The sequence below is a fragment of the Podarcis muralis genome, chromosome 1 (genome assembly GCF_964188315.1).
Source record: "Podarcis muralis chromosome 1, rPodMur119.hap1.1, whole genome shotgun sequence".
NCBI classification, from domain to species: domain Eukaryota; kingdom Metazoa; phylum Chordata; class Lepidosauria; order Squamata; family Lacertidae; genus Podarcis; species Podarcis muralis.
This window is the reverse complement of record NC_135655.1, coordinates 16,200,680-16,344,858: the sequence shown is the minus strand read 5'-3', so window position 1 is coordinate 16,344,858 and position 144,179 is coordinate 16,200,680. Positions and strand designations below refer to the sequence as shown.

Below are 144,179 nucleotides of genomic sequence, written 5' to 3'. Positions count from 1 at the left end.
ACCTGGTGCCCTCCAAATGTTTTGGATGGCAACTCCAACAAGTCCTACCCATGGGAAGGCTACATCTCAGCTTCTGGCCAAGAGTGCATGCTCCCAGGCCACGGAGTCATAGACCATATTTGCATCATACATTCAAAGCACCATAATACCACTTTGAACAGTCGTGGCTTCCTCCAAAAAATTCTGGGAGCTGCAGTTTGTTAAGGGTGCTGAGAGTTGTTAGGAGACCCCAGTTCCCCTCACAGAGCTACAAATTCTTAAGAATGGTTTAATGAACCCTCTGCAATTGCGAGAACCCCCTGTCTGAAACCCTGGGGAGAGCTGATGCCAACTAGGCAATACTGAACTAACAATAATAACCCTGTCCATCTGACTGGGTTGCCCCAGCCACTCTGGGCAAGTTCCAGCATATCCAAAAACATAATAAAACATTAAAAGCTTCCCTATACAGGACTGCTTTCAGGTGTCTTCTAAAGGTAATCACTTATCTCCTTAATAGCAGATGGGAGGGTGTTCCACAGGGTGGGCACCACTACCGAGAAGGCCCTCTGCCTGGCTCCCTGTAACTAGATGAGCCAATGGTCTGAGGTAGTACAAGCCTATGCAGGGGCGTCTTACCCATAGAGGCTAGTGGAGCAGGGTGCCAGGGCGCCAAGTTCTGGAGGGCGTCAGGGAAGAGGCGGAGGCTGGATGTGGTGCCTCCCAGCATCAGCTTGCCACCCTCGCCTGCCTCCGCCATGCTGCGCTGAAGCAGCGCCATGCCCAGAGCCTCCACCTGCCATGGCCACCACGGCACGAAGCAGCCAGCTGAGCCAGGAGCCGCCGCATCCAGCCTCCACCTCTTCCCCTCCGGAGGAGCTGCCCAGCCTCCAGCACTGGCAGAGGAATGGGGGGAGGTGCCAGGGTGCCATTGTGGCTGCCCCCCACCTGCACTGGGCACCCCACCCCTGCAAGCAGTGCACCACACCCCCAGGATGCACGTCCTGCCCCTGCGGGTAGCGCACCCTGCCCCACCTACTCTCCACCCCCCCCCATGAAGCTCTGCCACTGCCCTCCAGCTGCTGCCCGCCTCCCCCAGCTCCGCAAAGCTGGGCTTGTCGCCAGCAGTGCCATCCTCCCTAAAAAAGGCCACCAACTCTGGGAAAGGGGGGGGGGTGCCAGAGGGATCTTCGCAGCACAGCACCAGATATGCTTAAGACGGCCCTGAGCCCATGTCCTACGTTCCTGTGACCAGGCAGCAGATGATGGGGAAGGTGTGTGCTTTGAGAACAGGAGCTGCCAGTTGAAGTATTGCAGGTGTTGGACCAGTGGCCTTGTGACTATGCGGAAGGTGGCTCTGTGTATTTGTGCAACGTGCCCATCGTGGGTGGCACTGCGGTCTAATCCACTGAGCCTCTTGGGGTTGCCAATTGGAAGGTCGGCGGTTCGAATCCGCGTGACGGGGATGAGCTCCTGTGGCTGTGTCCCAGTTTCTGCCAACTAGAAGTTCGAAAACACACCAGGGCAAGTAGATAAATAGGTACAGCTGCGGCAGGAAGGTAAACGGTGTTTCCGTGCGCTCTGACACTCCTCACGGTCCCCCGTGTGTCACTAGCAGTTTAGTCACGCTGGCCACATGACCCGGAAAGCTGTCTGTGGACAGTGGCGGAGCTTCATGCTCCAGCACCAGGGGGGGGGAGAGCAGGCGGGGGCGGGGCTGGTGGGTCTCTGGGGGCGCGGCACATCGCCCGCAGGTGCATGGCACGCGTCCTGGGGGTGTGGCACACCGCCTGCCAGGCCTGGTGCCCAGCGCGGGCAGGGGGGACAGCCGTGATGGTGCCACACCAGGATCACGCAGCCAGGGGCAGTGCGCTCCCCCCGCACTCCTCTTCCTCCGCCAGTGTCTGTGCACAAATGCCGGCTCTCTCAACCCGAGAAGCAAGATGAGTGCCACACCCTAGAGCCAAATTCGACTGAACCACCCAGGGGTTCTTTACCTTTTACCCTAACAGATCAACCTGGAGCTAGCATGAGTTCACTGAACTTTTATATAGTTTTGGGCACAGTGAGCAAATGTCCTAGGCTTCTTGGGTTAAGGGAAAGCTGCCAACTAGGAATACGATTATTTAGACCTGGATGAAGTGAGGGGGGACGTAAATACCCACACGCAGCAGGAGCAGCAGGCAGCCTCGTATCTAGTAGCTTCGCCTCCAGCCTTCAGCCAACAGCTACCCCTAGTGGTTGCTCCCCCAAAAAGCCACCTTGCGGTTTTAACTCTTAACTCTTGTGGATTTCGCTCCGGTCAACAGGTTTAATGCTGGAGCGGCACCGAGAGGTCACTAACCAAGCATTAACCCCTTTCCTGCCGGGATCAGGGCTGTCGGCCGCCACCCTGAAGGCTGAGAGCAAGCGGCGCCTGAAGGCGGAGAGAGCGCGGGACAGATCGCTTGCAATAAAAAATAAAAAATGAGGAGACAACTCGGGAACGAGACGGTAAACCCCACCGCCACCCGCTTTTCTTAAGTAATTGATCTTTTTCGCCTTCTTCGGGCTTGCAATGTTTGCCGGCAAAATAGGGAGGCGAGGGGCAGTTTGCGGCGCTCTAAGGGGCGGGGAATGGGGCTGCGGAAAGTTTGTCGGTTGCTGCTGGACGACTGTCGCTTTGGGTCCCGCGGTCGGCGGGGTGCGGGGGGGGGGGGTAAAAAGGATGGAGAAAACTCCCGGCGTCGGAACTTGGCTTCCCCGCCTCGCGTGGACGGCACGCCGGGGAGATACAGAGGGAGGCGACAGAGGGGGGCGAACTTGGCCGAGTTTGCTCGCTTGCAGCGCTTGCAGCTCGCTTGCAGCGCGGGGAGCCACTTCCCGTAACCCAGCCAGCGCCTCTCTCGGGGGGGGGGGGGTCTGCGTCCGCTGTCCTCGCGCCCTGCCTGGGGCTGATCCGCCTCCCCATACGGGTCGGACCGCGAACGGGGGTCCCTCTCGGGTGCCTGTGGCGCCGCTTTCCTCCCGGCGCGCCCGGCCTGCTCTCTTCCCCCGAGAAGCCCCCGAGCGTCCCTTCCGGCAGGGCGGGCGGGCGAGCGGGCGTCTGGCTTGCCTGGCGGCGGCTGCTCCCTGCGCCCTGGCACGTCCCGCCGGCTTCCTGGCCCAGTCGGATCCGGCTCTTCCTCCTCCTCCTCCTCTTCCTCCTCCCTCCCTCCCATGCCAGCCCCCACCCCCTCTCCTCCCGCGCGCCTTTCCTTTTTCTTTCTCTTCTTTCTCTCTTGGCCACCATATTTTTAGGTCACTGGACTGGAGGGCTAGGTAATCCCCAGGCTCAAGTTCCAAAGGGGGCGGGTTCTGGCCGGAGGTGGAGTCACTTCTTCATTTAAATCCCCGACTATAAAATGGGCTTAAGGAGAAGCGGGATCTCAGCGGCTAAGCCACCCGGAGGAGTGGCGGCACGAGGGAGAGGCGGCGTGGCGGCGAGGGGCTCCGGGCGGCTTGCGCGCCCCTGGCCGTAGCCGCGGCTCCGGCGATGCTGCACTCCATGGGCGCCCACACCTTGCAAGCGCTCAGCCAGGTGGCCGCCTGCGTGCTGCTCCTGCCGCGCTTCCTCCTGACAGCCGTGATGCTCTGGCTCCTCGATTTCCTCTGCATTCGCAAGAAGCTCTTGCTGACCACGCCGCCGGCGGTGGCCGGAGAGGCGTCGGCGTCGTCGGAAGAAGAAGAAGAGGAGGAGGAGGCGAGCTGCTCCTCGGGGCCCCCTCCGGACGACCCTCCGCTGTGTGTCTCCGACTCGAACCGCATGTTCACGCTGGAGTCGCTCAAGGCGGTGTGGCACGGCCAGAAGCTGGACTTCTTCAAGGCGGCGCACGTGGGCGCGGCGGCGCCCAACCCGGAGGTGATCCAGCTGGACGGGCGCACGCGGCTGCGCATCCTCGACTACGCGCGGGGCAAGCGGCCGCTGATCCTCAACTTCGGCAGCTGCACCTGACCGCCCTTCATGGCGCGCCTGCGCGCTTTCGAGAGCCTGGCCGCGCGCTTCGTGGACGTCGCCGACTTCCTGCTGGTGTACATCGAGGAGGCGCACCCTTCGGACGGCTGGGTCAGCTCGGACGCCGCCTACGACATCCCCAAGCACCAGTGCCTCCAGGACAGGCTGCGCGCGGCGCAGCTCATGCAGGAAGGCGCGCCGGGCTGCCCGCTCGCCGTCGACACCATGGACAATGCCTCGAGCGCCGCCTACGGGGCGTACTTCGAGCGCCTCTACATCATCCAGGAGCAAAAGGTGATGTACCAAGGGGGCCGAGGGCCCGAGGGCTACAAGATCTCCGAACTCAGGCGCTGGCTCGACCAGTACAAGCGCCGCCTCCAGGGGGGACCCAGCACGGTGGTCGTCCAGGTGTAGGAAGGGGCTGCAGGCGGCGGGATATAGGGTGGGGAGAGGGCGTGGTGGGAGACCCTCCGACCAGGAGGAGAGAGGTGTCTCCCATTTTCCTCGAACCCGCGACTCCCCAAAGGCTCCTGCGTGAGTTTTCATGCAAGACGTGCCCCGTGTGACTCTTTCCACTATTCGAATCATGTTGATTTGCCGAGCATTTGTTTATTAACATTCATTTCTACGTGCGGTTTTAATTTTTTTTTCCTTTTTTAAAAAAAAACACAACAACAAATAAATTGCGTGGGTGGATGACTAGATCTCTCTTTTGTGTGGGGGGAGAAAAGCAGCGTTTACTACTTGGGTGGAAGTTTCTGGGTGTCTGTGCAACCTGATGAGTGCATATTTGGTTAAGTGTGCCGATAGGATTGCAACCTGAGTGCGCGCAACACGCGCTGTTTGTTTGTTTGTGTCTGGGTGTATGTTCCGGCGGGATCCGAGTTCTGCCTCGCACGTGTGTCATGTTGTCTAGGGCAAAGTTTCCTCTGCGCCCGAGTGATCTTCCGCCGTCCTAGCAAAACTCTTTGCTGGGATTTCTAATGTTTCTGTGTGATGACCGGTTTCGAAATGGTGATCCCGATGCCAGGAAATCGCGTCTGATGATCTGAAATATTAGAATGACCAGTTTAAAACAAAAGCAAAAAAAAGAAAAGAAAAGAATGTTTATTTATGTGACCTCTCCGTTTGTTGTACTTTTCCTTTTTTTTGTAAAACGTCCATTTTTTATGAACTTTTTATAACATTATTAATAAAGATTATTGAGTAAAACACATGCCTGATTTGGATCTTTCTAACTGAAATGTAAGAGTGTGCAAAACGCCTCCTCTCTGTTGCTCTTCTGTCTCCAGGATCACATGGCTTCCTCCCAAAATCCTGGGAACTGTAGTTTGTTACAGAGTGCTGGGAATTGTAGCTCGGTGGGGGAGCAAACTACAATTCCCAAGATTCTTTGGGGGGAGCCATGACTGTGTGGATGTGACCCTGAACAAAGCAGAGAGCCCTGCTCTAAAGTGCAGTCCGCTCCTTGCGTTTAGCTGGGCGGGGTATGTTTTTAAATGGGTGCCCTGAGAGTTACTCTTTGGATGTCTCAGTCCTGAAAATGTTTGTGCATGGATGGGAGAGCCTTTCACTCCAGCCAGCATGACTGACAGTGTTATGGGATGAGGGCAGCCCTCCAGCCACATCTAGATGTCCAATGCTTCTTCATTCCTGGTCCCAGAAAATGAGACTATTATTAGTTTGTATCTGACCAAGTCATACTCAAAAGGTGACCCAAGGAAAGTGACCTGAGTACATTCAATTCAGTGTCAGTGCTCTGAGCATGACTGGCCAGATACAACCCTTACTGATTTCTCAGGAACCTGATTCCTGATCACACGTGTGCTTAAAATCAATGTTTAAATTACAGAGGGGGTCTGGACCCCTAAACACTTGCGAGGACTCCCTTATATACTGTTATTAGAAAGCTATGGGAGATGAGAGAAGGTCAGGGGCTTGGGCTTGTGGATTTCATTAAACCTCCCATCTTTCCATTCAAACATGGGCAAATGTCCACACATCTACAAGGCTATAACCCCTCTACTACACACTTCAGGACCCCTCAACACAGCAGCTTGAGACTGAGCAGTAATTATATCCGAGGGACGTTGTCCCATTGGTGAACAACATAATGTCCTCTCCTCCCCATGCACCCCTAAAATCTGATTTGGGCATTCTCCCCCCCCCCAAATAAATCTTCCCCCTGCTGCCTCTGCCCAGCAGATTTCCAAGCAGATCAAGGGGAGGGGAAGAACTGTGGATTCAGCCTGCTCCATCCAGGGTGGTTTATTCCCAAGTAAGTATGCATAACAGTGAAGAATATGACAGACTAAGTCTGCCTAGACAGCTGCATGATGCTGATAATGCCAAGGTTGCAGGTTTGATCCCTGTATGGGACAACTGCATATTCCTGCATTGCAGGGGGTTGGACGATCTGGATTCTATGCATCAGGGAGTTGCTACACAGAGCTTTTCAGGTCACCCACAAAGACACACATTGCATGGGATGCATCTCTTGAGGGGTCGTCAGCCTTGAACCATTCCAATCTCAAGCCTTGTTGGACTCCAAAGCAAAGGGAGCGGTCCTTTTCCAAACCAATGGGCTACAGTGTCTGTATATCAAAAACACAGAAGCACCCTGTAATAACAACATAAAGACAGCTCTGCTGGATCGGAACAATAGCTCATCTAGTCCAGCATCTGGTTCCAACTGCAGCCAATCAGATGCCTATGGAAAGCTGTATCCGTGCAATAGCCCTCTCCCCGGCAACTGGTATTCAGAGGCATACCAGCTCTTGAGGTAGCACACAAGTATCACAGCTAATATTTTGAACCAACTGAAATGTCTATGTTCATCAGAAGAGCCCTGCTGGATCTAGTTCAGATGCATCTGAAGGACCAAAGTTTCCCCTGTTTGAAGTAATGAATGGGATGTGCTCAAAAAAGTCGACTAGATGATCCTCAGGGTCCCTTCCATCTCTATAATTCTTTGATTAAATTAATTGTATCCCACAACTCTGTACATGACCTCCACTGAGGTCAATGAGTTGTTGTTTAGTCATTTAGTCGTGTCCGACTCTCCGTGACCCCATGGACCAGAGCATGCCAGGCGCTCCTGTCTTCCACTGCCTCCCGCAGCTTGGTCAAACTCATGGTTGGTAGCTTCGAGAACACTGTCCAACCATCTCGTCCTCTGTCGTCCCCTTCTCCTTATGCCCTCCATCTTTCCCAACATCAGGGTCTTTTCCAGGGAGTCTTCTCTTCTCATCAGGTGGCCAAAGTACTGGAGCCTCAGCTTCAGGATCTGTCGTTTCAGTGGGCACTCAGGGCTGATTTCCTTAAGAATGGATAGGTTTGATAATAAAAGCATCAATTCTTTGGTGATCAGCCTTCTTTATGGTCCAGCTCTCACTTCCATACATCACTACTGGGAAAACCATAGAGCAGCAACCAGCAAGCTACTCCAGTATCTCTGCCAAGAAAACTCCCATGGACAAAGACTGAGGTCAATGAGAGTCACCCTCAAATACATGTACAATTGTAGGAAAAGGGATGGGAGAACTGTAGCCCTCCAGATGTGGCTGGACTCCAACTCCCATAATCTCTAGCCACCATGGTCAATGCCCAGGGTTGATGGGAGTTGGAGTCCTGCAATAACTGGAGGGGACCACAGGTTACCCCCCCCCCCTTGCTCCAATGCTTTTTGGACAGAAGTGCTTACAAACACCTGCCTTCCTTGTTGTAACTTTCCACATCCCCACAAGCAAGTCTGCCTTGCACGAAACATTGTGACCTGCAATAACCCAGAGGGTCAACCTCTTACAGCTGAGCAGAAAACTCTTATCTGTAGCTGTTTCTTCATTATTTGCATGGCTCCTTGATAATTTTATTTGAACAAGGAGGGATTACTCGAGACCAAACAATTGCTCATTTTGTTTACTAATTTATTTCACAAACACACAGTGTACCCCCCTTTTTTTGCCATCACTGCAAGTGAATAAGTTCACTTACCTCATTTAGTTGTAAGGGACATGCATTCCCAACAGTGATGGTAGGTTACATGGCTGCCCAGTGCTGTAAATCTGGTGGGCCAATCAACATTTGTGCATAGTACCGAGCCAAAAATTGGTCAGGCCACCAACATTCATCGAATTCCAGTATGGGTTCGATTTTGAAGAAATTTTGGTTGCTCAGTAGCAACCAAGTGGGTTAAACCACAGAGCCTAGGACTTGCCGATCAGAAGGTCGGCGGTTTGAATCCCCGCAATGGGGTGAGCTCCCATTGCTCGGTCCCTGCTCCTGCCAACCTAGCAGTTCGAAAGCATGTCAAAACTGCAAGTAGATAAATAGGTACCACTCCAGCGGGAAGGTAAACGGCGTTTCCGTGCGCTGCTCTGGTTCGCCAGAAGTGGCTTAGTCATGCTGGCCACATGACCCGGAAGCTGGCCAATAAGGCGAGATGAGCGCCACAACCCCAGAGTCGGTCACAACTGGACCTGATGGTCAGGGGTCCCTTTACCTTTTAACCAAGTGGAATAGGGAGTAAAGATCACACACACACAAATACCACAGACTTCTGAGTGTAACTGAAACAAGTCATTGGTTTATTGATATACAAAGCTCAACAGAATGAAACTGCATGAAAATGATATGAAATAGAACGATATCGAACTTAGATAGAAACGTGAATTTATAAGAACTAAAATAAAACATGATAAGATTTAAAGCAAGTTAAAGCAACTGAATATATTGCATGTGATCTGATAAGTAGCTTTGACAAAGCAATCTAATCAAAGTAAATAAGATAACTCTTAACTCCCTACAGTCCATTTAGTTGTGAAACAAAGACTCCCTAGATATCAGATCAACAAAACTGCACAGTTACCACTATTAGGGCAATAGGCTGGACCTCGGATACAGCAAAGCACACAAAGCAAGGCAGATCACAGGGAGCAAGAAAGAAAATGCCCCCAGCCCCCAAAAAGAAGACCCACCTACAAAAGCTGTGTACATCTTTTATATCATTCAGCAACAAGACCTATCCGTTGGGTTTGGGGTTAATTTTACAGTTCATGCAATTGGCACTTCTGCCATGCCTTGAATCAAAGTTAGAATCAAGTGCAAAAAAACTGTCATGTGCAGTTACTGACTTGATGATTCTTCTTAAGAATGTAAGTCATATCTCAGTATTGTCAGCACTGACTGGCAGCAGCTCTCTGGCGTTTCAGCCCAGGAATGTTCTTAGCTCTACCGGGAGGTGCCAGGGATTGTTTAATGTTTCATTGTGCTTTCCTATTTTGTTGGGAGCTGCCCATATTGGTTGGGGCAACCCAGCTGGATAGGAAGAAGAAGAAGAAGAAGAAGAAGAAGAAGAAGAAGAAGAAGAAGAAGAAGAAGAAGAAGAAGAAGAAGATCTGCAGCAGGGGTCAGCAATCCTTTTCAGCAGGGGGCCAGTCCACTGTCACTCAGACCTTGTGGGGGGCCGGACTACAGTGGTACCTTGGGTTAAGTATTTAATTCGTTCTGGAGGTCTGTTCTTAACCTGAAACTGTTCTTAACCTGAAGCACCACTTTAGCTAATGGGGCCTCCTGCTGCCACCACCGCGTGATTTCTGTTCTCATCCTGAAGCAAAGTTCTTAACCCAAGGTAATATTTCTGGGTTAGTGGAGTCTGTAACCTGAAGCATATGTAACCTGAAGTGTATGTAACCCAAGGTACCACTGTATATTTTTTTGGGGGGGATGAACAAATTCCTATGCCCCACAGATAACCCAGAGATGCATTTTAAATAAAAGCACACATTCTACTCATGTAAAAACAGGCAAATTCCCAGACCATCCACGGGCCAGATTTAGAAGCATAGCTTTCAACCTTCCCTTTTTTTGTGGGAAATTCCCTTATTCCAGCGCCGTTTTCTGCTGCTTTCCGCTGCTATCCCGGATAGTTAGATATCCCGTAGACTGTCCCCGGGACAGGTGAGGCTGCTGATCCCTTATTTTCAAATCTGAAAGTTGACAGCTATGTTTAGAAGGCGATTGGGCCAGATCCAGCCCCCGGGCCTTAGTTTGCCTACCCATGATCTGGAGTATTCTGTATGCAAAGCACCCCTAAGTGTTAGCTCAGTTGAGCATGGTGCTGATAATACTAAGGTTGCAGGTTCCATCCCTGTATGGGACAGCTGTGTATTCCTGCACTGCAGGGGCTTGGACCAGATGATTCTCAAGGTCCCTTCCAACTCTACAATTTTATGGTTCTATCACAGAACTACAGCTCTTCACCTTTCCTTTTAGGTGACTTGTCAGAAGTGGGTGGGTGGTGGTTTTGTTTTTTTTTAACTAAATGCTTCCCATCAGAAAAAAGGAATTTGCCACAAAGGCTGGGGAAATCCCTACAAGTGGTCGCTCTTCCCCTTTGCGTCAATCAAGGCTATCTGCTCCCATCATCTTAGCCTCTTCTCAAAGTGAATCATGGCTCGCCTTCCCACCAGGTATTTATGGACGTTTGTTTCCATCAGATTAGACCGCAGGACTCCTGCTCTGACAAAACCTATGCGTATTGCAAGAACCTTCAGCTGATAAGAGTGCATTGAGAAATAGCTAATATATATACTTTATTTCATTTTCTTTCTCTTAAAAAAAACACAAACCCACAGTGTAAATTTAATGGTGATCTAAAGGATTACAAATTTCTGACGGAATATGCACAGCTAGCAGACTTAACATATACGAGAACAAGAAGAACATACGTTTAGAGAAGATTGGAACATGTTTATTGAATATATGGGAAATAATTGTGTCCAGCTGTGAACGCTGGCAGCATTAAGATAAATTCAACAGTGTAAATAAGCTTTCATGGATGCAATAATGGAATACTGAATGGTAAAATATTTTTGTAAAATATGCAGGGATTTGTGATATGTAAAATGAACCATGGAAAGAGAAGAAGGGAAGTCAATGATATATTAAGGATGTAAAAATGAGTATTTTAAATTGTAAAACAGAAAATTTAATAAAAATTATATACAATAAAAGGATTGCAAATTTCCGCAATATATATGTATACATGATGCTTGTATTGTTTTCATATTTAAATACAAAGAGACTTACAATGATACCTCGGGTTAAGTACTTAATTCGTTCCGGAGGTCCATTCTTAACCTGAAACTGTTCTTAACCTGAAGCACCACTTTAGCTAATGGGGCCTCCTGCTGCCACTGCACGATTTCTGTTCTCATCCTGAAGCAAAGTTCTTAACCTGAGGTAATATTTCTGGGTTAGCGGAGTCTGTAACCTGAAGCGTATGTAACCTGAAGCATATGTAACCTGAGGTACCACTGTATTTTTGGCCTTAAACGTGTGTAAAATTAGGGTGTCCCCCATGCACACAAAATCTCAGGCAATTTAGGCATTTTTGTGAGTATAGAAAAAGACCAAAAATATTATTTTAGTCCCCCAGGTTGGAATAATATGGTTTACCCCACCCTGATTCTACTTTCACAGCAGCCCTGTGAGGTAGGTTGGGCGGAGAGAGATGGAGGTTGGTCACTGAGTGAGCTTTGTGGCTGAATGGGGATTTGAAGACAAATTCCCTGGGTCCCAGCCTGATGTTCTAACCAACAGCTACACAGCACTGGGTCACTTTACCCTGGGAGGGGCAGAGCATCTGCTTGGCATGTAGAAGGTCCCAGGGTCAACCCCCAGTATCTCCAGGTAGGGCGAGGAGGGACAGATCTCTGAATGCCTGGAGAGCTGCTGCCAGCCAGTGTCAGCAGTACTGAGTTAGATGGAGCAAGGCTCACCCAAGGGACCTGCTCCACGATTCCTTGCCAGCTGCCTGGAATGTTAGAAGAAAGAAGATTCTAACTAAACATCAGGAAGATCTTTCTGACGGTAAGAGCTGTTCAGCAGTGAAACAGGCTCCCATGAGCGGTGTTGGATTCTCCTCCCCTGGATGTTTTTAAGCAAAGGTTAGATAGTGCTGTGGGTTAAACCACAGAGCCTAGGACTTGCCGATCAGAAGGTCGGCGGTTCTAATCCCCGCAACGGAGGGAGCTCCCGTTGCTCGGTCCCAGCTCCTGCCAACCTAGCAGTTCGAAAGCACATCAAAGTGCAAGTAGATAAATAGGTTCCGCTCCGGTGGGAAGGTAAACGGCATTTCCGTGCGCTGCTCTGGTTCGCCAGAAACAGCTTAGTCATTCTGGCCACATGACCTGGAAGCTGTACGCCGGCTCCCTCGGCCAATAAAGCGAGATGAGCACCGCAACCCCAGAGTTGGTCACGACTCGACCTAATGGTCAGGGGTCCCATCTGTCATGCATGATCTAGGTGAGAATCCTGCATTGCAGGGGGTTGGTCTAGATGACCCTTGGGGTCCCTTCCAACTCTACAGTTCTGTGGTTCTAACTCCTAGTGCCGGCATATAGTGTATCCCAGCAGTCCCCGTAGTATCAGAAGGGATATTGTGCTGTGACTCCCAGATGACAAGTTGCAGCTGTCCATGATGGATGCCATGTGCAAGCCAGAAGGCACTCCCCTCCCCACAATACAATACAGTGGTAGCTTGGTTCTCAAACGCCTTGGTTCTCAAACAACTTGGAACCCAAACACTACAAACCCGGAAGTAAGTGTTCTGGTTTGCGAACTTTTTTCAGAAGCTGAACATGCTCTGTTTTGTGTTACGCTTCCGATTTGAGTGCCACACTTCCGTTTTGAGTGTTACGCTGAGGTCTGTCTGGTTTTGCTATTTATTTTGCGTTTTTGTTTTTGCGGCTCTTTTTTTGGGTGTTTTTGTGACTGTGTGGAACCCAGTTCAGCTACTGATTGATTGTGTGACTGTAGTACAGGGGTCGGCAACCTAAGGCCGTTTAACCTAAGGTCGTTTAACCAGCCCACGAACCACCCACGAATGGAGCCACCCGCTCAGTGAGTCCCTGCACGCTGCACTAAACCAGTGCAGCACGACACAGGGACTCGCTTCTGCAGCACCGGAAATTGCGTCAGTGCAGACGCAGACGCCAGAAATCATGGGTGTGCACACTCACACCCTAAACGGCCTCGGTCCAGTATACCTGAAGGAGCGTCTCCACCTCCATCGTTCTACCCGGACACTGAGGTCCAGCACCGAGGGCCTTCTGGCGGTTCCCTCACTGCGAGAAGCCAAGTTACAGGGAACCAGGCAGAGGGCCTTCTCGGTAGTGGCGCCCTCCCTGTGGAACGCCCTCCCACCAGATGTCAAAGAGAACAACAACTACCAGACTTTTAGAAGACATCTGAAGGCAGCCCTGTTTAGGGAAGCTTTTAATGTTTGATGTATCACAGTATTTTAATATTCTTTTGGAAGCCGCCCAGAGTGGCTGGGGAAACCCAGCCAGATGGGCGGGGTATAAATAATAAATGAAAATGAAATGAATGACTCACACACGCGTGCGATCCAGCCCGCAGAGGAATCTCCGCTGGAGTGAACCGGCCCAGGAGAAGTAAACCTTACTGACCCCTGCTGTAGTACATTGTTTATTGCTTTCATTTTATGGATCAGTGGTCTCATTAGATAGTGAAATTCATGTTAAATTGCTGTTTTAGGGGTTGTTTTTAAAAGGCTGGAACGGATTAATCCATTTTGCATTACTTTCTATGGGAAAGCGTGCCTTGGTTTGGGAACGCTTTGGTTTTGGAATGGACTTCCGGAACAGATTAAGTTTGAGAACCAAGGTACTACTGTACAATACAATACAATGTAGGAAAATCTGCAGTGCTCCTTCCATATAAAATGCATGCTGGAACAAACATAATTTTAACCACCGGCCTTTTAACGGAAATTGTTGTTGTTGTAACATAACGGCCGTTACCTAACAACCCAAAAATGCAGTAGTAGGCTATTGCATCGTACCGTATAGAAACCAAACAAGCAAACAAACAAACAAACAATAAATAAATAAATAATAAGAAATGGCAACACACCTATATAAGCCAAGACTTTTATATTTCCCAAGCTGATATGGATGGTGAATGTTGGACATCTAAGTCCGAAACATAACAAATAAAATCCCACAAGGTGATACAAAATTGTTATGTATCCTCCATCCCTCTGAAGACACACAATTTATGCCTCACTCCACCCCGCAATAACTAAAGTGTGTAAATTCTTATACCACAAAGACAAATGTTGGTTTTTCAGATCTTCTGGGTTACTGAAATCCTAGCTGCAGCTATCGTCCATATCAAAAGTTCTTAAAAGTGTCAATGAAAAGATTTTTTTAAATGTTTTCACTACCAAGTAAAATTCCTTTTCATTTCTCCAGGACTTTGTACTATGCTGTCCTTTAAGCTATAATTGTTTAGCTTTTGGAGTTATTTTTGAAATTAATAATATTCTTTTGCATATTCTAATTGATCATTTTCTCCTAAAAGATTCAGAAGGCTTTGTTTTAATCACTTGATCTCTGTTTTGGCTGTGGATTTCGTAGCCATCTGCTGCTTCTTAATCTGAGCTATTGATTATTAAATTTGTTTTTGCTTCTGAAGTCACACACAGAATGGGCAGCCAATACAGTGGACGCTCGGGTTGTGAACGTGATCCGTGCAGGATGCACATTCACAACTGCAGTGTTTGCAACCCGCATCTGCACATCTGCGCACGCGCGGGTTGCAATTTAGCACTTCTGCGCATGTGAGACTGCCAAAACCTGGAAGTAACTCGTTCCGGTACTTCCAGGTTTTGGCAGTCCGCAACCCAAAAAATCGCAACCTGAAGCATCAGTAACCCGAGGTATGACTGTACTGGTGGAAAAGAAAACTGCAATGCAGGGCTGGGGCCAAATCCTGCCCTCTAAGCATCTCTGCCTTGCCCTCAGAATTCTTCCTATGCCAAGCCTCTTCCTCTCTGATCTACACTCTCCTCAACTGCTTTTGGAAGGCTGAGAAAGTGTCATTGAACTGGCGATGCTTCTTGTTTGCCTGGGGGAAAGACTGGAGAAATTTATGAATGGGAGGGGTGTATAAAATTTATCCTTTCACATGGTTGCAATGTTGATTGCAGTATTAAGGTGAGAGTCATCCATTGCTCCACCAAAATTTGGCTCTGGTCTCCACCTTCCACTGGCATACAGGCTTTGGAAGTAGAGGAATACAGTGGGACCTTGGTTCTCAAACTTAATCCGTTCTGGAAGTCCCTTCCAAAACCAAAGCGTTCCCAAACCAAGGCGAACTTTCCCATAGAAAGTAATGCAAAATGGATTAATCTGTTCCATACTTTTAAAAACAACCCCTAAAACAGCAATTTAACATGAATTTTACTAACGAGACCATTGATCCATAAAAGCATTAATCAATGTACTGTACTATAAAATAAATAAAACAGTATTGTAGATGACGAAAATTAAAAAAAAAAAATTCTTACTTGCTCTGATGATAGTCATTGTTTGGAGGGGGGACTTTTATCCATTTCGACAGTCACACAATCAATCAATCAATCAATCAGCTGAACTGGGTTCCACACAATCACAAAAACAAATTAACTGAAAAAGCCTCAAAAATAAAAACGCAAAATAGATAGCAAAACCAAAAGCACCAAATACAGTGGTACCTTGGTTCTCGAACTTAATCCATTCCAGAAGTCTGTTCGACTTCCGAAATGTTTGAAAACCAAGGCGCGGCTTCTGATTGGTGCAGACACCCCAGAAACAATAGCTGACAGCTACATTGGACATTCGGCTTCCGGAAAACGTTTGAAAACTGGAACACTTACTTCCGGATTTTCGGTGTTTGAGAACCAAGGCATTTGAGAACCAAGGTACCACTGGACGACCTTCGGGGTGCAAAGGATTCCTCATTCCTGCTGTAATGTGTCAGGCAAGAAGGAATCAGGCAATCTGGAGAGCCAATAGAGGTCTTGCTGGCTTTGTCTAAGTACTGTCTTAGGCTTGCCTCTTCAGCCTGAGCAGCTTTGTCTGCGTGAGATTCACCCTCTGTGATTGATCACTCGCCTGTTTGGACCATACTGTTACCCTCCGACCTCACTGGGCCCTGGTGAAGAAACAATTCTAGAAATGACACCATAAATAAAGAAACGGGTGAGAGAAATACCCAGAAGTTTAAAGCTATTTGATAGCATCCCTTAACATATGCAGTGAAGGACCATCAGGAAGCACAGGGCTGTTGTCAACCAGATTAGCAGCACATGGACCTGCGAGAACAAGCTGTACTCAGACACATGCATGCAATTCCAAACCGCAATCAAAATTAGTCCCAAAAGTAAGGAAAGCAGCGGAAGTTCTGCACATTAAAGCTTGTGACAGAACAATTGGGGAAAACAACAACTGCTCTACATGTCCAGAAAACTGGCTGGATTTATACAGTATCCTGGATTTATACAGTATCCTGTCTACTTCCTTGCTTCCTCTTTCTCTTCATGCACCCAACCCTATCTTCACTAGCAGCCCTTGACTGAAATATATGCTCGGTGGTAGGTGAACTTTGTAAAAATTGACTTTGCAAAGTTGCTAAGTTCGTGGAGACTAGAATTCCGCACAGCAATCCGTAATTCTGTTGCAAAGAACAATTTTGCAGTTGGCTTTTTTTGAAAGATATCATTAAATATTTGCAGTATCGGGACCATAAATTTTGTTAATATTACAGAAGGCTTGACAAAAACCTGCAGCAAACTCGGATTGGCCAGGTAACTAACTATCTATCTATCTATCTATCTATCTATCTATCTATCTATCTATCTACAGTGGTACCTCGGGTTAAGTACTTAATTCGTTCCGGAGGTCTGTACTTAACCTGAAACTGTTCTTAACCTGAAGCACCACTTTAGCTAATGGAGCCTCCTGCTGCTGCCACACCACTGGAGCACAATTTCTGTTCTCATCCTGAAGCAAAGTTCTTTTTTTTTTTTTTAATAATTTTTTTTATTAAATTTTCATCCAATTATACATTTTATCCGAATTACAACAAATTATTACAAATTATTTCTATTTTGGACTTCCTTCAGCGTCTCTGATAGTCATTCGTTTTTATAACTTTTGTACACATTCCTTTTTTTCCATATTGCCATTATTCCCCCTTGCTCCCCTTATTTTGAATAAACAATACTTATTTGTATTTTACAAAGCCTCTTGAAATCCCACTAACGTTGTGTTTAAATCACATGTATTTTTCAGATAATCAACCAATTTTTCCCAGTCTTTGATGAACTTTTGGTCTTTAGCATATCTGATTTTCCCAGTTAGTTTGTCCAGTTCGACATAGTCTATCAGTTTCAATCTCCATTCTTCTATTGTCGGTATCTCCTCTTGTTTCCACTTTGGGGCCAACAGGATTCTGGCTGCCGTTACAATCCTGAAGCAAAGTTCTTAACCTGAAGCACTATTTCTGGGTTAGCGGAGTCTGTAACTTGAAGTGTATGTAACCTGAAGCGTATGTAACCCAAGGTACCACTCTATCTATATCTATATCTATATCTATATCTATATCTATATCTATATCTATATCTATATCTATATCTATATCTATATCTATATCTATATCTATATCTATCTATCTATCATCTATCTATCTATCTATCTATCTATCTATCATCTATCTATCTATCTATCTATCTATCTATCTATCTATCTATCATCTATCTATCTATATCATCTATCAAGCTATATCTATATCTAGCTATCATCTATCTATATCTTTTTAAGTGCCCATGCTCTTCATGTTCTCCTTTGTAAAGTTTTCCAGCACAAGTGTGAATGACGGTGATCGGAACCTTGCATGTGCAGTTCTCTTACATCACACAGATAAGCCAGTTAAAGAAGGACACACAGTTCAAGAAGGACACTGACAAACTGGAACGTGTCCAGAGGAGGGCAACCAAAATGGTCAAAGGCCTGGAAATGATGCCTTATGAGGAACGGCTAAGGGAGCTGGGCATGTTTAGCCTGGAGAAGAGGAGGTTAAGGGGTGATATGATAGCCATGTTCAAATATATAAAAGGATGTCACATAGAGGAGGGAGAAAGGCTGTTTTCTGCTGCTCCAGAGAAGCGGACACGGAGCAATGGATCCAAACTACAAGAAAGAAGATTCCACCTAAACATTAGGAAGAACTTCCTGACAGTAAGAGCTGTTCGACAGTGGAATTTGCTGCCAAGGAGTGTGGTGGAGTCTCCTTCTTTGGAGGTCTTTAAGCAGAGGCTTGACAACCATATGTCAGGAGTGCTCTGATGGTGTTTCCTGCTTGGCAGGGGGTTGGACTCGATGGCCCTTGTGGTCTCTTCCAACTCTATGATTCTATGATTCTATGATTCTATGATTCTAAGCCCTGCAGGCAAATACAAGTGTCAAAGTTATGAATGGGCTACAGATCTTACGTTTCAGAAACTTGTTCTTGCGAAGCTGAGCAAATAGAAAGGGCATCAAAGACACACCAGCCTGGTACCCTCCAGATCTGCTGGACAGCAGCGAATCCCTGAGCATTGGGTGTGCTGGTTAGGGCCTGATGGGAAAACAACTGGAGAGCACCAAAGTGGGGAACTAATGCTCTCTGCTCCAGGCGCATCATGAGCTGCCAGGACTCAAAATGGGAGCGTTTAGGGTTGTATGCAGCTGCCCCATGTGCTGGGCGACTGGTGGAGCATGCATGGTAGAGCATCTGCCTAGAAAGCAACTTAGTATCCTCATGTACTGGAGGGACCTCACTCATCCAAGCCAGCTGTTGGTTCCTTCCAGACAGGAAAGACTATGAGATGGATTCCCATTCCAATTAAGCCTAAATTTAGCAGTGTGATCTTCTTGTGCTCTGGGGCTCTTCTGCATCCTTTGGCTGCATACACACCCTGCATTTAAAACACATGACTTCCCCCAAAGAATCCCGGGAACTGTAGTTTGCCCCCAGAGGGGATCATTCCCAGCACCCTTTACAAACTATACTTCCCATAATTATTTGTAGGAAGTCATATGGTTTGATGTTCTTTCAATATATGTTTGTGTATGCAGCCTTTGTTCCCATCTCCTGGTTTATCCTTTGGTCCTGACATCTGGTTTCCTCCATTACCCTGCCTCTTGGTTTAACCTTTAAGAAGAGCTCTGCTGGATCATTAGCTGCTTTCCTAAGTTTGTTCTGAAGAGGCAAGGCGCGGCCGCACAGGTGTGGCCAATTGGTAACTCACAGCACCTGGTGGCAAGAACCGGGAAGGGATATAAGGTCAGCATTTCCCTTCGGCTCTTTGCCGTAGCAACACATTCCCTGCCTTGCTGAGTTTGGCTCTTTGACTCCTTGCTTCTTGATCCTCAGACCCTTGACTTCATGACTCCTTGCTTCTTCATCCTCGGACCCTTGACTTCATGACTCCTTGCTTCTTGATCCTTGGACCCCTGACTTCATGACTCCCGGCTCTCTGACCCTCGGACTCTTGGCTTCCTGGCTTCTGGACTCTCATTCCTGCTCCCACCCTGCCATCTTGCCCGCCCCGCCCCCCCCCCCCCCCGGTCCCAACGTCCCCAGCCGGGACTTTGATCGCCCGTGAACCGGACTGTGACAATGCCTCTCATCCTGACCTGTTCCTTCATCCTGACAGCTGGCTTTATTTGTGGTTCCTGACATGCCTTCTTCCAATCAGGAAGGTTGAAAAGGAGCCGTGCTTCCAGGTAAACAATGGTGAGGAACAGACTTCTACTTCCACTTCTTTTGGATCATGTCAAGGCCCAGTAGGGTCTGTGGTAGTAGGCCAGTGGGACAGGCTCTGGAGAAAACAGGCTCTGGAGGAGGAGGAGGAGGAGGAGGTGGAGAAGGCCAGGCAGAGTAGGAGTAAGTCAGTGAGAATAGGTCATCTCATCCCTTATATACACAATCAGTCACTGAGCTGTGCAGGACAAGGGTTACTATTGAAGACTTTCCATTTGCAAGAAGCCTTTGAAGAGGAGGGTTCCTGTGTGTGTGTGCGCGCGCGCGTGTGCGCACACACACTTTATCCCAGTTTGTATCTGTGTTACACTTGACTTTTTAAGTACAGTGGTACCTCAGTTTTTGAACATCTCCGTTGACAAACATTTCGGTTTTCAGACACCGTAAACCCGGAAGTAAATGCTTTGGTTTTCAAACTCTCCTTGGAAGTAGAACATGCCATGCGGCTACTGTATTGAGTTTTCCGTATTGAGGCTTCCGTGCTGAGTTTTCGGTTTTCAAACGTTTCGGAACTCAGTCTTTCGGAACATATTACATTCGAAAACTGAGGTACCACTGTATATGTATTTTATTGTTGATGTTTTTAATTCATAAATAAAGTTGCTCAGATTCGGGAACCAAGCCTGGGGCAAGAGAGCAAGCCAGGCCTCTGTTAGTCCCTTGAGTCACCTAGTCTGGCTGGGTTGATGAGCTCCAGTATCCACACCATTGCAGGGACCAGGTTGCAGAGCTCAGACTAATCTCCCTCTGGTGGAGAGCAGTCTGATGTACAAAAGGTAAGGCACTTAGGGCCTGCTTCCAGAGGCTGTGTATGAACCATACATTTAAAGCACATCCTTCCCTCCCCCCAAATGAATCATGGGAACTGTAGTTCACCCCATCCCGATTCCCAGCACTACAGCTCCCAGGATTCTTTGGCTTGGACAGAAATGTTCTTTAAATGCATGGTCCTTAGCTCAATTTGCCAGCTTTCCCTAACCTGGTGCTCCCCACCCCAAACCTTATTGGACTACACCTCCCATCATCCTCAGCCATCATGATCGGTGGTTAAGAATAATGGGAGTTGTAGTCCAACATCATATGAGGACCTTAGGTTGGGGAAGCTTGCCCTGGAGCCTTACACTTGGAGCATCTGGGATTAATCAACATTTATTAAATTGAGCAAATTCAGCCTTTATCATTATCATCATCGTCTTTGGCTTCTTGCTTTACTCTTGCAATACAACATTTGATTACCTTTCTGCAATACAAAATAAAATGTTTTAGCACACAAATCGATTTTGAATGATCTTGTGGTTTGTAATGTGTGATAGGAATTTTATGGTCTTAGATACAAGGTAATGTTCATAAGTGTACCAACCAAGCACATACATAATCAGCACAGGAAGGCCAACCTGGAACCATTTTGATTCCTAAACTGACCAAATCTTTTCTCTGCAAGGTCAAAATGGAAAAGCCTCCCCATTGTCTTTTCCTTCACAAATTCTGTCTTAAGGGTATGTCTGTCTTTGAATAGGGTGTGAGCCTGTGACATGGCCCAGGAACTAAGTATTTATCATTACAAAAGACTGGCCAGGCTACCCAGGAAATCCAACCAAGTAACCTGCCAGACAGGAGATAAACAACAACAGGAGAAAAACAATATTAAAATTTCTGTTTTAGACCACCTTTTCTGTGATGTAGGTGTGATGTATCTGAGGGGTGGTCTTAGGTTACACCCCTTCTGTGATGTATGTATGATGTTTCTGGGGGTGGTCTTGATCTACAGGGTGGCAATTTCAAAAGTCTTTATAAGGCCTTGCACACCATTTTTCTGGGTCCTCCTCCTTTCTTGCGTGTGAGGGGAGCACCCTGTTGCAACAGATCAATAAAGGCCAAGCCTACAGGCTGCTGTTTTGCTCCAAGTAATCCTGGTTGGTGTCTTTGTTTTTTGTCCAAGGGAGCCCTCGGATTTTTCCGTTAACAAATGTTAGAATTTAAGTTTCCATTTCAGGCACATCCAGAATCTCACTTTGCAAATTTTGTCACCAGTTCCTTCAGGGGTCAAGTGCTTGGGCTTGTTCAACTGATATAGCTGCCAAGCCAGCTAGTCTCTTTTGCAACATTGTCGAGTGTATGTAAGTCCAAGCTTTAAGAAACTGCATTCAAAATATAAGATAAAAGTAAAACGTCAGAAATTTGTAAGAAACGGCGAAAACCAATCTGTATAAAACCGTGTCCCTCAAAGGTCGGAAACTGTACCCCTCTGAGGTCTGCGCCCTGGGTGGTTGTCTAGTTGTCCTGGTTAAGAGTGAAGCAGAGCTCTTTGATTTCATTTCCTTAAAAAGGTCACTTCAGAACCTTTGCTGAGATGGCATTACCCAGAGAGAGTTCCCATGACTTCATGGGAGATGGAACGCCGGTTCTAAGAACCGAGAAGGAAAGTATTTTCAAGCCTCAGATAGCCCAGAGTCAGGCTTCTTAATCCATATTTAATTTCCTCAATAATGCCATAATTGGACTGCTTTTCAATGAGAAAATACCCACAAATCCCCTTGAAGTCCATTGGAGCAGGAAGCGCGCAGCTCCACTGAAGAACATGTCAGCGTTGCTCAACAAGCTAACTATGGGTTGATGAACTTTAATTTCTTAACACAACTTAGCAGTGCTTAATTTTTTTTGGCCGGTGAGTAAAGTAACAGACGGGAAAGATTTTGAGCTTTGGTGGCCAGGGTGTGTGTTCACTGGCTCCAAAAATAATAATTTGCTATTAACATTGCTTTTCCTCCCTCTTAACAGCTTACTTTAAAAGGTTGCTTAAGCCAAGCATCAGCTGTCCTTAAATAGTGAATTGTTAAGCAAGGCTTAACCATCTTACATAGCTATGAAAATTATGCCAGTCCGTGCAGGTACAAGACTTTTGATTAGCTTTTTCAAGAGGATACAGAAGTAAAATGGATATAGAAGAAAGCCATGGATCAACATAATGAATTAAAAGACTACATTCAAGGGGGGGGGGGGAATATGCACTATCCAGGGAGTCTGCTCTTCTCATGAGATGGCCAAAGTATTGGAGCCTCAGCTTCAGGATCTGTCCTTCCAGTGAGCACTCAGGGCTGATTTCCTTCAGAATGGATAGGTTTGATCTTCTTGCAGTCCATGGGACTCTCAAGAGTCTCCTCCAGCACCATAATTCAAAAGCATCAATTCTTCGGCGATCAGCCTTCTTTATGGTCCAGCTCTCACTTCCGTACATCACTACTGGGAAAACCATGGCTTTAACTATACGGACCTTTGTCAGCAAGGTGATGTCTCTGCTTTTTAAGATGCTGTCTAGCTTTGTCATTGCTTTTCTCCCAAGAAGCAGGCATCTTTTAATTTCGTGACTGCTGTCACCATCTGCACTGTTTATGGAGCCCAAGAAAGTAAAATCTCTCACTGCCTCTATTTCTACCCCTTCTATTTGCCAGGAGGTGATGGGACCAATGGCCATGATCTTAGTTTTTTTGATGTTGAGCTTCAGACCATATTTTGCGCTCTCCTCTCGAAGCTACTAACATGAGTTTGATTAAACTGTGGGAGGCAGTGGAAGACAGGAGTGCCTGGCGTGCTCTGGTCCATGGGGTCACCAAGAATCAGACATGACTAAACAAAAAGCTGTGAGGATAAAACTGACACAAGGATGTGGGATGTAAACACAGGAGCAGTCAATGACAACATTCCTAGAGTGTACATGCTAGAACATGGGGGGGATGTCTGTCCAGCAAGCAGGTAAACTTCCTGGGGACGGACTTCCTCCGCATGTGACCAGAGGTGGGTGTGGCCTCACCTGTGCAGGTAATGACAAAAGCACAGGGCAGACAGACACTCTCTCTCTCTGCCATCTTCCTTCGATGAGGAAACATCTAAGGATGCTCTCTTGGCTCCTAGCCCAGAGAGGAGATAAGGACTATTTTGCTACAAAATAGATTCTAAATGTATGTAACCTTTTTAAGCTGTGCCTTCTGGGATCACATTGTGAACAGAACGTGAGTAAACTCTTTTATACTTTTATGAAGACTGTGTCGTGTCTTGTATTTTAAGAGGGAACTAAAGGGGAAATTACCAGGGTAATTATTATAGAGGTTCTAGCGAACCTGTGCACACGTTACCGTTGCGCACTTAAAGGGGAATGTTTATAAACTCTGCTGATATTTTGGGAACTTGTTAGCACAAGTTGGATAAGGATATAATTAGTCAATATATCCTCTCCTGCATAGGGAACACAAAGGAATGTCCTTGAGGACCTGTGACTCACCAGATATTGTTGGATCACAAGTCTCATCCGCTCTAGCCACCATGACAGAGATTACAATTCATGGACATTGTTTGTTGTCAGCATCCATATGTCTCAAGAGACAATGGAGTGCACCTCCGGGAGTGAAGTCAAACTGCTGGAGAATCACAGCACCTGCTGTGGCTGCAGAGACTGGTAACTGCTGACTCCTATGTTGTTTTTGCTGCTCCAGGGTGCAAGCCTGGGCAGTGTATATGGAGGTCCTGGACTGCTCAGACGACAAGACCTCCCCTCCCAGCCTCACTGATGTGGTCCAAAGGAAAGCAGAGCAATACATTAGGCACCAGCTTGGCTGCAGGAGTGGCTGGAAGGAGGTGTATAGGGACTCCACTCCAGATTTGTGTTGGGTTTGCTCCTTAGTCTTTTCTCCCAAAAAGCTTTGGGATGGACACCGTAGTCCAACAATATCTGGAGGGCCGCAGGTTCTCCACCCCGATTGGAACCAATATATAGAGATAAGTAATGGCTTAGTAATAGGACACGTCATTTAAATGCTAAGGACCCCAGGCAGTGGTGGCTGCTGACTTCTGGTACTGGTGGGGCAGAAGACCACCAAGAAGGAAGATCAACAGCAGGTGGAGTCAGAGCCAAGGACCGGTGGAGCCGACTAACTAGTTTTGTCTACCTCCTCCTCTCTGATGAGTTCTACAAGGGCAACACTGGGAAATTGTTGTACCATCCCCTGGATTGGTAGGAAGTAAGAGGGCAGGCTGATGGTACAGCAGAGCTCCCTATGCCCTTATGGACCAGTCTCCACTGAACCCAGATTTATTCCACAGCATCTTAGTTAAAAGAGGTGTTTCCAGCTACCCCACTTCTTACAGGGAACCAGGCAGAGAGCCTTCTTGGTGGTGGCACCCGCCCTGTGGAACACCCGCCCACCAGATGCCACCCAGATGTCCAAACAGGTATCAAATTGAGTTTGGTGATTATAAGACATGTGTTCAAATGTACAAAGGGTGGTGAGATCTTTAGTACATTTCCAAGCACAATTCAAAGTGTTGGTACTGACTTTTAAAGCCCTAAACGGCCTTGGCCCTGTATACTTGAAGGAGCATCTCCACCCCCAGTGTCCGTTCAACTCGGACACTGAGGTCCAGCTCCCAGGGCCTTCTGGTGTTTCCCTCACTGCGAGAAGTGATGTTACAAAGAACCAGGCAGAGGGCCTTCTTGGTAGTGGCGCCCACCCTGTGGAACGCCCTCCCACCCAGATGTCAAAGAGAAAAATAACTACCAAACTTTTAGAAGACATCTGAAGGCAGCCCTGTTTAGGGAAGCTTTTAATGTTTAATAGGTTATTGTATTTTAGTGTTTTGTTGGAAGCCACCCAGAGTGGCTGGGGGGACCCAGCTAGATGGGCGGGATATAAATAATAAATTATTATTATTTATTTATTACCTTTAGAAGCCTTATAAGAAGCTGCTGTAGGAGAGGAACTGTGAACAACATAATGGAAGAGGTGTTTTTAGAACCAATGTAAAACTACCCAAGTCCTTTTTTATTCTCCCAGGAGGTGTAATATTGTTATTGCAATCTTGTTGTAGTAGTGAAATGTTGTATTTTTGTATAATGTTGTATATGCTAATATGTCGTCACTCCATTATTTTATTATGAAACAGTTCTCACGATACTTGATTTCCAGGCGTATTCCCCTTTTCTTTGTTGTTAGCCACTTTGAACATGGTTCTTTTTTGTGGAAAGGTGGTATACAAATAAAATTACAGCGCTGATGAAAAGGATCGGGTAGCAAGTGATGGAAAAGATATCTGGAAAAGATGCACCAGTCAAGGAAGCGGAATGAGAACCTTGTTGTCTCGCACAACCAAAGAATAGCAACAGGAAACACTTGGCTCTGCTCAGACACAACTAAGTCCACTGCCACCTAGTGGTCAAGCTGTGTAACATAACTATCCATACAAGGAGAACGAGATAAGATCCTTAAAATTAGGGCAGGATAAAAATGTAAAGATTAAAAATTTAGTTTGCTTAATGCAGATTAAAAGGGCCTGTTCAGGCCTGGCACTGCTATCCAATTGAAAACAAGTCCCTTTTCCTGAAGTGGCAGCCTAATAGCCAGCTGGCATTGATAAATTCTGGGCCCAAAAGCAATTTTCACTGGCTCTGGTGATCCTCCCACCTTTTAATTAAGGTGTGATAAAGGGTCGGCCTGCCATTTTGTTCATGTGAGAAAATGCCGAACTCGGCCATCTCCCCTTCTCTGTGGCTTAGCAGTCCCCGAAGACACCAAAGAATGCTTTTCTGGAATGGAATTCCTCATCCTATTGGCTATCCTCCTTAACACTTAAAACCACGTTTCAGTGGCTTCACTTCAGGCTGTTTAAAGGAAGCAGGAATTACTGTAATTATCAGCAGGACATTACAAAACAGAAAGCACTTCTCTCCTGATTTAATGCAGATTGTTTTTCTTGTTTCATGTAAGCAACAGAAATGAAGAATTGGCTCATAGAGGGCAATGCTCACAAAGAAGAAGAATGAGAAAAACACAGGGAGGGGAGGGCGTAAAAGAATGTGGAACTGCATTGGTGCCAGTTTTCTCAGCCACAAAGAATAAAGCAGGGGTCAGGGAACCTCAGGCCCAGGAGCCAAATGTGGTCCTACAACAGGGTTTCCCAAACTAGGGTCTCCAGTTGTTTTTAGACTACAATGCCCATCATTCCTGGCCACTGGTCCTGCTAGCAAGGGGTTATGGAAGTCGTAGTCCAAAAACAGCTAGAGACCCAAGTTTGGGAAACCCTGTCCTACAGGGCTCTCTTTCTGGTCTTTGGAACTCTCACCAGGCCACACCCCCTCTCACTAAGCCACACCCCCTCTCACTAAGCCACACCTCCTCACTGGCCTGGATTTGCCCCAGAGTGGTTTTCTGCCTGACTGGAATGCGTTCTTGAACTCTGATAACAACTTTTGCTTGCCTGGATGGAGAAGAGAGATTGTGTGTGTGTAGAAACTAACCTACTGTTCATTGCTCCGCCAATTTTTGCTTCTGGCCCTGCCCACCACTTGCATGTGACCTTTGAAAGCTTTCCAGAAAGCCCTAGGGGTGAAAACGATTCCCCATCCCTGGAATAAAGGCTCCAACTTCCACAATGTTTTAATAGTGCATGTCATTAAAAAAAAAAAATATGATGATGAACCTGCAAAGTGGAGTAAGTTAGACATCGAAGGTGTCCCCCCCCCTAAAATGTCCACATGCCTGCTAATAGCAATTCTTTACATTTTAAATGCCATTAAAAGTAAAGGGACCCCTGACCATTAGGTCCAGTCGTGGCCGACACTGGGGTTGCGGCGCTCATCTCGCTTTATTGGCCGAGGGAGCCGGCGTACAGCTTCCAGGTCATGTGGCCAGCATGACTAAGCCGCTTCTGGCAAACCAAAGCAGCGCACAAAAACGCCGTTTACCTTCCCGCTGGAGCGGTACCTATTTATCTACTTGTACTTTGACGTGCTTTCGAACTGCTATGTTGGCAGATTTCCACTCCTCCGTAGTTCATTACTTGCAGCCAGACATCAGCCTCAGCATCTTGCAACTTCTTCCTGTGAGCCATGGAATAATTCTCGACTGGCAACAGGAGCTCACCCCGTCGTGGGGATTTGAACTGCCGACCTTCTGATCGGCAAGCCCTAGGCTCTGTGGTTTAACCCACAGCGCCACCCGCATCCCTTAAATGCCATTACATTGTACTATTTTTATTATTATTTTTAAAAAACGAGAAATGTAATAGCAGCATGACTGTTACTAAAATAATTTAAAAAGGTAAAGGTACCCCTGCCCGTATGGGCCAGTCTTGACAGACTCTAGGGTTGTGCGCCCATCTCACTCAAGAGGCCGGGGGCCAGCGCTGTCCGGAGACGCTTCCGGGTCACGTGGCCAGCGTGACAAAGCTGCATCTGGCGAGCCAGCGCAGCACACGGAAACGCCGTTTACCTTCCTGCCAGTAAGCAGTCCCTATTTATCTACTTGCACCCGGGGGTGCTTTCGAACTGCTAGGTTGGCAGGCGCTGGGACCGAGCAACGGGAGCGCACCCCGCTGCGGGGATTCGAACCGCCGACCTTTCGATCGGCAAGCCCTAGGCGCTGAGGCTTTTACCCACAGCGCCACCCGCGTCCCCTTAAATAATTTAAATAATTTAATAATTATTAATTTAATGATCCCCTTAAATAATTTAATGGCCAGTAAAACCCATTCTTAAAACTGCAGACACAAATGTTCTAGACTGCCATTTTAAAAAATTAGTTGCCTTCAGGGAACACTTTTCTGTAGCGTACATAACCTATCATCCAACCAATCCAGGACATCTCTATGCTACAGGGAATCCTGGGAAAGTTATGGAAGACACACTCAGTTCACATGAACAAAACCATTGCTCTCCTTCATTTGTACTAGGGTTGCCAGCTTTTATCCCTGCTATGTACAGTGGTATCTCGGGTTACATATGCTTCAGGTTACAGACTCCGCTAACCCAGAAATAGTGCTTCAGGTTAAGAACTTTGCTTCAGGATGAGAACAGAAATCGGGCTCTGGCGGCGCAGCAGCAGCAGGAGGCCCCATTAGCTAAAGCGGTGCTTCAGGTTAAGAACAGTTTCAGGTTAAGTACGGACCTCCGGAACGAATTAAGTACTTAACCCGAGGTACCACTGTACTCTGAATCACTAAGATAAGCCATATCAGTAAACAGGCTTCTACAAATATATCACTTACACAATAAAAAACTGAAGGTATAAATCAGGTACACATCCAAACAAAACAGTTGGCTACACATCCAAATGTGGATTCTGTTTATCCATGCTGTATTGCTTTCATTGGGATGTGCATTCTAATGTGCACGTTCTGGCACAATTAATTGTAGAGACTCTGTGGTCCAGACAGGAAACCCTCCTGCTTGGCTGAAGCCAATGGCTCAAAAAAAATGAGTATGGCCCCTTTAAGCACATAAGATAGAAATTATTACCAGCCTGCAGCCTACTTAAACCTTTGGTTCCAAACCTTCAGTAGAGCAACTTCCCGGTTTGCTTGCTTTTCAGTGACTGTATCCAGCCTGATTTTTTGCTCAGTGCCACCTGGAGCTGTCCATGGTCCTGTGCCTGAACTCCCACCCCATTTTCCCAATTCTCCCTGCAGACTCTGCTTAGAGCAGGTCAAATACATTTGGGGGAATGAAACAAAATAATAATTTAATAGTTTTGTCAAGTAAGGAAACAGCTGCAGGATTGGGGCATCATTATAAATGCATATAATCATGCAGGACCCAGGGGCAAATAATCCAATTTAAGAATTGTCTAGCATACCCAGCTATTGAGACATAAAAGGTATAGAAATCTGAGTACCATTATGGATATGACCAGAGCTATAAAAAACAAAAAAACAATGCCAACTGACCTATGGACTTCAGCTTTTTAGAAAGTGTATTGGAATTTTTGCAATACCACTGACAAATCCAACTATGGACATTAATTTTATAGTCTGTGAGTTGAGAGGTTATATGTCTAGGAAGGACAAAGCACAATCCTATCACCCAATTTCACAACTGTGTTATGACTCTACAAGGCAACTACTATTTTTTAATAAGCTCAAACAATATTGGTAATTATGAAAATATTAATCAAACTAGTTTTAACTCTAAATGAACTATTGTAAAACACATAATTCAGACTACAACCCTATTAATATTTCTCTAATCCTATACATGTCTACTCAGAAGTATGTCCTGTTGAATCTAATGAGACTTACCTCTGACAAGGTATATATGTGCTAACAGCAGACATGTAAAAAACACAGCTGCTTAAAGCTTCAGGAAGGTGCTGAAAAAGCCTTTGATAGGCTAGAATGGAGGTGTTTGGCAACTATTTTTGCTAAAGTGTCTTAAATTCTGTAATTTTAGCAGTAGCTTATATTGGTGCTTATGAAAAGAAGACAAGCTGGAAACAGATGGTGTAGTCACTGATACACATAATTCAGAGAACTTAAACACATAATGGGCCTGTAATATACAAAAAGATGGCTGGTTATATAGCCTTGGATTCTGAGAAAAGAAAAGAAAGCTCACAGAATCACACAGAGAATCACACAGAAAAGGAAAGGGAATTTAATATTTCATTTTCCTCTCTACAACTCACTGATCCTCTATTATTATTTTTTTAATGATATTTATTGGGAATTTAAAGTTACAGGGGAAAAAAGAAAAAAGAAAAGCAAGAAAAAAGAGATTAAACAATACAAATCAATAAAAAGAGCATTAAAAGTACAAAACATACAATACACCAAAATAAAAAACAAAAGCAAAAGAATAAATTTAAAAACAAATCCAATATTCCCATATCCTTATCTTCATTAACTTGTTTCATCGACCTCCTCACACCTCCCTTTTTTGTATTCTAATTATTAATTATCTCAGCAAATCCTTTCCATCTTTCACTGTATTCTGTCCTTTTTGTTGTTGTTGTTGTTGTTTAGTCATTTAGTCGTGTCCGACTCTTCGTGACCCCATGGACCAGAGCACGCCAGGCACCTCTGTCCTCCACTACTTCCCGCAGTTTGGTCAAACTCATGCTGGTAACCTCGAAAACACTATCCAACCACTATTCTGTCCTTTAGTTGTCTTAATTTATTTTAACCTTATCTTACCATTAAAAAAAACCCTAGAACTTAAAAACTTATTTATACATAACTCCTTATAACATTTCTACTAAAGCCTAATAGTTTCATTCCAAGGTTTTCCTAGCACTCATTAATTTTGCCATATTTCTCTAAATGAATTTTTAAACTTTCTGCCAATCTTCATCCACCGTCTCTTCTTCCTGGTCTCGGGTTCTGTCAGTCCTTTCTGTCTACAACTCACTGATCCTCTAAACGCCCCCCCCCCCCGGAGGGTCAGGAATCCTCTTGAACAGTATCGAATCAGCCATGCTGGTGGGCTGCTGGCAAAGGGGAGAGAGACCCAAAGTTGGACAGGCGTAGCTTATGTATGTGAAACTCAACTCACACAAGGTGCCTCTACCTGATTTTGAGTGATTGTCTCCTTCCCCAGCAGCTCCACCCATGCCCACATTCCACACTGTTCCAGAGGATTCCTGACTCATGGGAGAGGCTGTTCAGGAGTCAGGGTTGCAGGACTGAAGGGAGTAGAGGAAAACCAGAGATCACACCAGTCAACTTACTTGCTTGTCCAGAGGAAGTTGACCACAGGAAATTCAACAACAACAACAACAGCAACATTATTTATACCCTACCCATCTGTCTGGATTGCCCCAGGCACTCTGGGTAGCTTCCAACACATTTAAAAACATAATAAAACATCAAACACCTTCAGATGTCTTCTAAAAGTTGTATAGTTTTTTTATCTCCTTGATAAAACCACTTGGACAAGCAGAAGTATGGACGAGCCCTGAGTAACCATGAGCAGCCATGAAAGAGTTGAAGAAAAAGAGTCACTTTTATTTAGTGGGCCAGAAAAATGTTCATTTATTAGAAACTGGAATATTTTCAAGGCAATTCCCCCTCTCGGGGGAGGGGGGTCCTTTTAGAGATTGAGTTTCGCTGGCATCTCTTATTTTTAAAAATGTGTTTAATAATACAGCACTACTGCTCTGCAAATGGTTGCTCACACGAATCTCACTATGTTTTAATAGAATAGAAAAAGAAAGGAAAGGAAAGGGCAACAGCCTGGTTTATTTTCCTGGTTTATTTAATTGACATTAATCCAGAGTTCCCCTGTTTTGACATAACAGGAATCTTGGCTTAATACAAACCCGGATCTCTGCACCAAAGCTGGCATGCAAAAGGAGGAGGGGAGGCGTGAGATAGGAGTGCTGGGCTTATCCCCAGCTTCATAAACCATGTGCAGCTGGTTTATGAAGCCTGGAATGACAATAAGAATTGGGATGACTGTATTGGGCAGATTTTACGATGCAGTGGCTGTGTACGGACCATGCATTAAAGCATGCCGAAAGCACATTTCTCCCCTAAAGAATCCTGGAAACTCTAGTTTGTGAAGGGTGCTGGCAATTGTCGCTCTGTGAATAATTAAGTTTGCTGGATCAGGCCAATGGGCCGTCTAGCCCAGCATCCTGTTCTCACAGAGGCCAACCAGATGCCTGTGGAAACCACTCTCCCCTTCTATGGCTTCCAGGCCCAGACAGAGGGGGGGGCCATATGGGCCACTTGGCCCCGGCCTCCGATTCCAAAGGGTGCCTCGGTCAGCACATTCACAATTGTGATAAGGCGAAGTTGCTTGATTTTTCCTGCATAATTCAAGAATTCGCAGAAAAGAGAGCTAGGAAAGCATTTTTAAATGTAAATACTTACCGTATTTTTCACTCTTATAAGACACACTTTTTTCCTCCTAAAAAGTAAGGGGAAGTGTGTGTGCGTCTTATGGAGTGAATGCAGGCTGCGCAGCTATTGCTGAAGCCAGAAGAGCAAGAGGGAGAGCTGCGCAGCACCTCTTGTTGTGATGCCTTCACAGTGATGCACGATGAGGGACGGAAGGGAGCCCTTACGGAGCCCCTTCCGTCCCTCATCCTGCTTCGCTGGGAAGCCAGCAGACCAAGAGGCGCTGCACAGCTCTCCCTCTTGCTCTGCTGGCTTCAGCAGAGCAGCACAGCGCCTCTTCAGTGAAGCGGGAGGAGGAAAGGAAGGGGCTCCGTAAGGGCTCCCTTCCTTTCCTCCTCTCGCTTCGCTGAAGAGTGTCGTTTCGTCTTGCCTGCCTCCTCCAGTCCCCCCAGCAGGGACATTTTTTTTTCTTGTTTTCCTTCTCTAAAAACTACGTGCGTCTTATGGTCGGGTGTATCTTATAGAGCGAAAAATACGGTACAATAATCCTTTTCCCTATGTATTGTTTAAAAGCACTATTGTATATCTATATTTTCCATTTTGTCTTTATATGCAGATACGGTTCAAGCCTTGAAATAAAATTATTTGCCAGCATAACTTTTGTGAAAATTATTTATATACTTACTTCTTTATAAGACTTCAGTTACCCCCAGGGTAAAAAAAGGGGGGGCATTATCTACCTGGCCCGGGCCTCTGCCTGGCTCTGCAAGGCCCTGGTGGCTTCTAGCAACTGGTATTCAGAAGCACTGCTGCCTCTGACCATAGAGCAGAGCAGAGCCATCATGGCTAGCAGTCACTGATAGCCTTATCCTCCATGAATTTGTCTGATCCTCTTTTAAAGGCATCCCGGTTGGTGGCCATCACTATTTCCTGTGCAAGTGAGTTCCATAGCAATGCCTTTTGCCTGCCCTGAACCTTCCAACGTTTGGGTTCATTGGATGTCCACTAGTCCTAGTGTTATGGTTTCCTCCTGGACCCCTGGTGGGCCCTCCTAGATGCATATTGTTGAGTAATGGATATCTTAGCTCACCAAATGAGCTCATCCTGCTCCCTGGCTTTTATACAGCAATACTGACAACCCACCAGTAGCAGCAGCAGCAGCACAACAGTCTAAAAGCTCCAATGGGAATCTGGGCTTGGAATATGAGTGCCCCTCATTGGCCAGTGCCCTCTCCACCCCTTAGCGATTATTGTATTTATTTGTTGTTGTTTAGCCGTTTAGTCGTGTCCGACTCTTCGTGACCCCATGGACCAGAGCACGCCAGGCACCTCTGTCCTCCACTACTTCCCGCAGTTTGGTCAGACTCATGCTGGTAACCTCGAAAACACTATCCAACCATCTCGTCCTCTGTCGCCCCCTTCTCCTTGTGCCCTCCATCTTTCCCAGCATCAGTGTCTTCTCCAGGGAGTCTTCTCTTCTCATGAGGTGGCCAAAGTACTGGAGCCTCAGCTTCACGATCTGTCCTTCCAGTGAGCACTCAGGGCTGATTTCCTTAAGAATGGATGCGTTTGATCTTTTTGCAGTCCATGGGACTCTCAAGAGTCTTCTCCAGCACCATAATTCAAAAGCATCAATTCTTCGGCGATCAGCCTTCTTGATGGTCCAGCTCTCACTTCCATACATCACTACTGGGAAAACCATGGCTTTAACTATACGGACCTTTGTTGGCAAGGTGACCCCTTCATGGATCACTGCCTTGCCGTGGCGAAGGGGCTTGAAGAACTCAGAGAAGCTATGAACTACGCCGAGCAGGGCACACAAGATGAACAGGTCATAGTGGAGAGTTTCGACCAAACGTGATCCACCTGGAGGAGGAACCGGCAAGCCACTCCAGTATCCTTGCCAAGAAAACTCCATGGACAAAGACAACAGGCATATTGTATTTATGCCTCCCTCCTATTACCTTACCCTACCTCTCCTCCTGCATTACCAAAAGCCCAGAATAGCTAAAAAAAAAAATCTAATTGGTCCCCAGTGTGTCCTCTAGCAAATTCAGAGAATCTATAAGAAAACTCCATGCCATTTCCACACTTGGTGCCCAGATTTTCAATTCTGCCTATTTTTAGCTTTAAAAACAAGAATTTTATTTTTACTGGACTCTTCAAAGTCCAGCTAACTCTTCGTGGAAAATGTTGGAAAACATTTTATTTCGAAACAAGCCTGTTTATCCTTCATTCATTCGCTGGAACGCCACACACTCCTCTGCTTTTGCTGATTAGTAATCCCCCTAACTGAGAGCATCGTTCTTTTTTGGAACCCAATCCTGCACCACACTGGGCATCCAATTTATTTATTTTTAACAGTACAATTGTTTTACTATATGCTAGCCAACTAGGATGTCAAAAGCAATGTGGCTTGAACCGGAGACTGACTACCTTCAGGCTCGGTGAAGTTGTAGCTAGTAACAGAATGTCCACTTGCCCTGATTAATCATCACTGTAATTACAAGGACCTACAATGAAATATTGGTGTGTGGAGTGCTACTGCTCAGGATTCCAGAAAGCCCATTTCATCCTCTTCAGTGACCCATTTTAAGCCCCACCCACCCCATCCCAAAAAAACAGCCAGCACTCCAAGGCCACTAAACACACACTGTCTTCACTGAGCTGTTTGGTAAGATTTTCTCACCATAGGTTTTTCCCCCAAAAAATCCCAAATATTTCCCCAATCCCTGTCTCCTGCAGATAACATCTTACCAGGAGGTCATTCTGTCCAGTATAAGAACCAGGCCTTTAGTGTAGTGGCACCTACCTTTTGGAATTCCCTTCCCTTAAATATTAGGTGCTGTTTCTGTTGGCTTTTTTGGCACCTACTAAACACCCTCTGTGGATGCGAGTGGTGCTATGGTCTAAACCACTGAGCCTCTTGGGTAAGGTAAGCCCCACCCCACATAATTGAACACAAGACATGGTGTGCACACACCATTTGAATGTCAGTGCCCATCAACTTGTGCGGGGGGGTTGGCCCCCTCAAATATTTTTTTGAGGGGGAGCCAAGAGGACCTGGGTCCCTAGGAGTTGGCTCCTATGATAGAGAGGGGGGGGTGTTACATGAACCCAATCACAGACTGACAGCATATGAAGGTGTCGCTCTAGGTATCTCTGAGGCCAGGGACTGCCCTGTTTTTACTGATAGGAAAGATGCTCTGAGTTGTTGGTTTTTTAACTGAGGAGAAGGGTAAAAATTACTTAAATAAATAAGGGAACCCAGAGAGCTTTGTGGCTGAGTGGAGGTTTGAACTCTGGTCTCCCTAGTCCTAGTCCTCCTTCAGCATTCTAATATGTGATGTGATATGACTTCATTTCTAAATGAAATAAATGCCCTCTCATTCAGTACACATGCCTCACATCCATGGATGTGTCGAGAATAGTACATTTCTTAATAGGGAGACTGTGGCATTCTATAGACCATACATTAAAAGAACGTTCCCCCCACCCCTGAAAATTTTGGGAACTGTGGTTTGTTAAAGGCTCTGGGAATTGTAGCCCTGTCAGGGTTAAGCCACAGTTCCCAGTATTCTGGTGGGGTGGTGGGGTGTACAGAGCAAAATAAACGTTCTCCCTTAAAAGTGCTGTAGAAGTCATGGGGTTGTTAAAAAAAACCAGCCCACCCAAGACAAAAAGTCACCAGCTACCACTACTCCGAGTTATCCACTCAGGAGATATTAAGATGGATGAGAAGCTTCTGCTAGGGTGTGTGTTTCTCAGCTGTTTCCATAGAAGTATCTTTATAAGTGGGGTGGGTGGTAGCAAAAATGGTTCCACATATTTGGTGCCAAAGGTAGATTTTGGGTTTTTAATGAATGGTTCTGAAAATCAAGTGTCTTTTCCCGAAAAAGCTTTGTTTCAATTAGCTAGGATGTCCACGATTTCTTTTTCAGATAGCCAAAGGATTAGAGACCACCAAACTGCTGGTATTTTAAGAATCTGGCCGTTCGCTGCTCTTGACTTTCTCTATCATCTGCGGTTGAAAGGACGTCTTAAGCACTTTAAATTCTTTTGGTTAAGGATCCCTCCCCTCTTTCAGAAGAGACAAATAGAAAGATATGCCAAGTGGACATTTATTACATGCTCTGTGTGTTTTAAGGAGGGGAGGGAAACTCTCCTATCTTCATCTGGAATTTAAGTTCCTGTATTTCAGTGGAAAGGAAGAAAAAACTGTAAACTGGAGCAGAATCCTAGAATTATAGGGTTGCAACCCCTGCAATGCAGGGATCCTCTTGCCCAATGTGGGGCTCGAATCCACACCCCTGAGATTAAGAGTCTCATGCTCTACCAACAGAAGTAGCTAACCTTTTCAGCTCGAGGGCCTCAATGCCTCTCAGCAGACCTTTCAAGGGCCACATGTCATTGTGGGTGTGGGCATAGATGTGCTGCACCTGCAGTAGGGTTGCCAGGCCACCAGGTCTGACCTGAAGTCTCCAGGTGGCAGGTGGAGAGGCTGAATCTCAAGGTGGGCAACAGTGCTTTTATTTCATTTTTTCCCCCATTTAGAAGACTTTTCATGCTTCAGCCCAACAGGAGCTGGCTGCAAATTATAGCGTGGACACTCTGGGAGAACAGCCCTCCACCACTCCCCTCTCCCAATTAACCTCCGTCTCCAGGGCCTGCCCCCATGACATCACCAGGGGCTGGCCCTAGGTCTCAGGTCTGGGCCCTGAATTCTCAGAGCCTGGGATGCACCTGACCTGGCAACTTGAACTCTCATACAACACACTCTCTCACACAAAGGGTCCTGAGCGCAATCAAGCCCTATTGATTTGAATAAAGAAAGATTAAGGCACACGCTAAACTCTGCCACTGGGTCTTCCAATAGCTCACCTTTGGCTCAGCTGTGGCTTACATGACTTAATTTGGAAAGTCATAACTTGGACAGGAAGATGGTCTTACATGGTCAAGCTGAAGGCTCTTTTCATAAAAAGGAGGGTGATTTCCACCAGTTCCTCCTTCTTTCTGCAGCACACCATGCAACATCCTACAATTTTGGAAGGTACACCAACGCTGAGGAACAGTTTTTAAGGGGCTGGAACAGGAAGGGAGCTTGTTCACTGTAGTCAGGCTGCAAACCATCATTGAAGGATTTCCATGCAACCATGGGACTTGTTAGGGGACGCGGGTGGCACTGTGGGTTAAACCACAGAGCCTAGGACTTGCCAATCAGAAGGTCGGTGGTTCGAATCCCCGCAACGGGGTGAGCTCCCATTGCTCGGTCCCTGCTCCTGCCAACCTAGCAGTTCGAAAGCACGTCAAAGTACAAGTAGATAAATAGGTACCGCTCCGGTGGGAAGGTAAACAGCGTTTCTGTGCGCTGCTCTGGTTCGCCAGAAGCGGCTTAGTCATGCTGGCCACATGACCCAGAAGCTGTACGCAGGCTCCCTCGGCCAATAAAGTGAGATGAGCGCCACAACCCCAGGGTCGGTCACGACTGGACCTAATGGTCAGGAGTCTCTTTACCCTTTACTATGGGACTTGTTAACAGAATCCCAGATGATCAAGAGTCACAGTAAGCCATTGAAGCAGCATGGTTAGAATGGAGCTAGAACTGGAGAGATCCAAGTTTGAATCCCAACTCCCTTGGTGACTTTGGGCCAGTTAATATCACTCAGCATGATCTACCTCGCAGGGGTGTTGTGAGGATGAAAAAGGTGGAGTGGAACTATCCATATCAGATACAGGAAACATTTTCATGCCAAGATTCATGTTACCTTGGTCAGAACTTCCCAGAGCTGAGGAAAGTGGGTGGGGCCAGAGTCCAAAGTGGGTGTGGCTAGAGCAGGGCACACGGGGACACACACACATTCTACACCAGTGTTTCCCAAACTTGGGTCTCCAGTTGTTTTTGGACTACAACTCCTTATCATCACTAGCTAGCAGGACCAGTGGTCAGGCATGATAGAAATTGTAGTTCAAAAACAGCTGGATACCCAAGTTTGGAAAACACTGTTCTACACTGTCCTGAGCTCACTGGGCAAAAGGTGGGATAAAAGCTGCAATAACAATAATGTTATTTTTCAATGTTCCAAGTTCTCAGTATCAGAATTGGCAGTCTTAATGGGAAGAAGTGCAATCCTGAAGTTCGATCCCCCCAGCTCCCTAAATCAGAGCTCTGCAGGCATTCCTTTTGAATTGATGTTTCAGCAGCCCCTAGAAAGAGTGCTGTGTTTTCCAACCGAACAAAGAAAAGCATCTAGACTTACCACTTAGGAAGCCTTGGGATCTCTTCGCAAGCCAATAATAGAAACAGGACTTTTTCCTTGGAAGGCTGCTCTTGGAAAACATGTCAGATTCTCATAGAAACAAGTCAGGAATTCAAAAGAATGTGTCTGTGGCAGAGACATTAAATCTTTCATCACTGGTCAGGATATTTCTGGTTTGGACCGCCTGCGATCGTGTGCTAAATCATGTGGTATTATTCGGCTGTGTGTTTGCGTTTCATGTTTTATGATTTGCACTAGATTTCATTTCCATGTGCCGTTTGGCTTGTTATGAAATTGGGAGTATTTTCTGACGGGGCGGCTGGAGAGGCGTTTCTGCCATTCCGCTGCCATCGTTCCGATAACTGGTGTTTTTGAAACTCTTCCCTAAATCCTTCCTATTTCCTCAAGAGAGTGAACTATGCTTGTGGTGCTGTTTGGGGTTTTTTCTTGCCAGCAGATTCTTAACATGCAGATCCTGTGTCAAAAATAGTTTAGTCTCCCATTCAAAAATCGGATGGGGGGGGGGAGCAAACTGGAATCTGAGCTAAATTTGGGCTGTCATATAATTTACTTCTGTGGCTCCTTCAGAACTCTAAGTATTAGTCCTACTGCATTAAGCAGACGGGTGGTAAAATATTGATTTATTTCCATTCTCCATATGATGCGTTAAGGACTGTGGGGGTGGACACTGGCAATGGGTGGCAACAGATTGAGTGGCTGGTGGTGTCTGATGTTTCAGACCTCCCTAACTTGGTGCCTTCCAAATATTTTGGTCTATAAATCCTATGTTTTAGATGTGCTGGCTAAATGGGAGTTATAGCCAAACACTCTGAAAACTTTTGTATTTCCTACTTAAACTTTTCCCCTGTACCAAGCTGAGCATATAGGAGCCAATCCACCAACATAGCTCCAGTCTCAGTGTACAGTGGTACCTCGGGTTAAGTACTTAATTTGTTCTGGAGGTCCATTCCTAACCTGAAACTGTTCTTTTTTTTATAAATAATTTTTATTAATTTTCCGACACAAATATACAATTTTATCGAAATTTCCACAAATTTAGTTCTTTTTGGACTTCCTTCAGCTTCTCTGGCAATCATCCATATTTACCTCTCAATTACGCATTTCTCTGGTTATATTGCCATTAAACTTCCCTCCCACTTCTATTTCTTTTAAAAAATATATCTCAACTTTCACAGTGCTTCTTGGAACACCGCCAGCCTTGTTAACCTGAAACTGTTCTTAACCTGAAGCACCACTTTAGCTAATGGGGCCTCCTGCTGCTGCCGCGCCGCCGGAGCACGATTTCTGTTCTCATCCTGAAACAAAGTTCTTAACCTGAAGCACTATTTCTGGGTTAGCAGAGTCTGTAACCTGAAGCGTATGTAACCCGAGGTACCACTGTATTATGACATATCCTCCAACAGTCCTCAGGTGAAAACAGGGACATATTCTACATCAGTGTTCCCCTGCCTTTCCAGGCCTCCTCCTTGAAGGCTGAGGCAGGGATGCCGACGCAGTGAAGCAAGCCAGAGCCAAGCAACCATAACAGCCCCCCCATGGCCCTGCGGCGCCCCTCACAGCCATGGCAATGGCCTCACAGAAGGCCCTGTCCCCATTTCTCCCTCACACCCCTTTCTTTATGGGAGACTGATTGTCTGAGGAGCAGGGAAACGGTGAAAAACTTTTTTAGGGGCATTTAAGTGACCTGGATCTTGTTTCCACAAAAACAGGAAGTGCCGCCATATTGAGTGGAGGGGAGGAAGGGGAGCAAGAGACGTAAATCTAAGAAATGTGGTAGAGGAACACGCAGATCTGCACTTCCAATAACATGCTGAAATGTTGTACTGAAGGGAAGGCCCCTTGGGAATTAGGGGCTCTGGGTGAAAAAGTGAGAAGCTGTGATGGCTTAAGGGTTTTTGTGACGATCCTGGTATTTTGGGGGCAGTTGCATAGCTGTCAACTTTTCCCTTTTCTTGCGAGGAATCCTATTCGGAATAAGGGAATTTCCCTTTAAAAAAGGGAAACGTTGACAGCTATGGGCAGTTGGAGGGTATGTTATGAAGGATTGTGCAGTATATCCATTACATATATTCTGGGGCTCAATTAATTTACTGAATCAAATGAGAGTCCTGCTAAGTTCCTGGTATTTATACTGCTACCTCTATGGCAAACCAAGACCATTTTTAAAATCAGAATTTGCGTGCACATTGCCTTTGAAACAGAATATCAGAAAATCTACCTTCAAATAAAGTATTGCTGGCTCCACTTAAAAGAAAACATTTTCTGGGCCTGGTTTAACAACTTATACATTGGTAGAATTGTGGAGACAAGCAGAAGGTTTTTTTTGTTGTTTTTTTAATCTCACTCTGTTTAGCCTCAGATGAACTTTCAGTGTCTTTACATTGCCTACAGCCTAACATGGCCTGTAATTCATGAAAACGTTGGGGATTTTCTTCTTTGAATTGTGTAGACTCTGGCGCGAAGGAAGATATTTGGTAAAAAATTTAGAGTGCTGAGTGACTAATGTGGTTAATGCTTCTTTGCACAAGATTAGAGAGTCACATTCTCAAATCCTATGGGGAATTTGGCTTCGACGCTCACCCTGTTTGATATTTTTAGGAGAAAGAGCTCGAACGTGCTATAAACACACACACACCCCATCACACCATTTTGACATGGAGCTGATCAAAGACATGTCAGAAGGAAAACAAAATTCCACAACACTTGGGGGATCAGAAAGCGAAGAAATATGCTAGGTGGTAGCAGGAAAAATTGAGAGTTGTTGTTACTGATGGTCTTAAAGGGATTACGTGAGTCACATTGACCAAAAGAAAATGTGGCTGGCAAAAAGGAGAGAGAGAAAATCCTACCAAAATAGACATAAACACATTTAATCTTCACTGAAATCTTTGGAAGAGTCATTAGTCCTTTTCAGATGACAATCCAAGGCAGGAAGTTAGGAGAGTTGGCTGAATACATTTTGCTGCTGGGAGATAGCAAATAATGCCCCCTTTAACTTACAGTCACAATACCCAAGGTTTGCGAAGTTATTTTGGCCCCTGAGACAGAAAATCCCACAAAGACCTTCCCCTGGGAGCAAGAATGCAATCAACATGAATGAATTTTTGCTCAGAAATTATTGCTCAGATCAACTGCACTTTGGAGAAATCCTTAATATTTGCAGATGGTTATGCGCTCGTAGATTGTATTCCTACAGAGCACGGGCAAACAGGTGGAAAACAAAAGCAAATCTTTATGGTGGCTAAGAGACTTAGGCTACAAGGATTGAATGACAAATATCCACCATTTATCCTGTTTAAGGATCTCATTTCCCTTTAATCAGGAGTCTCGTTTAGCTATTTGACCTGCTTATATTAATACATCCATTTAAAACAGGAATGATGAAATATTCTTATTGTCAATTCCTGCAGGCAGTGTATTTTTTATTGTTGTTTAGAGGGCTTCGGGCTATTATTTCTGCTGTTGTTATTTGTTTGTTTCCTCTTGTTTTGGTACAATTGCAATTTTTTTCAAAAAAATAAGTGAAATACAATTTGCTACCTTTTTGTGGCACCTAAAAGCAGCTGGCTGAGGTGGCCATCCTCATCTGCCTAATGATAGAGCCGGTTCTGTTAGGCTGTATACAGGTTCAAACGCATAGCATTGGGTGCAAGGCCTGTAGGTACAATCCTCTTTTTTCCCCAATTTTTTAAATTAATTTTCCAGAAGAATTTTTAAAACAAATAAACAAACAAACAAACAAACATCAACCGTATCTAAACCAAACTTCATACATTGTTAAGTGACTTCCTCGTATCCCCCGGTTGAATTTCAGTGTGTATCATTTTAACGGTTTTCCAAAACTTAAATTCTTTTTAAAAAATTAACTTAATCACTTAACGACTTTCTTTCTTTACACTTCCATTTTAAACATATTAATTCATCACATTACGCATTTAAATCCTAAGCCCATCTGGTACTTGCAAGCTTTCCAATTAATTTAATTTAACATATTTAACTAAATAGTCTTTAAATTTTGTCCATTCTTCCTGGTAATCCTCCTCCTTCTGGTCACGAACTCTTCCAGTCAGGTCAGCAAGCTCCGAAAAGTCCATCATCTTCATCTGCCAGTCTTCCACTGTTGGTACTTCTTGTGGTTTCCAGTTCTTAGCTAGTAAAATTCGAGCAGCGGTTGTGGCATACAAAAATAATTTAACATCTTTCTTGGGCAATTCCAAACCTGTAATTCCAAGAAGAAAGGCCTCTGGTTTCTTAATAAATGTATATTTCAACATTTTTTTCCATTTCATTATAAATCTTCTCCCAGAAGTCTTTCACCTTGGGGCAGGTCCACCACATATGAAAAAAGGTACTGTCAGGGAACTGCCATCGGAGCCAGAGGGAGAGGGAGGGCTCCAGAGGGATTCCGGAGAGCGTCCCGGGAGGGAGAGAAGCAGCACATCTTCTGGGGAAGGAAATCAGCGTAACACCAGTGGAGAAGAGGGGGAGATGGGGGAATCGGCAAGGTGGCTCCAAGACTCCTCGCCGGGAACCAGTGGGGAGAGCACGGGTCCTCCGATGCCCACACCCTCCCTGTGCAGAAGGCTTCCGCGCAGAGAAGCTAGGCGGAGACTAGGCGTCAAAGAGCTTCTTTGCTGGAAGAAGTTCAAGAAACGCCCACTAACGGATTCTGCCAGCGATTGAGACAGCCACGGGCGCGTGGCTGTCCAGACAGAAAGGTTTCATTCAGGCAACCAGCCCAGGGTGGCATTGATTTACACACAAGCAACCCCTAGAACCATTACAGGTACCTTCTTTTTCTTAACATTTCTGTGGGCACAATCCTGAACACATCCATCACCACGTTCATTCAGCCTGGGTTGATGTCTGCCAAAAACAACTGAATTCAGAGTATTCTTAGAGCCAAACAGACCCAGCATCACCACATGAAATCCTCAAGCAGCTGACAACCTGCCAGCAACCCAGTAAGGCCCAGTTCACTGACAGCTGCCTGCCCTCAGGACCCCAGTCTGGAAGGGCTGAGCTCCAGCGGCTGCAATTCAGCTGGAAGGATACACAATCCAAGATCCCAACTTCACTAGACATTTAAAGCACAGGGCTTTTCTGAAAGAATCCCGGGAACTGCAGTTTATCCCTCAAAGAGCTACAATTCCCAGCGCCTTGAACAAATTACAGTTCCCAGATTCCCATTTGCTTTAAAGGTATGGTGTAAATGTGACCCAGAACACATTTCAAAACAAAACACATCTGGGCATAGCAGCTACTTTCGGTAAGTTGAATATAGTTGGACGCACAATAATTTCTCTGTTGCCAAAAAAGTTAAAGTTAATAAAATGGCAATTTGATAGCCCTATCCCCTGTTGAAATTCTTCCAAGGTCTCTTAATAGAAATTGAATTTCACTGCTTTTCCTGCTTCAAGAGGAATGTACGAAGATTCCCTTAACATAGAAGACTAATCAGTTCAGTAGCATCTAAGTTAGTGAACTGTGCCCTCTATAGTCTTAAAATGTAACTGATGTGTTTTGTGACCTATGTCAGTTTTTTACTCTTTTCTGCATAAATTGTATGCTGTGGTCCTGTGGATATTGGGAAGTAAACCCTGCTGCATACAATGGGACTTACTTCTGAGAAGACATGTATAAGATTGCACTCTATACCTTCCTTTAACTATAGGCTGCACAGCCACAACACAACCCTGTGCTTCTTTTCTTGGAAGTAATGTTCCCTTGAGTTCAGTCAGGTTTACTCTCAAATAAACGGATGTTTAAAAGGTAAAGGGACCCCTGACCATTAGGTCCAGTCGTGGCCGACTCTGGGGTTGCGGTGCTCATCTCGCTTTATTGGCCGAGGGAGCCAGCGTACAGATTCTGGGTCATGTGGCCAGCATGACTAAGCCGCTTCTGGTGAACCAGAGCAGCACACGGAAACGCCGTTTACCTTCCCGCCGGAGCAGTACCTATTAATCTACTTGCACTTTGACGTGACAGCTTTAACATCAAGTCTTGTTGTTTTTTCCACCGTAGAGAAAAGCTTTCAATCTTCGCAGAGAGCAGGTTCTTTTCTCATATAGCAGGCCCTGACAACTTGTATATATATATTTTGAAAATCCCTGAATGTTAGCCATGTCAGCCTGTCGGAGCAAAAACAGTGAAGACTTTTTATTGTGGCTTTTTAGTTATCACGGCTGGACTGAACTAGGTCAAAGTTGTTGTTTTTTTGTTTTGTTTTATCACACTACATGTATTCCTTGGGTTACTTACGCTAAGGTGTCTGCGTTGTCAACAGCAACTGTTTCGTAGCAATGGGCCTTAAATTAAATTAAGACTTGCACAACAGAAAATATAAAATATAACAGAGGTTATATTTTCTGAGAATCCTCCGGAAAAACAATCTCTCAAAGGACCTGTTGATGGCATTTTACCATTGTACTGTGGAGAGTGTATTAACTTATGGTCTGTGTGTGTGGTTTGGGAGCTGCACGGACAGGGAAAAAGCAATGCTGTCCAGGGTTGTAAAGACTGCGGAGAGAATAATTGGGTGCACTCTTCCCACCTTGGATCAAATATATGCTGCCAGGTGCCATAAGAAAGCTCCAGAGATAGTGCAGGATAGTGCGCACCCCGGAAATGATCTCTTTTGGCTTCTGCCTTCTGGAACAGGGTTATAAAGACTAGGACTAGCCACCTGAGAAACAGTTTCTACCCAAATGCAATTCTGGTTTTAAAGGCAGTATAAGGAGTCTCTATAGGAGTATGTTGTATTTTAAAATGGGGTTTCGGAGTTTTTAGGGGTTTTTGAATGTCTTATGTAGATTTTTCCATTTCATTGTTCTATATGGAACAATGACAATAAAGATATTGTATCATATCGTATCGTATCGTATAATAATTTTTAGAATCTATTGGACTTCTTTGCAGTTGTATAAAAAAGGACTAGCTCAGATAGCTCTGTTTTGGAGATGTGGCAAGGACAATGCCTCCCTGAAACACATGTTTGCTCTATACTTACAAAGTTTTGGGAGAAAGTGCTGAACTTCATAACTATGACAGTGCAGAAAAAGGTAATACTTTCAGCGAAGGGCTTTCTTCCAGCCAGACCTCACTGGAACTCAGTTCCGGCACCTCTCAGGTGGGCGCCATTGCCATTATGAGAGAGCAAGGGAGGCGTTTGTGGTGAGTTCTGGCACCTCTTTTTCTAGAAAAACAGCACTGCTTCAATGCAGAATATTCTTTTGAACTATATACCTATTGTATGGAAATTAACAACAAATGGATTCTACGTGCCCTAATGGTGGCTAAAAGACTGATACTGATGAATTGGAAGAATAAAGATATGATACCCTTTAATCAATGGATCAAAAGTATGGCAATACTCACAACTTAGGAACAGACTGCTTACAGGTGTAGACTTTGTTTGGATAAATATGACAACATTTGGAATTAGTTTATACAGAATGTAAGTAAAGGTAAAGGGACCCCTGACCGTTGGGCCAAGCGTGGACGACTCTGGGGTTGCGGTGCTCATCTCGCTTTACTGGCCAAGGGAGCCGGCATACAGCTTCCAGGTCATGTGGCCAGCATGACTAAGCCGCTTCTGGTGAAACAGAGCAGCGCACGGAAACGCCGTTTACCTTCCCGCCGGAGCAGTGCCTATTTATCTACTTGCACTTTGACGTGCTTTCGAACTGCTAGGTGGGCAGGAGCTGGGACCGAGCAACAGGAGCTCACCCCGTCGCAGGGATTCGAACCACTGATCTTCTGATCAGCAAGCCCTAGGCTCTGTGGTTTAGACCACAGCGCCACCCACGTCCCTTATACAGAAAGCAGTAGGCTATTAATTAATACATATGTATTAGGATAATAACACTATATCAATTTATATAAGAATATTACATTGGATTTTTTTGTATATATATATATATATATATGTGTGTGTGTGTATGTGTGTATATATATATATATATATATATATATATATATATATATATATTCTTATATATATCTTTGTTCCCCCCCACTTCCCCCCTTTTCCCCCTCTGTATCACTTTATTTCTTTATAACTGAAATTCTTCCAATAAAATAATAATAAAAATGACCAGGGTTACTTGTTAAATTATCACCATCTCTCTCTGCACCATCTGAATTTCATTTCCCTCTGACCTCTCTGTTGACAGTTCACATTCATCCAGCCAAACTAGGTGTATAAATGAATACCTGTTAACTCTGTACCTTGATAAATTCATTAGCTTTTAAGATGCCACAAGACTCATTCAGAATCATTTTTGTGTCACAGGTAATGGAGTGATTCATTCTTTTTAATGAGGAAAAGTGAACACCCAGTTATGTTTTGTGGAAATTGTTGACCCAACAGTGGAAAAGAAGGGACTAGGGTGCAGCAAGCCCAAACACGGCCCATCCAGCTTTGAGTCCTGTGACTTCCTAGTTTTTGCAGGCTTTGGCAAAAGCAGCATAAGCCACCATGAAAGTCAGAGTTGCATACAAGATTTGGGAAAGGGCCATAGCTCAATGCTAGGGCATTTGATTTGGATGCAAAAGGTCCCAGATCCCTGGCATCTCTAGGTAAGACTGGGAATGTCCTCAGGCTAAAGCCTTTCTTGGAGAAGTTCTGTGAGCCAGTGGTGACAAAACTGAGCAAAACTGTTTAGTCGTTTAGTCGTGTCTGACTCTTCGTGACCCCATGGACCAGGCACTGTCTTCCACTGCCTCCCGCAGTTTGGTCAAACTCATGTTGGTAGCTTCGAGAACACTGTCCACCCATCTCGTCCTCTGTCATCCCTTGTGCCCTCCATCTTTCCCAACATCAGGGTCTTTTCCAGGGAGTCTTCTCTTCTCATGAGGTGGCCAAAATATTGGAGACTCAGCTTCAGGATCTGTCCTTCCAGTGAGCACTCAGGGCTGATTTCTTTAAGAATGGATAGGTTTAATCTTTTGCAGTCCATGGGACTCTCAAGAGTCTCCTCCAGCACCATAATTCAAATCAAAATTAGACCCTCCCAAATCGCCTCACCTTGCCCCATGCAAGGGCCGGCCCTGCAGGCAGCTTATTCGGATTGTCATGAAAGGGCCACGAATCATTAATTCTTCCATTTATTATTATTGTATTTTCACTCCCATGGAGAAGTACAGGAGACCAAGTTTTTCTGCCATGTCTTGGGGGCTGGGAGTCTTACAGTCGTTGTTGCTTTCAATTCCTTTAGTCTTAGCTAGAGGTGATTTAATGGGAGTTATCCAAAGATACAAAATAATATCGAAAACAATCAACGCAGTCTTGTCCCAATAGCATCACCAGCTCCATCTCAGTGATCCATGCAATCACAGTTCTTTATGCCAGCTTTATGCATACATATATATTCTTGATAAATGTAGCCTCACTTGTGCTGGAACAAGCATTTCCCGCAAGAGGGCACTGTTTACATGCCTGAGAAGACCTATGCATTCATAGGTGCGAAGAAGAAAGAGGGGGGAAGACTGGGGAGTTAAAAATTCACCACCTAACGCAATAAAGATGTTAACATTCAGTCCTTTCCAAGAGCAGAGTTTGCAGGCACAGCAAACACTGACGCTTTCTTCTCATCTAAATATAGAAATGTCACATTCTGCATAATTGTCCGTGACTAATTTGTCGTTTTATAAGGGTTTTCTGTCATACACAAATGAAATGGGTGCAGTTTTTCCAGCAGAGATCTGAAATAGTGGCTTGCAGTGAGTAAGCAGGGTTGGGCAGGTCGCAGGACTAGAGGTTCCCCTTATCTCTTTAAATCTGCTTTTCAGTCAGGAGATAAGGGCAGCAGCATTCTCTCCTTCTCCTTTGTGCATGACACCCCAGCCTTTTCATCCATCACTCTGTTTCTTTGGCATGCTGGATATGCACCCGGAGCATAGCAGGTGGTGTCATAGACTGGGGGTGTCAGAGAAAAGGTACCAGAAATTGCATCAGTTCTGGACTAGATTGGGCACTGGCCTGATCCAGTGGGCTCTTCTTTGGTTCTCATGAATCGCATTTGCCATTTTAACGCTCGCTCTCCTTTTTTATTATTAAAATGTCCTCTGGGTGGTTTACAAATTAAAATCAATGAAATGCAAATATAATCAATGCTCAGTACAAAAGCTGTACCAGCACAGAAATTAAGCGTAAAAGCAACATAAAGTCATAAAAAGCAGCATAAGATCACAACAACAAAGGAGAAAGAGAAACCAAAGAGAGAAATCAACTTAAGAAAGCAAGACGTAAACTATAATTATAACAAATCTTGGGAGAACAAGAAGATGCCAAAAAGATATTCTTCAGGGATTTTTCCATAACCAAGGGGAGAGTGCACAACAGAACAGGTTCAATGGGGATTATATAGAGCAAACATAGCCAACAGTGATACTCTCCAGAAATTGCTGGTTTGGAGAGATCTTTTTGGAGTTCCTCAAAATCCCTTTTTGTTGCTACCACACTGAAGAATTGGGTGTCATCAGCAAACCTGACCACCCTAATTCCAGATCATTGATGCGCATGTTAGAAAGTGCAGGTTCTAATACCTGCCCTTGGGGAAACCATTTCCTACATCTCTCCTTCAAGAGAACTAGCCATTTATTGCTGCTCTCTGCTTCCTGTTCCTTAACAGCTGAACCAATTACTTACTGATCCACAGGAACACTTCTCTTATCCTGTGACTGCAAGGTTTACTCAGGAGCCTTTTGGTGATGGGAAAAAGTCAGAATATCCCCCCCCCCCAAGCTCAAGTACAACGTCACTGGACAAACCTCATCTAATTGCTCCTTTTTGACACTCTCAAAGACTGTTGAAAGTTTGGTGAGACAGGAAAATTACCTTTCCAGAAGCTATGTTGATTCTTCAGCAAGACTTGCTCTGTATATGATGATATTATCTTTAGCCCCAAATCAGGTTATTTGAGTATGCTATCTATTTCATCTCCATTCAGATCCCATAATTAATTAAAATGTGACCATATCGTCCCCTGCCCACTGGAGTTTGAGAGCATCTGCTAGCTATTGACTCTTTATACCATGAACAGTTGGTCACGGAAGGAGTTTCTACTCGGACATTATTCCTTCCCAATAAAACAAAAAAACAAAACAAAGCCTGCTGTGATTATCTCTGCAGATAATTCATTACCTTGCAGAAAAACCACTGCTTTGTTTTGCTGCTTTCATTAAATTGCCTTTATTGCAAAAAAAAAAAAAAAGGCTTTAGTCCAGAACCATTTTATGCCTACTGAAATCAATACTTTTAAGAACATGTTCAATCATTTTCACCCTCCCAATTATACGCTGAATCTGAGAATAAAAAATGTTTGCACTGGAGCAAATGGTCAGTTCCTTGACCTTGTGTGTATTTAAAATGTCTAGACTGGATCCCGATTTCACCATCCATGGACAGAATGTCTCTTTCCATCCGCAGAATGTTTTGGATCCCCTGGAGAAATCTTGCTGGGGTGACTTTTGCTGATTCTCACTACACTTGCATTGTCTGCACAACTTTCCATAGTGTTTTGCTTACCATGCAACCTTTGTGGGTGGTGGCGCTGGGGGTTGTAAGAGTCAACAAATATTGTCCCAGCCACCCCCATCCACTACTAAGAGAAGTCTGTTAAGTTGTGGGTGAACATATCAGACGACACAGCGATTCTTCAAACAGCTCTTGTTTATTCACAGGCCAGAACAGAACTGAACCGAAGGGATCAGTCAGCCTGCTTATATAGAGCTCCAGTACAACATAACTGTAACACTTTTCTAAAACTATCCAATCACTGAACGCCACTTTTGATCCCTTATTTGCATAACTATCTACAGTATCCTCCTGCTGGCCCAGGGTGAGAACTTCAGTACATAACAAAGTCTATCTCCAGCTAATTGTCATTATTATTATTATTAAAATTTCTATTCTTATGCCATTTGCATACCACCTCATTACATTCCTCTCACAATAAATGAATAAAAATCAATTGAAATACCAAGTGGAACATAAAACCATTAAAATGATTGAAACCTACATAAATGCAGCTAAAGAACCTGATGCATCTGAAAAAATTAAAAATAGAATTAGAAACCAGAGGGCTGTCACATAGAGGATGAAGGAAGCTTGTTTTCTGCTGATACAGCTGGTATGTCTTGAAGCAATAGAGTCAAACTGCAATAAAGGATATCCTGGTGTATTAAAAAAAATTAAGGTCTTATATATATAATAAATGTTCATAAATGTACCAAGCAAACACGTACATAAATATACAAACCACATGTCTGAAGCAGCACAGGAAGACAGTCCTGAAACCATTTTCACTCCCAAACTGAACAAATGTTTCTCTGCCAGGAGGGAGGGGGTGAGGGAACCTTCCCATTGTCTCAGGAATTAAGTAATTACCATCTCAAAGGAATGGCCAGACTACCAGAAAAGGCAATCAGATAAGGCAATCAGGTAACTTGCCAGACAGGAGATAAACAACACACTCAGATTTCTGTTGTAGACCGCCTTTTCTGTGATGTAGGTATGAAGTATCTGGGGGGTGGTCTTGGGCTACACCCCTTCTGTGATGTATGATGTATGGAGGGGTGGTCTTGAGCTCCAGGGCAGGGCAATTCAAAATGACTATATAAGGGCAGGCACCCCTTTGTTCTGGGTCCTCCTCCGCTGTATGTGAGGGGAGTACCTTGTTGCAACAGCTTTAATAAAGATCAGGGTTACTAGCTGCTTTGCTTTTCAATCCTCTCTGATTGGCCTCTGTTATTTTCTCCTACCAATAGAGAACCTACATAAGACTCTATAAGGGCAGATTTTGTTTACAACACTGACTAAACATTAGGAAGAACTTTCTGGTGCTAAGAGCTGTCCAACAGTGGAGCAGTCTACCTTGGAAGGTGGTGAACTCTCCTTCATTGGAAGACTGTAAGCAAAAGTTGGATGGCCATCTTTCAGGGAGTCTTTAGCTGTGATTCCTGCATGACAGGGGTTGGACTAGATGACCCTTAGGCTTCATTCCAGCTACACAGTTCTATGATCCTGTGCTTTTTACAAGGTCAAGTCCTTGTTCCATTGTGCCCAGTACCTGGCAGTGGCAGTGGCAGTGGCAGTGGCATAGCGTGGGTTGTCAGCACCCGGGGCAAGGCAAGTAATTTGCGCCCCCTAACCCGTGGATTTGCGCCCCCTAACCTGTGGATTTGCGCCCCCTAATCCGTGGATTTGCCCTAACCCCAGATGTTGCGCCCGGTGCGGCCGGCCCCCCCTGCACCCCCCACGCTACGCCACTGGGCAGTGGCTCCCTAGGGCCCTCAACCTAATACCTTACTTATAACCTGCCACCTCTCCTATGATGGTATTTTATGCATTGTGTTTTGCTGTTATTTTTATTGATTATAGATTGGTAATTCTTTATTGTGTGAGTGTAAACTGTTTAAGTGTTATTTGCTGATGTTTAATTTTACTGTTTGCTATTAGATTCTGATGGATTCTTGAATATTGCTTTGTTTGATATAAGTTTGGTTTTTTGGGGGGACTTCTGGGTTGGCGCCATCGCCGAATGGCGGACTCCCTCCGAGCTCTGGAGGGAGCCTGCTCGGCAGGGGCTGGGTCCTACCGCGCCGGCGACGCGGGGACCCTTAAAAACCACGGGCACGGAGCCCGTGGACATGGGTGACTCGGCTGGTACCGTTAGCGCCCTCCCGACTCGTGAAGGAGCCTTTTTAAAGGCTATGGATCGGGTGCCGGGGAGTGGCGTGGTGCTTTGAGTCCTCTGCTTTCCCTGCCGAGCGAAGCCGCATGCCATCCGGCGGAGAGCGCTGACTTCTTCCATTGAAAATTCGGACTTTTAACAACAACCCGTGAGTAATTTGGAAACCGGGTTTAAAAGGAGAAAAAAAGGAAAAAAAAAAATTTCGGATTTGGCACGAGCGGGGGGGATCCAAAAAGGAAGTCAGTCCCCCTCCCTATTGTAAGCATTTTAAAACAAGGACTGGGTAACCAAGGTCTAGAAAGAAGCGTATTTCTGACAAAAATTAAGAATTCCACGATGGGAAACTACAAGTATTGTGCTGGAGGAGAAGAGTGGAGTGAGAAGGAAAACGTAACCCCCCCTGGGAACCAGGGCGATTTGTGAGAGAGCCTGGTGAAAAGAGACGGCGACTTTGACAGCTGTCAAAGTAGCTGTCAAAGTCGGAAAATTTAAAGAGGACTCTGCTATGAGGACTTTGCTAGTTAACTTCGTTACAGTTTGTTACGATTTGGATATAAAATGTCGAAAATATGGAACAACAATCGGACTTTTGGATCAGAGGAAACAAAGTTACTACAATCCCCCTAGAGGGGTTTCGGGACATTACAAAGATGGTCGTAAGTGGAAAAATACTCTTGGAATTGTACAGGACTTGTTATCTCCTGGGAAAGCTGCAAAACTGAAACAGTATTTTGTCTACAGGGGTGTTTACATTAAAGGAGACAATAGAATCTTCTATTGAAGAAAGGAAGGGACTGAACGTAAGTTTTTGTTCCTGAATAACAACAACCCCTGTAGAGGTACCAAATCTCTGAATTAGAACGTTTTAGCAGCGGAACAAGACAAGAAACTTGACTACAACATGGAAAGAACAATGGGGGGAGCCTTAAAGACCAAGGAAATTAAAGGCCCTTTGGGGCCGTTTTTGGATTGGATGTTTGAAGTTAAATACCATAAAAACAACTTTAAAAAAACTGGCAAGGAACTGGGAAAAATCTGATTATGGATCTAAGATTTCCAAGCAGACAACAGACAGACTGATGGACATGGGGAATTTAAAACGGGGGGGGGGGGAGAGATTTAGAATCCAAAGGCTGTGTAACTATTTTTTGAATTTTTTTTTATATACCTTTTATCTTTTATATCTTTATATAGCTTTTTATATTTTGTTGGGGCGTCTTTATTAAAAAAAAGGGAATTCGTGGAAGGAAAATGGGGTGGACCTTGGGGAGAGAATCTTTGATTTTTATTTAAGGTAATGATGATGATTGTATAATTATAAATTTGAATATTGGGTTAAACAAATTAAGTTTTAAATTGGGAGTGAGAGCTTGTAGAACCAACGTTATGAAAGGGGAATATGGTAGGGATGGGGGATGGGGGAGTCCCAGAAAGTGGGTAATGAAAGTAAGGTTTTAAATGTATTTTATTTTTGTTTTATTTTTACTTTCTGTATTTTGGAAATTTCAATAAATATGATTTAAAAAAAAAAGATATAAGTTTGGTTTTTTTAAGTTCTTGTGACTTTTATATTGGAACAGATTGTTACTATCAATGTTTGATGTTTTATTGTGTTTTTATATGTGTTGGAAGCCATGCAGAGTGGCTGGGGCACACTGGGCTGGGGTATAAATAAAAAATATTATTATATATTATACATGACTCCTTTAAAAAAACAAAAACCTAGCAGCACTAGAGTTTGAATATGGGATTTTATTGGTGCAATGGGTGCCCGCTGCCACTGAGTGTTGGTCCCTGTCACGTTAACATATGAGAGTGCTGGAGGTGAAATAGTTAAACAAGAGGGACTATAAAACCAGCTCTGGGAGGGGTGAAAGAGGAGTTGTTGGGAGTTGGGTGGTTGGTTGGAGTAGGAGTGAATTGGGATAGAGTCTGTGGATAGGTTGAGTTAGTGTAGTGAAATAAGCTGAGTCAGGAACAGTTAGGGGCTAGGAAGACAAGTAACTATCTGAAAGGTGGTTTAGTGGGTGACAGCAGATAGCGGAAGTTATAGGTCTGGATAGGCACCCCATGTTTGTAATTGATCAATACTGTTTATGAAACCACATGCTTGTTAAACTGCAATACAGTGGTGCCTTGCAAGACGAAATTAATCCGTTCCGCGAGTCTCTTCGTCTTGCGGTTTTTTCGTCTTGCGAAGCACGGCTATTAGCGGCTTAGCAGCTTAGCGGCTATTAGCGACTTAGCGGCTATTAGCGGCTTAGTGGCTTAGCGGCTATTAGCGGCTATTAACGGCTTAGCGGCTTTAAGAAAAAGGAAACAAACTCGCAAGAACTCGCAAGACGTTTCGTCTTGCGAAGCAAGCCCATAGGGAAATTCGTCTTGTGGAACGACTCAAAAAACGGAAAACCCTTTCGTCTAGCGAGTTTTTCGTCTTGCGAGGCATTCGTCTTGCGGGGCACCACTGTAAATAAACAGAGGTTTATGTTCCAATTTAACCCTGACTGGACTCAGTATCGTCCCAGGTAGGGCCTGGGTGGTGGCAGCAAGGAATAAAGTGGTGGCACAGGGATCAATAGGTGGTGAAACATCCGGGGACCCTGTGTGATTGCCACAGTCCCTCCCAAAGCTTTATACCAGGTCAGAGTATTTGCCCATCTGGCCCAGTTTTGTCTACTCTGGCTTTGCAGCAGCTCTCCTGGTTCACAGCCTAAAAGTTGCAACGCATAATTCTATTTCATATGGAGCATTTATCACACCAGCTTGAGTTGCCCTCACATTAAAATCCTGACTTATTCCTATTAATTGCTTCGGCTGCCTTAGGTTCATCATCAGATGTCACGCAGTGAGTATTTTATGTGGGATGATTCAGTAGGAAATTTCCAGCGATCCAAGATTGTGCTTCCCATCAGATATATTTTCCCTGGTATTTGAAGGCACACATGTGTGCTGTGACTAACAAGTTCTATTCCCTTTATTCTACCGAAGAAGAATTTAAAATGTGGTGCTTATTTTCATAGGAGATCAGTGACTGGAATAAATTGACAACAAGCAGTTCTGCATTTCAGTAAACTCGACATTTGCTTGTGTGAATATTAAAAGTAAGTACGTGTATTGCAAGGTTTCAGAGGATTTTCCTGGGTTCCCCCCCCCCCCTCATAATTTTGGGGTCAAAATTTCGTGGTTGGGAACGCATTAAAAATGTCCCTATAGAAATCAATTGTGTGAGCACTCACCTAACAAATGATTTTCTGAGAATGCATTGTGTTCCGATATCAAGACCTGCTTGTATCTGTATTGTAATCTGAGTGTTCCCATGGCTCAACTTGCCTTGCCTTCTAGCAATATTGACCTTAGACCACTTAGTGTGTGCCCTGTTACCTCAGCAGCTCTGAACATTTTTTAGGATCAGTGTGAAATCTTACAACATCAGAGGAACCGGATTGTGAATGAAACTGTCAGGTAATTAATTTTGCATGGGCTACTGTCATAAAGTCATTTTCATAAACTAGTTACTTAGAGACAGAAACCTCTGTATCCATTATCCTGAGCACCCTTGAGATCTAGTTTGCTGATCCGAGGATAAAATGCCATCAATAATTTATTCACAGTTTGTAGTCTCATTTCAGTTTTGACATAAATCCTATCTCTCTCTCTCTCTCTCTCTCTCTCTCTCTCTCTCTCTCTCTCTCTCTCTCTGTGTGTGTGTGTGTGTGTGTGTGTGAAGCAGCTGCTCACACATCTTTCCCCCTCCTGGTCTGAGGCAAATGTCTCCATCATGTTTTGATTGTGGTTAATACAGTGGTACCTCTGGTTACGAACTTAATTCATTCTGAAGCGTATGTAACCTGAAGCGTCTGTAACCCGAGGTACCACTGTATTTTAAAAGCCTTTTAAAAAACAGATCCACAGTTAAGGGATATTTTAAGCTGCATTCTGATTGGCCTGAAATATATGCTTTGCTTTGCTTTGCTTTTTTTAAGGGATGCTTTGCATGGTATCCTAGAAACATGATGCATGGCAATTCATACTGGATTGGATGCCATGAATAGCATGAGCTGTAACCATGTTTTGCGTGTTTTGTGGAAATGAAGACAGTCCTTCAAGTAACACTCAGAGATGGGCCTAGAGGGATTATTTGCCCTATTTCTGCCATCTGCCCACCCAACCACTCAATTCAACCTGAAGACTTTTGTATCTGGAAAAGGACTCCTGTGGCTGCCTTACAGTACTCTGTGGCTGCATACATGCCATACATTTAAAATACAGTGGTACCTCAGGTTAAGTACTTAATTCGTTCCGGAGGTCCGTTCTTAACCTGAAACTGTTCTTAACCTGAAGCACCACTTTAGCTAATGGGGCCTCCTGCTGCCGCGCCGCCGGAGCCCGATTTCTGTTCTCATCCTGAAGCAAAGTTCTTAACCTGAAGCACTATTTCTGGGTTAGCCAAGTCTATAACCTGAAGCGTATGTAACCTGAAGCGTATGTAACCTGAGGTACCACTGTGCATGAGAACTGTAGTTTTCCACTCATGGGGCTTCAGCTCCCAGCACCTTTAATGAACAACAGCTCCCAGGATTCTTGGGGTGTGTGTGTGTGCTTTAAACGTATAATGTGTATGCAGTCTAATCTTCTCTATGACTTGCCCTCTGTTCTGGTTCCAGGTTTGGGGGAGCCTTTGGCTAGTTATCTGAAGTGTAGGTGGGTTCCCACAAGGCAAGACACGGTGATAACAGCAAGAACCTTTATTGAACTACATAACTGGGAACCAGGGGCAAAGCAACTGCTTATATACATTCCTGAAAGCCTGGGCCACTCCCACTCCCAACATGATTGGCTGTCTAAACTTCCAAGCTGCAAATCACAACTCAGAGTTCAAAGGGCCAATGGCAGAGGCCCAAATGCTGAAATGTTCTGTGACAGGACATCATGTATCGAATCAGAACATAGGAGCTCAGAATCCTTAGTCCAGACTGAAGCTCAGGCAAACACAGACCACTGAATACAGAACATTGTCCACAATGGGTCCTCTTCTCCCATTGGCTCCTGAGAGGGGCAGGGGTGGCATCGTTGAACGTCCCAAGTTCCCTGGGGAAAGGGATTGATAGTTATTGATAGAGCCAGTGTGGTGTAGTGGTTAAGAGCGGTAGTCTCGTAATCTGGGGAACTGGGTTCGCGTCTCCGCTCCTCCACATGCAGCTGCTGGGTGACCTTGGGCCAGTCACACTTCTCTGAAGTCTCTCAGCCCCACTCACCTCACAGAGTGTTTGTTGTGGGGTAGGAAGGGAAAGGAGAATGTTAGCCGCTTTGAGACTCCTTAAAGGGAGTGAAAGGCGGGATATCAAATCCAAACTCTTCTTCTTCTTCTTCTTATGCCACCCTGAACATTTTAGCTCTGTGAGGGGGGGATAAACATCTCCAAACAACTCTCAGCACCCTTAACAAACCACGGTGTCCCCAGTATTATTTAGGGGAAACCACAGGGCAGCAACCTCAGGGGACAAAACCCAATTCCATCAGATAAGCAAGCAAAAGTGTGTGTGGGGGGGTCCCTTTCCCAGAACCTGGAAGCCAGTGCTGCAGACCTAAAACTCCAGTAAGCAGTTGTGCCGCCTTGCCCCCACGATTGAGGGACCCCGGGGCTGCGTGACATCAGCACGACATGCAAGCATGCCCTTTGGCATGTGCGCATGGCCGCCACAGAACTTGGGATGGGGACCCGGACCCCTTCCTTGAGAATTTTGGGGGAGCCTTGGCCCCCCTACTTGGTGCCGGTGCCAGTAAACAAGGCATTGGCAGGCAGGCAGGCAGGGGAGGGGGACAGAGGCAGCAGCCATGAAATTATCACCATCTGTGTGGCTTCCAAGAGTGGCCCCTGAGAAGCCATGACTGTTAAAGTGGTATAATAGTGCTTTAAATGTATAGTGCGGATGTGGCCTTGGGAACAGAACCCAGAATGGGATTATGCAGATGAAATGTGTAGGACTATGCAGATAAGAGCAGGCTTAATTTCAAAGGCTGGTTTCACCTCCATCCCTAATAGTGTTCTTGTTGGCACTCCTGAATATTCTCCCATCTTAGTGAACAGCTGCTGTTTGCTTTTATGGAAATAAGGGAAGTGGTGCCCTTGGGAAAGTTTTTATGGAGTGTCCCTGACACTGCATGGCTACCCTTTAGCAACAGGGATCAGGTCTGGAGGCAGAGACTGAGAAAGGTAAAATGTTTATCGGTGTGCTTCCCCCAAGGTGCCCTTGAAAATGTAATCCTCCTCTCCATAAACACATCCCATTATAATGATGGATATTTTGCTAGTGGTTAAATAAATACATAAATGGGTCCTTGTTTATCCCTACCGTAGAGCTGAGACATAAGGAGGTCAAATGATTTACAGCTGTGAAGTTACATGCCTTTGTATTAGGAGAAGTTGACATTTTGTCTTTGTGGCACAGATTCAATGGAAATTCAGCCTGTGGGCTAGGCACATCACAATTACATGGTACACACTCCTGCTTGTGTGGGCCAAATATCTAAAACCCAATGCAAAAATAAAAATAAACAACATTTTAGATTGGTTTAAATTATAATACGATTCTCTGTTGTTAGATTTTTGTTCAGATGAGGCACAGCTATTGCACAGCATTTGTGGTGAAGTTGTGGTGCTGTGGTGGTTTGTAAAATTCATTTATTCGTCAGCAGCATCATTTTTCTTTTCATTTCTATACCAACTCTACAATTCTATGATTCTATGAAATTTAAAGTATACATTCAAAGCAGCATAATTAACAGGAAACTAAAATATTATCTTAAAGATTTCAAAATAAAACATTACCAAAGTAATTCAAATATAAAATGTGCATAACTGGCAAAAGAATGAAATAGTATCATAAGCATGAAACATATCAGCTACTGTTGCTGCCAGTCCTGCCGATGGTGGTTCACGTACCCTCCAACATTTCTCCGATGAAAATAGGGACATGCCATTCCATAATGGTAATTTTACTATTTATACCCCAAACATCTTACTAGGTTGATCCAGCCACTCTGGGCAGCTTCCATCATATATGAAAACATAATAAAACATTAAACATTTTAAAAAACTTCGCTATGCAGGATTGCCTTCAGATGGCTCGGGGGTCATATAACTCCATACCCTCCAGCATTTCTCCAGTGAAAATAGGGACATCCTAAGGAAAAGTGGGACATTCCAAGATCAAATTAGAAACAAGGGGGGCTTCTCTAAATCAGGGGTGTTCCTGGAAAATAGGCACACTTGGAGGGTCTGGGTCAGGGGTCAGCAAACGTTTTCAGCAGGGGGCCGGTCCACTGTCCCTCAGACCTTGTGGGGGGGGCGGACTATATTTTTTTGGGGGGGAATGAACAAATTCCTATGCTCCACAAATAACCCAGAGGTGCATTTGAAATAAAAGTACACATTCCACTCATGTAAAAACGCTCTGATTCCCGGACCATCTGCGGGCTGGATATAGAAGGCGATTGGGCCGGATTCGGCCCCGGGCCTTAGTTTGCATGACTTGGGTCTGGACTAAGAGACACCCAAGATGGTCTCTGGCTTCTTCAGCAACCTCAGCTTTTGTAGTTGGAGTCAATCAAAACCCTGCCCTCCCAGGCCTGGTGGGAAAAGGCCTGCAATAGAGGGAATAGGTCCTCTGGGACTCACAGCCAATATGGTCGGGAAGCTATAGAGTCCACAGCAAAAGTCAATGGACTGGGTCAAATTAGGTCTTCTTCCACATGCTCCCTCTTGGGCTTGCTGATCGGAAAGTCAGCGATTCGAATCCCTTCAAAGGGGTGAGCTCCTGTTGCCCTTTCCCAGCTCCTGCCAGCCTAGCAGTTCAAAAGTATGCCACTGCAAGTAGATAAATAGGTACCACTGCGGCGGGAAGGTAAACAGCGTTTCTGTGCACTTTGGCACTCAGCACTGTCCTCCGTGCGCCAGTAGCAGTTTAGTCATGCTGGCCACATGACACATAAAGCTGTCTGTGGACAAACACCGGCTTCCTTAGCCTGAAAGCGAGATGAGCACCATAGTCCCATAGTCACCTTTGACTGGACTTAACCGTCCAGGGGTCCTTCATGTTTACCACATGCAGGTGGTGCATTCTGTTAATGGAAGGCTTGTTTTATATTTTGCACTAGAATACTGTTTGAGAAAAGTGAAACTCAGGGCCTAATTACACATTATGCTAATGGCATGATTAGCAATCATATCGAGGGTGTGTGTGTGTGTATGTGTGTGTATGTGTGTATACACACACACACACCCCAGGTGCAGGTGTGTATGTGGCGAATTGTCATTGGTGCTTCAGTGTGACAGGAGGGGAGGTTTAAACCTTCTCTTCCCAGCTGCAGTCTCAGTAAATTAGCATTTGGCACCAATGGGAGGTTTTGCCTAATGCTACTTGCCATGCGGGGGGGACAACTTTTCCAAGATCGCTCCTCCCTGTGTGCTGTGGTGCCAGTGTCAAGCATGCTCCCCCCCCCCCCCAGTAATTAATTTTTAAAATCCTGTGATGAGATTTACTAATCATGTTGTTAACATAATGAGTAGTCAGGTCATAAATCCAAATATATTATTCCACTTGCACAAGAGCAACTTGCAACTGTTGTTTGTGCAATTGGATGCGTGAGATCAGCTATGGAATCTACCTTGAATAATGTTGTGAGTGGATTCTTGCTCAAAATTTTATGGAGCTGCTGTTTCTCTTTTCCTCGTGCCTCTTTGGATCCAACCCATTGTTTGTGCTGCTGTAGCTAAACTGGATCAATAAGATTAGGCTGTAAATTATATGTGCAATATTGTTCGAAAGGGAAGTTGATATACCAGAGCCAAAGATAAAAAGTTCAGAAATCCCAGCATATGCAGTTATTTTGTTGCTGCTCCTAGGATGATAGCATTCTGTTACTGGACTCGTAATACAGTTCATTTGTTTACATGTATAACAAACGCTACTGGCAAAGTAAAGAAAGATTGTACAGGTGGTGCTCTCTTCTTTGCGTAGCTTACATCTGCATAAGTTGGCCCACAAGACTACTACAAAGCATTTTTTTTAAAAAAACACCGGCCAAGTTATGTGACTAAAGCTACTGATCTCCACCTGCTCCTTTATGGACTGCCAGCTCAGTGTGTTTAATTACATGGTTGTCTCATTTTGTTCCTAAAATGTACAGTACAACAGTAACCAGGGAACTTATTCCCCAAATATACTCTACCAAATACTCAAACACTGGACTGGGTGCTTCCAAAAGAGATTGAATATTTTCGCCAAGTGTAACAAATGAAAAACAGTTTCCCGGGGAAGATGCCCTATGTCAAAATAAACAGAGGAGGTAGGACAGATTTTCATTGCCCTACATGTTTTAAAGTCGTAAAGAGAGAGCTTCTAAGGCCATATTCCTCTAAGACAGCGGTTCTCAAAGGGTGTAGTGCACCACATTGGTGTGGCAAGAGAGGATGGCACGTGTGGAGGAGATTCGAGGACGATCAAATAAACATTTTAACATTTCAGTGTCGTATAGTAGCTTTCTTTCTTTTTTAATTTACAGAATACAGATTATTTTTTTCCAAAATGAGCAGCAGCATTAAGATTGATAATGAGGACCATCCTAGTTGTGTTTTCCAGTGGATTTCTTATGAATAATAATAATTAAAAAAATTCAGCGTGACACAAGCAAACCTTTATTCTGAAAGTATGGCCAAGAGGAAAAAAAGTTTTGAGAACCACTGCTTTAGGTCGTCTTTTAGCTGAGACAAGGCTGATCCCAGGCTGCCTGAGACAAATGACAAGATGGCACTCCTTAATTTCATGTACACCTGACCAGACCAGCAGCTTCAACGCTGGCAATGGGACACAAAACACACCTGAGGGCTTCAGGCAAAGAACAGGCATGGCACATATGATGCGCTCTCTGTCTCTCTCTCTTCTCTCCCACCCACCCCATATCCCGCCCCAGTTTGGGGGCGATAGGGCTGAGGTTTCTGTTTCTCCTCCTTCCCTCAGGCAGGCGGGGAAAAGGGCGGGAAACCAACTCGCCCCCCCCCCCCGCCCGCCCGCGGCATCGTGAGGAGAAGTTTGCCTCTTCCGCCAAAGCAGTGGCGTCGGCGTCAGGGAGGGGGAGGGGACGTGGAAGGTACCGGGGAGGAGGGGGAGGAGGAAGAGCAACGTTGGCGCCACGTGACGCGGCGCAGCCAATGGAGGAGGGGCCCCGCCCCGCCGTGGAGCGAGAGTTGCCGACTGAGGCCGCCGCCTCCTCCTCCCTCCCTCTCCTTTGCCGCCGCCGCCGCTCCTGGGAGTCCGAGAAGGCGGGGTGGTTGGCTGGTTGGGGGGGGAGGGAAGAGGGGAGAAGCTTCCGCCGGGAGGGAGGGGAGGCGAGGCAGGCCGGCTGGCCGGCCGGTGAAGTAGCAGCGGCAGCCCCGGGGAAGAAGAGGAGGAAGGGGGAGCCACCGTCCCCGCCGTGGGAGGCTGAGACTCTCCGGCCTGGCGGGCCCCCAGCCGCCCACCCAGCCGGCCATGCCGAATAAAAACAAGAAGGAGAAAGTGAGCCAGGTCAGGCCTGAGGAGGAGGCGCGGGCTGGAGGAGGTCCTGGGAGAGGAGCAGGCCCCGGGGAGGGTGTCGCTGGCGGGGTGCAGGCAGGCCTGCGGGGGAAGCTGGAGTTTGGGAGGTGGAGGAGGTGGGAAAGGGGGCCTGGGGGTCGCTAGTACTGGCTGGGCTTCGGGGAAGGTGGTCTGAAAAGACACACAGGGCTTGAAAGATGTACCTCCTGAGAGCAGCTGCTGCTGCTTCTTCCCTGAAGATTTGTTAAAACACACGCGTCCCTGTGTACACACGTATACATAAGACACGCGCCTTCCATTATCCGCGCGCCGCGCTTCATTATTTTACGCGCAGGCTCCCACACGGATCTCGAAAAGGGTAACAAAAGGGCAAGAGGCACGAGTTTGTACTTTGGGGGGATAAAGCGACAAAGAGTCTTGTGGCTTTTTTTTTAAAGGACTAACAGGTTTACTGTGGCGCGGGAGTTAAGTCTTTTAGTCGTCGTTGTTGCAGCAGGCTTAGGGCGGCTCAGCACCCCTTGCTTTGAGGTTGGTTTCTGGAGGTGTCGGGTATTCCTTGCTAAAAAGTGGGTGGGTTTCTTTTGGAGGGGAGAGGGGAGTCTATCATGCCAAAGGCTGGCATGGCTAAGGCCAGTGGGAAATACACAACAGAGTTGGTATGGTGGAATCGGTGTTGTTTGTTTATTTATATTTTAATTGGGGCATGTCCTAACAAACTTCCAGATATGCTTGTCAGCTTTCTGGATTTGGCTCTGTCATGTCTTTGCAAAAAGAGGCAATTAAAACAAATGTTAAGGTTTAACATGTCATCCTCCTGCTTGGGTAGGGAAACATATTGGCATCTTGACACAGACATGATTGCCTTGAAGTGAGTGATGTTTAGGCATAAATCTTAAGTAATGCTGCAATCCTATCCACAGGTACTTGGGGGTAAGTGCTGCTGCTTGATGAGATGTATTTTGAATAAGTATACATAGGATCAGGCTGTGTGATTGCCAGATGGAATGGTCCTCCCTCTGTGTGTGGTTCTGGAGGTGGGGAAACTATTGCACAAGCAAAAAATCCTTGCACAGGGCTTCCATTGACTGGGCACATTAAGTAAAACCTGTCCTTTGTCTCCTAATTGACAGGGCAACTGAGGCAGAAACCTGGCCTCTTTCAGACATTCCAAGAAGTCTTGTTTTAGTGCTAAAACTGTGATAAAAGGCTCCTCTTCCACTTAACAGGACCCTTTAGTGTTGAATTCCATGCAACATCTGCACATCTGTTCAGAATTTGTGTGCTTATTGCACTCTGTCTGCTATCTTTTGTATCTCACTGTTACCCCAACAGACAAAAAAGGCTGTAGCACAGGCCAAATAAATCCCAATAAATTTAGGGGAAGAACAAATCCAGGTGCTCTGTGATGGCTGTTAACCTGGGTTCTAATTGTCAGGTGTGTTCTGAAGTGCTGGGAAGGGGAAAGTCTCAGGTCTGGTTTACACTTTAGTCCTGCTGTTATAAACATACAAAGTTATGGGAGTGAGCCTTGAACTTGCATGTCTTCTCTGTTGTACATAGTTTTCAGTTTGAACACATGGGGTCAAAGTTTAAAGTAGACCTCAGGATCGAAGTACTGAAGGTGATGTCATGGATCACCTGTTGCATCTTTGCAACCGTAGGATATATATTCCCTGAGCTTCTTCTGTACTAGCTGTGGCCATCCAGCCTCCTTATAATTCTCCAGGGTTTGAAATTGCTCAGACCCCAGTGTCTCTGTCCAGATTTCTAAGCTGTTCTTAAAAATTAGAAAGCAGTGGTTGATTGCCATAATACTTTCTGCAGCTTTATTGCCCATCCCTGTTCCATCTCCTTTCTGACAGCTTTCCTTGAAATTTCAAAACTATTGCATGTTTCCTTTTACTTGCATTGGGGTACTTGAGCTTGATTTGAAAACTATGCTGCTTGCTAAGAGAGAGTAAATGGAAACCTAACATCTTCTCTTTTATAGTAAGCATGTGTTGCCATTTATTTTATTTCATGGATTTTGTAACCGAAATTGTACTGTTTCTTTTTCTAAGTAGGGGAAACTTACATGTCTCTGTAAATTTCAGGAACCTCCGAAAGCAGGGAAAAGTGGGAAAAGTAGCAAAGATGTGCAAGATAATCTGGACATGGAGGTAAATGTTACAAATTTAAATGTTTTGCTTTCTTTCAGAAATGTTTACACTGATGTTTTATTAATTCCTTTGCTAATATTTGGCAGTGCTTTTCAGTCCCTCTTGTGATCACTAGCAACTTCTCAGTTAAAAACTAAAAAGTGAAGTGCCTTAGTGACCTTGTTTTGTGAGAAGTAGTAATGTGAAGTTCTCAAAGTGTGATTAAAAATTGTTTCTCAGCGTTTTTCTTTGTAGTTAAGAAATTCAGTTCTGACCTGTATGCCACCTTTAAGAGTAAAACTCTCTCAATGGGGCTTGTTCTCTTTACCATGAACTTCTGGGTAACTAGGCAAACTGCTGTTTGTTAGCTCTCCCTGCCCCCCAATCTGAAATACGGGAATAAGAGAGCTGGTTTACCTTACAGGAATGTTGTAAGAAATCTTGAGATAATACACTTCAGGTGCTTTGAACATTTAGGAAAATTGTGCTACAATGTTTGGGGATCTATATTTTTGCCTTTTAAAAGTATGGTGGTGTACCAGTTTTTAATAGAGTAGACCCATTGAAATTAATTGGCATGACTAACAGGTCCATTAATTCCAGTGGGTCTACCCTGAGTGGACGTTAGTTGGATGCAGTGCATAAAGGTAAAGGTACCCCTGCCCGTACGGGTCAGCCATGTCCGACTCTAGGGTTGTGCGCCCATCTCACTTAAGAGGCCGGGGGCCAGCGCTGTCCGGAGACACTTCCGGGTCACGTGGCCAGCGTGACGAAGCTGCTCTGGCGAGCCAGCACCAGCTCAGCACACGGAAACGCCGTTTACCTGCCCGCTAGAAAGCGGTACCTATTTATCTACTTGCACTTTGGGGGTGCTTTCGAACTGCTAGGTGGGCAGGAGCTGGGACCCAAGACGGGAGCTCACCCCGCCGCGGGGATTCGAACCGCCGACCATGCGATCGGCAAGTTCTAGGCACTGAGGTTTTACCCACAGCGCCACCCGCGTCCCGGATGCAATACATAGACTCTTGGAAATGAATGTCTCATGTGATTCATGACAGACTGCCAAATGTACTGTACCTTCTACAGATTTGTTCTTAAGGCTGCAATCATGTACGCATTTGTCTATACAAAAGTTCCATTGGGTCTTATTTTTCATGAAAGTACAGCTTTCTCATTTTATGTTTTAAAATGATTTGGTTTGGCATTTCTGTGTGCTGACAAATGCTGATTTCAGCACTTGGAATGTGTTACTATTGTGGCATTTTTAGGATGGGCATCTGTCATGGATGCTTTAGTTGAGATTCCTGCATTGCTGGGGGTTGGACTAGATGATCCTTGGGGTCCCTTCCAACTCTACAATTCTTTGATTCTATAAAAAGGCATAGGGAAGTAATATGTCTGTTACTGTTAACATATTCTTTAATGCTTTTGTCAAATCTTTAGCTGAACTACTTAAGCAATGTTTTTAAGCATGATAGAAATAGAAATACTTTATTGTCACTGTGCCACTTGTTTACAGTGAAATTAAATGAGCCCCCCCCCCCCAATCTCTCTATCCTTTTAAAAGTTTCCAAAGTGTGTCAAAAGTGTTTACCCTGTTACTGCAGCCGGATAGTACTCAAAGGGTTTTTAATAGTATGCACTTAGCCTCATTGTATTTCCTGTATGCTGGTGGTGCAGCATGGGTGGGGCCCTGTTGCACCTAATTTTCAACATGACTTGCTAGTGCTGCATGCAAGCAGACTTGCTGTTTCCCAGACGAGAATTAAATCAGTGGGACAGGATAGATACTGTGCCTGTGACTTGGGGCTAGAATACTTGGCTCTTTCTGCCCACTTCCTCCGATGCGTGGGGAGACTAGCTTCTGCTGTGCATGTTGGAAGAAGGGAGTGATTTCTGTGTCAGGTAGACATGTGTTCATATGATCCCTTGTGGCTCCCATAGGAAAATCTGAGAGGAAAATCTGCTTCCCTCGTTATTTCACCAAAAATTATATGCCACTTTATAATAAGGAAACCTCTTTGCACAAATATAAAATATAAAATTAAAAACATTTGAAAGATTATTAAAACCATAGTGGAAAAAGAGATAAAACACCTGCCATTTCCAGAGATTGAAGCGGTGGAGTGATTCTGCAAGTAAACTGGTGCTAAGCAGCTAATGCTTTATATACTAACACCTTGCGTTTGGCCCAGTAGCAAATGGGCAACCAGTGCAGTTCTCTTTAAGCAGAGGTGTTTCTCATCCAGTCAGCTTCTCATTCCTGTCAGCAGCTGGGCTGAAGCACTTTGCACAGTTTCTGGCTCAGGCACAAGGGAAGCCCCACATAGAGTGCATTGCAGTAATCCAGTCTTGAGAAGTTACCAATGCCTAAATTACTGCGGCCAAGCTCTTCTGGTCCAGAAATGAGCGTAGCTGTCGCATCAGTGACAGCCGGTATAAGATTTGCGAAGAGAAGGAGCTGTAGAGACAAACTATGCTGCTGGGGAAAGGAGGATGGAGAGATAATGGCGAATTGACAGCGATGTGGCTGAACATATGGGCCACATTTGCACAATCAGTCAGGATACGCATGAGTGGTGTGCACCCACACATCCCCGCTTTGCTGCTGCTTTAGTCTTCACTTTGTGTGGGTGGTGAAGCAAACCAGGAAATGAAGTTAGCCATGGTTTAAACTTGACTTCTGAATCCTGTCTCATTTTTTATTTATTTTATTTTTACCGTTCACACAAAGGGAGAATCAATGTGGTAGAAAAGGAGCTGTCTGCATGTGCATACAGCTTGTACATATCATGACTTAACAAGCCAGGATTTGATCATGCAAACAAAGCCATGGGATGGCTAGCACCCACAGCAGATAATCTTTCGTTGCTAAAACCACAAGGATGTAACATGCAAGTGTTTCTGCACTTAAATTGTTACTGGCAGAGTAATTGTGCATATTGGAATGTAAGACAATAGTTCAGGTACAATTAAATATTCCATTTTTAAAAAAAAATGTCTGAATACATATTAATCTGTTTTGTGTACATGTACGTAAAAAGAAATTATTTATCAACATACTGGGAACCATTTTAGTCTCCAGTATGAAATTGTGTCTCGTTATATGAAAATATATAGTGAGTGCATATTCTGAAGCGCCATTAATGGCTAAAGGTGTGATGCAGGAAAAGGGCAAAAATTCCTTGCTAAATGAATGTTCTGTGTGTTATACAATGCAGAGCTCTACCAGACTCTCCTGGCGCCATTTCTGATGGCTAGGGAACAAAGGGATACACAGAAACCATACACTTGGATGCTTCCCAGAAAATAGAATCAGCACTACAATCACATATGCTTACACGACGAAGCACAAGTAAATGGGGCAAAGGCTCAGTATGGAAGTTGGCTTCACTTAGCCTTCTTAACAGCAGCTATCCATTAGCTAGGTGGTAAATCTTATATCCGTTCAACTGGTTGTAATGTCTGCGGCGTGCAAAAATCAAAGCTTATTTCAAAAGCAGAAATTGGGTGGTTTGGTGCTTTCCCATGGCCCAATATTCCCTGGCTTAACCTCTCCACCTTTCCCTTCCCCTGTATCTGTCTTGAGTACTTTGGGCTAATTTTACGTATAATCTTAAGCCTCTCTTTCTGGAAATGTACTAGCATATGTTGTTTTGTTTCAAGTGCTTGTGAAAAATGCCAGATTGTGAAGACTAGAGAATGTCCTCTATTCAAAGAACAAGGAGAACACAAGTGGCTGCATCCCACAAATATTTTATTTATAGACACCTATATAAATCTTATAATTTTATTTGAATTCATGGTGGTGCTTACTTTTATGTTATCTTCTCTGTGGATCTGAAAGCACTAGTAAAATGGGTAACATATTTCAAACATCTCATGCAACTTCTCTGAAGTCCAATTAAAAATGAATTCATGGCCAGGGTTGCAGCTGAACTTTTATATTCTGTTAGGCTGGAACTACATAAAGCGGGAGCTGCTTGGCTGATTCCAAAAGTAGAATATATTTTAAAAGTGTGGTGTCGTTACACTGTTGAGTTTTTCTGACACCACAAGCAGCAACTAAGTAGAGCAGGGTGGGAAACGCAGCAGTCTACTGTTGTTTTGTGGTACTGGACTTTACCATCTAGGAGGAGAGGAGGCGATGGAAAGAAGCAGTTTGTTGGTGCAGCAGCTATATCTATTTCTGACCTCATCTTTTTTTAAGTCATCTGCATCTGTCTTGCTTACTTTAGTCCAAATACTGATGGTCACAATTGCATCATATCAGATGTAATTAGTTTAGAGTTGTCATTAAGTAGCCTTCTGTGCATCCACAGACCCTGCTCACAACTGCCCAAAGAGCCTTTGTGGTGTGACTAATACGGTACACCTATTTACAATTCATTGAATATCCTTATTAAAAAGACACCAGGTTCCATGGATCCCCCCCACCTTCATTGCCTGAGGGCAAAATATTAACTTGCATATTCCTTTGGGTCTACACTACTGACAATATTAATTATGCGGGGGGGGGGGGTGACAACAGACCACTGTAGAAGGTAAAGTACACTAGTCATGAGAAAGAAAGTGTTTATTGGAAGAAAATATAAACATAGTTCAGAGAGTGCATCCATAGTCCACTCTCTCCTGAGGTTAAAGCAACTTTTTCTTCTTTAGGAAATACAGAAGTTTCATACTGTTCCCTTTAGGGTGGGCAGGAGCAGCAATGGGGGAAGAGTCTGCTGATGCAACTCTACTTGCTGTTAAGCCCCAACCAGTAAGCTTTTATTCAAAGAAAAATGCTAGTAGGCATTGATTTTAAGTTATACACAGGGTACTTTGATGAGCGGTTTTCCCTCTTTAAAATGAAGGTGACAGCAAAGAGTGTTAAAAATAGATGCAAGCTTGTTGTAAACAAAGTACTGCTTTTTGGAATCTGAAATGCTATGTGTACTTTACCTAATACCATAATGCAGGTACAAAGCAAGTTCTCAATTCTAATTTAAAGGGTCAGGAAAGTCAACGAACTAACCTCTAACAACTGCTCTTCAAGCGTAGTTCTTTCTTCAAAGTCCATGGATTGTAGACTTGCTGAACCTCATGGGTGTTAAAGAGACATATTTAGCCACTTTGCCTCCCTATCCTTTTGGAATGTGTATAGCAGCATACAATATTAAACAAAGTCATTAATCATAGAATTGTAGAATTGGAAGGGACCCCGAGGGTCATTTAGTCCAATGCCCTGCAATGCAGGAATCTCAACTAGATCATACATGACAGATGGCCTCCTACCTCTGCTTAAAAACTTCCAAGGAATGAGAGCCACCACATCTCATGAGAGTCTGTTCTACTGTCAAACAGCTCTTACAGTCAGAAAGTTCTTCCTGATGTTTAATTGGAATCTTTTTTCTTGTAACTTGAATCTCGAGGTCCTATCCTCGAGAGCAGGAGAAACGCCATGTGAGAGGCGTTTAGATATTTGAAGATGACTATCATTTCTCCTCTCAGTTTCCTATTTTCTGGGCTAAAAATACCCAATTCCCTTACCCATTCCTCATAAGGCTTGGTTTCCAGACCCTTGATCATCTTGGTTGCCCTCCTCTGCACATGTTCCAGCTTGTCAATAGCCTCCTTAAATTGAGGTGCCCTGAACTGGACACAGTACTCCAGATGTGTTCTGACCAAGGCAGAATAGCATGGTACTATTACTTCTCTTGACCTGGACACTATACTTCTGTTGATGCAGCCTAGAATAGTGTTAGCTTTTTTTGCTGCTGCATCACACTCATGTTAAGCTTGTGGTCCACCAAGACCCCTAGATCCTTTTCACATGTACTGCTGGCAATCCAGGTGTCCAATCAGATGTGCAACTGTGGTTTATTTTTATGCTTTTGTGAAATAGACACACCAAGGGTGAGGCCAAAAATAGAGGCTTCATAAAGCTTGCCTAAAGTAAAGAACATTGGTATTTTCTCAAGGATGCTTCCTTTCTGGATCATGGATTGGGTGTAGCAAATCTTGCAGCACTTGTTACCTTTTTGAGACTGTCTCTTGGCATTATGGACTTGTCCCCTTTAAGGTTTTCTAAAATAGGTTTAAATATGTGGTGATAGCCAAAAAAGAAAACCTCTTCGGAGTTAGTGCTAATGGTATTAGAAGTGAAAACTATTGTTGACGGCTTTATATTGTTTGACTGCTTCTTAAAGTCTTAATTATTCTTTATATACAGGTTGCAAGCAAAAAATCCAGCAGCACCGTTGTACCTGCAACACAGATAGCTAAAATCAAAACACCTCCTGTACAACCTGTAGTGAAGAAAGAAAAACGGCAGAGTTCCTCAAAATTTAATCTTGCCAATAACAGAGAACTCCAGAAGCTGCTAGCTTTAAAAGGTATTTACTATCTTTCTTTCAGTAATCCTTGTCGTAGAAGCAAGTTGGTAATGTAAGAGTGAGCAAATTTCTGCAACTGCAGACTTCAATTTGGAGGGCCCATTTAGGCATGCACAGCAGAGGTTCTGACCTTTTCCCCTCAAAGATTGAGTCTTCAGGGCACTTCTCGAACTCGCCTGGTTTCCAAAGTGACTTGTCAAGCTGTGCATAAACTGCTGTTGAGAGAAGGTGGGGAGTAAAAGCTAGTGACCTTGTTGCGCATCCAGCTCACCAGATGGCCTATAGGATTGTAGCCGTGGGGCGCGAGCAGCAGATTACATTCCAAAATGCATGCGATAACATTGTGCATTGTGGTGACGTTGGGGCAAAAAATAGCTAAGAACTTCTTGGGCTCTTACTCAGCATGCATCTACTGTAGAGCCAAGACTACACGAGCTTTGGTTTATTGTGGGGCCCTGGGCCATTTCAGAAAGCAAAGCAAATGGGCTTCTACTGCAGATGCTGGCAGTGAACTGGAGAACAGATGAAATTCACACCGTTGGCTATGAGTGCATGCCATTCCATAGGTGATGGCGGCAAATTTCCAGCTTTTAAAGAGCCTTGGCATTCATATTTCCCAGTTCATGAGCAGCGTCCAATATGGCTTTTAGCGCTTCAACCTCTTACATACCACTTTGGGCCCACACTATTTACGAAGCTTACAATTATTCTGTCTGGGCATATTGGCACAATAAAAGGTTATCAAATTCACACCAGTTGAACTGCCAAGGTTTTCCCCTATTGGACTTGTTGACGCTCGAGGTCCCTTCCAACTCTGCAATTCTATGATTCTGTGATTGTGGTTTTGTGAGATGCTGTATTATAAAAACTTGCCCTGCCAACACAGAACTGCATTTTTCAGTTTTCCTTGGGAAGAGGGATTAATCCTTAAGTGAGTTTTGGAGATGATGCAGATTCAGTTGTGGGTATTTCTAAAGTGTGGGTCACATACAAAGGGAGCAGGTTTACGTATTCTTTCTTTGGCATGAATCCATCACCTGCCTTGGTAGCAATTGCTGACCTGGATTTAAAACCACAGTTTGAAGCTGACTTTAAATCCTAATTGAGAGAGAGCACTAGTCATTAGTGAGGGTGATAAATGCAAATACTGGTGTAACATTAACTACAGTTAGGTTTAGTTAGGCTGTTCCTCCAAGAGGAGAGCATGTGATCCTGTGGCCTTGTGTAAAAAGCTTTGCTCCCATTTAGAAACCCTGGCCTTTAAATATGGCACTTCATTTGATTTTGTGTTTTTAATATTCTGTTGGGAGCCATCCAGAGTGGATGGGGAAACCCAGCCAGATGGGTGGGGCATAAGTAAATTATTATTATTATACTTGAATTCAAGTATTGGCAAATGTCTGTGTACTGAATATCAAAAAGTATCTCAAGCATATAAATAACTAAAGCAAAGTGGCTGGATGTATCTATGCAGTTCTATGCAATTGTGTGCCTTCTCTTTCATCTATGGTAAATGGAGGTACATTTGAAACATGCAAGTAGTATTTGAAGTGCTAGAAAGTTTAAATGTTAGGTGCATCCTGTATGAGGACCAGTCAGTAACCTCACATTCCAATAATATTCCTCCTCCCTATACACTCTATTGCTATTTGCTTACTGCAACATCCTCTGGCTGTTAATGTGATGTTCCTTATAACTTAAAAAATAGGACGTTCTGCAAAACATCAAGTATCGTATATAACTTTATTCTAAATACGTTAAAATTGGAAACTAGTTGTGTAATCTTATGTTTTTGTCATTTTGCTAATAGAATTTGGATCTCTTTATGCGGAGTATAGACAATGGTTTTGAGGAAGTTCTTCAAAACATAATCCAAATACATTTCTGTTGTTAACTAGTGCTGATGCAAAGTAATGGGGTTGGATTCTGAGAATCACAGGTGAAAGGATGGTTGTGGGAGGGGACTTACCAATTCCCTGCTCCCTACGAAAAAACATCTGGAGTGTCCGGGGTCCACCCAGAACAACATGGTATGTGACATAGAGGAGAACTTGCCAAAATGATTCAGAGGCGTCTTAAGGTTTATTCAGGGCTGGAAAGTCTAGCGCCCCCCCCCTTCAGACTCTGCCTAGGTTTCACCCTGACGAGAGAAGCTCTGCACCCTCAAGTGCTTTTGCCTGGTTGGAACTGTCTTTGAACTATGGTAATGCTGCTTGTTCACCTGAATGGGCAGTGAAGGTGTGTGTGTGAGAGAAAACCTTTAGACTTTTACATGACTGGAATGTAGCGTATTATGCAAAGGTAAGAGTCACTTCCATTGTTTTGCCCATTCTGACCCTGCCCATTTTTGCTTCTGGTTTTATCAAATCTCTGGCATGTGGCTATTAGAAAGTTGCCCATGAGAGAAAGTGGCCTTCAGACTGAAAACAGTTCCCCACCCCTGGGTTAACCAGCCTTAAACACCTCAGGTGTCTTGAAACAGGCATTTTAATGTTAATTACCTAGCTCTGAAATAGCTGGGATTAAATGCAAATTTGGTGAAAATTATCTAAAACATGTGAATTTTCCTTTTCTTTTTTTTATTCTAAGCACTTGCGCTCATTGGATTTTGTCTTGGGCATAATCCAGTGAGCTGAAACATGCCTTGTACCACATCAGTACTTAACTACGCATTGCATTATCCCTCCTGCAGATACTACATTGCATTCCTCTTTATGGTACGACTGGGAAGTCTGATGGTGAAGTCTGAGCCACACATAAGCTGTTGCTGGTTCCTTACTTGTGTATGACTAGTAGAAAGTATGTGGCGCTGCCCAGGAATTTGCAGAAACCAAAAACTGCTGAGATTTTTAAATGGATAATGCAACTTGCTAGTTTCTAGGGCTGTGTCCACGAGCACTCAGCCCCACCCAGGGAGCACCTGCCCCTGCGCAGAATCAGTGCAGGGGGTTGGGCTAATGTTTAACTGGTTTTGTTTAACCCTATACTGTCAGGAAGGGGGGTGGGAAGGAGACATTGTGTCTCCTTTCTCACCCTCCCAGCTGCACTGCAGAGAAACAAGTGTTCTGCTGGAAACATTCTGGCAAAGCAGACCCCATCAGCCAGCAGGACTGCACCCTTGGCAGCCAGCTCCTGCACTGCTGATGCGCTGGGCCTGCTTATCATCTCCCTCCATAAACAAGAGTGAGAGACTGACTCCAGAAACTGGCCCAATATGTGAGCATTTCTTCTCTGCTCGTCTAGCAGATTTTACCAAGTGATTTTTAGTTCGTTTTAATTAAGCACTTCAGGGTAACCAGTTGGTGCCTTGGGTGGCTGCCCTTCATGACATTAGAACAGTTAAAAGGACAAACTTTAGTGTCTTGGTGTTGCTTGATTTTAAACTACTACTTGATAGCTGTAAATATTAGAAAATGAGAGTATGTAACATCTCATGGGTATATCATTTGGTCCCAATGTTTAACCTGGCTTCATAGGAAGAGTGGAGCACTTGCAGTCTCCATCAATGTCAAGGATACTACAAATATCTTCAAAACTTGTATACAGTCCTTCAAAATTGAGAAATAGGCTTGTTCTCTTTCCTGCATAAAAACTAATAATTTCCCAGACCAAGCAAGAATATTTGTGGAGTATTCAAAACTGAATTACTCAGATTACTAGTAATATTTGCATAGAAAGAAAGAAAGAAAGAAAGAAAGAAAGAAAGAAAGAAAGAAAGAAAAACTTTGCAGTATTCCTTGTGCTGCTTTTGCAAAAATCCTGGAGTTGGGTCTCTAGTACTTCTATTTTACTTATGAGGGGCCAAGGAAAAGAATTAAATTTACCAAGGCTGCACAATTTCTGGTAGCACTGGGATTTGAATGCTGGTATCTGAATGAATTAGGGAGGTTTTTAATATTGGGGGTATTTGTGTTTTAATATTTTGTTGGAAGCTGCCCCTAGTGGCTGGGGCAATCCAGTTAGATGGGAGGCATAAATAAATAAATAGGATTATAAAAAAACTTTTTAGAGTCAGGCATTGTTTTATGTACACAGATTGACAACATTCATCCAGAATTTCAGGCAAATATTATTTAGTTGTGCTTTATTTATTTTGTAAAAAAAAATTACACTGCTTGATTGTAAAAAAAACTTCAAAGCAGTTTACAAAACATTAAAATAAGGAAATCATGAAAAATTCACAACCATACTTTAAAACATGCAGAAGTTAAAATACTAAAATAGATTAAAAGTACTTCTACTTTCTGAACATCTGAATAGGCTTGACTAAACAAGAATGTTGTGGGTTGAACCCAAAACCTTCTGCATACAAAACACTGAGCTATGCCAAACTATACCAGTCACCCAGTCGCACCATAGAATTTATTGACAACCATAGACCTCACCTTTGCACATTAGCACAATTTTGAAATAAGTACTGTATAAAGCTTTATTTCTGTCCTCTGTACTCCAGCTGTAGAAAATGGTAGTAATAGAAGAATATTCAGGGAAGTTTTTAATATGTGAAATTTTAGTGTATCTTTCATCTTTGTTGGAAGCTGCCCAGAGTGGCTGGGGAAACCCAGCCAGATGGGCGGGGTACAAATAATAAATTATTATTATTATTATTATTATTATTATTATTATTATTATGACTTCAACTAGGTCTAAGGCTTCTTAACCTATGCCTGCTTGTACGGGAATCAGCCCTATGGAACTCAGTCAGTGTTAATTCTTAGTAGACATACATAGGATTGCACTGAAAATAGCTTTTCCTAAGTTCTTACCCTGGGAAGCAACCCCACAAAGTACTACACCAAGCCAGGTTGTGAAATAACATACCAGAACTACCATTACTTGTCTGCAATTTTCCAACTTGAATAAAGGTCTTGTGAGTAACTCTTACATTGTCAGAGCTGCTTCTTTAATTTAATTTTAAGGAAATCTGATATTTAGAGGAGCACTCAACTTTTAGTAGATATAATCTTATATGTAGTCAAAAGGCTTTACAATGTCTGTCTTGCACTTTTTAAAGTTCAGCTCACTATTATTTTCATAGTTTGTATTGATTGCCCTTTTTGAATTCAGGACTTGGAAAATGGATACATCTTTCATAGAGATCTGTGTCAAGGTAGGCATCCACTAACAAGCTGCCAGTTGTGTCTCATGGGCATAAGAGCTTCTGTTGATAATGGCCTTTATTTTAGCCTTTGCAAGCGTATGCTCAGCATAGAGCAGACTTCTGTGGTGTTTTTTGAATAGAATAGATGCATGTGACATGCGACTGACTGACTGCTTAACTCCTTTTTGCTAGAGAGTCTGCAGTGCATGCTTATCAGCTGTCTCTTGAGTTCAGTCAAAAGAATTTTTGGAGAGAGGTGACAACAAAATGGATTTGTATTTCCAGAGTGGAGTATATTTATAAAGCTATCAGTGTGCATGAGGTTTTGAGGTTTCTAAAATAACAAACAGAATGCTAATATCTGGGACAAAATCTAAAACTGGAACTATATTCCATGAAACTTAGAATTTGAAACTAATATTCTTCAGTATTTGGAGTGGGTTTTGTCAGTCTCTCCCCCCCCCCCTTTTTAAATCCAGCTAGCTGTATAATTGCATGACTTTGAAGACTGCTGATATTCTGGCAGTTTCTGCTTAGTTTTTCTTTAAAACCTGCAGGCAATGTGCATCTTCCTTAAATGTCAGAAATGGTTTATACACTTCGGAATTCTGGAAGATGTACTGAAATTTAGTTTGAAAGATGGCTTCCTGGAAAGAATCTTCACCTTGTCATGGTTTCCTTCTCTTTCAAATAAGAACACAGAACAAAGTTTGAGTGAAATTATTGTGCCGTGCTGTCATTCCAGCAAACCTATTTCCTGGTTCTTATGTTACGTTAAACCATAGTTAAAAACAAACTATGGTTTAACGTGAATGTGCAGCATGTTGGTGCAAACTTGTGAAAAGCTTTTACTTCAATCCTCCCCTGCCACACTTATGAAAACAAGCCAGACTCTGACTTGTCCTGACTCCAAGCTCAGCCTCATGGCTTCTTTCTCTCTACTATCCAATGTATATTAAACAGAGGGAATAAATTACTGTATTTTTTGCTCTATAAGACTCACTTTTTCCCTTCTAAAAAGTAAGAGGAAATGTGTGTGTGTCTTATGGAGCGAATGCAGGCTGCGTAGCTATCACAGAAGCCAGAACAGCAAGAGGGATTGCTGCTTTCACTGCGCAGCGATCCCTCTTGCTGTTCTGGCTTCTGAGATTCAGAATATTTTTTTTCTTGTTTTCCTCCTCCAAAAACTAGGTGCGTCTTGTGGTCTGGTGCGTCTTATAGAGCGAAAAATACGGTAAACTGTATCGGTATTCCAAGACAATTTTTCCAAGGTTTTGTATGTGAGTTCTGATTAAAAGGTTTGTATGCAGCACTCTTTGAGTGTACCAGCATGAGCCTTTTTGCATGCATTTGAATATTGTGACCCAGTTTTGTAAGTCGCATCCAATCCTATGCAACTTTTCAAGCCCATGCTTGAACTTTTAATGGACTGCAATTGAGGGAGTCAGGAAATCGTAGGACCAATATGGACTATGTTATTCTTCTCTGGGATGGGGCAGATAAATCCCCAGTGCCTTTATTTTAGTCAAAATATTTCTAACTCACCTTTCTGCCCCATAGGGGGACTCCCAAGGCAGCTAACATAACAAAACTTGGAAACATACTTTAAAAAACGTTTTGATAAGATTTGTATATAAGAAAACCAAGTAAAACACTTCAAGCAAGGGGGGATAGCCATTCTGCTACCTGACAGACCAAAGGCACGCTGAAATAATGCAGTATTTGTTTGACATTTTAAACACTTAGATGAAGAGGGCCAATGAAACCATAACTGATAACACACTCTCTGCCAGCTGTACCCATGCTTGAAGCAAAGCCTCCTCATGACTACTTAAGCAGGAAGAATTGTGTGTGTGGATACTATCCTTTAAGTGTACTTTTAGTGTGTACGCGTTTCTAGTGAGAACGAAGTGTCTGGGCACAGAACCTTTCCACATCTCTCTTTAGAAAGTTCCCTGCATTCCAAGACCTAGTTTTCATGCTTTGCATTCAGTGCAGCTAGCTGTTTGGCTGCAGTGCCCTTAATTTTCAACGGTACCAATCTTACAAATTTTCATGCTTCAAAAAGTGATGCTGCTCATGCACGTTTACTTAGCAGTAAGCCCACTTACTCCCAGGAAAATGTGTGCTGGTCATTAAGAGAACAAAGGAGAGGGGGCTCTGTGCCAGATGCCAAAACGTGGTGCCCGTCCTTCAACTGAGATAGACAAAGGCAGAATTTTGAGCAAAGTTTGCTGTGATGTGAGCTAGAAGCAAAAGCAGCAAGCAGAGGGTCAGCGAGCAATGTTTGATTTCTGTTTGAATCCAAGGCTGTGGCTAGGGGAGAAGCAAGACTCTTTTGAGGTGTTGATGCTGTGAACCCCTCCTCCATTGTACGCTTAGGTTGCATATGTGTGTAAATAAACCATATATCATTAAGACACCACAGTCTGCTTTGCCTTATTCTGAAAGGAAACACAAACCCTGGATAAGTGCATGGAACCCCTGGAATCTTGCGTCACTCAGAGATTGGGCTGGATTGCAACAACATGAATGTGCTGATGTAATAATCATAATCATAATAATTTATTTATTTCTGCCCCGCCCATCTGGCTGGGTTTCCCCAGCCACTCCAGGCAGCTCCCAACAGAATACTAAAAACACGATAAAAGATCAAACAGGGCTGCTTTCAGATGTCTTCTAAAAGTCAGATTGTTGTTTATTTCCTTGACATCTGATAGGAGGGTGTTCCACAGGGTGTGCGCCACTACCAAGAAGGCCCTCTGCCTGGTTCCCTCTGGTGTGGGAATCACTGGTGCATTCCACTCCTGGCATGGCAGGAAGGAAATAAGCCATAGACTGGCTTGCTATGTGCAAGGCATGTAACAACAAACCAGTCTGGGTAGAAACAAAGTGCCTGCAAATTCAGTACCATACATTCCCCAAGGTGCACACTGTGACCACCACCTTCTTGAGCCCTAAGGAGACAGAAAAAAAGTTTGTTTTCCCACAAACACACTAGGCTAGTACACCCAAACCTAATGCTTTCCCTGAGCGGTCTAGACAAGCTACAGACTGGGCTATAATGTGTCAATGCACTGTCATCTGTTGAAAGAAGAAAGCCATTCCTAAAGTGTATCGCAGTTTATTGATTTCTCAGTAAGCTGTGTATAGGATTGCAGCTGCAGTGCAAATGCAGTCTCTCTTGAACAGCCATCAAAAGTCATGTAGATGTACGTATATATAACTGAAAAGCTTACATACCATAAGTACAAAAAAGCTTACATACCACAAGTTGGGATATTTCCTTACTCCTGTCTCTGGTGGCAAAATGGGGGTTTATACTTGGAATTTCTCGTTTTTATAAACTGGCTAGTCTGGCTAGATTGCCCTTACAAACCAGGAGAAGCACTTTCCCTCTTTCTAAAGCCTGCAAAATTCATTTAAAGAAAAAGTCATGGATTTCAACCTGTGTGCTCCCCTGAAGTATTTATTATAACTTGGGTTTCTGTGACCTCTTCCTGAACTTCATCTCTATTCAGTCTTTAACTTGCAAGCAATAATTTGATAATTAGTTGCTTCCTTTCTTTGACCTAATTGAACATCTTTACCAGGACACTTAATTTCTGTTTACATAAGCTGCTCATTATGCAAGGGCTTGCCCCATTGCTAGGCCAAATGTCTGCACATTGACCCAACACTTGGACATTGTCTTAATAGCTCTTCAGGCCAATTGTTAACCATGCTTGTGTCCTTAGGGGGTGTGGAGCTATTTTAATAATCATTCCCTGTCCCAAGAAAACAATTTTTTAAGAAGATTTTTGTTCAACTCCTATTCTTCTGAGTTTTCTAGGCTTCCTGCGGGAGTCAAGAATGTATGTGCTCCACACAAATCAAAGCGGGAAAGCGGAATGCATGTGGCCCAGGCAGTTAAATTCTGAGTCAAGAACCTGTGCAAATTATGCAAATTGAGGAAATGTTCGTTGCATTATTGTGGCTTTGATCACAGAGAGAGGCAAGAAGGTCTGCAGAGTAGCACAACCAGTCCATTATAAATCCTATTCACCTGCTCATTGCCTTCTGAAATCTTAGCAGGTGGCATGCCTGCAATTTCAAGAATACCTTCATTCCCATATGGTCTAGAATCTGTGGCCTTTTAAACGTGGTGGGGTTGTTTTTGTTGGTTACTATGGGATGCATTTTTGTGCTTTATATTGTAAATCACCCTGTGATCCTTGGGTGAAGGACAGTATAGAAATCAAATAAATAAATAAATATAAATAACTTTTTTTAAAACAAGAGATACGATTCTAAATGAGCTAAATTCTGTGCTCTTCTAGAATTGTGCTCCATACATTGCACTTGCAAAGTTTGTGTGAAGCTTGTACCCTAACATTCAGGTATACATTTTGGTTTCAGTGAAATTACCAAAATTGCCAAGCCGTTGTAATAACTTCAGTAATCCTTCCAAGACAATAATGCCCACTCACATCACAAAGAACTCATAACCCACCTACTCTCAGCAGCCAGAAACATCATAACCAGACACTGGAGAGAGCTGTCAGGAGTGAGCATGGACCAATGGTACCAAGTAGTATGGGAAACAGCCTTACTAAAAAAATTAACCAATAAGCTGAAACTAACACGGGGACAGATAGAAGAAGATGCCTTCACCCCTGTATGGCTCCCCTTTATCACATACACAGCCCAACAAAACAATGACAAGAATCCACCAGTGGCATATAAATCAATATGGCTAACCTGATCCAAAACATCCACCCACCCCACCCACACATGAAAACAAAGTTCACCAGAGCCAATCACAAACAAGCAACCACACCCTAGACCAGTGGTGTCCAAACTTTTTAAAAAGAGGGCCCGATTGGATGAAGTGAAGGGCCGTAAGAGCCAACCAAACTTGTTAACCCTTTTTTAGGATTGAAGTTGTTGATCTTTTTTTAGGGTTCAAGTTGTTGAGGTTTTTTAGGATTTTACACCAGTAAATAAACTGCCACAGGGGCCAGATTAAACCGACCAGCGGGCCAGATTGGGCCCCCGAAAAGGACTATGGATATGCCTGCCCTAGACCAACCCCAACCTCTCTCACCACCAAAGGAACACAGGTGAATAGCAAAGAGAACCTGCACAAATGACGCTGACACAAAACCCCACACATTTAAGTAAAATTTAAAACATCACCACCTGACCCCACCCCCACCGACCATGGTCCCCTCCACCTCTCCCCCCCTTTTTTCCTAATGTAACACTAATGTCTGAACAAATGAAACTGACCTGTAGAAAATGTAACTTGAAAAAAGAGACATTGCACATACTTTTGTAAACCATGAAACCTTTAATAAAAAAAACCAAAGAAAAACTTAAGTAATTTTAAATCAGGAGTGCCAATAAAAATGTTTTGTGTGGATTTGCTGTATTTTATTTTTATCCGCTGCCAAGTTTGTGAGAGAGAGAGAGAGAGAGAAATTGTAAATTTCTTTGGGTGGTTGGCAAATAGGTGTTACATAAATCCAATAAATTAAATAAATAACAACAAATATAAGCAGTATATTTCTTCTCTGCTCTTGGAGTCTTTAGAACAAGGTTTCCCAAATTTGGGTCTCCAGCTGTTTTTGGACCACAACTCCCATCCTCCCTAGCTAGCAGGACTAGTGGTCAGGGGTGATGGGAACTGTAGTCCAAAAGTTTGGGAAACCCTGCTTTAGGGCAAGGATGGTAAAAGGCTAGGCACAAATCTGGTGTGGCCCTTAAAATGTTGATTTGGGAGCCTAGAAATAAGAAATACATTTTCTACCTTATTTCTACCATAAGTCTCTCTATCTGAAAACAAGCAGCCGTCATCCTTTTCTGTGGGTTCATGTCCTTTCGGATATACATCTAGACTGAAACTCCATTAAGTTCAAATTTTTAAAAGGGAGTTTTACCAAATGTGGCTTTATTATTGTAACCTGTGGCATCCTATCAGTTTTACTGGGCCTTTGTATGTTTCTGGTGTGGTGTAGTCCTTGGTTTTTAAAAGGATTTTATAGAGTGCTACTGATTTCGATTGTTTTGATTAGGTTGCATATATTTATTTGTATTGGGAATAATTATGGATGGCTACCCCTGTGGATTTTTGTAACTGAAATTGCTTGATATTAATATTTAGTCATGTCCTATGAGCTCAAGAGTTGGACCTCAATACTGCAATAAATGGCTCTGCTTTGTGGATTATTTTAAGATGCTAAATAACTGTCAAATACTCATTCTTACAGATAACCAGATATGGTGTTTTTTATATAAATAAAGTTACATCTGCCACATTCCCCACCCCTAGGCATTTCTGGATTTTTTCAAGCCCTCTCTACTTCTATTTATTCTTTGCAGCCATAACTTTTGCAGTAAATCTCATGATTCTAAAATGCTGCTTTTCTTACTCAGATTGTTTATAACAACCATCCAAACATGTTACGGTTGATACCTGCTCATCTTGTCACATATGCGTCAGTTCCTGTTTCCCACCATACAGTACTTTGATTTAAGAAGATTTTGGAAGTTGTTTTCCAATTGTAAACTTGGAACACTTGAAAAAAGAACAGACTTCACAGGGCTGTAAAAAAACCCACAGTATAGTTATTTAAGCTATTTTTAGAATCAGGACTTCTAGATCTGCACATAGAGCTGACTAATTTTCTCATGGGTCTTAATAAAATAAGCGAATCTGGCCATCTTTGAGTTTTTGAACTAGGAAAACATCATTAGGAATATGAATCTTAAGTATGGGACTAACCTTATATAACTTGGAAGGAAGGAAGGAAAAAATCCAGCCTCTCCACTCTTCTGACATCAAAGCCCCCGCTTTCTAGAAAATGGCAGTTCAATAAATATGAAGGTAGTTGGTACACAGAGGTCAGAAATAATCTGTTAAACAGCAAGTAATATTCAGCTTAAAGAGGTAAAATGTCCCACTTTGAGAACAGCCATGGGTGGAGGACCTCTAACCAAAGGACAATCTTGGCTCAGCAAGGGGTCCTGTTTGGCCCTCTACCATTTCCCAAAAACTCTAGCCACCTACCAACCAGCTGATGTCACTTTGATGGGCAGGTGACACCAAGCTGATGGATGGCATGGGGTTCAATTCTATATTGGCTGCATGTACCAGTTCTCGAAGCTACCAGCATGAGTTTGACCAAACTGCGGGAGGCAGTGGAAGACAGGAGTGCCTGGCATGCTCTGGTCCATGGGGTCACGAAGAGTCGGACACGACTAAACGACTATAAACAACAGCGACCAGTCCCCCAGAGGAAATTGGCGCGCACACAATCAAAACATCAGGATTTAACCCCTGCTCATCAGCTGCTGAGTGGGAGTTAAATCCTGCTCAGATTCCTGCAAAGAGCAGGATTGAAGCCTGTGGTCATCAGCTGTAAATTTTAAGCAGTGTGCCTCCAATTGCCGCTTACTGGGGGCAGCAGGAAAGCTGTTGCCTTTGTTCCCCATTTGTGGACTTCTCAGAAGCATCTGCTTGGCTCTGGAAAACAGGGTGGTGTTTTATTTGGCTATTTATATCCTGCCTTTCAACAAGTTACCAGGGCAGCTTATCAGTATGCTGGACTGGACTGATCCAGCAGGGCACTTCAGTGCTCAAGAAAAGATGTGCGGGAATATCTCTGAACTTTTAACCCACTGCAGCTGAGCCGCTGCATGGGATCATACATATTTGTACCCTTCCTATCTTTCCATGAACTTCAATGTACATAGCTCAATGGATGCTTGGGGAATGGGACACACTGCTGCTGCCTCCCCAAAGTATTTCATGGGGGAAGGGTTTCTTTCTCATGGTCAGTGGAACGCATGCAGAATAGCTGTATGATAATGCAGCATTTCTGCTCTGAGCAAGTTCAGTAATAGTACTCTTTTTTTATGGAATTTTGGAATGGAGGAAACCTCCATGTCTGCATTAACACAGGTGAGATTCATATCCACCATCAGAGGAGTGTCCTTTTGATCGTTCATTCCTTCCTTCCATTAATTATATTTCTATGCTGCTTTTCACTCTCACAAGTCAGAAAGTGGCTTGCGTAAAATAAATAACGACATAATAGAACATCACAGTTACAACATAAATCATATGAAATAATTAATAAATCATCAGTAAAAGCAACCACCTTCTATAAAACACTATTAACAGAGCAGCTTAAAAAAATAGGCTAAACACCACAGCCACAAGAAAAGCCATATTGTAAAATTCACAAAGCATTAAACAGCACCCATAATCCACAAAACAATATTAACAAACAAATATAAACAAAGTGCTGTTGAATTCACATACACACACAAAATCCCACAATCCCCACAACCATGGCTTGTAGTCTTCCACATGGTTCATCAAAAGACACATACAGTGGTACCTCCGGTTACATATGCTTCAGGTTACATACGCTTCAGGTTACAGACTCCACTAACCCAGAAATATTACCTCAGGTTAAGAACTTTGCTTTAGGATGAGAACAGAAATTGTGCTCCGGCGGCGCGGCAACAGCAGGAGGCCCCATTAGCTAAAGTGGTGCTTCAGGTTAAGAACAGTTTCAGGTTAAGAACGGACCTCCAGAATTAAGTACTTAACCTGAGGTACCACTGTACACATAATGGCCATGGCAGCAATTCCCTTCTGAAAGCTACTAGGGCTGGAGGGTGGGGCAAGGCAAGTGGGAAAAGCCCTTGCCTGATGGTCAACAGAGAGTCCCATTCCCCTCACATACCCCTATGTGTCAGTGTAATTAACCGTGTATTTCTGATTGCAGTATTGCTATTAGAGCAGTAGCATTTGCATTGTCATTATAACGGTTATTCCAACACTGGTGTTTAGGGTTAGCATGTATTTAACCAGATAAATATGTATTGATCATATATGCAGCCAAAGAATGTCTGTTCATGCTAATGCTATGGGTGGCCGGTTGCAATTTCTCAACAACTCCTTGCAACCTTTTTAGGAACTTGAGTAAAAATAAAATAAATAAATAAAAATGCTTGCCTCTTGACCCAAGCCATGAGTGTACCTAATCCAGTAAGTGCTGTGATCCCAGCTGTGGTCAAACCAGCTGCCCAGGGAACATCCCAAGCAAAGAAAAATAGTGCCCCATGTATCTGGTATCCAGAGAGATACTGCCTCTGATTATGGGGGATGTCTTTGGCTATAGAGATAATTCTAATTTTCATTAACTTGTCTTGGCCTCTGGATTAGGTGGTTGTAAACAGAACATTATCACAACTTTAGATAATAAATTCTTTTTTGTTAATGTGTAGTACTTTTTGCCAGTCTGCAACTAACTACTAATTTTATTGAATGGAAGAGACCCCTATTCCCCTCTCCTCTCCTCCCCCCCCCCTACACATTCAGCTTTAGCAGTCCTTCCTCCCTCAAACTTAAATGGTAATTTAAGTGTAGTATAATGGTTGGTAATTTAAGTGTAGTACAGTGGTGCCCCGCAAGACGAATGCCTCGCAAGACGGAAAAACTCGCAAGACGAAAGGGTTTTCCGTTTTTTGAGTCGTTCCGCAAGACGAATTTCCCTATGGGCTTGCTTCACAAGACGAAACGTCTTGCGAGTTCTTGCGAGTTTGTTTCCTTTTTCTTAAAGCCGCTAAGCCGTTAATAGCTGCTAAGCTGCTAATAGCCGTGCTTCGCAAGACGAAAAAACCGCAAGACGAAGAGACTCATGGAACGGATTAATTTCGTCTTGCGAGGCACCACTGTATAATGGTTAGAGTGTTAGATTAAGACCAGGGCAACCAGGGTTCAAATCCCTACTCAGCCACGAAGCTCACTTGGGCCAGTCATTCACTCTCAGACTAACCTACCTCTCAGGGTTATTGTGAGGAAAAGATGGGGAGGAAGAGAACTGTGTGCCACCTTGAGCTCCTTAGAAGAAAGGTGGGATATAAATGTCATACATAAATAACCTCACAACAATTCAGCCTCTTTTATTGTAGGGAAGGTGTTTATTTTTGTTGCACTGCACATTTTACAAGTTTAAGTTGATTCCTGCAGAGAAGGATGACAAGGAGGTTTGTATAATATCCGGGGGATGTTTCAAATTATACTATATATTCGTATTAAGTCGCTAGTTGCAGTTTTCACATTTGTTAGTCACTGTAATCAACAATGTAGTCCAAATCTTTCTGCGTTAGGCTGAACAGAGCTACTCAAAACATCTCAAAATATAGAACGCCAATGTTGTGCTATTTTATGCTGTTGTCACAGCAAACAAATGTGCCAACACAGACATGTATATATAGTAGTGGATATATTTTTTACTATCTTTCCTAAAATGTTAAGAGCAAGTTGGAGACTTCACCTTTTAAAATACATTTTACATTGCTTGGCTTTTGTTTGTTCAATCTGTCATTCCAGACAAGTGTCGAATTTGTGTGAATGTGTGTTTTAGCTCTAGCTTCATTAAGGGTAAGCAAATTGAGGAGTCTTCTGTTTAGATTCCAGACACTAACAGTCAAATTAAAATACAACATTGTTTTTTGTAACATGTTTTTTACTTGTATCAAGATCCCTGTTTTCTTATCAGGCATCATTGTTTAGAATAAACTCTGGGAATTGACAAATTGTGCCCACTTGATTTGTTGCCCCAGAATACAAACATTGGCAGGGTTCAGAGGATATTTCCCTAGCTTCATCAACCATGGTTTTTATTATCATTTGGCTTGTATGCCCCTTGCTTATCCAAGCCCTTGCATACAAATATTCTTCATTCTTTGCTTGTCTTAATCTAGAGTTTCCCATTGTATCCAGCTGGAGAACTCTAGTTAATGACTGTTAACCATAGTAATAAGCCAGGGTCTGTTTTCTGTAGAACTGATAGATTCTAAGTTAATCTACTTAGCAGAATTGGAAAAGGGTGGGTTTGTTATATACAGATTGGTCAGACTCTGTTTGCTCAGGCATCTGAAAATTTGTTAATGCTGTCTAAAATGTTTCTGATCCAACAATTAAGAAATATTTTCCAGGTTCCCTTCCTGAAGCAGAAATGTAATTTCTTCTATCAAATGCTGATGGGCCTGGTGAAAGGGGAGCTCTTAAAAGGCTGGAATGCAGTTCCAGTGAGATAAACTTCTGGTGCTATTTCAGCATAATGATTTTTTGTAGTGAAACCCTGCATTTCATTAATGCTGGTTGTTATTCATGTTGTATCTCCAGAATTATAATACCTCAATACCTTTGCTTCCTTCCATATTGGGTATTAATAAACCTACCCATCATTCTGGGGGCCTGGGTTTGCTAGTGGCACTTGGTGTATTATATTCAATTAGAATTATGCTCCAAAGACCATTTGCCAAGTTACTTAGATATACAGTAAGCCAAGGTTTGCCATAGTGTACATTCAATAGGGAACTGCAGAATATTGTAGCTCCTGATGAGTGTAATTAAATGCTACATGTGCCTTTACAAATGTATTTGTTTGATATTTATACTTCACATTTTTAGGCATGAAAATGTTTCAAGCCTGTATCTGAAATTATCCTTTCCTTAAATTAGCTTAAAATTGGTGTAGCCTAAACACTCTGAAAGGAGATAATATCTGAATGATCCAGGAATGAAATTGATCTTGTCTCTTTACACAGCTTACTAGTTGAGCCTTCTAAAGTTAATTTCACTGTAATTGGTATACAAACAATAAATGAATACTGAAGGAAGAGAAGAGCAAGCAAGACTCAGCAGACTTTCTTCTCATGTTCATAGAAGCTCTATTTTACTTATTCTACTAAATAGTGCAAGGATTAGCTTTTGCCCAGTGGGATTTCCCTCCTTCTATGTGTGCCATGTGCTGTCCCGGGACCCCTCCGGAACAGATTTAGGGGGTGCATGGGGGAGAAAAGGGGAAGAATGTTCCATTGCACAAAAATAAATCCTTGCAGCACCGACTGAACATTTTGCATAACACTACACTGAATACAGCCTGTTGGCTCTTGTCAAACAAGCAATTTAATGCATTCATCAATTACTTATTTGTGTTTTAAGGTGGTTTTACTGGGGTTTGCCTCAAATGACTAGAGTACTGTTCCTTCTCCTCACTTGAAGTAGATAAGTTTCAAGCTGACCAATTTATTCAGTTCAGATTGAGGCACATTTGCTCCTACATATGAGTTAGTCTGTGACAATCCTACTAGTACAATATTATATTTTGGAGCTTGTGTGAACTTCTCTATCACCCCCCTTTCCAATTCAGCCTACTACATACTGGATTTTTTTGTTGTTGAAAAAACTGGCTAGCTCAGTTGGTTAAAGCGTGGTGCTGATAACGCTAAGGTTGCAGGTTTGATCCCCGTATGGGACATCTGCGTGTTCCTGCATTTCAAGGGGTTGGACTAGATGATCCTCAGGGTCCCTTCCAACTCTACGATTCTGTGGCATTGAAGTGGGCCTATAATCCCCTTGTATTGTTTCTGATGTACTGTGCTTTGCATCTGGTCCTGGTTTTATAAAGCTGAGTCCTTATGAGAATTGAAGCATATCTGACTTGCACTGTGAATACGGTTCACAAGGATCCACCAACAACCAGTGCAAAACATTTCCTGGAGAAATAGGTAGTGTATAGAAACTTGGGAAGGGACAGATGCCAAGAGCGTTATAGACACTAAATTCATTAATGAGCGACTCTCAACCCTTCGGATAAAGCTCACCAAAAACCAACAGGCTACTATTATAAGCGCTTATGCACCAACACTGGATGCTGATGAAGACATTAAAGAAACGTTTTACTCTCAGCTGGATATCGTCCTATCAGAGACGCCTGAGGAAGATGAAATTATCCTCCTGGGTGATTTTAATGCAAGAGTTGGGCGAGACTTTGATCTTTGGCCTGGGACTATTGGGAAAGAAGGAGTTGGCAACAGCAACCAGAACGGAATCTTACTTTTGACGATATGTGCAGCGCACAACCTTGTTATTACCAACACACTCTTTCGACAGAAAAATAAATTTAAAACCTCATGGAGGCATCCTTGGTCAAACCACTGGCACCTCTTAGACTATGTTACTGTCCGTTCTAAAGATCACCGTGATGTGCTCCTTACCAGAGCTATGACAAGCGCCAATGAGTGCTGTATAGATCACCGACTAATATGCTCCACAATGGCTATCAAGTTTATACCTCAACGCAGGCTTCAAGGAAGGAAACCAAGGCGCAAAACGAACACTCAGGCCCTTCAAGATCCCATTAAGCGGGATTGCTTCCAAATGACTCTTAAGGACCATCTGCTTTCAGAATTCCCTGATAACATGGAGGAACACTGGACCAAGCTAAAAACATCCATTATTGCAGCCTGTGAACAAACTATGGGATACCAAACCAAGAAACACCAGGACTGGTTTAATGAGAATGACAGTGAGATTGAATGCATGATTGACAAGAATAGGAAGGCCTTTCAGATCTGGCAAAGAGATAGAAACTGTCCCACTAAGGGGGGGAAAACCTTCTTCAAAGAAGAACCAGAGAACTAAAAAACACCTGGTGGATAAAAAAAGCTCAAAAAGATCCAGCACTTAGCCGACACTCATGATGCACAAAGTGTCTTTAAAGCCACAAAGACCATCTATGGGCCAATAAATCATGGCATATGCCCCCTACGCTCAGCAGACGGTATCACACTTCTAAAAGATAAAGAAGCGGTTGTACTGCGCTGGAAAGAACATTACCAACATCTCCTTAACCACAACTCCCCTGTAGCTGCTGAGGTCCTTTAGGGATGCCAAAATTAGCAATCTCTTTTATCAAGGTGACAGAACTGATTGTGGAAACTATTGAGGCATCTCTCTAGTTGCGGACGGCAAAATTATTGCAAGGATCTTAGCAAACCGTCTCGTAACAATATCTGAGGTGATCCTTCCTGAATCCCAAAATGATTTTCGGCCTTCTAGGGGGACAGTGGACATGATTTTCACCGCTCGACAGTTTCAAGAAAAATGCAGAGAGCAAAACCAACCCCTGTATATGGCGTTTATTGACCTGACTAAGGCTTTCGACACTGTAAATCGTAATGCCCTGTGGACTGTCCTTCTGAAAATTGGATGCCCAGATAAATTTGTAAACATCATTCGGCTCCTTCATGATAATATGACAGCAACAATTGCAGATAACAATGGCTCTCAAAGTGAACCATTCACAGTGGGATCAGGTGTTAAACAGGGTTGCGTTATTGCCCCAACTCTATTCATTATTTTCATTGCCGTGATCCTACACTTTGTCGAAGGGAAACTCCCCACCGGAGCAGAAATCATATATCAAACAGGTGGAAATCTCTTCAATCTGAGCAGGCTGAAAGCAAAGAGTAAGGTTACCGTAACTTCCATTACAGAGCTTCAGTATGCTGATGACAACGTAGTGTGCGCACACTCAGAGGATGACCTCCAAACCATCCTAAATTTCTTTGCAGAAGTTTACGAAAAGCTTGGCCTATTACTCAACATCCAAAAAACCAAAGTGCTGCACCAGCAAGTACAAAATAACCCCTCTGCAGCGCCACAAATCCAACTCAATGGTGTAACGTTGGAAGATGTCAATCATTTCCCCTACCTAGGCAGTTATCTTTCCATAAGGGCCAACATTGATGCCAAAATCCAGCATCACCTGAGCTCTGCAAGCGCAGCTTTCTCCCGATTGAAATGCAGAGTGTTTGAGGACCAGGACATTCACAGGGGAACCAGAATGCTTGTTTACAAAGCCATTGTCCTACCAACTTTACTATATGCTTGTGAAACATGGACCACTTATAAACGCCATCTCCAACACCTTGAAAGATTCCATCAACGGTGTCTCTAAAAATTTTACACATCACTTGGGAAGACAGGCGAACTAATATCAGTGTACTGGAAGAAGCAAAGATCACCAGTGCTGAAGCAATGATTCTTCAACATCAACTTCATTGGACTGGTAATGTTGTGCGGATGCCTGATGATCGTCTTCCAAAGCAACTACTCTATTCCGAACTTAAAAATGTAAAGCGTAATGCTGGTGGTCAACAAGAGAGGTTTAAAGACTGTCTCAAGGCAAATCTAAAAAAAAGTAGTATAAACACTGACAACTGGGAAACACTGGCCTGTGAGTGCTTCAGTTGGAGAACAACCTTTACCAAAGGTGTCATGGGCTTTGAAGACACTCAAACTCAGGACGCGAGGGAGAAACGTGCTAAGAGGAAGGCACACTTGGCAAATCCACACCGTGATCAACTCCTGCCCGGAAACCAATGGAAGGTCATGTGAAAGGATGTGTGGATCCAGAAATGGCCTCCACAGTCACTTACGGGCTCATTGTTAAAACCATGTTTATGGAAGACAATCTTACTCGGCTATGATCGCCAAAGAAGAAGAAATTCTGGATGATAAAATTTCAGGAGCTATCCAAGTTTGCATTCTGATGAACCGACCTGTCCCACAACTTGCATGTTGGGTGAATCTTGTAATACAGTGGTACCTCAGTTTATGAACTTAATCCGTTCTGGAAGTCCGTTCTTAAACAGAAACCATTCTTAAACCAAGGCGTGTTTTCTCTAATGAGGCCTCCCGCCTCCAGTGCCCTTCCACTGTTTGGATTCTGTTCTTAGACCGAGGTAAAGTTCTCAAACCAAGATACTATTTCCAGTTTTGCGGAGTTTGTAAACCAAATCGTTCTTAAACTGGATTGTTCTTAAGCTGAGGTACCACTGTACAATAAGCCTGCAACCTACACAGGGGTTACATTCCAGGGATCATGCCTAAAGCCATAATCACGTATAGTCAAAACACAATGAGTTCAACAGCAAGCAGGATTGCCAAAGTCTTCTTTCCCATATCCTTGCCCGCTTTTTATTTTTTATTTTTTGCCAGGCACATAAAGTCGAATACACACATGATAAATGATTGTAAGTTGGTGTAGCAGTTAGCATGTTGGACTAGGACCTCAAAGAAACCAGGGTTCAAATCCTCACTTGGCCATGAAACGCAATGGGTGATCTTGGCCAGTCGATGCCTCTCAGCCTGACCTACCTCACAGGGTTGTTGTGAGGATAAAATGGAGCGGGGGCGTGTGTACTTGAGGTCCTTGGAGAAAAAGGTGGGCTATAAATGCAATAAATAAATTATAAATAAATAAATAATAGTGGAGCATGGGGATTGTGTTGGGGTCCTGTAGCAAACCTCTAGTATGATGCTATGAATGTATTTTTTTAAGTGTATGATGAAATTTAATATAATTGCTGCTTGCAAACTTTTAAAAGTTGTGTGTGTGTGTGTGCATGCGCGCGCACACACATACTTTGTGTGCCTTTCGGGGGAAAGAGCTAAAATATTTCTATTCGTGCTAAAGCAATCATAAGGCAAATAGCACAGAGCCCATGCACACAGTTTGCAGGCTTGTGCAGTTCATTTTGAAGAAGAAAGGGGAAACATTTAATGCATTCATGAAATACTGCTGAAATAGAAAATTGAGACAGTGCATCTATTTGTGGATCTTTGCTGGCTGATAACACAAATAGACTCTGAAAAAATCCTAGCACTCCTTTTGTGAAGTGAAAGTTAACTCCATGATATACTTGTTTGTTCGGAAGGTTTAGTGCTTGTATTTTCAAACAGTAGCCTGGGCATTCATTTACTAATGATGAATGGAAGTACAAGAGAGCTGACAAATGTACAAGCTTAATGCACGGTGACAGCCACACAGAGAGCTCTTTTCATTTGCGGCTTTTCAGAGTCATTTTAAGTTGGTGCATTTAGCCAATCAGCTTTCTCCACTCTGCTGACATCACTAACTAGCCAGTTCCCTCCAGCTGCAGAGAGCTTCAGTTTCTTTTTTTTTTTAAACTAAAATGGAGGCTGGTTTCTTGCCTTAAGGAGTACACCGCTTTCCCTGCTGAAGCCTAGATGTTGACATGTAATAAAGCTGGCAGCAGGATGGTGGTGGACGCAGCAAATTCAAACGGGCCATTTCAGCCCGTGGCCCTTCTGCATATTCGAGGTGAGTTATTTGTGTTTGAATGAATTGTAACCCTCTGTGGCTTGGTAATAAAAGGCTATTGTGATTCTCGGGTAAGGAAAGCAGGAAGTCCTTTGTAGCAGAATCCATTTTTGTTCCGATGCAGATTTATTAAAGTTGAAAAAATGTAGAGGAGTTCCATTAAATTTTTAAAAGATTTAAGAATCGGAAGGGCTGCTTGCATCGTTAAACAGGTTTTGCTGCTTTCTGCCCTAGTGCTCCCCTCCCCCCACTTTCAGGCTGATGTCAAAGGATGTGAAGTCACTACCCCAGAAAAGGGGGGGGGGAGTTGGAGGGAAGAGAGGCAGGGCACTTAAGTTACACAGCAGTTCTTTCAGAAAATTGCAGCTCTTTGTGGCATATGCGAGCGATAACGTGCAGTAAAAGGATTTTTGTGTCTACAAGTGAGGGTTCATTTATGGCTGCTGTTTAGGTTTGCAACTAAACAGGAAAGTGTGACTGAGTGATACAGTCCATTGCATTATAGAAGGCAGCCACTATATATTTAGGAAACATCCAAACGAAACATGCTTTTTGAAACATACAACGCTGACATTGTGAATCTTAAAACATTTTACATTGCCGTGTGGAGCGCTGATTATAGAGAGCATGAGTGTATTCTGCCATTGGGCATCTTAGAAATCTGTGGTGTTTTTAAGTACAGTGCCTTAAACAATTCCTAAATTCTCTCAAATTTGATTCCAGTTTGCTTTGTTTCAAACACTTGTGGGATTCATTGATTCATGGCTTCTGAACAAATCAAACATTAGCCAAGATACTGATTCTGTGTTTCTCTTTGAAACTACAATCCCAAATGCCAGTATTGTTACAGGATTACTGGATGGCATCTCCTCTAGTTTTACTAACAGCAAACTAACAGCATTATAAACATACACCATTCCCCCACTCCCTTATCAGCATTCTTGGCAGAGAAAGATTTCTAAGCTTTACATGATGGAGACTTCCAAAAATAAAATTTAGCAAGGAGTGATCTTACACATTTCTTGCCTTTGTTATAAAATTATGTACATTAAAAAAATAATTTAAATGCAAAGGAATCTTGTATTTCCTGCATTTATTTCTCTTCTGGCTGTAGTTTGCTCACTTTATTGATAGAAGAGTTTATTTATGTTTGTATTATAATTGATGTGTGCTTTCACTACAAAAGTTATTTCTTAAAAACAACACTAATGGTCTGTTCAGGACTTGCAGTTTAAATAGAGGGTGCCTTTGTTAAAACCCTTAACTTTGGGGTTCATAGTTATGTCCTTTCCATAGTGACCCTCAAACTCTAGCAGTGACTTTTTAAAAGTTTAGGCAAACCACCTCCAGCACTTTCATTCCTTGATAAATACTGAAACCGTTTTAACTTGCACTAAAGTAGAGTGCGCTGAAAATCCTAAATTGCCAGGCCAGTCCATTCTTCTTTTCTTACACACTACCAACTTTTTTACAAGTTTCTTTGCTCTTGAAATAGCTTCCCAACTCGTATTTGTAATTGGGACCAAACAGTTGTGTATAACTAGTGGCGTCTAATGCCCACTAGACTTGGTGGGAATACAAAGATGTCAGGGGTGTGTTGTCAGCGAGAGGTCATGGGAATGTGTCCGAATTCTGATATGCTCCCCATCCTCCTTGCTTGCAAGGTACAGTGGATGCATAGGTTAATGTATCTGCTTTACAAATAGCACCTAGCTAAACTGGAAAATATCATTCAGGAGAAGCTCCTGCTGTCACAGTTGCTTTTCTGCTGGGAGGAAAGTTGTATGGCTTCCACTTTTTCTGTTTCTCTCGCTATTCACCTACTTTGCAAATAGTGGACACTGCATCATTGCAGTTGTAATAATAACCTAAATATTTTATCTTGGTTCAGAATGGGTACCCGCTGTCACAATTTCTAGTGTGAGTTCATGCCATGATAGCCATATTTTTCTTAGAGGTAAACCCCATGGGGAATTCCACTGGGGCTGCTTACCTGATAAGCAGGTTCAGGATTGCAGCTGGAATTGGCCACACAAAAGTGTTAAGAAGGGACCCCCTAAATTTCCAAACCTGTAGGAAAAGATTATTCTCCTCCCCCCACCCCAGTTTTTAAAATTTACCTAAGTGTCTTACAGTCTTTTTATCTTCACAACAACCCTGTAAAGTAGGTCACAGTACAATTTTAGCAAAACAACAGAAAGGATAGTACTATCACGTTAAAAACTAAACAAAATATAAAATGGCATAGCTTTCTTGGGTTGGACTCCACTTCATCAGATGCATCGTTCTTGATAATCCATGAAGCAGTTATGCAGTAATACTGTACAATACTTTTGCTGTAGTATTTAAAGTGCTACTGGATTGCCCCCTGTTTCTGTTGTAATCAGTGGAAGCGAATCCCATTTTTGGTATAAGTACAGAGAATAATGTACCCAGCAGCTACAACAGCACCAAACAATGAGTCTATGGTAAAGGGGAGGAATTTTAAATTATGGCCACAGAGCAACGCTTTATCCTCTGATGCAGGGGTTGGCCAAAATTTTTTAGCCGTGGGCCGGTCCACTGTCCCTCAGACCTTGTGGCAGGCCAGAAAAGTGGCCCCTGGGGGGGCGGGACTGGAAGAAGAGGTGATGGCGCAAGTAGTCCTACCCATCCGCTACGCTTACCTTCCAGGGGCTGCCACCATCACTGCTGCTGCTGCTTCTCGTGAGTAGGCAGAGGGAGCTTGTCTGCTCTGCTCTCTGGCCCACAGGATTACCAGGGCAGGGGTGGTGGAGGGAAGATGAGCAGCGGGAAAGGGCTGGCTCCAGAGAGGGGCTGCTTAAAATGGCGCTCAGCCAGCTCAGCCCAGCCCCCTTCCTCCTCTAGGCAGGGTGGGGAGAAGCCAGGAGGAGGGAGGGAGGAGGCGCCGCGGCGGTGTGTGTGAGGGAGAGGTTGGGAATGGAGTGGCGCAGCCCAAACAAACAGAATCCCCACGCCAATCCACGGACAGTTCGCGGGCCGGATCCTGAAGACAATTAGTTTGCCAACCCCTGCTCTGGTGGTTTGGGGGTGAAATGCATAAAGACAAGACTCTTGCCAAGTGCCATCCAGAGAAGGAAAAAGTACAGGCAACAGTATGGTGAAACCCATGGATTTTATACTGTCACCACCAACTGCTCACAGTAACCCACAGTATCCTTGCAAAGATTTAAGCAAGGGGGGGCATCCTGTGGCAATGGGTGCCCAATTAATCTGGCGGGGTGAAGGCAGGTCCTGTCACAAACAATTTTCCCTCTCTCACACATAGTTACACTTAATGCAAGCACACACACACCTGACACTAGCACACACTCCTGGCACACTCACTTGTAGCTCTGTTGCGCGCGTGCGCACACACGGGAGGAGATACTCTGGATTGGGAACAGGGAAAGAATGAATCTGTGGGAGGAGAGCGTTTTTGTGCTTCCTGGTCACTAGGTAGCACAGGAGCAAGCCAGAGGAGATGTTCAGGGAAGAGGATGTGTGCCTTCCCTTCCTCCCTGAGAAAATTCACACCCTTTCTTTTGCTCTGTCCACATTTGCTCGCTCTTCTCAATCTCTCTCTCTCTCTCTCTCTGCGCGCGTGCGTGTGAACAAATACTAGTTGTAAAAAAAGAAAACCAAGCTGCTCAAACTAGCAAACTTTCCCTCTTGCCTGCCTGCCTACAAAGTGTGCTTCAAGCTGTTTGGAGGTGTGGTCTTGAAGGTAGCAGCCATGAGCACACTCAGAACAGGTCCTGGGTCTACCCAAAAGATAGATTACATTAACTAGATTGAGATAACAACAGCAGGACCAGGGGCCGGGGGCAGTTACAATCAGGGCAGATAGCTAGTAGCTCCTTGTAAGATAAACACTGTAAGATATTTTAAGGGGTATATTATATTCATTCCGCATATATGCCATGTGTTACTCCAGGGAGCTCAAGGCGTTGAGCATTGTTGTCCCTTCCCCATTTTATCTTCACAACAACCCTGTGAGGTAGGTTACCAGGCACCATCTGATTGAAAAAAGATGCTTCCCACAGGGTTACAATCTGTCACTGACCCATTATTTTTTCCTTGTGGAGAATACCATATAGATAGTGTTCTACAGCATTGTCTATTTTGTCTATATATTTAACTGGATGTTAGTTCGCAACCAATTTCATTTATCATAGTTTTTCATTAGGAAAATAAGTATAATGTATGAATTAAAAGCGTGCTCAGAGTGAGGAATGTTGAGTAAGATTCATGAGGGGATAGTTGGGGGCGGAAGAGAAAGGGGCAAAGTGCCCAGTTCCTGCTAGCTCATTATTCATGTAGAAATCATTGTTCAGTTTGGTTATGAGTGTGCCTATGATAAACTGGATTTGTGGAGTAGTCCTTACAGATCAGCTTGCTGACTCACACACTGGCGCTGAAAGTGGATCTAATGCATGTGATGTAACACTTAACTAGATAATAAAGATGCAACAGCTTCCCTCTGATCTTGATCAGTTAAATGTAAAAGAGCGCATGCGGCAACTGAAAAAGCATTCACATGAACTCAAAAGTGGTGGAATACCATTTAATAAATGCTGGGTGTATCAGGTATGGATGCCACTCAGATCAAGCCAGGCTATGATAAAAGCAAGTTCAATGTGGATATGCGATGAAGCAGAAGGCCAACCAGTTTTAAGAGATGTTGCCTTTGTCCAATAAGCTTAGTATTTATTTATTGGTTAGATTTGTATCCTACTCTATCTCCAAGGTCTTCGGAGTTGTAGATTATGCTGAAAGTGACATCTCCAAGCCAGCCAGTGAGGTTCATAGTTTAGTGCAGGCATAGGCAAACTCGGCCCTCCAGATGTTTTGGGACTACAACTCCCATCATACCTACCTAACAGGACCAGTGGTCAGGGAGGATGTGAATTGTAGTCTCAAAACATCTGGAGGGCCGAGTTTGCCTATGCCTGGTTTAATGTCTGTTGGAGGACCTTCTCCCGAGAGGGCTGCATACTGGCTTGCAGTGTATATATTTCGTTAGAAATTAGTACAGCCATTGGTGAAAATACAGCTTGACAGTGCCACTGCATGACTCTGTATCTGCATTATTGTTCTTTAAAAGGGTGACAAAAATCCCTGTTGGCATTCAGGACCCTGTTAAAACCTGCAATACTACTAATAACGATAAGCATTTATGCAGCCTTAAGCATTCAAAGCACTTTGTGATAATCCTTACAAGATTTGTAAGGGTGGTCCGTATTATTAACCCATATGACAAATTGAGGGGTGGGGCTAGGACACACTGGCTTGCTTAAAAGCTGTGAAATAAGTGCATCACGGTGGTGAGATGCACACTGACAGCTTTGTGAGTCATAGCTTGAGCCTGTGACTACGCCACCCCAACTTTTGATATATAATTAACCAATGAGTGTTTGCCCACTCCTTTCTCTGCTGTCTTCCTTGTTCCCCTGTTCTCACGCTCTCTGCTGTCCATCCTGCCATACTTCCCAGGCTTTTGAGACCTAGGAGGACAGTGCGATAGGTCTTGCACTCCTCTCTCAAGCCAAGAAGCAGTAATGCAGCCCTATGATGTTCAGTTGCTCTCATGGTTTCAAAGGTCCTGTAGCTTTGCACAGGAATGTCAAATCAGGAATATCTTCCTACTACCAGTATCATTGTTTCTTACTACTGTTACCAGGTGGTTATTCCCCACCCCCAATTTTGTATTTAGCTCAAGATCGGTCGTTTTTAGAGTTTGAATTCCACAGAGAACCACCACGTTATTTAGCAAATTTCAACAGTTTCTCTTGTGGTATGAAAACCAGTATTATGCTGATTGAGTCGTGAATGCCAGCCTTTTTTAGACAGCTTTCCAAAACATATCCCACTCCGGCTGGAACAAGCAAGTTGTGACCTGTCATTCTGATGCTGACAGACTTTCAGTCATGGTGCGCTACTTGTTTTCGAAGTTACTAAATATGCGCTGGCTGAAAGGCCTAGCACACCTTTCTATTGCTTAAGGAGATTTCTCCGGTGACAGTTGTTAACTGTGTACAGCATACTTTGGTTTGGGAAGATCACTACAGGCCAGTAGTTCAGTTTGAATCCTTTGGGGGGGACACATTTGCCAACCCTGCAAAGATCTACCATTTCATTCCTTTATTGATCATTGCTTTTCGTCAAAGGGCAGAAAGGCATGCCTGTGCAAAAGCAGGATGCACAAAATAAAGTGGGTGGGGCTGTTGTCTGAAGTGTGTGTTCCTACCTGTTCTAGAGATTAACATTCTTCTGTCATACTGTGATTGGCTAGTAGGCCAATCCTTTTTGGGTGAGGCTGCTTGGCCTCTGTTTTCCATTATTTACTTATTTTATAATATGCTGCCTCTGTTGTATCACCAAGATGATGTACAGTTAAAAAATCAATACAAAACAACAATTAAATATAAAATAAAAATTATTCCAATCTTTGGGGAGGCAGTCTTTGTTGATTTACACATTGATGTGGCCCGTTAGCAGACAGGATTATTTTGCAAGGGAAAACCACACCCAGTTAATTCCCCACTATGTCTGCATGACTCCTATTACTAGCCCAATTAAAAAAGAAGGAAGAAAACACTTGTTTGGTTCTTTTTCCTTCTTCTAAGCCATTTGGACCACACTGGATACAGGAGTAGTACTGTAATGTTACTGATACCAGCCCATCTCCTTTAGTTTCATGTGTCCCCAAGGACAATGTTAATTAACTGTTTAGGGGATTCGATAGGAAACCTTGGAGCCCGAAACTCTAGTTTCTGTTCTTTAATACAGAATCCTGGTGATTTCCTCATGACTCTTATATTTTTGGACTCTTGCAGTTTTTGAATTTTTATGATTATGCTGTTACAGCATCCATGAACATAGTGTACAAAGAATGAGTCTGTGCCCCAAGAGGTTTACAAACTAGAAAATAACATAAAGGAGACAACAAGAAAAGACAGAAGCTGGAAGCAGGAATAGAAAGGGGGAGACTATGTGATGTGTACATGTAATTAGGTACAGTAATTCTTAGATACAGTAGGGAATGGGAACTAGAGGCTTCTCAGAAAAATTGGATTTTGAAGAAGAGTTTAAAGGAAGCAAGAAGTGACACCATAGATTATTTCTGAGATGCAGTTTCAGGCAGAATGAACAAGGGAGAAAAGGAAGAATTTTTTGATGGGGGCCTTTGGAGTTTGAACCTGGATGAGATCACAATGGTGGGGTGTGTGCCATGGAGATTTTTTTGAAGGTAAAGACAATAAGAATGTGCAGAATCTATGAATGGAAAGCTAACCTGTGTGGAGATTTAAAAGAGAGTGTGGTATAGTTGGAGGAATGAGAGAAGTGAATTATTTTGACAGCAGAGTGCTGGATAGAGGTGAAGGACCAGATGTAACACAACAGAAAAGAGAAAATGCAAGGTGAGAGATGGCCGGGGTGGACCAGAGTTTTTGTCTCATTTTTTTAATGTTGCCTAGGGAGAAGTGATGTGATTTGGTAACAGGCAGCAAAAGAAGGATGAGTTAAAGGTAAACCCATGACTTTTTGCCAGATCAATAGGATAGAGGATATTGTCATTGAGAGAAGAGAGCTTGGTACATCCCAGCTGGATCACACCAGTGGCCCATCTAGTCCTGCATCCTGATCCTTCATGGAGGACGTCGAACATTTAAAAAACTTCCAGACACAGAGCTGCCTTCAGATGTTTTCTAAAAGTTGTGTAGTTCTTTATTTCCTTGACATCTGATGGGAGTGTGTTCCACAGAGAGGGTGCCACTGCCGAGAAGGCCCTCTGCCTGGTTCCCTGTAACGTCACTTCTCACAGTGAGGGAACCACCAGAAGACCCTCACAAGTGGGACCTCAGTGAATGATGGGGGTGGAGATGCTCCTTCAGGTATACTGGGCCGAGACCGTTTAGGGCTTTAAAGGTCAGTACCAACACTTTGAATTGTGCTCGGAAGGGGTTTGAAACGATGACAAAGCACTGAAATATCTGAAAGGCACATGAAGATGCAGAATTGGAGGGAGAAGGTTCTAGGCTAGAGAGTCAAAACCCTTCTGTCAGCACTATTGGTGGTACTGAAAACCATCAGATGTGATGCTGGGTAGAGGGACAGTAGTGAAGGGTCACTCCCTTGTGTCCTGCGCAGCCATTGCAGAACCCCTAATGAAGACTATACTCATAAAGACTCAAGATTCTGATCAATGTTCAGATCGTTGCTTCTTCTTCTTCTTCTTCTTCTTCTTCTTCTTCTTCTTCTTCTTCTTCTTCTTCTTCTCCTTCTTCTCCTTCTCCTCCTCCTCCTTGCTGCCACTTTATTTCTTATATTGCAGTGGCCATAGCATTCAACACTCAAGTTTTCCATGCTATGCAAGCAATCTGTGTGGTGAGAGAGACCCGTGTTATGGCTGCTGCTTGGAACAGCTGCCATCTAAAAGTCTTTCAAGCAGCATCCTCCCACGCAGTGACCATGATCTGAGAATCTCAGTAATGAACAGGAAGCACAAATATAACAACACTTATCTACTATCTATCCGTACTCGCGCACCCATTGTTGGAATTTGTAAAAACCGGAACTCTTCTATAACTTCACGTAGTAAAATGATGCATCAGACTAGGACTTAAAAATTCAGACTAGGAGTGCCACAGAATTCTGATTGGGATGTAGTGAAGGCCGAGTCTTCTTTCTTCTAAGTTTTGAAATCTAAAATAATTGTCTTGTTGAATAAACTATGTGCATTGCAATTACATTGCTATTTCTATTAATACCCGGTTTTAGGTTAGTTTAATTCCCGTCTTCCTACTGAAAATAAACCAGTGCCTTCTCTAAAGATTTCTATAAGAAATTGTTAGCCTATTTGACTGAGCTTTGTGCTTTGTTGTTGTTGTTTAGTCGTTTAGTCATGTCCGACTCTTCATGACCCCATGGACCAGAGCATGCCAGGCACTCCTGTCTTCCACTGCCTCCCGCAGTTTGGTCAAACTCATGCTGGTAGCTTCGAGAACACTGTCCAGCCATCTCGTCCTCTGTCGTCCCCTTCTCCTTGTGCCCTCCATCTTTCCCAACATCAGGGTCTTTTCCAGGGAGTCTTCTCTTCTCATGAGGTGGCCAAAGTATTGGAGCCTCAGCTTTAGGATCTGCCCTTCCAGTGAGCACTTAGGGCTGATTTCCTTAAGAATGGATAGGTTTGATCTTCTTGCAGTCCATGGGACTCTCAAGAGTCTCTGAGCTTTGTGCTTAGAGATTGTTAATCTTTAGTCCTCTATAACTTGTCTTTAGACCATCTCAGAGGTCCAGAGAGGCCTGGACTACTTGCAGCTTTTGAGGCCCCTAGTTGTACTAAAAAATTGAAAAATGAGCAAGTTTGTATATATAATAGCTAGTTTAGGAGGGCATGTTCATCATTCTTGTGCCATCATATTTATGTACAGTGGTACCTCGGGTTACAGACACTTCAGGTTACAGACACTTCAGGTTACAGACTCTGCTAACCCAGAAATAGTACCTCAGGTTAAGAACTTTGCTTCAGGATGAGAACAGAAATTGTGCGGCGGTGGCAGCGGGAGGCCCCATTAGCTAAAGTGGCACTTTAGGTTAAGAACAGTTTCAGGTTAAGAACGGACCTCCAGAACAAATTAAGTTCTTAACCCAAGATACCACTGTACATTTTAAATTATTCAAGATGACAAAATCTATATCAGTTAATGATGATCTATGTTCTTTACCTTTGACCAAACTGCGGGAAGTAGTGGAGGACAGAGGTGCCTGGCGTGCTCTGGTCCATGGGGTCACGAAGAGTCGGACACGACTAAACGACTAAACAACAACAACAACAAATGTTCTTTACCAGATTGCATATTTTATTTGCTTATATTTGCAGCTCTAACCTGAGCGTGTGTATCACATTTTGGTTGAGTGTACATAAAAACATAAAACCCCCGATCTTATACACAAATAGAGAGAAGGAGTTGAGCCTCATTGCATATCGCATACTTTAGAGACAAAATTACTTATTGGCAGTAGTTCAGGTGGGGGAGTTGCGGGGGTGGGGTGGGGGTTATGGTTTTAAAAATTAGAATGTCCCATATTTGGGTAACTTTCAGTCAGTTTTGGCCAGTGATGTTCAGATGTTACTGGAGGCATGAAAGTGTCTGCATTAGCCCCGTGCCTATCCTGATTGTTGGCTGTGGTGATTGTGGTTGATCAGTCCTACTGAAAAAATTACACCTTCCCAACTGGTTAGCAGCATTTGCTTTCTAAGATAGGTGTTTGAAGACTACTTCGCCTGTTACTTTTTCTGACACAATGGTTGCTTAGGGAAAATGTTTGTGCAGTTATTTATTTATAAGGTATATATTTTACTGTAGCTTAGGTAAAACAAAAATAAAAGAAGTTAGACTGTTCGTTTTCCATTATAAAAAGAAATAAAACTTTCCCAAGCAAAGTCATGAGGTTGAGTGGTGGTCCAAGTCTCTGTTCCTCTGCAGATAGATGGGTTGTGATACTACCACATTTATTGGCTTCCCAGTTCACATGCACATGTTAAGACATTTTCACTGTTCTTGTGCTATAAAATTTGCTGGAACCACATCTCCACATTAGGATCAGGATTGTGTCTGTATTAAGATCTCTACTAGTCTGGATTTGTAGCTGATCATGACAGTCTGACTACATTTATGTGGTTTCTAGTCAAACAAGAAAAAAAAAGTTTTTTTATAAGTCCTATTTGAACTTTCTATAGCCCTGGCTAATATTGATCATAAGTTATAAACTGACTGACTGGCAAGAGAGTCTGCTTCTTCATGAGGGCTTCTCAGAAGATGATCTCCTTGAGAAATCCAGGTGTAGTGTTCTTCGGGTTTTAATGATGTATATATATGTGATCAAAGTACCCATGGTAACCTGAAACATAACTGATTAGAAGAATAGAGATAATTTACAAAGAAGAAATTTACATAATTAAAAAAAATACTCAGGAGACAACAAAGTATTCTGTGGCATTCCTTATTTCATATGAACATACGCTATCAACTCAGCATTGTGTCGCATTGTGTTAATATCCATTCTTCAGCACAAGATGCTTTGGTTACTTTATAATATGTATATATAACATAAACCACTGTAGCAGTAATATTCTATGAAGAATTGCTTCAGTGCACTTGCCCCAAAAATGTTACACGTTTGAGTGTGCAAGTAGATCCTTTCCAGTCCGTCCCCCCCTTTATCAGAGAACCAGATTTACAACTTACTATGGCCCTACCTTACATAGAAGAGCCTTTTGGATGGTATACATTTTATGGTTTCCATGGTGACACAATGCCGCAGAGACATCTTGAAACAATATTCTCACAAGTTAGCACAAATATAAAAATGTCCTCTTTCCAATAAAGAATCCCATGTTGTACTAATCAGAATCTTTTTTCCATTGTCTTCAATTCTTTTTACCCAATCTACTGGTAGTAGTAACATATGATTAAGCAGGAAAGCTTTGTCTACCACACTTGCCATTATGCTTTTTTTCAGAAGAATACAGTTTTTCATGATTAATTTTTTATTTGGAATAAATTACGCATCACTTCCACTTAAGGCTACACAGCATGATTAGGTGGTTTTTTTAAAACATTATTAGTATTTATGTAGGTGAGGCATTTTGGGTGTAACCTCATTATCCTTTCACCAACTCAAGTTGTCAAATGCCATCTCTTACTATCATGGCTAATACTTTCAGACCCTACAGAAGTCCTTGTGCGAATGAGATTACTTCATTGGATGCAGCCTTATGTATTTATGGAGAACTGGCAGTAATCATGAAGTGAAAGTTGTCCATTTCAACATCTTAAAATAATCTAGATCTGGGCTCTTTCAGAGGACTGTTCGTCAGACTATTGTGCCTACTACTCATTCAATATCACTCACTTCTACTCACATAAATCCATCAGAAGAGGCAGATACAGCCGCCGCCAAATCACTCAAATTGTATACATGCAGGTCCCGCTTTCTGAACGCTCGCCATGCAACTATGTTAATTTACAACAAAATGAAGCTTTTTGAAGGCACAACCCACTAAAACAGAGGTTGCCCACCTTTCTGGAGTCATTGGACAGATCCATAAATTGCTGTGGGCACTACAAATGTAGAACTGCACCTTAGTCTATTGGCTACAGCAGAATGCTTCTTTCTTGCCTAATTTCAGCAAGAGCAGGAGACCCTGCGAATGTCCTTTACCAGCGCTCATGCACTAGAAGATTAGTGCAATGCCTGTCTCGTTCACTTGAAAACTCTTTTCAGTATGCCATCAGGGCTGTGTGGGAAGAAAAGTGACTTTCTATTTTTGTTTCGAGTTAGTCATTTTGCTGGTGTCTAGAGGACAAGCGGCTTAACTGTGTTTTTTGTTGCATTTAAGCTGTAGTTGGGCAAAAGGACACTTGCATAATTATTTAACTGGTTTTCTACCTGTGTGCTGCTGAATGAGTAGGCTGCCTAGAGTCGCTCAGATCACAGGATATTAGGAACATCATATTAAAGTAATTTACAGTGCTTTACAAAAGGTAATGAGCTTGAGCAGTCCCTTTTTAAAGTAAAGGGCAGTGAAGAAGCCTTTTTGAGGAAGAAATGAGCACACGCTAAAAGTGTAGTAGAGCTCAGGAGAAGTGTCAGAGTTGTTTTTCTGTGAAACTCTTTCAGGTGCTAGATAAAATGTCAGGTTTGCTGTAGGGCTAAAATCTGGCTTTGTACATTTTGTTTACTTTCCCTCACTCAGCTAGCTTTTCTACACTCTGCCTGCCTGATTATCTGAACTGGCATCTTTTTAAAATTTCCAATGATATTTGTACTTAAAGTCACATTCATTTCTAGTGGTTTCACTTGCAGTTTAGGGTGTTTCTCTGCAGAGTAGCTTTCAAATATTTGTGTGGTTTCTCTGAACGCCATTTCTCAGAATCGTATTTCCCAATTGTGTCAAACTTCATCTTGATTTTTGACATACTTTACAAAGCAAAACTGGCCACTGTTGCATCTTTATTGATAAATAAGAACCGCCACCATTTTTCCTTATATTATTTAGAAGGTTTTTAAGGCAGTAGTTAAATGTGCAATGAATGAAAGGAGCTCCATTTTCTTCTACTATTCCTTCATTCCTTTGTTCCAGTTTTAACTCAGGACATATCTCGATTGAAACTTGAACTGAAATTAGACTTTCTTGCAGTTCTCTTCCCCACTTTTCTCTAACACTAGTAGATACCTTTTTATTTTTACTAATAAACAAAATGAACAAAAGATGAAGAGCATAATGAAATACTGTTAAGCAGGTGGAAAGCAGCACAAGGTTGGACACTGTCATTGAACATTGTTCTAAAACATTTCTTAAAATACGGATTTTGCCATAAACCAGCTGGGCTGCTTAATACATATTCTTTTGTAATAAGTTAGCTTAATCATAGTTACTATGGACCATATTTTCTCAATCCATTCAGATATAGTAGGAAATACGCTTTTTCCATTTTTTAGCTATTGTAATCTTAGTACTTACAAGGTCAAATATTCTTTCTTGCTCAATTTCCAGAATAACGTCTTTTAGATAACCAAGCAGCTATAGTTTAGGTCCCAAATGTATATGATATCCTAACATATCAGAGATATTAGCCTGAACAGATTTCTAGGATTTTTCTATTTCAGAACAATTCCCAAAGATGTGTATGTAATCTGCTTTATTTAATCCACTTCTCTAGCATTTATCTGATCCTTATATATTAAGTTTAGTTTATTAGGCATTAAATACCATTGATAGAGAGTTTTAAAATAGTTCTCAGGTCTGCAGAAATTAGCAGTACATACATTATTTTACGTTTTTTGTTTCCTTTCCTGGGTAAAAATAGCTTTCTTGTGTTCAGAAAAGTGTTTGCCCATTTATTCAGTTTATTTTTTTATCTCAAAACAACCTCTTCATATATTCATTCATTCATAGACAGACAGACAGAGTAAGTTTAAATAGCTCCAGTTTCAACAACATCCAAATCCTGTGCTTCTGCAGAGGTTATTCAGGCGTCCTATTGCATTGGAGCCCTGGGAGCCATTTATGTCATTTGTAAAATATTGCGTCTCAGCTAGTGTATGCTTATGATTACCTGGCCAGGATTAGCCCTATCCTGCCACACATTTTACCCGTTGTGTTCATACAGTCAATGTGTTTCAAGAGAAGTATGACATGTGTAATGGTGATTGTAATTCATGTTAGACCATAGAATGGTTGTTGCATAAGCAGATGCTATACACTGTGTGGGATGTTCTGATTGGTTTAGCATATTCTCTAACAACAACCAACCACAGTCCGTTACCAACTGGTGAGCCCATTGGCTATCTCGAATTGTCATTGCAATCTCTAGCCCAGGAGTGAGGAACCTCTGACCTAAGGCCATTCTTGGCTGCTGGGGAGTCCCAAGATGGCCCACAAGACCATTCCCCCTCCTCCCCAAAAAACAACCTGTCCATCAGCTGACACCCCTTGTGATGTCAGTTGGTGGGCAGAAGGGTGGAGTTAAGTTCTGCTTTGACTGCATGCACCTGTTCCCAGCGGGGAACTGGGGCGCCCAGTTAGCATGGCAAGGTTGAACCACCCATTCAAGTGATGAATGGGGGAGTTAAATCCTGTCAGTTCTGAAGGTTGCGCACCTGTTTATCAGAAGCTGCAACTTATAAATATTTTAAATAAATGTGAAGTGACAAAAGCTGCCAAAAGCAGATAACTTAAAGTTAAATTTTTGCAGGAGTGTCAAATGTCTTTAAAATAATTTCCATGTTGTGAGTTTGGTACCTGTGTTACTTTATATTTAGTTGTTTGGGGTCTTAGAATTGGCTAAAGTGAGGCTCTTATCCTGCCAGCCGTCATAAGAATGGTGTTCTGTTCTTAAATAGCTGTCATCTAGCACCTTCTTTGTGGTTACCAAGCTCTTTGCTATCAATGGTCTCCTAGTAACACTGACGAAAGCTGTAATTGAATTTCACTTTGCAGTGTGTGCTTTCTAGACTGTTCGGTTAAGTTGATGCTTTTATTTATTTTGAAGATGCAGCTCAGAATTGCTGGATATGTGAAATTTTAATAAAAGCTATCTTTCTTTGCCCAGAATAAAACTTTTTAATTGACCTGGCATTTTTGGTTGGTCAATTAATATATTTTGCAAATTGCTTGCACAAGACATTACATGCTGAACTAGACGGTATGAGTAACTTACATTTTCAAGGAACTTTGCCTTTGTACACATGTGTAAATTGAAGGTATCAGCACGGGGAGTCTCATTTCCTGTATTTTCAGAAAAGTGCTGACTTCTCAAAGCTTCCCTGTTAAAATGTGCAAAATGTTTCTTTAGCACAGATGAAAGCTAGATGTTTTCTAATTAACGCAAGAAGACATTGCTTGAAATTGCTATATATGTGCTAGTAAATGAGACTTGAGTTTTACAAGCAAGACATTACTGTCTTGTCACTAGTTACAGATGGGTAGCCGTGTTGGTCTGCCATAGTCAAAACAAAACAAAATTCCTTCCAGTAGCACCTTAAAGACCAACTAAGTTAGTTCTTGGTATGAGCTTTCGTGTGCATGAAGAAGTGTGCATGCACACGAAAGCTCATACCAAGAACTAACTTAGTTGGTCTTTAAGGTGCTACTGGAAGGAATTTTGTTTTGTTTTGTCTTGTCACTAGAAATCCTACCTCACTCTTGAGACTGAGGCCTGGTCTTGAACCCTGAGATGATAAGAGTGATAAGATAAGAGTACAACCTCGATTTTCTAGTGGGCAATGTCATTTTTGAATATTCCTCTGCATTTAAAACAAAAGCTGCAAGAAGCAGGAAACTCAACATATTAAGGATAACATTCTATCACATTTCTATGTTTATAGGGAGATTTGTTGTTGTTTAGTTGTTTAGTCGTTTTAGTCGTGTCCGACTCTTCGTGACCCCATGGACCAGAGCACGCCAGGCACTCCTGTCTTCCACTGCCTCCCGCAGTCTGGTCAAACTCATGTTCGTAGCTTCGAGAACACTGTCCAGCCATCTCGTCCCCTGTCGTCCCCTTCTCCTTGTGCCCTCAATCTTTCCCAACATCAGGGTCTTTTCCAAGGAGTCTTCTCTTCTCATGAGGTGGCCAAACTATTGGAGCCTCAGCTTCAGGATTTGTCCTTCCAGTGAGCACTCAGGGCTATTTTCCTTAAGAATGGATAGATAGAGAGATTACTATATAGGAAAGCATTAAAAATGTGATTTCCCCACCTGCCACCTGAAATGGTACTGTCTATTTTACAACCTAAGGACTCCGCCGCTCTATTCTGCAGTATGTAGAATAGAATCATAGAAATGTAGAGTTGGAAGGGATCACTAGAGTCATCTAGTCCAGTCCCCTGCAATGCAAGAATCTTGGTCCCAACATTGGGTTCAAATGTGTGGAAATGAAGCCAAGCTTCATTTCCCAGCATTCCCATCTATACATAGTTTTGTTTGCTCTAACTTGTCATAGGTGAACTTCATGTCCTGTGTTTTACCACTGCATAAACAAACACCCCGATTTTCTAGTCACAAATGTGTGTATCACATTAACGATTAATAATGAGGAAAGTACACGATACACGTCTATATAAGTAAATAGAGAGGCAGGAAAAATAGATTATACACTACCTATGGCACAAAACTTTTACAGCTAAATCGTTATCTCTTCGGGAAGTTCATTGCAGTCTTCCACAATACAATATTTTACAGACAATAAAGACTGTACTGCATAAACACAATATAGCAATAAAGCAATATTTTCACTCCTTTCAGATGTACCCCCTGGAGAGCAAGAAAAGCTTTTTATTCAGAAGTTGCGACAATGTTGCGTCCTCTTCGACTTCGTTTCTGATCCACTAAGTGACCTGAAGTGGAAGGAAGTAAAAAGAGCAGCTTTAAGTGAAATGGTAGAGTACATCACGCATAACCGCAATGTAATCACTGAGCCCATTTACCCAGAAGTAGTACATATGGTAAGTGATTTAAATGGATTTATTTATTTATTTATTTATTTATTTATTAAAAACAACCTTTGTTTGTTCTGAGTAAACTCCCCATAATTGAAGCTCTCTAGGTTCTAGAACTGTGCTCCTCAAACCGTGGGCCTCAGCCTACTTCTCAGGTGGGCTACAGCCTGCCCCTTAATTCATTTTTGGTGGACTGAATGCTTGTAGGGGCGGCTCCCTACATGTGCACTGCATAGCCATGTGGGGCAGTGGGAGTTGGTCAGAGAGCAAAGCCAAGAGTGAAGCTGTAGCACACCATGTTGGAGGACTAGATAGAAAGGAAAGAGGTAATGGCCAAGTGCGACAGAAGAAAGAAAACAGGAAGGAGGGAGGCAAAGAAAACATACTGCATGAAGGAGAAGAGGAGGGAGGAGAAGCACCCAGGGCCACTGCTGAGTCTTCAAGCTCCTCTGCATTTCTCTGACTCTCACATTGCACACTCAACACCCCAGTTCTCTCTTCCTGCTGAGTCTGCAGCAGAGCCAGGAAGACTCTTCTCCATCCTCTGAGGGGAGGAGGCCAGAGGGACTGAGGAAATGAGAAGTAAAATGAATATATTTAAACGTATTAATATTAAAATATTCTAAAAGTAAAGTAATAAACTGGAAATAGAGAAGAAGTGCATAAGACAGGGAAGCCGTTAACAGCTAGAAGAAAGGGCCAGAGATTAAAGAAGGGGGAAGTTGGGGGGGGGGAGGAATAAGGTAGAAGTTAAGCGTGAAGGGAGAAGTAGGGGAACGACAAGAGAGGAGAAGAAATATTTTGCCTGTTTCCACATGCCTCTCAGATTTTACCTAAATTGAAACGTAAGCCACTTTGTGCCCCGAAAGGTGACCTATAATTAAATTTGCATATGATATATTATAAGATTAAGAATGGGGTGTGTGAGTCACAATGCTCCAAAATCAGTGCTGTAATTTGCTATGGGACTCCCTGCCACTAGGAAATGGATGTGGCAAAAAGTAATAGCAATTTCAAAAGAGGCTAATTATGTCGCTTTGTACTTCAATCTGCTGTCATTTTGTAACTGGCATTGCCCTTGCACTGCCATTTTAGGACGGGGGTCAGTATTTTTTCACCCTCAAAAGGGTGTTGCAGTTGGAATATTGAGAACCCCTGATTTAAAAGGGTTTTCTTTACGCTTCATTTCCTACATAACACACTGGCTTGGATTTTTAGTTCACTTTGTACTTTCAGGCTTGTCTTTTATAACTAAAATGTAACAGCACCATACTTGCAGCAGCATCAAGTGTGTTGTATAAATCTGACTCCAGTCCTGCAAAGTCTGCTTTTACTTTTGCTAGAATCTCGATGATCGATTTGTATGTTCTAAATTTACAAAAGAGAGAGTTAATAATCCACTAATTTTGGCATTGCTTGCTAGCCAAACCCATTACTTATGGGCATCACAAAGATTGTCTTCTCCCCCAATCCTCTGATATGTGCAGAAAACACATGGGGGGGGGGTTGTTTGCAAAATTAACAAAGCAAACAACATCACTATTTCACAGCCCTCCATGAAAACACCATCCTAAAACCATCAGTGAGGGGGAAAGCCTATAACCTTGATGTTACTAAAGTGGTCCCTCGGTTTAAGAACAGCCCTGTTTACAAACTGTTCGGTATACAAACTCCGCAAAACCAGAAGTAGTGTTCCGGTTTACGAACTTTAACTTTGTCTACGAACAGAAGACGAAAGGTGGAAGGGCACCAGCGGCGGAAGGCCTCATTAGGGAAAGCGTGCTTTGGTTTAAGAACTGCTTTGGTTTAAGAACGTGTCATGCTTGGGTCTCCTATCCTACATGCCCAGCCCACTTTAGAAGGTGAAAGAGCACACAGAACAGTTTCTGAAGATGACATAATTGTATGGATTAAGTTCATACGGGAGAAGATGGTCCTTGAGACGTTACTGTCCCAAACCACTTAGAGACCTAAAAGTTAGAAGCAGTACTTTGAATCAGGCCGGAAAAGCAACTAGAAGCCTTCACCGATAGTATAAAATCAGATTGATTTACCTGAGAAGCATGCCCCTGTCAGCAGTCTAGCAGCTACATTGTGGTCCAGTTTAAAGTTTCTGAACACTCTTCAGAGGCCACTTCCTGTAAGGCACATTACAGTAAATTTTATCTGAATATCAACAGACCTTGAGTAACTAGAAAAGATCTCTTCTCTAGGAAAGGACACAGCTGGAGTTCCAACTAATTGACAGAAAGCATCACTTGCTACTTCCATCACCTGAACATCTAGAAACAGTGCTAGTCTGATCCTTAAGTGGGGAGTGGAACTCCATTCAACAAAGGAAATAACCTATACCCAGTCCAGTCATATTTTTGATTGAAAGCATCTCTGATTCATCTGGTTTAAGTTTAATGGTTGTTGCTCCTGATTCCGTTAATCATCTCAGACACCACTTTGTGACTTCTGCTGTTTCCCCCAGAAGTCATTGGAAAAAGAGCTTGTGGTGTCTGTCTGTTGATGGCACTGTAACCCAAATCACAGTAACTATTACAAACATCCTGTAAAGTATGCCAGTCTTATTCCCCTATTACAGATAAATATTGGGGCTAAGGGATATTTGTCTACCTTATGCCTACTCAGTGAGTTTATTCCTGCGCTAAGATTTAAACCAGGGTCTTCCCAGGTCATACTTACAGACTTACCACTGCACTGTAGCAGTTATTTAGGACTGCATGTGGTAGTTAGAACAAAAATACGTCTAAATACTTTGGTTTCAAAAGCATATACAGTCATAACTTGGAAGTCGAACAGAATCCGTTCTGAAAGTCCGTTCAACTTCCAAAACATTCGGAAACCAAAGTGCAACTTCTGATTGGCTGCAAGAGCTTCCAATCGGAAGCCGCGGAAGTCCCATTGGACGTTCGTCTTCCAAAAATAGTTCGCAAACCGGAACAGTCACTTCCGGCTTTGTGGCATTCAGGAGCCAAAACGTTCGAGAACAAAGCTGTTCAAAAACCAAGGTACAACTGTATCTCTCTGAATGTGTAAACTAAGATGAATGTATTGATTTTATGGCATGGCTAATGTGCTGTTTTTTTTCTTACCCCCTTTTTATTTTTTTCTTTAGCAAACTTTTAAATAAAGTTAAAAACACTTCTTAACATTTAATAGTCTTGATAGTGAACAGAATACTAGTATACATGGGAATTCTTAAAAAATAATTACAAAACTTTTTGACAGTAATTTACAGAAGAGCTTCCAAGATACAGTGTTCTTTCCCTCTGTTTTACTGGACTTGTCCTAGAGGCAAGATCCTTCTTTATGTAAAGCAAATGAAGTGAACATTATTTCTGGGGTAGTGAGAGATAGAAACTTGGAGAAAGAAATGTAGAATAGCAAAACTTGTTTGGTGGTATTTGGAATAAGATTTTTTTCTGCTGTGTATTTACACTTGTTAGGGGGGGCGCGGGTGGCGCTGTGGGTAAAAGCCTCAGCGCCTAGGGCTTGCCGATCGAAAGGTCGGCGGTTCGAATCCCCGCGGCGGGGTGCGCTCCCGTTGTTCGGTCCCAGCGCCTGCCCACCTAGCAGTTCGAAAGCACTCCCGGGTGCAAGTAGATAAATAGGGACCGCTTACTAGCGGGAAGGTAAACGGCGTTTCCGTGTGCGGCTCTGGCTCGCCAGAGCAGCGATGTCACGCTGGCCACGTGACCCAGAAGTGTCTCCGGACAGCGCTGGCCCCCGGCCTCTTGAGTGAGATGGGCGCACAACCCTAGAGTCTGTCAAGACTGTCCCGTACGGGCAGGGGTACCTTTACCTTTTTATTTACACTTGTTAGGATGTCCCTGTTTAATTTTTTTGTTTGTTTTGTTTTTAAATGGGATTTTCTTGTAATGTCACTTAGACAAATGTGATTTTTAGTTTGCAGTTAACATGTTTCGCACACTACCACCTTCATCCAATCCAACGGGAGCAGAATTTGACCCAGAGGAGGATGAACCAACCTTAGAAGCCGCCTGGCCTCACTTACAGGTACTATACAAACATATTTTTTTCGTTTCTCTGACTAAACAAAGAGGGACTAAATTGCTGCAAAACAAAAGGTTTTAAATCTGAACGCTCAACGCACTGGTTTCCTGTTCTAAGTTTCTAATGGATAGCTTACACCTTTTAAGACTGCAGTTTGACATAAATGTTAATGAACTGTAGCTTGGTTATGTCAATGTAGGTTTAGTGTAATACTTTAATCATAAAAATATAAATGAATGTATATTACAGTAATTGATTTGGGCCTTTTTGGGCTTGTAGGGTTATAGCTTTGAGACATAAGCTCTATTTAAAAGTGTAAGGTACATGGTGCCCAGTGTTATATAAACAAAACCCCACAAATATAGTGTACACACAACACTGAGCTGGTTTAGCTAAAGTATTCGAGTGTTGGATCGGGGTGGGTAACCTAAAGGCTGGGGGTTGCATATTGTCAGCCAAGGCTGGTCAGCCAAGGTATGCTCTATTCAATTTCCCACCTCTTTTCCTTCCAAAAGGGATTGACCAGCAGTTGTGTTTTGTTTCAGCCCAGCTTTGGCAACTATTAGCCTTAATTTGTGTCTTTCTCTAGGTAACTGAGCTCCTATGAGGTGCTTGGGCAGGGAAAGTTCTGGGTGGTTTATGCTCATTAAAAAAAATTAAGGGAATGTATACAGTTAGGAAGTCGAAGTGATTAATGCTGTTTAGTTTTTCTTTAAATGGTGTTTAAAATTGAGTACTATTTTTAACTGCTTTTCAAAATTCAAGTTGCATTTCTGTTGTAAAACTAATTTTTTTGTGGATCTTTTTCAGCTTGTTTATGAATTTTTCTTAAGATTTTTAGAATCTCCAGATTTCCAACCTAATATAGCTAAGAAATATATTGATCAGAAGTTTGTATTGCAGGTGAGGTTAAAAAATGAATATATCTTCAAACTTTAAATCCATATTAATCTGAAATAGATTAAACAAGTAAATGTGCGTCTCTTGCAGCTTTTAGAGCTCTTTGACAGCGAAGATCCTCGAGAAAGAGATTTTCTTAAGACTACTCTGCACAGAATATATGGGAAATTCTTAGGCCTAAGAGCTTACATCAGGAAGCAAATTAACAATATATTTTATAGGTATGTTTTCATTCTGTGCCGGTGCAAATTAACTGGGTAAGGTATTTTAGAAATGTTGTAACTTTGATGGCACTGCCCTGCTCCCCTCAAATGTTGGCAGTGTTTCATTAAATCTGCAGGTAAGCCTTTTTTTTTACGATGACTTTAGCATTATTTTAATTCGCTGCTCCGGTTAAACCGAATTATGGGTGGGAATAACATGTTAAAAGTTCTGAGTACAGAATTAGCTTTCATTAAGAATTTGTTTTTGGTCAGTTTTGGCAATTTCTATGCTTTAGCTTTCGAAAGCTCAGGTCAAGCTTCCTTGTTTCCTTAAGGCTGGAGTTCTGTTGCATTTTCCTATGGCAACTTATTCCAATCCCCCATGACCACATTCTGGCATGTGAATTAATACAGTTGTTAAATTTATTATCCCCCTGCCCTCCCCGTACAGTGAGTATATGCACATAGCATTGGTTAAAAGTGGTTTGGAATGAGGTGTGTACAGTGGTACCTCGGGTTACAGACACTTCAGGTTACAGGCGCTTCAGGTTACAGACTCCGCTAACCCAGAAATAGTACCTCGGGTTAAGAACTTTGCTTCAGGATGAGAACAGAAATCGCACGGCAGCGGGAGGCTCCATTAGCTAAAGTGGTGCTTCAGGTTAAGAACAGTTTCAGGTTAAGAACGGACCTCCAGAACGAATTAAGTTCTTAACCCAAAGTACCACTGTATTGACATATGACCTTTGAACTTGTTATCTTTCCAGCATATCTGCAGCAGGGCACTATTCTTCCAACATGACCAAAAATATATATATATATATTTAACCTATATGATTTCTTTATTCCCACTCCCCTTTCTCCCCAAGGTATATTGAGCTATAATAACTCTGCCAGCTTTTAGTTCATTTTTCTACAGCTTTTCCCTCTGTGCAGTTTTCCCAAAAGGGAATTTATGGTACTGCTCCTTTAAGAGCCTGGTGCCAACTGCGCCACAGCTTTTTGCCAGTTCATCCATAAGAGACAATAGCACCAGCTGTAGAGGGAGCTTATCTTCTGTACAAATGGTAACAAATACGCACTTTGGGGTGGGGGCGGACAGAGGCATTGACTAAAAATAGAAAGTAAGCTTCATCTGTCTGCATTCAGCAGGTTTTGGCCATACAGAGCCAACACCAATATTTTAGATGAGTGTTTCCTCCCGCCCCCCAGGATAAGAGTTTCTGTAGAAAGAAGAGATGCAGGGTATAATACACTTCTGATGGGAAAGCTTTGATTTAGGGCTTCAATGCACAATGTATGGCACACACCGTTGTGAAATCCATGATACTGTGCATTCCACTCTTAAATCAATATATAATTCTGATATCCCATCATGGGCATGTTGCCATAGTTAAGGTGTGAGGTTGGGTTGCCACATAACACTAAAGCACGGTTTATTAACTGGAATTTATTCCTTCATTATCCTACCTTTCCTTCAAGGAGCTCCAAGTGTCATACACGATCCTCCTCCCCCATTTTATCCTCACGTTTTATCCTGTTAGGTAGGTTCAAATGAGAAACTGTGAGTGACCCAAGGTCACCCAATGAGCTTCATGGTTTCATGTGAACCAGGTCCTGCTCCAACACTCTTCTCCACTGCACTAAACCATGGTTTCATGTAATGTGTGAGCCAGGTCTCTGCTCTGTCATTCACTGATAGGGTTTTCTTCATAGTGGTGCCCACTTTTTGGAACTCGCTGCCAGGGAACCTCCCAGGCTGTTCTTCTACTTCTTCTTTATCAGCAGGTTAAAACATTCCCTTAACAACATAGTTTTTAAATAACTTCCCCAGCCACTGAATATACCAGATTGTTGGTTTTTTGTGGATTTCATGAGCTCATTGTTTGGTTCAGTATTATTATTTTAGTTTGTTTGGGTTTGTCTGTCCCCCACATTTTATTAGTGGTACAGTGGTACCTCGCAAGACGAATGCCTCGCAAGACAAAAAACTCGCAAGACGAAAGGGTTTTTTGTTTTTTGAGCTGCTTCGCAAGACGATTTTCCCTATGGGCTTGCTTCGCAAGACGGAAACGTCTTGTAAGTTTGTTTCCTTTTTCTTAACACCGTTAATACAGTTGCGACTTGACTTCGAGGAGCAACTCATAGAACGCGGTGTGGTAGCCTTTTTTGAGGTTTTTAAAGACTTTGGTGATTTTTGAAGCTTTTCCAAAACTTTCCCGACACCGTGCTTCGCAAAAAAATCGCAAGACGACAAAACTCGCAGAACGAGTTAATTTCGTCTTGCGAGGCACCACTGTACCAGCAAAAAGAAGAAGCTCATAAATATATATATATAAAGTTTCAAGAGCTTTATTTCCTTGATGTAAAGTTGTTATGTTAACAAGTCTATAGATACAGTGCAGCTTGCCATATGATAGTAACCAAATGGAGACTGGGCTACATAGTGGGTTGTTGTGCATTTCTACTCAGAAGTCATTCCCAGTGAATTCAGTAAGGATTACTCCCCCATAAATTGGTAAAGTTTGCCGCTTTAATTCTCTCGATTTCATACTAACTTTAATTCCATCCCTCTCAGAGTATTTTTGAATTCTAGCTGATCTACATGGTCTTTTTGTAAATCTAAGATTATTACAACTAGCACTACTTGTATTTTCCTGCCCTGTTTCCCGAATGTTGTTCAATGACATGGAAGGATGTGATACACCTTTGCAGTATTTTAATTGCCTTTAATACACACTGGGCAATAATTGGTGGTAACACTATAACAGAAATAAGCAAAACTCATTTAAATGGGGTTTAAGCTCTTCTATCAGCTTGGAAACCACTATTTTTTGTGTTGCACTACCTAGCAAACCAAAACATTTTTAAATGATTTTATACAGAAAGTATATAAACAGTAGAACAAAGTTAAGGATAGGTACAGAAAAGAGTTGGCCTAAAAACTAGATAGAACCTTTAGTTAGGCAAGAGTATTGAACACAAAATTTTCTGGTATAGTTTTAAAATAAATGGCAGCTGTTCCTCAAGTTGAGCTAGACACATTACCAAACAGATGCTGACTGTCCTCATTGCTGATAACGTATTTGCTTTGTCAGGTTTATTTATGAAACAGAACATCACAATGGCATTGCAGAATTACTGGAAATATTGGGAAGGTAAGCTGCTTAATAGTTACGCATCATAATGTTACTATTTGTGCTCTAAAGCAGAACGACTTTCAAAGAAAGTGAGGGTGGACCTTGGATTGGAAGAAATTGGTACAATTTGTACAGCTTATCTTGGTTCGAAATGAAGAAGATAATCACTAGCGCTTACGGGGTGAAAACAAAAAATGTGGGAGTACTTCAGGATCAGACAAACCTGTCAAAGAATTCCTGTGTGTTTTAATACATAAGAATCTACAGTTTTGCTCTTGCTTGCAGTGTAAGTGAGCATTGTACTTGGGTATTGCGTAAATTCAGAATGAAATTTGAGTGGAAAACATGTCATGAAACAATAGAATAAAAGTGATTTCAAGAAAAGATTTCAGGATAAAAATGTAACATATTTTTTAAAACTATGATACATTAAATCTCCTCTCCTCCTTTTTAGTATAATTAATGGATTTGCCTTACCATTAAAAGAAGAGCACAAAATTTTCCTTCTAAAGGTATTATTACCTTTGCACAAAGTGAAATCACTGAGTGTCTACCATCCACAGGTAAATGATTCTGCATTTGAATTTCGTTTAAGAGTGTTGATTTAATAATTTACAAACTAATTCTGAGTATATATAGGAAAAGGATAAAATTAACGAAATGTTACAGAAATGCCACCCTCATTTACAAAGTTCGTTGTTTAGCAATAGGTATGATTTTGTTGTATATTAGAAGCCTGATACTGATTTAAATTAATGTCTGTGTATTTTGGTTGCTTCTGAAAACTATTAAGGTGGTTGGAATGGCTTCATTGCATTTTGGGCTCCCTTTAATTTCACAGTGATGTAGTAGTCTCTGATAAAATAAATGAAAGATCTACTAAACTCCCAGGTGTGCTGCAGAACTCCCCCATCCTAGTGTCCACAAGTAGCTGTCCAGAAGAGCTTTTCTTATGAATGGTGAATTGGCCTTTGCCATCTGGCTAGGAGAGTGTTGCTTTGGCATCTTTTGTGTGAATTTTGCAAGACGCTTTAGGGATAAAATCGCTCAACTTCAACCAGAATTGGATTTCACATTTAAAATGATGGTATCAGATGTCCCACTTTAGTTTGGCCTTTGACCGTTAACCTACTTGCAGGTCCTTTATCTGCTCTTTGATATACAGGCATTGACCATTTTGTGCAGGGATTCCATTCCTGGAACCTGCAAGCGCCAGCAGTGTGCATAAGCCTACCCCGTTACGCCCCTGTTTTACCATCTACCAGGTCCAAACGGGGCACAAGCATCAGTGGTCGCACATCAGCTGAATGCGTACAAAATGGTCACTGCCTGTATATTATTCAATTTTGTTTTGGAGTGGTTTTATTGAATTTTAATATCATATGACTACATTGTAGTAACCTCCTCTGGAACCTTATGGTCAAGGCTAGGTAGGATTTAATAAAAAAAATTAAAAGGTTATGGAATGAACTCCCAGGTAACATTCACCAGGCCTTGTCTCTCCTGCCTTTTAAGGAAAAGATAAAGCTAGTATGTTAAAGGTTTTTGATTATAAGGACATACTGAGTGTGGCTTGCTTTCATTCTGGGATATTCTTTTTCATTTTACTTGGGTGTCAATATGCCTCTGCTCTGTTTTTTGCATATGCAAGTTGAGATTTTTGTGGGTTGTATCCAGTTGCGTCTCTTCATTGATGAAAGGCTCTTTGATCCAGTGGAGGCTTTCATTAGGGTAGGGGAAGCTAATGCTTTTTTTGCCCCAAGAGCCGTGTCACCCCCTAGCAAACCCTCCACGGGGAACATGCCACTGTGGGTGTGGTTAAAAAGTGATTGTGGCCACCCCATACACACACAAACACAGATGCATTCATCCTTAAATAAACCCCAAAATGAGCACTAAAATCACATCATAGTCATTCTGGTACAGCAAGCAGCTTCAGCTTCCTCCCCATCACCCCCTCTCAACTAGAGCACAGGGTGCTCAGTTTTCCTCCACATCACCCAGCACCACAGTGGGGAGGATAATCTGACAAAGATGGGGTGAAGGGAAAATAAGTGATTGGGGAGGAAGGTGAACAAAATATCTTTCCTCTTCCCACTGCCATTGCTAGTGAAACGGAGTGCTCCAGAAACAAGAAGGAATAATAGAATTATAGAATTGGAAGGGACCCTGAGAATAATCTAGTCTGAAAAATTCAGGAATATGCAGCTGTTCTATATGGGGATCAAACCTTCAACCTTGGCATTACCAGCACCATGGTATACTTACCTGCTTCAGTTCTGTGAGTGGGTAGGGCTGTTTATTATGCTTCTGCTGAACTGTCTTTGTGGGTGTAATGCGATTTTGAATCATGCTTCAATCAATTGTTATATGCTTCCATTGTGTGTGTCCACTGCTTTTAGATCCTGCTGAATGAGGGGTGGTTTATAAATGTAAATCATGTCCCCACAGCTGGAAAACATGAGAGCACTCTCTTCCTGTTTCTAGAGCACTCCAAATGGCTAGCGGGGGGGACAGGGGGGACCTGCTTTGTTGGTGCTGCAATGAAATTGGGTCGGGGTTGGCAAGCCAAATGAAAGGCACCACCTTTGCATTAGCAGAAAGAGAGAAGTATTTTCATTGATTCCCCTTCCCTCTGCAGCAGCTCCCTCCACCTCATCCCCCAGTTTGCTTCCAAGGGCCCTTTGGAACAATGCTGTAGGTGCCATGGGAGGATGGAGGAATGTACAAAAATTGCTTCTCCTCCTGTCCCCCTCACCACCCAGCTCCTCCTCCTCTGGATCAAAGAGCCTTCCCATTGGTGGAGGGACACAATTGCAAACAGCCCTATGTTTTTAACTTTCAAGATACCTCCATCAGCAAGGCGAGTTTCAGATGTTTAAAGTGAATAGTTCCAGCATGCACTTTTCAGCTGTGGGTTGAAATACTGCTTTGTAGGTGTGTGCAGTGTTTCTTTGGGTGTCTTCCCCTCCCTCCTTCTACAGTAAACAACAGACATAGTATTTTTCCATCTAGCAGGAAGCAAGGTGGTGTGTGTTCTCTCTTGCGCAGACACAAAGAGCCATCTGGAAAAGCTCAACTCTTGTTTGAGCAACATTGTAGACTATTATAGTTACAGTGAAGAATACACAGCTGCCTTTTGCTGGAGAAGCCAAATTCAAATAAAGAGCACAATAGGCTACGGACCCACTGATTTTAGCCTATAAAGTTTATCACTTGCTTTTTGCCCCTCAGTTTCATTTATCCTTTCTGATAAATGCTCCTAGAATAGTAGAAGAGACAATAGTATTCAGTCCTCACTCCAAGAGCAAGAGTGGAACTTCCAAGAAATTGTGAATTTGTTTATTTTTTTCTTATAGTGAATTATCAGCTCTCACACATCACTGCCAATGAGGGCCTCTGTAGCTGCAAACCTTTGATGCCTTTCCCTTCAGCTAATTTTGTTAATCGTACAAAATGTTGCTTAAGTTTTTAGTCATTGATTGTGTTTCTGGAGGCCTATGTGCAGTTACAGCAAAACCGAAGCTTCATGTCCCAGTGTTGCATACAAAAACTGCTTGTCTGATTTCCATAATCATTCTGGATCTGACAGCTGCCCCAGGTTAAAATTATTTTACAAAGGGATAGAAGTTGTCAAAAATAGTATCTTTTTGTGGGTTTGAATTTAGTAGTGTTGAAGAGGGCAAGTCAACAGTACGGTTTACTTGCTGAATAAAGAAATATGGAATCTGTCAAATATTCCCATAGATCCCGGTTAACCTTAAGATAGCTAGGGTGGTGGTGGTTGGTTTTCCTCCTTCCCTACATATTTCCAAAGACTTTGTCATTAGAAATAAAGAAGTGCCACCTCAACAAAATGTTGCAGTGTGGAGTGTTACAGTTGAGTGTAAATAAGCAGGTATAGAAAACTATTTGTACAATGGACATTGTTGTATCCTACCTGAATATCACAACCCAAGTTCTCAAGTTCACAGTTAAACTGTTTTTGTATAACCTACTTTGTGAGCCTTATTTGTGATCTTAAGTGTTGTTGAGGTTTTACATTTAGCAATATATTTTGGGTTTCATTCACCAAAAATGAACATTCAATAGCAACAAAATGTTTTTGACTTCTGCATATATATATTTTTGGTAGCCTAACAATGTTACTCTTTCCCCTCAATTTAGCTGGCATACTGTGTAGTTCAGTTTTTAGAAAAGGACAGCACGCTTACTGAGCCAGTAAGTTTAATTTCTTTTCTTACTTTTAAAAAAATCTTTAAAAGTTTTTACCAAAATAATATAATGGAAATACATTTGATTGATTGCAGGGCAACTACCTTGTCCCCTGAAATAAGTTATGAATTGGTACAATGTTCTACTTGCTAATCAGCTGATTGCAGTGACATCCAGCTTCCCTTGCCAATACAATCAGAATACATTTTAAGACTTACAGTCATACACTGACAGACCCATCTCTACCTGCCATCGCATGTGATGTCAGGTGTGGAACAGGTGGGTGTGGTTTGGAGAAATGACCTCATGGGTCAAATTGAGACTCATTCTGAGTCTAATTTGGCACACTGGCCAGATGTTCCCCACCCATGTCTATTCTATTTGAGTTTTCAGTTGGAAATGAAAATAGTGTGAATAGTTTTTCAATGTGCTTGTAGGAGACACTGAAAAACATCAACAGATGTATTTTGTCATGCAAATATTAGCTACGAGTTTAGTGTGTGCTTCCTCATCTCTTATTGAGAACATCAGTGAGAGTCATAAATAGTAAAATCACCTGCTTAACCAAAAAACATTAAAATCTGTGTTTGTTACTTGGAGGTAACAAACTTTGACCTCTCCAGGATCTCCAATCACTATGAGCACATTCTTCATAATCAGCATGACTATACAGAAAAACACATACAGAAAAACATGTGCATGAGAAATTTCAAACAATACTGGAAAAGATGTTGTTATTTTGAGATCATTCCTCTTAAGAATTACTTGAACTTTCTTCTATCCTGTTTACAGTGGGTCAAAGTGTTTTAAAAACAAAATCACATTCAACCTTCATTAACAGTTTTTAATTCCAAAGTAAAACTATAATGCCTGCCATTAGTCAAGAAACTTGAGTGTATATTGTTGTTACAATTATTTCATAATGGTGGCAGTCAATGCAAGCAATCCATGATAAATCACTGGACAGATTTATAATGTCCTGAACATTCCCTCCTCCCTCTTTTCTTTACAGGTGGTGATGGCACTACTCAAGTACTGGCCAAAGACTCACAGTCCAAAAGAAGTTATGTTTTTAAATGAATTAGAAGAAATTTTAGATGTTATTGAACCATCTGAATTTGTAAAGGTTATGGAACCTCTTTTCAGGCAGCTAGCCAAGTGTGTCTCCAGTCCACATTTCCAGGTTGGTAGTTCCAATAAATGCAGTACTGTAATTAAGTTTGACATTTTGACATTACACTGCATTAATCACTGCTTAGTGGATATGTTATATGCCTTTTAAATAGACCACCTTTCAGTATGTTGTTAGGCACAATATTTTAAGACCGGCTGAGGGCAGGAGAGGAATAAATTCAGCTACTGCAGCTGAGAAGTCTCCTCTCTATTATCAGTAAACAAAAGTACAGCTAGTCTTTCTGTTGCTTTTGACAGTACCAGTTTGGGTTTCTTGTGGATGCTCACACAGAAAGCATAAAAGTGCCACCTTCGAAGCTAAGGAAGCAGCAGGCAGGGGAACAGAAGAGCTCAAGTTGAGATGGGAAAAGGATTCTCTGCTTCCCAAAATGAGAGAACTGTGTAAAGTGTACAGTATGTTAGAGTTGTTGAATGGTAAAATGCTCCCATATCTCTTAGGTGGCAGAACGAGCACTATACTACTGGAATAATGAGTATATTATGAGCTTAATCAGTGACAACGCAGCAAAGATTTTGCCCATCATGTTTCCATCCTTGTACCGAAATTCAAAGACACACTGGAACAAGTAAGTAGCCATTGAAATATATTGCTTGATGCCCTGAAGTCTAACTCTGTTCATGTCACAGCATTTTTATAGAAATATAAATCTCAATAAAGTTTGTGTGCTGCAGTTTCCTCATAGATATACAAGATTGTAATCGGTCAGAAGTATTTCTCTCAAGCAGGTTAGGTGAAGGTAAATGTCACATCACAATAAGGAGCTAAGAAAGATTGATTGGGTAGGTTCTTCCATATCCACGCAGAGTTCCCAGGCACACATCCTTAAAATCGCTGTTCACAAACCAGCCTGCCATGTTGATGCCGCACACAATGGCATAGTGGGGCAAGTCTGGTTCACAGCCCTCCCACCCTGCTGCATACAGCAGAGGTGAGGAATGCTTTTGCCTCCATGGGCCAGATCCTTCTCAGGATATGCCTTGTAGGCCAAATTTGACGGATGGGTGGGGCTGCCCACCTGTCAATCACCTGGAGTCACATATGCGGGGCTTGAAGTCCAAAAGTCGGAATGTCAGTGCCCCTCACATGCAACAAGATGCTTCCAAAAGGAAGTCCCGCCCTCCCCATGATTTTAGCAGCTTCCACATGCAGTGGGGCTTCCTTCCCCTCCTCTCCCCACACCCCCACAAAATTGGCTCTGTGGAGGTTCAGTAGAAACCCGTAGAACAGCACACAGTGGGAGGAGAAGGGGGGATTGTTCCATCCAGCAAGCTTGAAATGTTTGCCCTGGGGGAGCTAAAGTAAAGGGACCCCTGACTGTTTGGTCCAGTCGCGGACAACTCTGGGGTTGCTCATCTCACTTTACTGGCCTAGGGAGCCGGTGTTTGTCCGCAGACAGCTTCCAGGTCATGTGGCCAGCGTGACTAAGCTGCCTCTGGCAAACCAGAGCAGCGCACGGAAGCGCCGTTTAGCTGCGGTACCTATTTTATCTACTTGCACTTTGACGTGCTTTCGAACTGCTAGGTTGGCAGGGATTCAAACCGCCAACCTTCTGATCGGCAAGCCCTAGGCTCTGTGGTTTAGACCAGAGCGCCACCCACGTCCCCTGGGGGAGCTATCTCCTGTTAATCCCTCACTATGAATTGTAACCCATGATCACCAATTGACTCCCAGTACGTTTCCAAGCACAGTTGAAAGTGTTGGTGCTGACCTTTAATGCCCTAAGTGGCCTTGGCCCAGTATACCTGAAGGAGTGTCTCCACCCCCATTGTTCAGCCCAGACACTGAGGTCCAGCTCCGAGGGCCTTCAGGTGGTTTTCTCACTGCGAGAAGTGAGGTTACAGGGAACCAGGCAGAGGGCCTTCTCGGTTGTGTCACCTGCCCTGTGGAACGCCCTCCCATCAGATGTCAAGGAAATAAACAACTATCTGACTTTTGGAAGACATCTGAAGGCAGCCCTGTTTAGGGAAGTTTTTAATGTTTCATGATTTATCGTGTTTTTAATATTTTGTTGGGAGCTGCCCAGAGTGGCTGGGGAAACCCAGCCAGATGGGCAGGGTATAAATAATAAATTATTATCATTATAAGTTTATATTATTTCCCCTCTTTTCCCTCTTTTCCTCCTTTCTGCATTTCTGTCCTAGTTGGTTGTATTTTCATATAGCATGTCTCTCCTTTGTCAGTTTTCATCCACACAGTAGTTTAGAATTCTAGCATGAACCTGTTACTAGCCACCTTGATTCTGCAACTGCTATTTGCCTAAAGGACCTTTTAACCGAGCTACAGTGTGAATGCTGGATGTCCCATAGCCTGATGCTGGTGGCAGACTAATGACTACCGGTAGAGTAGCCAACAATGCATGTTAAATCTGCACAGTGAAAGAAAATGCTGAGTAGACAGTATTAAAAGTTGATTTACACTAACTGGATGTCAGTAATCCATTGATACATTGGTTTTAAAGTAACATGGATTACTTCATTGAAGATTTGGCAGTCTGTATTTTTTTCCGCTTCACCACTTGTGGCTGTCCAGTCATTCTGTCCTAAGCATGAGTAATATCACTGTGTGCAGTCACATACACAGAATATATGGCACACCTTTGTACGTGTTTAACTTGCATGATGCAAGGAGCCATAAAACTGGTTTGACTTTTGTATCTGATGGCCTAACATGTGAGAGATTATTTTTGCAGAATAACTTAACTTCTCTGGCAGGGAGTGCTGCCTAATTCAGGTGACGAGCTTTTACTTTCTAAAGCTGGGGGCACTGTTATACGGTGGTTCCGCTCCTTTCTCCTGGGCCGTGTCCAGAAAGTGGTGGTGGGGGATGAGTGTTCAGACCCCTGGGCTCTCACTTGTGGGGTGCCTCAGGGTTCCGTCCTCTCCCCCATGCTTTTTAATATCTATATGAAGCCGCTGGGAGAGATCATCAGGGGGTTTGGGCTGGGTGTTCATCAGTATGCAGATGACACCCAGCTCTACCTCTCCTTTAAATCAGAACCAGTGAAGGCGGTGAAGGTCCTGTGTGAGTGCCTGGAGGCGGTTGGAGGATGGATGGCGGCTAACAGATTGAGGCTGAATCCTGACAAGACAGAAGTACTGTTTTTGGGGGACAGGGGGCGGGCAGGTGTGGGGGATTCCCTGGTCCTGAATGGGGTAACTGTGCCCCTGAAGGACCAGGTGCGCAGCCTGGGAGTCATTTTGGACTCACAGCTGTCCATGGAGGCACAGGTTAATTCTGTGTCCAGGGCAGCTGTCTACCAGCTCCACCTGGTACGCAGGCTAAGACCCTACCTGCCCGCAGACTGTCTTGCCAGAGTGGTGCATGCTCTAGTTATCTCCCGCTTGGACTACTGCAACGCGCTCTACGTGGGGCTACCTTTGAAGGTGACCCGGAAACTGCAATTAATCCAGAATGCGGCCGCTAGACTGGTGACTGGGAGTGGCCGCCGGGACCACATAACACCAGTTCTGAGAGATCTGCATTGGCTCCCAGTACGTTTCCGAGCACAATTCAAAGTGTTGGTGCTGACCTTTAAAGCCCTAAACGGCCTCGGTCCAGTATATCTGAAGGAGCGTCTCCACCCCCATCGTTCAGCCCGGACACTGAGATCCAGCGCCGAGGGCCTTCTGGCGGTTCCCTCATTGCGAGAAGTAAGGTTACAGGGAACCAGGCAGAGGGCCTTCTCGGTAGTGGCTCCTGCCCTGTGGAACGCCCTCCCAGCAGATGTCAAAGCAATAAACAACTATTTTACTTTTAGAAGTCATCTGAAGGCAGCCCTCTTTAGGGAAGTTTTTAATGTTTGATGCTGTACTGTTTTTAATATTCAGTTGGAAGCCGCCCAGAGTGGCTGGGGAAACCCAGCCAGATGGGCGGGGTATAAATAATAAATTATTATTATTATATTATTATAACCCCACCCCCAATACCATTTTCTGATCTGCTAATTTTACCTTAAGATATGAGCTGATAGAGTAACCAAAATTCTCCCACCACTGCCAGTGGCTGTAATCTATCAGGAAAATACCTTGTAGAGACACTACAGCTGTGCTCAGGAAAACATTTTAGCCCAGTATGTCTGCATAATGTTGCATAATTTTCACATCAGTTGCTAGAAACATGTTAGATGTAGTTTCAAGTATTGGAAGTGTTCTTACTTCTTTTACTGGGGCTTCTGTTACTGCGTGGAATTTTGTAATATGGACGATTAATGTTAAAATTGCTGGAATTATAGCATTGATATTCAAGAGGAGAGCAATACAACATCTAAAGAGTGCTTGTTTTTTTGGTGTTGAGAAGTTATAATGCATACTTTAGCTAATGGAAGCATCCAGTGACTAATTTCTGGTTTTTATGGTGTGTGTGCATTTTGAAATAATCAAACTTCCAGAAGAGATATTTTGTAATTATTACTTTTAGAAGACATCTGAAGGCAGCCCTGTTTAGGGAAGCTTTTAATGTTTATAGACTATTGTATTTTAATATTCTGTTGGAAGCCGCCAGAGTGGCTGGGGAAACCCAGCCAGATGGGCAGGGTATAAATAAATAAAGTATTATTATTATTATTATTATTATTATTATTATTATTATTATTCTGAAGCCAAAATTTTACTTTATAGGACAATACATGGCTTGATTTACAATGCTCTGAAACTATTCATGGAGATGAACCAAAAACTGTTTGATGACTGCACACAGCAATTTAAAGCAGAAAAAGTTAAGTAAGTTTCCTCTTGAACATCTTCCTTTTTCCCCCTTTCATTTTGTTTTCCACTGATATATTAGAATAAGCACTATCACTTTTATATATATATATATATATATATATATATATATATATATATATATAAACAATAACAACTGTTTAGCTCCCTGAAAATGTTCTCTTCCTGCTATTATCATCATGATTGGTTTATATTGCACTCCTGTATATTGTTTCACAGTGCTTACTGGAGCTGTGTGAAACCCATTAATCTCAATCAAAAATGGGCTGATTCACAATTCACCGTCTTGTTTTGGAGAATACTTGGGGGAGGTTTGAGCAATTTCTGGGATTCATCCAGAGCTCAAAAAGGCCCAGCCCTAGGAAACACCTCCACCATCAGATTGCAGAGTGTCAGTCCCTCTTCTTCCTTTTCTACACTTCACCAGATTAAAAGTTGTGGAGGAGAAAGAGGGGAAGCCCCACAAAAGCCAATGGCTCTCTGCCCTAAATGTTGCTGAGCATGCTCAACCATCCCATTGTCCACAGGAACTCTGGGAGTTTTATTCATGTTCTTCCAGGAAGAACAGAGAATTTTATTTCCTGGAGTAAGCAAAAATATTTATACCCTGCATTTCCTCATATATTTCAAAGGGCAGCTTTGAAATGGGAGAGGGGGCCATATTACTTGTGGCCGGTGCATAAAGAAGAATGGGAAAATTGCACTTCGCAGAACAGATTAAGCAACCCTCGGTTTTTCCCATAGCTGCTATATTCTCTCCCTCCCAAGGCTAGCCCTATGATGAGGCAAGGTGAACTACACTGCCCACGAAGCTGCTTGTCACTGCCTATTATGCTTTTATATTTGTTGGCTGGGTACAAATAATAAAATTATTATTGTTCCTGCCCACCATCGCAACCAGCCTTCCGCTACTGCTGGTCACCATGGACCACCACTGCCACAAGGCATTGAGTGGTGGTGCTCTTAACAGCAGGTCTGTCCAGAGCATGGGTCTCACCACTCCTCACCCTGAGCCTTTGTGGGTGAAGTAGCCACAGAAATTTGGCCACCAGAGTGCCATCGTTTTGCCATAACAGCAGCCAACACTACACAGAGCCAGTCTGTTTAAACAACATTTACCACCGTTTCAGCTAAGTGGTGGCACAGGCAATCTCTGTGGTCACTTCAAACCAAATGCCTCATTCTGAGGAAAAACTACCTCGGGCATGGCACAGTGTTTCACCAGCCCTACACAAATACACACCCCTTCAAAATTTGGCTAAGTGGGGTGGGAAAAGATACTTCCAGCCATGGAAAGGTTTGGAGTGGGGTTGAGCTTATCTTGTAATGATGACTAAGGGTTTTCTGGTATGTGGAGGAGTGGGGAGAGGATCATTTCTGAAATTATTTTCTAACCCCAATATATACTATTCATGATATCTTACGGCTGTTTAATCCTCTGTTATATTTAAATATATGTCCAACGTTAAACAAGTAAATACCAAAAAAACCAACCCTGTCCTTTTCTGTAGTGTCAAAAGCAATTTAGTAATTTGATTTATTTGAAAAGTTCATTGAGCTTTTTCTGTGACGTGTGTGGGTTTTTTCCCCTAGGGAGAAGCTAAAAATGAAGGAACGGGAAGAAGCTTGGGTTAAAATAGAAAATCTAGCCAAATCAAATCCCCAGGTATTTCAAAAACGTTCAGAGGCTGAACATTTCAACTGTACATTAGATACTGCTGGAACAGTAAGGGCCACCAAGAATGTAACATTTCCTTACTCACATTTTTAAAAGTAATTAAAGAAGATGACTCGGTGTGGCTGAAGTGTGCATCTTTTGGTGGTTTCCAATTGTCTGTGTGGCAATAACAAATACCACACAATAGCCTGGTTGTTAAAAGCTCTTCATTACATGGTCAGTCTTTAATAAATACTTCTTCTAAGAGCTGTAGCTGCCACAGGTGAGCCAGAGAACAGTATTCATGTATGAACAAATTATTGACAAGCCAACAGAATCCACTGTTTGTATGTAATGTTGGAAAAGTCCATGCAGAAAACAACATACATAACTTCTGGGATAGGTCCCAGGAACCTTGCAAGATGCTACTCTCATACTTGTGACTCATCAGACACCACAAATGCGGGTTTAGGTGTTTTCCACATACTTCTTAACTGTCGCCTGAAAAAAACGTGACTAGCAAAATATTTAATTAGAACTAGCCCTAATATTCCTTGCCTGTTGAGATCAAGCAGGTGCCTTCACTGTACTCTTTTTTGGCACCTGTTTGGACAAGCCGACCCAGATGCTTAGGAAGTTGAGGTCATTTTAATCTGTTTTAGTATTTTAACTTTTGTATGTTTTAAAGTAGGGTTGTGGGGGTTTTTTTACTCCTTTTTATTGTTTTATCATTTTGTAAACTGCTTTGAGTATTTTTTTAAAAATCAAGTGGTGTACACATTTTATGAAATAAAGAAATAATTCAAGTGATACATTAAATCTGTAAGGGTGTTTTAAAATGTCATTGTGCCAGTGGCCTGTTGGCAGACTTGGTCACAACCGCTTTTGAGATGCTCCCCCCACCCCCAATTCAAGTGGTATATAAATTTCATGGAATAAAACAAATAGATTAAAATCCCTCTGGTTTATATCCAGAGTAGCCCTTCTGTTCACCAAAAGGGTGGGAGATCCAGTAGAAGGAAGGAGGCTGATTTCTCCAATTTCCCCTGCAGCCTCTTACACCACTTCCCACGCTGTTCTGTAGGGTCCTCCATCCCTCCTCCAGTTCAGGTTTTCAGCAGGCACAGAGCTGAATTTGGAATTGGCAGGAATTACCTCTCTTCTGTGAGCTGAACTTCACTCATGGGATTGAACTGCAGCAATATGACTCTCTTTTAGCACATCTACAGTAGAAATTTAAACTAGTTTTCAAATTGGTTTAATTGGAGGTCAACAAGAAGGAGTATTGGAAATCTTTGTTCTATAAAAAGAACTGAAAGTTCCAGAATTCCTCAGTTAGGAATCATGACAATTTAAACAGGTCTGAAAACTATTTTAAGTTTTAGTGCAGACATATCATTTGCTGAGCAATTTTCTGTCGTTGTTGTTGTTGTTGAATGGCAATCTGGTTTAAATCTCCAGCTAACATTGTAATAGCTATAGAGAAGATTGTTATTAGAAGTACATATTCAAATAATTTTATTTGGATGAATTTGAGTATGCTGCAGCATTTATTCTATCAGATGGCGTGTCTGATGCACCCAAAGAATAATGACAACACTCCCATTAGAAAAGTTTATTGATTAAGACCTTACTGGGGTTGTACTTGACCCTAGACATACTTACAGAGAAGTAAATCCTGTGAAACTTGGTGGGATTTATTTCTGAGTAAAGATGTGTAAAATTGTGAAGGGAGTAAACTACGAAAGGAGTCTAGAATTGGCATTGATGTTGGCTATGCAAATATGGTCAGTCGCTACAACTGCCATGGTTTTTGAGGCACAGAGGTGGTAATCCTACATAGAAATAAACCCTGTTGAATGCTGCGGGAACATAGAAATTTTCTACCATGATACTTTTTTTTAAATAGACTTCTTTTTCAAAGAATATTAAGTAAATTACCATTGGTTTTGTTTTGCTTTGTAATACGTTGCTTTATTAAATTACATAAAAGAAGATTTGGTGTGAAAGTACACCAATGCCAATGATTGATTTCAGAATTTGTAATTCTTACACTTTTTATAAAGTAATCATGCATGCTGCTTGTGTGGGTCAGTTTGTATAAATAGTGGACCCAATTTCATATAAACATTTTGTTGTTCAGGTTAATTTAGTATCAGCGATAAGTTATTATAAAATGAATTTCATGCAGAAAATATATTAAAGGATTAATTGGTCTGTTGGATAATTGTTCAAATTAGTGACTTATCTTAGAGCAGATTTGCTGACTCATAAAACTTCATTGGCCCTGTTTGCACATCCCAGTAGGCCATAGTTCATGGTTTACCATGATCTTGCCTGCTTTGTTGCTTCTGGATAGCACTTAAGAGAAACAAACCATGATCCTTGGCTTACAGTTGCATCCAAACTGGATATCATAGTTTGTCTGGGTGAAACAAACCACACTCTCTGGTTTGGATATAATGCTATCAACTATGTTTTACTGAGGTGCAAACAAGACCATATAGTCTCTTGATTCAGGTAGGTAGCTGTGTTAGTCTGATGCAATAAAAAAAAGAAAAGCCCAGTAGCACCTTAGAGACCAACTAGGTTTGTTCTGGGTATAAGCTTTCGTGTGCATGCACACTTGGTATCTGAAGAAGCGTGCATGCACACGAAAGCTGATACTCAGAACAAACTTAGTTGGTCTCTAAGGTGCTACTGGGCAATTTTTTTATTTATTTCATATAGCCTCTTATTATTGGTAAGTGCTGATACCAATAATTGGGCTAATGCAAATATTTTAGCATGCTGGTCTTCTTTTCCTGGCATACCTTTAGCCATCATTTTGTGCAGCAATTGGTCTTAAATTCTTCTACTAAATTTTAAAATGGTAGGTCATCAACCAGTAAAAAGATGTTTGCTCTAAAGGTTACTTTTGATTGTATCTTGGGTCCTAGGAGCTAGTTTAGGGTTTGGCGGAACGTAGCTGACTGTTTCTCATTTGAATTTCCCATCACACCAATTTAGCGTGTCTAGTTTGGAAATCCTTCAAAGTCTCAAAGGTGGTGCAGGATAAGGGGGCTGGGTGCATAAAGCCAAACTGGGAGAACCATATTGTTTCGTATTTCCATTGCAGAAACGTAATAGCCCTTCTGGATCAGAGCAATAGTGCATTATTCAGCATCTTGTTTCCCACAACAACCAGTCAGATGTTCTGGGAAGCCTCACAAGTAAGGCATTCCCCATTTAAGCTAGTGGTCATAACCTCCTTCTGTGGCAGCAGATTCCATAAACTAAGCACTGTGTGAAGTTATTTTCTGTTTTGTTCTTTGTTTTTTATCTCCTGCAAATGGGTTTTATTGGATAGAACAACACATTTTCTCCACCATACACAGTTTCAAAAAACCTCAGTCGTGTCTCACCCTTAGCTAACGGGTTTCAACACTGACAAAATGAACCTTAGATTATTATTTTTATGCTCATTTCATTATTTCCATTGGACGTACGGCTTTATTAGATTTCAACAAGCAGTTTGGACTATCAAATCTCCTGTTTTTTTAAGATAGAAGCTATAACAGTTCATGGTTTAATCCAAAACTCGATTTGTGCAACAAAATGTGTAAATTACTCTTAATCAAGTGTGAGGGTAATATTTCTGTCAGTAAAATTGCTGTTGCTAATCTTAAGCTTTGCCATTGAAAATTCTGACATAAAACATTTTGCATTTGGTTAGTACTCAGTATTTAGTGACACCTGTCTGGTGAGCAGTCCTGTTGCAATGGAAACAGATGGGCCTTTAATTGAAGACTTGCAGGTGCTGAAAAAGGCAGTGAAAGAAGAAACTTGTCCGGTAAGCACATAGGAAGAAAAATTAGCCTACTCGTTCCAAACTTGATTTAGAAATTACTCATTTTGGTTCGTAGTTATGCTTTTCCTCTCTAAATGGCAAATTTGAAACGAGCAGAATAATTTTAGTAATTGCTAAGTAGTTTCCTGTTGTCAGTAAAATAGTTATTGTAGCTGTTGACCATGTCCCGTTGCATATGTGAGCAGTGAGAATTTTTTGTCCTGTGTTTATTAAGTGGCTTCAGAACCATTAAAGTGAAGCGGGTATTTCAACGAATATACAGTGAAGAGATTGCTTAACAAAACTCCCTTATTGAAATTCCATGTTTTTTTATTCCCTCGTCCCGTGTCTGCTCAGCACAAGACTGCTCAGCCCTGGCTTCCTTGACATTAGAGGATTGCCAGTGAGTCTTTATGCCCTCTCTGCCAAAGCCACACTGAGAAATCAATGCACATCTAGTTATCAGGTTCCATGAATGTGATGTGTGTGGTTGCAATGGCACCCTTGGGTATCTCCTGGCACCCACAAAGCTTCTAAGCTCACCCCCTAACTGCCCCTTTTTTTCATAAGGTGGTGAGGGCTTTCCTTGAAAAATGCAGAGAGCTAAAGGAGAAAATTGGAAGACTCCTTTCTGCTTCCTCTTTCAGCTCTGTGTGCTTTTCAAGACAAAGTGAAGTGACCAAGAGGATAGAGGAAGAGTGAAAGGGGTGGGGGTGGCATGCCACAGGCATCAGAAGCAAAAGAACGAAGAAAAAGCTGTGTCTACACATACATGCACATAATGAATCCAATAAAATGGATCCAATTGACATTGCAGAATTTTAATAGGTTTCCCTTACTACTACCGCCATTGAATCAAAGATCACATGTGCCTTCATAGACTGAACCGTAACCATCACACATCTGGTTGTTTCCAGTTCTGCCAGTACAAAAAAAACATGGTTCTGCAGCACAGATCCTCATAATTTTTTTTGCAAGGGAACATCTCAAAATTACCATCTAATTATAGGCCACATCTTTGTGTATAGATGTGCTATGTGATTTGTTGGTGGTTTTGTTCTCATCCCATGTTGAATCATGGGATCTATGCCTTGGATAAATGTGTTTGTGGTGCTGGCCACAAGGACCAGATTTGTGATCTTTACTGTGCAGTCTACCAGTGTGGTCTTTCATTTGCTGGTGGGGAGGCAAATTTAAGAGGATAAGTTTTAATTCTACTGGATGTGATTTTTACCCTTGGAAAAACAAAAGGGTGTGTGGGTGTGCGCACACGCATACACGTGTATGCGTTAGTACATGCACAATTGTGCATGAAGACTGAAGAGGGAAGGGAAGCAGTCAGAGGTGGTAGTATCCAGTGCACTCTCAAAATTCCAGATGTGCTCAGGCTCAAAAAAGTTGGTGACTCCTGGTTTAAACATAGAGATACTGCATATTTAAATATGGTGCAGACGTTAATAACAGTTGGTTTCATTAGAAGGCTTCATTGTCAAGTAGAAACTGATCCATACTTCAGGGAGATAGAAAATGATCATTGGTTGTTATTCCTGCTCCCTCTACCCCACCCCTCAGCATCTTGGATTTTATAGTCCTGACCTAATTCAGATCCTGCCCATGACTACTTACTACACAGGTTCTTGAGGCTAAAACCGCATAAGGACCAAATAAGGATATAAATTCATTCAGCCTTTATTGGCATAATTTAGACAATAAAATCATAAAAGAGAAAGAAGGAAAAAACCACCCATAAAACATTGGTGATCCAAACATATTAAACACGTAAAACGTTTATTTCCTGGAATATAGCTGGATGGAAGAACAAAGAACCACAACCTCATTGATTATCTCAAAAGTTTTGGCAGTATCTTACTCCAAGAAACTTGGTTATATAAATCATAAATCATTATAAGGGGGTGGGCAGGTGCTCACCCCCAAACCTATGTCACCTGTGTTTCTCCTTCCTCCATTTCTGTCCCTGCAACCTGCTATTTTTTCCATCCTCAGTGTTGTTGTTGGAGCATTTGAAAGCCTGGCTCACAGCTGCCATAGCACTGCTATGCATCTCTCCAACTGGCAAAACAGCAGAGTGCAAGGCCATGGTCTTTCTCGCTTTGGGCCAAATAACAGTAGGAGGCAGACAGGCATAGTATAGATGTATCTTCCCCAATAAAGAAAACCATAGTTCTATGTATGGCAGCTGCATATGCATCCATGTACACTACTTCTGGACACTGACCTACTTGGGTGAGTAATCAAAACATGCCATTCCATCCATTGTAGTGCTACACTGTGCTTCCGTGGACCTATGGCTGACTCTTGGTGGTAGCCGCACAATTGGAATGGGCACCTGTAGCCGAAAGAGGGAGTGGGTAGGACAGTTTGCTACACGACTGCTCACCAGGGGGCATGGCTATTAGCCTAAACAACTTAAAAATGGTATGCCTATAATGATAGTATGTACTGACTGTTAAATTTATGGACTTGGTAGCTTCCCAAAGAACCAGGAGAATCAAAAAATGTATTCAGAGGGGTGCCGTGTATGGATAAGCATTGCATCAACCAAGTCATTCCAGCAGTAGCCAGGTTGTATTGCCAACTTGCTGTCGTAAGCTTGCTAATAATACTTTTCTTCACCCAAAAAACCAACCGATTGTGGATTAAACCATTGCATTAAAAAAATGCATTTTGATTTTAGGCACAGAAGGAACAGAAAAAGGATCGTGTTATTGTGCGCCGCAAGTCCGAACTGCCTCAGGATATCTATACCATGAAAGCCTTGGAGTCCCATTGCCGAGCTGATGATCTAATAACGCATGATGGGCATTAGACTATTCAAGTGAAATCTTATTTGGAGGAAAAACCCTTTTTTCTGGACTCTGTTCCACAGTAGAGAACTTACTTTTTTTGTGCCATACTGATCAGTTACACACAAGTCAAAGCTTTTTCCCCAATCCCATTTCTTTAGGCAATAACTTTGATACAGTATGCGCAGCTCAAGATTAGTTGTTCAAACAATGGTAAATTATCTGATTCTATATGCAGAACCTTGGGTTGACAAGTATTAAACGAAGACACTTCCTTGAGGATGTTGGCATAGTACTAACAAGTCGGAAGCATGCACTTTTCCCCCTCCATATTATTACTGAGAGAAGAACAGCCTTGGCACAAATCATCACACACTGTTGCCACACAACCTCCCTAAACCTTTTTGGCTGCTCCACCTTCCCTCTTTTGTGCGGGGCATGGAAAGCAGTTCTGTATATGGAAAAGCATGAAACCATAATGTTGATCATATTGTTTGCAGTATGTACACCTGTTAGACTACAGTCGGCTGCAGCTTGTGGCTCATGTACATCATATATGTGCAGGCACACAAGAAAATGCATGTGTGACTGCATATTCCTTTTATTTTTCTTTATATGGAACTGCTTTCTGTGTGGCCAAAGTGGCCTTGCATGGGTTTTCCTAATTAGAAGCTGCAGTACAAGAGTGCCTGGTAGGCTGAGGCCATTTTCTTTCTATTCTTCCTGTCCCCAAAGTTGGTACTGTGGCAATAGTCGAGTTTTTTAATTCACCGAAAACCTATTAGGCATTTTTATAACACTGAAAAAACTTCGGGGGGGGGGGACAAACCTGCATTACTGCCTTGACAAATTCCTGGCAGCTTGGAAACACACAGTTAAATTGTTCTCTCAGTTCATCTTACAGAATGGCAATTTTCATGACAATCTTCAATCACGGCTAATTTCTGGGAGCTCTGAAAATTACTTCAGAGAGAGGCACCCTTAAAGTACTTTATATGGATTGAAGCCATATTTTCCAATCTTTTAGCATGTAATAGAAGCTGAGTATTTTGGAACTGACCTGCTAGAAAAAGAATTTGTGTTCCTAAACTGAAATCCTGTCTGCCTTGATTAGAAATAAATTGCATTTTTAAAAAAATAAGTCATTGCATAACTCTTATTTTGGTTTCCCCCCAAAAAACTATTATTTCATTTACCAGAATGACTTCAATGTTTTTCTCCCTTACCTGAGTTTTTACTGCATGGCATATTTTGAGCTCTAAGAGTTCTTTTTGTAGACATCATGAGACCAGCTAGCTGGATACATTTCTCTGGATGATATAATTTGATAAGAGTGCAGCATTAGTACCTTTTCAGATTATATTTAATAAGGCAACAGATCCTCATTGCATTATGCATTTTTCAGATGCCTGTCTTAAAAGCTGAGAAATGAGTTAGAGAAGTTCTGCTGTCATATTGTTTTCTGTGGTGAAAAGCACATGTAAAACATAACACACCTCACGAGGAAAAAAAACCCATCCGAGTTACTGTTGATCTTCAAATGCTGCTATATATTCCACAAGATTACGTGCATGTTGTGAGCTCTTTTTTATTGTTGTGGATGGGAAAGCACGAAGAAATTTTCTATATATATAGTGCTTTGTCTTCGATATTTGATTTCTCTCAGGGTGGCCAGTATTTTTAGACTTTTGTATCCTGCTTAAGAGCTGGGTTTCAGTTGTGTTTTATTTAGAACCAGCAACTTCTTTCTTTTGTCTCTGGCAGTAGCAAACAGTGTTTTAATGTCTCGATGCAGAAAAAGTTAAAACATGTGGCTTCTTTAAAATAAGTTTTTAAGGAAATGAGGTATCGTGAATCCATTAAAATTATTGTGCGAAACAGGCAGTTATAGTAACCTTGTGCAGATGTAGTGCCTGGTGTCTGGTCTCACTTAAAACAAAATGTCCAATATTTATTGCAAAAGCTATGGGGGAGAAATCATATGTGGTGTGATGGGAATTAGTGGTAAGGCAGAACTAAATTAATATAAAGACCACTCCAAGCTTCAAATAAAATACCCATTCTGTGTAAAAACAATTCCTGTTAAACTTGAAAATAAATATGGTTTACCATGAAAAACAAGTAATTTAAAGCAGATTAAAGATGTCTTCCCTTTTTGAGGTGGGGGGAAAGGGTGCTTTTTTAATTGCAAACGGCAGCGTCTATATGTGTTTTGATATACCATTGTTTGAACTTCCATCTTTAGCTGGTAACCTGTCAAATACCTTTTTATAATTAGGCTGTTCAGTAGGTTCATGAAAGAGGTTTCTGGAAAGAAGCATTCAAACTAATGTTATCCTCTGGGGGGAGTGGGAAAATATTGTATATCAATGTTTGGTTGACTGTGTAACGCTCAACGTATAAGATCTTTCACTGTCTAGATTTTATTTTTTCTCTTTACTGAAGATAAACATTCACCAAAAAGCTAACGTTCTGGGATAGGTAGGAAAATTATGCCATGAAAACTTGCTCTTGAGATTTTAGGCCAGTTGACAAACTTGCCTAAGCAATATTCTAAAATTTAGCAGCACTAATTGTTTGGCTTGTTTGTTATCACCATTTTTATGCTCTGTATAAGTTCTGTATTAAATTATTCTAAAAACTAATACATCCAAAATAAAAACGTGCAAATAAAATATAGTTTTGGTGACTGTTGTTCTTCATAAAGTTCAGTGTTAGCCATCTTCCCATGTTCTCCAAAATTTTATGCCTGTACATCAGGAATGTCAAAAAGAATATTACCAAGTGTCTTTTTTTGTGTGTGGCTTTAGTATGGCTTCATTTTAATATTGTACATACATTGTACTTTGTTTTATTGTAATGAGTAATAAAAATGTAGACTTCATATTTTGTACAGAATGGTCCTATGTACAGAATAAAAAGTTCCTAGAAACAGCAAAAAAAAAAAATTATAGGTAAGTGGCACAATTTTTCTTTATACTATATCTGTATCTTTATGCTTTAGTTGAATGCTATGTTCAAATGTACCAACCTATTTTTTAATATTTTATAATTCAGGTTTTTTTTGTTCAGACATTGTTTTATGAAGAAAAACTTCATACACCTGCCATTTAATATGCTCTTTTATCTAGTTTTTAAATTCTAAAACTGGTGTATTATATGGATTAAATAAAGAAGAAATGGAATTTTACCTGCTCATCATAAAACTACGTTTAACTTAAGGAAAGGATCTTCCAGCAAGAGTGCAGATTATGTAGGTATCCAATAAAAAAACCCATACAAAACAAAGTTTCAATAAGGGGGGCTACATCATCTACAGAAGACTCAAAGCATCCAATTGACCATACGTAGAATGATGAAGCAGCCTATATATAGGTGGTGGCTAGGAGAAACTGATGATTCCATTTCTGTCCCCTTGACAAGTCAGACCTTTGTGTTCACTCTGCCCATAATTACGAAAGTTGCATAAACTGTTGTGTGAAAAATACAGTTTTTGACAATTGGGTTTTCCTAGTGCAAAACACGGAAGTTTTAGCACTCTAGTGTCTTGTTGCTCCATCCAAAAAATGACTGCTACTCTAAAAAGTTAAAACCATAGATAATAATCTCATTACCTAAAATTGAGAAGGATTTTAGGATTTTGTCTCAATCTGTGCTTACTGAAAGACAAATCCATTTTCCTGCAGTTGTTAAAGCTACTAAATGTTGCATACAAGCCAGATGAGATCCCTCACCTTTTGATGGTGGCAGACATTCTACTTGGTCGTGTGCCCCCCCCCCCCTTTCCAAGTTTACTCTCAAAGTAGAGAACTAACTTTATAGGAATTTCACTGAGCCATGAACAGAGTGGCCAATTTGACAGTACTGTATAGAGTCAAATTGACCCATTTAATCTCTTAAATAACTCAAAGTTTGTCCACTAATATGTGACTCTTGACACAACACGCATCATGTAACCATGCCATGGGGTGGAATTTCCTTCCTTTAGAAGCTGGACAAGAAGCAGTACCGGAGTCTATGAAAATTGGGTGCCTTGCCTTACACGAATGGAAAGCAATTTCTTCCGGCATAAAACCACCACTGTACGCAGCTCAGCGCTCCGAATGATCATGATTCATCTTGATAGTATGTCAGTACGCTGTGCTCTTCAGTACTACAGTCCATTGTGTGTGGTTGCATCACTAATTGGTGCTACAATTCTGTAGTTAAATGCTGAGACAGAAGGACTAAATTATTCGAAATAGTTACACCTGAAGCCAAGGGTAGTAGCAGGGTGGGCCAGTGTCCCACAAACTGACAAATGAACCAAGGTGAAGTATGTGAGCCGATCTTCGTGGGAGGAAGAGTCAAAATCCTAGCTTGCTTTCCTCCTGAATTCATGAAGAGTCAATTCTTTCATGGTACTCTGAATCAAGGTCAGCACCTAGTAATTGGTCCTGTAGACCTAAGGGGATTTGTACTTTGAACAGTAGCCACCTATGCTGCATGGTGTACAGCAGGGAGTTTCAGAAGTAGTTAATGACACCTTGTTAGGGTCAGCTCTTCAAGCAACAGTAAAAAATGCCACTGTAATACCAAGCCCATAACATTTGTTCATGCATCTCATCTCTTGGATTGTTGTCAGATAGAAGACCAGCACATGAAGACTTGGAAGCAATACATGAACTTTACAGTAGGGTTTTCTGTATCTAGTAGAAACTACATTTTCTCTATACACTTGGTTTACAAAAAGCCAGTTTTCATGTTGCAGGGCATGACCACAGCTACGCATCCTTCTAGTTGGCTGTTGCATACCTGCATTCAAACTTTAGTGCAGCAATCCTCAAATATTTTTGATGTTGCTATATAGATGAGGAGGGACGCGGGTGGCGCTGTGGGTTAAAGCCTCAGCACCTAGGACTTGCCGATCGAAAGGTCTGCGGTTCGAATCCCCGCGGCGGGGTGCGCTCCCGTCGTTTGGTCCCAGCGCCTGCCAACCTAACAGTTCGAAAGCACCCCCGGGTGCAAGTAGATAAATAGGGACCGCTTACCAGCGGGAAGGTAAACGGCATTTCCGTGTGCTGCGCTGGCTCGCCAGATGCAGCTTGTCACGCTGGCCACGTGACCCGGAAGTGTCTGCGGACAGCGCTGGCTCCCGGCCTATAGAGTGAGATGAGCGCACAACCCTAGAGTCTGGCAAGACTGGCCCGTACGGGCAGGGGTACCTTTACCTTTACCTATATAGATGAGGACCAAATTAGGTGTAACAGCAAAGATGCAAACTGATTTTTACTGGGTGAGGGAAGCAGAGAGCATGTTGCCAAGGGGTAAAGGTCTATTATCCAGAGAGAAGCCTGGCATTAATCATGAAAAAATAATGGCGCTTTGGGATGTGGTCTCCTTAAATAATACATTTCTCTTGCTACATTATGCCTTACCTCATGCAACTGTCACTCATAAAAAATTAAAGAGAAAAATGTTGCTGTGTAGCTAAGTTTATTTTCTGTGTTTGATAACCCTCGAGGCAGTAACATATATCAGATCGTTCTCTCTAGGCATAATGGTTAGCTGCAAGCGGGAAAGAAATCGAGGCTGCAGTCCATGGCACTTTTACTAGGGAAGATTGAACTCAGGTTTACTTCTAAGTCTTAAACATGCTTAGAATTCCACAGCATATATTAGAATGCTACAACATTGCAAGGGACCACAAGGCTATCCTAGCCAACCCCTTTCCCTAGACATATTCCACTATGGAGCAAACTCGACACAAATTAAATTCTGCAGTCCAAGCTGCACTCGGTTGCATGCAGAAAATAGTCTTACTCAATTTTTGAAATAAAAAAGGGAAAGCCACCCCTACCCCCATTGTCTCTTATTAATGGAATGGCATGTCTGCATTGTTTTGGGGATATATACCCTTTATACCAACGGGACGCAGGTGGTGCTGTGGTCTAAACCACTGGGTCTCTTGGGCTTGCTGATTGGAAGGTTGGCCGTTCGAATCCATGCAGAGGGGTGAGCTCCCGTTGCTCTGCCCCAGCTCCTGCCAACCAAGCACACCAGTGCAAGTAGATAAATAGGTACCGCTGTGGCGGGAAGGTAAATGGCATTTCCGTGCGCTCTGGCACTCGTCCCAGTGTCCTGTTGCACCAGAAGCGGTTTATGCTGGCCGCATGACCCGGAAAGCTGTCTGTGGACAAACGCCGGCTCCCTTGGCCTGAAAAACGATATGAGTGCTGCACTCCATAGTCGCCTTTGACTGCACTTAACCGTCCAGGGTCCTTTACCTTTCTACCTTACCCTTTATACCACCTTAAAATAAAAAAAAGGAAGTTTATCCCCTTCATTCCATTTTTTCCCTGTAACAAAGTCATGCAGAGATGTTCAAAGAAGGTAAGGTTCTTTTAATAAGTGGAAGATTGGTGCACTGATCTCTCATGCTAAACTAATTAGGGAGCAGTCCTCTGGCCGTGGCGCTGAGACAAGAATCAGAAAGCAGAGCAAATTAAGAGCAAAAGTTCCTTATCTTGTATTTCTTTCCACTTCAGTAAGGTCAAGAGTGCTTCCTCCCTGCCTGTTCTCATTGAAGATTTTGTAATCAAAACAAAAAGGACCATCAGTGTGGACCTTTGAGTTCAGGCAGTAGTTCTAGAAAAAGAGATGACAGCACTCATGACCTTGAAATAACACCCTTTGGTGCCGAAGCCCCTTCCCTCTTCAGCAATGCCTGAGCTGCTTCTGTGGTTACTCAGTAGTGATGGAGGCCCACTCTGCACCTGCTTAAGGACAGGTTCAACTGCTGCTCTGGGTGTATCAATCTTTAACCCTGCCATTGAAATCACATACTAGGTAGGACTGACCATTGGGGAAGACCCAGTAGAGTTTTAACCATGGTCTCAAGGAATCCATGCTTACCTCTTCCACCCTGGTACACTTAACTACGTAGCCTCTAAAAGAAGCCAACCATCTCACAGAAATGGCTGCCATTATCACAGAACTAGAACCACCATTTGTTGCAGCAAGTTAGTAGCTTGCATTTAAGGGCCCCTAGCTCACTGAGGTGGTCTTCAGCACAATCTTGGCATGCTGGAAAGCATTGTTCATTCACAAGCTTTTATTATTTCTGCTCAAGCTGCTCTGGGAAGTGGTG

General features: G+C 42.8%; 2 protein-coding genes and 1 long non-coding RNA gene across 10 annotated transcripts; 2 read left to right on the top strand and 1 right to left on the bottom strand.

Moving 5' to 3' along the window:
• Positions 1-3,146: 3,146 nt before the first annotated feature.
• Positions 3,147-5,164, top strand: DIO3 (iodothyronine deiodinase 3). Its single transcript, XM_028708744.2, has one exon. It carries the CDS (start codon positions 3,494-3,496, stop codon positions 4,364-4,366), a length of 873 nt encoding a protein of 290 aa, XP_028564577.2. The 5' UTR covers positions 3,147-3,493; the 3' UTR covers positions 4,367-5,164.
• A 57,373-nt stretch (positions 5,165-62,537) lies between these two features.
• On the top strand, positions 62,538-139,934 carry PPP2R5C (protein phosphatase 2 regulatory subunit B'gamma). 8 transcript variants are annotated; one of them, XM_028708181.2, is made up of 16 exons: positions 62,539-62,740; positions 64,852-64,917; positions 71,111-71,273; positions 110,170-110,369; positions 114,279-114,389; positions 115,197-115,289; positions 115,377-115,507; positions 118,588-118,647; positions 119,084-119,192; positions 122,797-122,850; positions 123,857-124,027; positions 124,477-124,604; positions 128,656-128,757; positions 130,354-130,426; positions 134,133-134,249; positions 136,942-139,934. In XM_028708181.2, exons 1-16 carry the CDS (start codon positions 62,714-62,716, stop codon positions 137,071-137,073), a joined length of 1,737 nt encoding a protein of 578 aa, XP_028564014.1. In that variant the 5' UTR covers positions 62,539-62,713; the 3' UTR covers positions 137,074-139,934. The 8 variants fall into 8 exon arrangements, with proteins under 8 accessions (XP_028564094.1, XP_028564014.1, XP_028563927.1 ...); XM_028708094.2 differs by having other exon boundaries at positions 62,539-62,749; XM_028708261.2 differs by lacking the exon at positions 115,197-115,289 and having other exon boundaries at positions 62,538-62,749.
• On the bottom strand, positions 138,768-142,962 carry LOC144326902 (uncharacterized). The gene is made up of 2 exons (XR_013391789.1): positions 142,267-142,962; positions 138,768-141,891 (listed from the first exon to the last, which is right to left on the bottom strand). It is a non-coding gene; the product is annotated as an uncharacterized LOC144326902 (long non-coding RNA).
• Between the last annotated feature and the right edge of the window lie 1,217 nt (positions 142,963-144,179).

Coding starts and splice junctions, on each gene's coding strand:
- PPP2R5C (XM_028708094.2), top strand. CDS start 62,714: ATGCCGAATAAAAACAAGAAGGAGAAAGTGAGCCAG. Junction 62,750..64,851: donor AGAAGGAGAAAGTGAGCCAG/GTCAGGCCTGAG, acceptor TGTAAATTTCAG/GAACCTCCGAAAGCAGGGAA. Junction 118,648..119,083: donor TTACTGGAAATATTGGGAAG/GTAAGCTGCTTA, acceptor CCTCCTTTTTAG/TATAATTAATGGATTTGCCT.